The sequence below is a fragment of the Pseudorasbora parva genome, chromosome 18 (genome assembly GCF_024679245.1).
Source record: "Pseudorasbora parva isolate DD20220531a chromosome 18, ASM2467924v1, whole genome shotgun sequence".
NCBI lineage: Eukaryota > Metazoa > Chordata > Actinopteri > Cypriniformes > Gobionidae > Pseudorasbora > Pseudorasbora parva.
In genome coordinates, this window is record NC_090189.1 from 39,862,340 (window position 1) to 40,006,518 (window position 144,179).

General features: G+C 39.7%; 5 protein-coding genes and 5 non-coding genes across 12 annotated transcripts in view; 2 read left to right on the forward strand and 8 right to left on the reverse strand.

Annotated features, from left to right (window-relative positions):
- Positions 1-586: 586 nt before the first annotated feature.
- On the reverse strand, positions 587-16,866 carry dkc1 (dyskeratosis congenita 1, dyskerin). The gene is made up of 15 exons (XM_067423616.1): positions 16,776-16,866; positions 16,103-16,164; positions 13,841-13,927; positions 13,429-13,520; positions 10,011-10,195; positions 9,846-9,910; positions 7,875-8,001; positions 6,466-6,596; positions 4,562-4,705; positions 4,366-4,486; positions 4,060-4,178; positions 3,875-3,978; positions 2,504-2,552; positions 1,017-1,184; positions 587-937 (listed from the first exon to the last, which is right to left on the reverse strand). The coding sequence occupies exons 1-15, from the start codon at positions 16,789-16,791 to the stop codon at positions 869-871; spliced, it is 1,539 nt and encodes a 512-aa protein (XP_067279717.1). The 5' UTR covers positions 16,792-16,866; the 3' UTR covers positions 587-868.
- Positions 4,249-4,324, reverse strand: LOC137047207 (small nucleolar RNA SNORD83). The gene has a single exon (XR_010899173.1). It is a non-coding gene; the product is annotated as a small nucleolar RNA SNORD83 (small nucleolar RNA).
- On the reverse strand, positions 6,301-6,436 carry LOC137047215 (small nucleolar RNA SNORA36 family). The gene has a single exon (XR_010899181.1). It is a non-coding gene; the product is annotated as a small nucleolar RNA SNORA36 family (small nucleolar RNA).
- Positions 7,741-7,817, reverse strand: LOC137047204 (small nucleolar RNA SNORD83). The gene has a single exon (XR_010899171.1). It is a non-coding gene; the product is annotated as a small nucleolar RNA SNORD83 (small nucleolar RNA).
- On the reverse strand, positions 10,271-10,350 carry LOC137047206 (small nucleolar RNA SNORD83). Its single transcript, XR_010899172.1, has one exon. It is a non-coding gene; the product is annotated as a small nucleolar RNA SNORD83 (small nucleolar RNA).
- LOC137047218 (small nucleolar RNA SNORD17) lies at positions 13,592-13,800 on the reverse strand. Its single transcript, XR_010899183.1, has one exon. It is a non-coding gene; the product is annotated as a small nucleolar RNA SNORD17 (small nucleolar RNA).
- A 7,745-nt stretch (positions 16,867-24,611) lies between the features above and the next one.
- tmlhe (trimethyllysine hydroxylase, epsilon) lies at positions 24,612-77,367 on the reverse strand. Of its 3 annotated transcripts, none has more exons than XM_067424056.1 (8): positions 62,193-62,328; positions 61,602-61,677; positions 59,935-60,111; positions 36,859-37,138; positions 34,575-34,694; positions 32,565-32,801; positions 31,188-31,326; positions 24,612-26,082 (listed from the first exon to the last, which is right to left on the reverse strand). In XM_067424056.1, exons 3-8 carry the CDS (start codon positions 60,086-60,088, stop codon positions 25,951-25,953), a joined length of 1,062 nt encoding a protein of 353 aa, XP_067280157.1. In that variant the 5' UTR covers positions 60,089-60,111; positions 61,602-61,677; positions 62,193-62,328; the 3' UTR covers positions 24,612-25,950. The 3 variants fall into 3 exon arrangements, with proteins under 3 accessions (XP_067280157.1, XP_067280156.1, XP_067280155.1); XM_067424055.1 differs by lacking the exon at positions 61,602-61,677 and adding an exon at positions 77,249-77,367 and having other exon boundaries at positions 24,613-26,082; XM_067424054.1 differs by lacking the exon at positions 61,602-61,677 and adding an exon at positions 62,423-62,784 and having other exon boundaries at positions 24,614-26,082.
- On the reverse strand, positions 68,025-75,650 carry LOC137046465 (sterile alpha motif domain-containing protein 3-like). The gene is made up of 11 exons (XM_067423693.1): positions 75,111-75,650; positions 74,376-74,427; positions 73,862-73,953; positions 71,054-71,183; positions 70,693-70,914; positions 70,456-70,543; positions 69,805-69,957; positions 69,474-69,668; positions 69,182-69,356; positions 68,698-68,777; positions 68,025-68,410 (listed from the first exon to the last, which is right to left on the reverse strand). Coding segments are annotated over exons 2-11 (1,425 nt in total). The 5' UTR covers positions 74,378-74,427; positions 75,111-75,650; the 3' UTR covers positions 68,025-68,122.
- A 23,108-nt stretch (positions 77,368-100,475) lies between the features above and the next one.
- LOC137047013 (5-hydroxytryptamine receptor 2A) lies at positions 100,476-113,058 on the forward strand. Its single transcript, XM_067424543.1, has 3 exons — positions 100,476-100,857; positions 101,954-102,154; positions 112,418-113,058. Exons 1-3 carry the CDS (start codon positions 100,560-100,562, stop codon positions 113,056-113,058), a joined length of 1,140 nt encoding a protein of 379 aa, XP_067280644.1. The 5' UTR covers positions 100,476-100,559.
- Positions 113,059-116,537: 3,479 nt separating this feature from the next.
- The window catches only part of si:ch73-362m14.4 (actin-binding protein WASF3), a 40,276-nt gene continuing 12,634 nt past the window's right edge, over positions 116,538-144,179 (forward strand). The window contains exons 1-5 of the mRNA XM_067423494.1: positions 116,538-116,754; positions 134,581-134,742; positions 135,987-136,121; positions 137,897-138,050; positions 143,834-143,951. Of these exons, the coding sequence (XP_067279595.1) occupies positions 134,610-134,742; positions 135,987-136,121; positions 137,897-138,050; positions 143,834-143,951 (540 nt within the window). The 5' untranslated portion in view covers positions 116,538-116,754; positions 134,581-134,609. The remainder of the gene's footprint in view (positions 116,755-134,580; positions 134,743-135,986; positions 136,122-137,896; positions 138,051-143,833; positions 143,952-144,179) is intronic.

The following is a 144,179-nucleotide window of genomic DNA, read 5'->3' on the forward strand; positions in this document are numbered from 1 at the left end:
TAAAGGCCTGTTGCTACAAGGTGGTTTCAGTTGCGACCCAGGTAAGTTTGAGATTAGTTTGAGCAAACTGGTTATAATCACTGAATTCATACATTATGTTCATATAAACATATTAATTGACAAGTAGCCAAATAGTAATATAATAAATGCTATACATTTTTTTTAAACAGCATGTACTAATTTGAGCTCTTTGTGAACCTATAATTATTAGGCATATTTCTTTGATTCACATTATGCATTGATATACTTTCATCTGCCTTCTCAAAATAAAGTGTTTATTCCTGCCTTGTAAACATTTAATTTCATGATAATTTTCAAAACGATCTCTTGATCTTCAGAAGAGAAGTGGATCAAACGGACGCTGTGATTGGCTGTTTGGCACGTGTCACACTTTCAGGTGCACACGCTTCAGAGTTAATCGCTCACTCTGGATTAAACCCGAGTTGACAGAGAAAGTTTATACAGAGCTTTGAGAAACGGCTGAACTTGATCTAAACCCGGTTGGATTAATCTAAATTTGTCAGCTAGCTTCATGCAAACGGCCTCAGGACTGTAGAACGGTGCAGAAGGAAATAAAGGGGACATCTTTTGTTAAAAAAAGTCCGTCATGTTTCATTTGATTACAGGATCACAACTTCTGTATTTACAATAAAAAACAAAACCTTTCAAATAACATGAATATACCCAGGCAATAAGGGTTTCATTTGGACAAAAATCAAAAAAGTCAACAAGCAGTCACAACCACAGCCATTTACAAGAGTCATCTTCAATCCCACAGATCCTGACCGGCCCGTGGTCCACACACACACACACACACACACACACAGCCTTCCGCTGTTAAATCTCTCAACATTACACCAGTCTCTGCTCATTCCGAGCCAGCCTCAGCATCTTTCGCCTTTTTCTTCTTTTTCTTCTTCTTTGTGCTCTCCGTAACCTGTGTGTAAAAAGAGTGTGTTTAGAAGATCATGTGAAAACACTGATGCGCGCGTGTGTGTGTTCTGAACCCTGCTGACCTCCGTTTCGTCCTCCGCCGGAGCCTCAGCTGCCGCCTCTTCTGCTAGCTTTAATTTCTTTTCTTTCTTCTTTTTCTTCTTCTCCTTTTTCATTTCTTCCTCTGTCTTGGACGTATCCTGAGCAGCAGCTGCAGCGTCGCTTTCACTTCCACTCTCATCACGTTTCCTCTAGAAAAACAAAGTGTGTTAATCAACAATAGAGGAGCACAGACGTGTGTGTTCACAGGCACGCTCTTAAGCTGACGATGAGTACAGATTTTCCGCCTTTATCTGGACACGTAAACACATTAACCGGTGTTCTGTCTAACTGGAGTGTGTGTGTGACAGGAAAGCATCTTTACCGTGGGTTTTAACTAATCCAGAGCGAGTGTTTGGTGATGAGAGGGGACAATCAGTGCCCCCTAACAGTGGACTAAACGTTGCTCACCAATGTGTGACACAAATTGATAAACTATGCCTCGTCATGAAGTCATGCCATCTGTAATGGACAGATCATTAACACAGCTGGTCCATGTGGCGATTAGACAAACGCTCGGCTACAAATGTGCGTCTCTGGGCGAGATATCGTCCTATATCGTGCATTAACCAGTAGATTTTAACTAGTCTCCGTTGCAGTTGTCGTTGAATGTGTTTTGAAGACTTGCGGTTCAAAATCAAGTGATTTTAAACTATTCGAGCACAATCAGGAACATTGTCCGAGACCGTTTGAGTGCACACACAAAGCCGCTAATCACAATTTAATTATTTATTTTAATAAACGAACAGAACAGTGAATGAAATTCTAGGTCTAACTCTAGTTGAAAAATAATCATTTGGGACTTGGCTAATAATATTTGCGTCAAATATATCGTTAAGTTTTGGATTCTTCCCATTAGTGAATAAATGCATAGCTCCACTGTTGACATCTGAAGTCTCTAGTGGTCTGCTGGTGAGTTTTTGTAAACCGTGTCGAAGGTTACAGGTTCTAGTCTGCCCTCATACAGGTTCTCTTCATTAAAATCAAAGACGTTCAATAATTCTATATTAAGAGCATGGACATGTTTGTGTGCATTTTGTTTTGTGATTTCACCGGCAAGAATGGCCTCTCTTCAATGGCATTAAGTGATAGACGGACGCGCTCATCTGTGAAGACGAAGCCAAAAGGGAAGGCAAACTCCACCTACTTTGATTTGATTGGCCATCTCAATCATTTTGACATTGATGAGAAACGTTAGATCTGAGGCAGACCAGACTAAAAATGAACTTTTGAACCTTTTGTCATCCTAACAGAGCGCTGCATAAATTGCAGGAGAGCAGTGCAAGAATTGAGATTTGCAATCTTATTATTGAGGTGGACTTGTCCCCTCAGTATCTGTGGCGGTTACAGCCCTGATGTAGACAGGACAAGGTTACATACTATGCTCTTTTTCAGCCCTAAATCTCAAGCCATTTTATAATGAAAACTGGAATACTGGGTTAAATCAAGCTACTTTTGAGAGTTTGTGTACCTTTGGTCCGGTCGGAGCAGCCGCTTCACCCTTTTTCACCTTTGGTGTGCTAGGAGAGAATAAAATAATGAAAACACATTTCACTCCAAACCCGTAGGATTTACAGCTTAATCTGGAGATGTTTGTCCCGAGAGCTCAGGTGACCGTCAGGCCCGCTGCAGACGGCACTATCCTGAGCTCAGGGTTTACTTTAGCAGACAGACTCCCTCCAGGGTCACCGCAGACCAAAAAGGGATAACAGTCTGCAGGACAGCTCTACTACAGACTAAAGATCAAGACTCATCTTTATTGGCTATTAGATTAGGAATTTCAGATCCACTGATAAATAGCGCCATCCTGTGGACACTGTGGGAATTAACGTCATGCATTTAGGGCCATTCAGAGCGGTGTTAAGATGCATTTTGCTCAATCAGATCATATGTGGACGGCTCTAAATACAGCTGTAAACGGGTCTGAAACGCTTTGAGCTTGTCCACTTTGGTCCTCTTCCAGAGTGAGCTGAAACTCATTGGTCCGGATTGCTTTGGTAGTGTAAACGCTCATGTGGTCAAACGCACTGGAACAGCCTCTAAAAGACGCCCTACTCTCCTTTACTGACCTAATGCTAAACATTATGGGACGAGCGCTAGCCAGACGGGATTTAAACTCTCGGCTGGAGACCCCAGTTTGGTTTGAAGATGAGAAACGTCCCGAGCTCAATGTTCTCTCTCCATTCCTGATTTCTAACACACACTCACAGCGTTCGGCTGGTCTTGAGTCTGTCAGAGCAGAAACTAAAGCTGATGCTCTCCGTGTGTTTCTCCGTCGTCTCCGCTCGTGTTCGTGTGTAAATTACATGAGCTTATTTCATCCTTTAGAGCTAAAGATCTGAAAAACACCGCCCATAGACCCTCCCCTCGAAGAAATCAGGACAGAAGAGGCTGAAAGTGGACAAAAGAGACGGATTAAAACACCAGCCGGAAACGGGAATGTGTCTGATCCGATCGACCAAAACGCATCTTAACACCAGATGTGAATAAGTTGTAATGCCCTAAATTGACCATTTTTAAAAGTCCAATCAATTTATCGCTGCTGTTTGTAGACTTCATATCACAATAATAAAAGTAATCGTAACAAACAGAGAAAACAGTCCATCCTACCAAGAGGAGCACTTCTCCTGCTATACACCCTTAAAAATAAAGGTGCAAGGAAGAACCAAAAATGGGTTCACAGTGATGCCATAGAAGAACCATTTTTGGAAAGATTCTTTAAAAGACCGTTTTTAAACCATTGTTTAGTCAAAATAACCTTTTCTACAATGGAAAGGTTCTTCATGGAACCACACACCCTGCCAAAGAACCACTTAAAAACCTATATTTTTAGAGTATGTACCTGTAGTCTACGTATCCCTCTTTCCAGTCTGCAGGAGTGCTGCCGTTCGGTTTGCCGTGTTTGTCTAGAAGTCCTTTTTGAATCATCATTTTCTTCTGACTAGCCTGAAACACAAGAGTTGCCATATTACCAAACAAGTACCAAAAAAAACATGTGCGTTCTCTCACTCTCTCTGCGTTCCTCACCTTCGGCCCAAGACCCCATTTGCGTGGATACGTGTCTCGCTCCATAATGACCCTCTTGATTTTGGCGACGACCCCGTGGTCACATGTGGAAATGACGGCTGTTGTCATCAGGGCAACGGCTGAAGAAAAACCAATCACATGTCAGTCTCCTCATTTTCATCAGTTATAACAGATGCAAGTACTGCACACAGCCATCAGTCTCGGGTGATAGATAAACAGTCATCTTCGCACTAGTGCTAATGCAATCTACATCACATCATGTGGCTGAGAATGATGCATGCTGGGGCTGCAAGAGCCGCCGTTTACCTGTACAAATGGCTTCTCCTTTAGTCGTTATAATGACGATGTCTTGATTTAACTCGATGCCATCTTCATACCGCAGGACGCCTGGGAGCATGATCTTAGCACCGTAACATATAGCATTCACCTGTGGCGAAAACATGTCGTCAGACACACCGACTTCATATTAGAGCGACTGTGAAGTGTGTAAGAGTTTCCATACAGCGCTGTCCTTCATGACGATCCGTTTGTGTGAGATGAGGAGCTTCTCCAGAGGGTAGATGACTCTCCTCAGGTACGTCTCGTCTTTGTTGTGGTCAAACTGCCACTGCGCGTCCAACACGTCATGCATGGTCACCAAGTTATCCTTTGAGAAACAAACATCAGGTATCAGCCAATGAGAAGCTTTTTGTGGCCTCAATCGTTTAAAACCTTTAATTCACCCATCAGTCAGATTGACCAGAGGTTCAAACTACACAGTCTCTCTTTAAACACACTTCAGGGCTCAACATTAAGCATGTTCTTCAGACAAGTAATTCGGTTATTCACTTGTATGCACGCGCGCGTGTTGTAAATAACTTATCCTGAAGCAATATTCTCACCTGTGTTCAAGCTGCTTTGACATTTTAAATCTGCATATTTGTGAAATTTGTACATTTTATTTTTACCCTAATCTTATTAAATATAAGCTATGAATCAGGCTTCATATTATATAATTTTGATCTATTGATTAAATTAAGACACTATAGGGCTGTTACCAATCAAATTACATAAATTACAACTGCATATGAGATGTATTTTTTAATAAACAAATAAGAAATGTTGGAAAGTATGTTTAAACATGAAACTAAACCACCAGTAGGTGGCAGCAGGTGAGTCTTAATGAGTGAGTCATTGAGTCGATCATTCAAACGATTCATTTAAACGCTGAATCGTTCAGTTACACACTGTTGCTGTAAGTCGCGTTATGTCTCTGTGACACACACTGTTGCTGTAAGTCGCGTTATGTCTCTGTGACACACACTGTTGCTGTAAGTCGCGTTATGTCTCTGTGACACACACTGTTGCTGTAAGTCGCGTTATGTCTCTGTGACACACACTGTTGCTGTAAGTCGCGTTATGTCTCTGTGACACACACTGTTGCTGTAAGTCGCGTTATGTCTCTGTGACACACACTGTTGCTGTAAGTCGCGTTATGTCTCTGTGACACACACTGTTGCTGTAAGTCGCGTTATGTCTCTGTGACACACACTGTTGCTGTAAGTCGCGTTATGTCTCTGTGACACACACTGTTGCTGTAAGTCGCGTTATGTCTCTGTGACACACACTGTTGCTGTGAGTGGTTCTGTTGTTTAGAACTATCTTTGCTGCTGAAATAGAACAAAAACAGTCAATATTGCATCTCAAATGTAAGTGATTAATGTTAATTAATTGTTTATGGAGCTGTTATATGAAATCCGGGTCATTTTCAGTCGTGATGGTATTCAGGAAAACACTCTTGGTTGTGTGATGTTGTTTAACTGTATCATGTTATAAATATAAAAACTGCACATTGTGAATGTTTGCCGCAGTCTATCTGTGTGAGCGGCGCTCGTGTTGTAATTTCTCCTTGAGATGCTCAAGTGTCAACAGCGTGAACTTGTTACCGTCAGTTCATTATATATTATACTATTATCCACTATCGAGCGGCACTTACACTAAATTAATGCAGAATCATTCTTGCATTTGTGATTCGCGAGTTATTTTTTTGTTATTGCAGTTTAAATTAACTTGTCCCTTCAAATAATCCACTTGCCCCAGACAAGAGTTAATGTTGAGCCCTGCACCTTATCATCAGCTCATTATTAAAGACCTGAAAACGGTGTCAGAGAAAGAAGACATGCAAAAACTGCAGTGTTGGGACGCCTCCAGGACCAGGATTGGGAACCTCTGATCCTTACTACGACTAATGAAGAACAGAGTTAATGTAGGCTGAAGTTTGATGAAGGAGGTCAGAGCAAAACCACTTCATGTTTGTTTTACCACAGCCATTTTCTGTCCCAAAGAATAATTAGCAGAAGTGGGGAGAAAGCCCAGTCCTGAACTCAACACTTTGGGTTCTGGAGACAGACTGAGATCTCAACGCACCATCTCCCCCAGGACACCCGAGCGGACTCTCCGCAGCTCCTGCATCTGACCGCCGACTCCCAAAAGCAGACCCAGATGGACACACAGAGTCCGGATGTATGTGCCCGCCTCACAGCTCACCCAGAAAATACCTGAGGACGCAAAACAGGCAATCACCGACAATACCACACTTCAGGAACAAAGACATCACAGTGCATAACAACCCTCTACACACACCTGGGGAAAAAGAAATCGCAAATGGCAAGTGTGCATGCTTGTTTGTGTGAAATATCAGGACACAAATGTGTATAATGACATGGGTATGACATTGGCCATGTCCCCACTTTTCAAAAGCCTTATAAATCGTACAGGATGAGTTTTATTTAGAAAGTAAAAATGCAGAATGTTTCCTGTGATGGGCAGGTTGTGTGTGTTGGTAGGGGCAGTGTAGGGGGATAGAAAACACCGTTTGTACGGTATAAAACATTACGCCCATGTCCCCACATTTCACAAAAACAAACATGTACGTTTGTGTAAAATTAGTATGACCCTATGTTGTGCAGGAAATGCAGAATTATTGACTAGCGTCTGTGATTTAAACCACAAAAGGACCATTTAAATATGAATCCTGCATGTTCTGGGTCTCTGTGATAATGAAAGTTCAGGTTAACTTAAATCGAGAGAAATGTCCCCGTTGTACAGTAGAATTTGGGTATGTCAAATAACACTAATAAATTAACTTAAAATGAATATTTATTTTTCCTCTATGTTTTAATTTTAACAGTAAAGCTGTTGTTCAGCACTTTATATTATATGATTTATAAACATACATTTATGACTCTAATATAAATTATATAATTTATATTAATGTTTTATGGCTTCATTTGATTGACAGAAATGTAAAAAAACAATTCCTATAATGAAAATAAAACATGTAACTTTTTTTAATTAAAATTATGAATTCAATTAGACATGTTTTTATTACTACAATAAAATAAAAGAATTAACACTGAATCCAGAAAACTTTTTTTTAAACCCGCCGAATTTGATATTAAAAAGGATGAGAATTAATGTACATTTTCATAGGGCCTTAAACATGTAATTTTAGTTAAACTTTGAACAAGTTGTTTAATTGTACAAGTTTCATGATTTAAACCGTTTTTTCTAAAATCAAGCATAGACAGTAATAGGAGATCGTTAGCCAATGGGATTGCAGTTTGCGCGTTAGTACCGCCCACTACTAAGGAAATGTGTAGTGGTACGAGCTGATGTAGTCACTGTAGAGGGTTTTATTAAAGCCATCAGTCTTGGGTGATAGATAGACAGTCATCTTTGCACAGAGTGCTAATGCAATCTACATCACATCATGTGGCTTACAAATGGTCAACAAGAAATGCAATTTGCACAACAATAAAACCTCAGGGTCCTACCTAATCTTCTCTCAGGATCGTATTCGATAAGCTTGCTCTCGTAGATGGTCCGCACTCGGAGCTGGCGCTTCACCGCGGCGATGAGCGGAGGCCTCTGGAACAGGGCTCCTGTTAAACACTCCATAGCCTGCAGAGAAACACACACACACTGTAAATCTCTCCAAAGACATCCCGCAGGTCAGACGGCCGCCGTGTGTGTGTGTTCAGAAGTGTCAGCTCTTCTTCTGTGTGTCCATGCCCTGCTCCCTCATGAGTCTCAGAGACCGGCCGCTACAGCAGAACACTGCAGCGGAGACCAGCAGAGAGAGAGAGGGAAAGGGCTCGGAGACGCTCAGAGAATGGATAAACAAGCTCATCACCACACACACATTCAGCGGCCAAAACACCCCACCGACTCCGTCAACATTTCCAGAGTAAACCAAGAGCGGTGCATTTCTGACTTTATTCACTTTAATGCATTAAACCAGGGGTTTCAGAGTTTAAAAAAACTTGCTTTTACAGCACTGATCTCTATAGAGAACTGGATCGCTCATGATGTTATAAAGTGAAGCTATTGTGCCACCATATTTCTAAATTACTTTGTCCTGAATATAATTCTGTGTCTGCACCAAGCGGCCACCTCCCGTGAGCTCTCTTGAAGCCAATACGGAAGTGACAAACTGCAATTCCTCAACTGGCCACTAGAGCGGCTCCAGAAGCAGAATCTCATTGAGCCCCATGTTAAAATTCCCAACTTGACAGCAGAAAAAAAACATGTTTACAGCCTGGTACAAATTGTGGTTTTGGCTTATAAGGCTAATTTTGACCTTCATGACAACTAAAAAAATTGTATAACTCATTTGTTTACATTATATAAAGCCTTAAAGTTATGGGTCCTGCACACGGTGCGATTTTTCAAAATCCTTTGCGAACGTCCCTTGTCAGACTGTACGAACATGATCCCCGATGTAAGTCATGTCACACTGTAAGATCTCAGTTGGCATTAATGTCAGACTGCACGATAGTGAAGGCGCGCTAAAAACGGACGCGCGCAAGAAAACTCGTCCGGAGTTTTCTATCATCAATGAATGACGCGTTGGGTGACAGTGAGCTGCATTACACGCGGGACTGAAATGCTGGCTAAAGAAATCTCTAGCTCTCGTTTTGGTCGTACTTTGTCTTAAAAAACGGAGATATTTGACGGTCGTCGTAGGAGAAGTCACACAGCAGGATTGTGTGCCTAATCTTCTGACACTGCCAGAACTTCGTCTGAGGTCAAATTTGATCGCAGCGCTCATTAATCGGCTGCCGGTGAACATGTCAAACTAACGATCAAAGACGTCAGATTTTAGTCTAGGATCAGAGGAATCTTTTAGGATTTGCTGAATTTGTGCTTTTTTGGCCACGATTTGGCCATCTGAGACAGTGTGCACCCGGCTTTAGTTAAGTTGTGCATAATTAAGGGCGTGGTTACTTTGATTGACAGGTGGATAGCCATTTATCCACTGTCTATTAGTCATCACATCACCTAAGCTCCGCCCACATCCCACCTCTTTGCCCATTTCACTCTCTGCCGTCTCAGACGACATTTGTCCTGTGACAGCCACCGTAGCTTCTCTTTGTGCTTCAAATGGGAGGATGAGCGGTGGGTGATTCACAACCTCACCATTAGATGCTGCTAAAATACACACACTGCACCTTTAGATAGAAACACTTTTTGGCAAAGACCATTAACATTACAGAAAACACTTGAGGTAACTTAATTTGCATACATACATAAAACTGATGCTGTGAGAAACGCTGTGAATCGGATGATTTTAGCTGAATGCTTTAGCTTTAAGTCAATGATACCCTCTGTCAGTGAATACTAAGATGGCCGCTTGACCACTTCCTGTGGCAGTTTATAACACGATGAGCCATCCAATCATTATACAGATCAGTGGTTTACAGTCATAATCGGCATCTGTTTAATCAGAGCATATTCCTACTTACCCTGGCTAGCTGGTGTTCGTTCTCTAGTGCATTGTGCAGCCGTACTATTCCCACATACTCTTTGCCTAAAAGCAATGGCACAAGAGTAGTAAGGAGAGGCCACTGATTTTAATGTGAGGTTGAACACGTCATACTGTTGACCTGGAAGTGCGTCGGCTGACCCACCTGCGCTCTGCTGGGATTTGACCAATCGCGTGGCTCGCTCCACACACACGATCAAGCAGCCCGTGACTTTAGGGTCAAGCGTACCACTGTGACCCGTTTTTTCGACTCGAAGAATCCTCTTGATCCAAGCCACGACTTCATGGGACGAGGGGTTGGCAGGTTTGTCCAGATTAATGAATCCAGCCCTGGAGTGAAGCATTCAAAACGACACGCGTGAGAACTCGCCGTACGAACGCACAACACAAACACACGTGTGGAGAAACCATCAGTCATGGGTGATAGATAGCTGGTCATCTTTGCACAGAGTGCTAATGCAATCTACATCACATCATCATGTGGCTTACTAGGGGTGTGCGATATTGACCCCCCCAAAAAATTTGCAGTTCTCAATAACCATAGTTAGACGATATTTTGCTACACATGTTATTGTGTTGGTACTTTGGCAGGTTTAGGACTGCCATGGACAGAGACTTTTTAATATTCTTCATATGCTGTGGTGGTCAGTTCACAGCAGTGACAGAAATCATCTTTTACACTAAGTTTACCTTGATTTTTACATTTTATGGCCATTTCTGCCGTTAAAAAGCCATTTTTTTTAATCAAACGTATGCATATTGTGTAAAATTCTTACATCAATAAGTTATGTTAGAATAATAAGACAATAGGCTAAATTAAATCCGTATCAACTAAATTGATGTTTGCGGTGTGAGGAAAAACAGAAGCTCATCTGAAGTGGATTTAGATCATTTACAGACTCAGAGGACATGAATGAGTTTAACCTGCAGTTACACACGCAGACATAATGTTGTAAAACATTGAATATTGATATTTAATGTTTTAAATTAAAACACTTTAAATGTGAAATTAAAACCAATGTTAAAAATCACTGTTAATGAGCGAGTCATTGAGATTCATTCAAATGGACAATTCATTCAGGAACGAGTCATTTGACAGTCTGAGTGAGTCATTGAATCATTCGTTCCTTCAGTAAGGAAATGTCGCAGTGTGTTGCTCAGAGACCCAAAACGGGTCTTTGTTTGGAACCATTCTCGATGGCCAAATGTTTATTGAACTGTTGCATAATCAGGATCACATTTGTATTTGTGCTGATATTTGGAATATTGATCAACTATATTAAATTATATAAATATAAAGAAGAAGGTATTTTTGCCCCTTATCTTTATATTTTGGTGCATTATAAATGCATTTTAATAGCACAAATTCATGTAGAGATAGCAATACACAGTCTCCTTTTTTTTTGCCAAATAAATGAAAAGCATGTCAATGTCTTCTCTCTTGCCGTTTCAAAATCTCACCTAGCTGTCTTCAGAGATGGTCAAGTTCAGTTTGTGCATGATGACATAACTATTTTAATACTGTCTCCTAAATTGTGGATAATTAAAGGGGGGGGGGGGGGGTGAAACACTCAGTTTCAGTCAGTGTCATGTCAATCTTGAGTACCTATAGAGTAGCATTGCATCCTGCATATCTCCGAAAAGTCTTTATTTTTTTAATAATTATATAAGAAAGATGCGCTGTTCAGAGTCTTTCCGAAAAAAGCCGAGCGGGTGGGGGCGTGTCGTGTGAGCGGAGCTAAATAATGACGTGTGCGCGCTGCTGCTATTGTGTTGAGTCGAGTGCGTCGTAAAGCTGTGTCATCCCTAACAGCGGGAAAAAACTTTATTAAAAATAAAAATATGGCTTTTAATCAGATACAGCCATACATCTATGATCCGGAATCAGACCCAGAGGCTGCAGTTGAACAGGAGCAGCAGCAAAAACGACTAGAGCAGGACGTCTCTATGTGGTACAAGTTATACACTAACTATATAAGATGCTTAGCGGCTTGTGTTATTTACATATTTATACTTGAATTATATCTTCGTATTTTTGTCTTTGAAGGTGTACATGTGGGAAGTGCAGTTGTGCACGTGTGTGTGTGTGTTTACGCGTGGTTTGTGTAGACGTTAGTAAGCGGACTGGTTTTGCACGGCAGGCTAAGTTAGTGTTTACATAGAAAGACACGGAATAGTAGCGCATTTGAATGAAGAAGCGCGCTTATTTAGTTCAACATATTTCCCCACTCTTTGTGTATTGTTGTTTGGAGTGCTTTTACAATACACAAACATAAAGTTACACATATAGTGGCCAGCTAAACAAATGTACACGCACTACACATCGCATGCTCCATTGATCAATTAACTATACGTGATCATGTTTGGGCTACTTGATGAGCATAGGCAAAAACACAGACATTTGAAGCAGTCTCACTCACCGCCCGCGGTTCTAACGTTGGGACCTTTATCGTTGGGACTGCTCCCTCCTTCAGCATTAGGCGATCGGAAAATCCGGCGTCGAGCTGGGCCTTGTTTATGAAACAGTCGGCACCGAAATGCAGCGAACAGATATAAACATTCGCGCAACTCAGTTGCTGATCCGGAAAAGCAAATTCCATTCACTGTTGCCTTAACGCGGGGTTTTGGGGGAATCTGTGCAGGACTGTCTTGGTCTGGCAACCAAAAACGCACTTTTTTGATGTCATTGTTAATTGTGCACATCACCTGTGCAGCAGCCTACGAGCCAGCGCTTTGATGGGCGTAGCCTGTTACTTTCGCTCTCTCCCTCTCTCTCTCTCTCTCTCTCACGCGCTTCCGGTAGAATTGTCCGTAAGGCCCATACAAGGAAATTCCGCCCCCATTAACGTCAAAGTGGACGCATGATCGCAAAAAACTTGCCGAAACTTATGACTAACCGGAAGTAGTATTTTTGACAAAGAAATACTCCCATCAAACGTCCACCTTAACTTTTGAAACTTTGTCCATGTTTAGTATGGGATTCCAAGTCTTTAACAGTGTAAAAAGATCAGTATGCATGAAACAGCATTTCACCCCCCCTTTAAGCTCAATTAAATTTTAGGTGTGTTATTGATTAAAAGAAAAAAACAATGAATTGTACAGAACCGAAAACCGTGACCTGAACCGAACCGTGGGTTTTGTGAACCGTGCCGCCCCCAATATGCTCCTAAAACAATCATCTGTTGCAGTTTTCATCTTATTTATTGTTTTTGGTATTTATTCAAGTGCATTTTTTGTTAACAGTGAGAGTTCACTGCTTTAATTGTTTTGTTCATTTATTGTGGATATTTAAAATGTTTTTCATTATCAGTCTTTAGAAATAAAAGTTTATTAATCTTTGAAAAGGTGTACCAGCATTATTATGCCATATCATAATTTTAGATGAAAATGGTCAAATATCGTTTATCGCAATAATTTCTTGGCCAATTTATCCTCCAGAAAAGCTTGTCATCGTAACATGCCTAGATAGCATCTCATTAAAATAAATCACAATGTCATCGTAGACGATATAAATCGCACACCCCAATGTCTTACATTAGCTTTATGAGTCCAGGACTTCCTACCTGACGTAGTCACTGATGTTCCTCTTGAGCGGATTGGAGCCGTGCGGCAGAGGAGTGTAATGAGCCGTCCGGATGTTCAGCTTATCGAAATTCTGCGGATGGACGGGTTCACAGGTCAAAGCAGAAGTGACCACATCAAAATCAGACCCAAGTGTGCATGTGTGTGATCAGAGATGTCTAATCGTCTTTGACAGAGCCGGCCTGAGCCCTCGCTCCAGCCATCAGACCCTCCATCGGCTGACCCGGCAGAACACCGGCCCAGCCGAGCAGAACCAGACGGCCGTAACCCTGCGGCCCAGAACGGACCGCGAGGCCGGCGAGGGGCAGGACCAGCAGCGCTCAGCGAATGGATAAACACGTTCATCATGCCACACGCACCGCTGAAAGGGATTGTGTGTAAACAGACACTGACCTTTAGCAGCAGCGGCCACTGGGACGTGTCCAAGCTCGCGACCTTAGACTCGGGTTTGATGAGGAAGTCTCCACTTTCCTGGATGTCCTGACGGGAACAATTTAATAACTTTATTAGCAGACAGATTTTAAAAATGACCAATATCTAGTTGTCAAAAAAATGCTCAAAAATCAAATATTTGTTTATGTAAATTAGGTATTTTGAGAAAATTAGACTTTTTATTTTATTTTTGATCAATGTGTCGTCGCCATTTCTGAACAAGCTTACGATTAGGCAGTGTACACAACACGCTTACGTTATATCTAATGCTTTAAAAATATTAACCAGTATGTGTAAAAAAAAAAATATGCCTAAAGAACAGAAGCATAAGCACAAGCAGCGCGAGCGGAAAAAACACTAATAAAGCCGAGCGCGCCAGTTATCATACAGAACGAACACACACACGTCGTATAGGGCTTCATGTTGACAGAAACTAATATTATTGATGATATTCTCATGTGAGAACTGCCACTGACAGGCGTTACAGAGGCAAAGATAACGGTTAAGTGACGTTTGAGTGAAGCACTGTGTTTTCTGTTCTTAAAACCTCGACGAATCTTAAAGGCAGCATTCGTCTCGAGATCAGTTTGCTATCATAAGTCATCTCGCACTCAGGAACGCATCATCAATCTGTCTTTCCTCATTCGGCTGGTGTTTGGATCGCATGCGATTCTTGTTTGTGTCGTAATGTTATGATAAATTGATTTTAACAAAAGTAATTCCAATTTGTAAGATCATTTTCAATTGTCATCGGAATAATTCCAAACATCACGAGGCAGAGGACATTGTGATAAAATAGACTAACGTTATTAACCCGCTCCACAGCGCCACCCAGTGGAATGAGTTATAACTGCGAGATTTAGAGGGATTCATCATGGATTCACTGCATTTACAACCAGCAAATCAACGCAGTAAAATTCAAATAGTATTTTGAGTTTTCGAATATTAATAACAGATCAATTATTCATGCACACCCCTAATACAGTAAAAAGTCCCGCCTGAAAAATCCTCTCCCCCATTGACGGAAATGAGGGTGAGGCGGAGATTTGTAGAGCTACGTTTTATTTTGTGTCACCATACTTGATCGTTGAACTATTGGTGTAACTGTATTTAAATAGAGGAAACGTGGAGGTGTTTGTTCGCTTCTAACTTGATCTCTGTTTGGTACCATAGTGAATGAACTGGGCTTAGTGGGCTAAGCTAAATGCTATCAGATCATCACCGCGCGTCAGAGAGATTAAGATCACGCACTGAGACGAGAGAGGTGTGTGTCAACTCGTTTTAGTTAAGGGAACAGTTTAATATGAAAAAGCGGTGGAGTGTTCCTTTAAAGTGACAGTAGCCTAATAGTCCTACTGCAAAAGACTCTGCGCTTGACAGAACAACTTTTGTAATTAATTGCAAGCATTAATCTGCAGTTAACTGACCATAAATACCATCAAGTATTATTTCACATTTGATTAGGGCTGTAAAATTCTGGGAATATTCAAGGCTGGAAACTTTTCTTGGGAATTAACAAAATAACAGGTTGGCCTAGAACAGGGACCTTAATTGTAGTTTTAAAAAAAATCTTGCAGCATAACCTTTTTTAAAAACAACCAGATTTAATGCACTTTCAGTCGAATTGGTGTTTAAAATGGCGTGATGACGATCGCTCTGCTGCTGTGAAGCCTGTTTTTACTTTGCACTGTGTAAAAACAGGCTTCACAGCAGCAGAGCGAACGTCATCACGCCACAGTAATGTTACTTATTACATGTGATTACTTCCCTAAATGTCTAACGAATTTGCAAATTTTTTTAATTCACACATTTAAACCAGGCAGGGTTAACCTCGATCATTACATTGAAGTAAAACAGGCATACTATTTTTACCACTACTGTATGTGTATAATAGGAAAATATTATTCAACATATCCTAGCTTTTACAGAAACTATTCAGATGTAAACCCTTGTAATCAATAAGATTTTCATAGGTAACAGTAATTTACACATTTTCTCAGTAACTGATTAGTTACATTTCTTTATAATTAAATTATGTAACGCCGTTACATGTACAAGTTACACCCCAACACTGGTTATGAATGGGAACACTAAGACTAAAAACAAGTGGGATAAGAATTTCCGTGATCAACACTGATTATGCATTAACACGTACAAAGTTAAATGCGACATAGCATAATAATGTTAACCTGCAGAACAGCATGCATATAAAAGTGCAATTACCCCAACTTCTCCAGATGAAAACTTCTGTGATTTCCTTTTCTTCTCTTTCTTAGCTGAACCCACTGAGGACAGAACAAATCAGCGTTACAAATCATGAACATTCATTTGGGAAAAGTGTGTGTGGAGCAGAACTACACACACAACATGTATTAAAATAAGTCTGAGCGCTTGAAGTTGGTGCAACCACGTGGCCTGAGCGACCAGCACGTGGCGTCTTACCTGCCACAAAAAGGCTTAAAGTTACATTATTAACCTTAAACTTTACAGTAAACCACTATCTGTCATTACAGGTCGCATTGTGCAACAATACATAGCAATAGTGAAGAGAAACTAATATTTTACCTTAAAATTTACTAAAAAGTTATTAAGCTTTTTAACATTTACTTCATATTATTAGCTAGCTAGCGCCAGGTTATTAGAGCTAAGAAAATAGATGAGCAACATTAATAGCAGAATTAATTATCAAGACACTAAAAGTAGATGTGTGAAAGTCTTGCATTTCTACACGCGTCCGGGATTCACGCATACTGCAGTGATCAGTTTAACTCTACACGTCTTAATCACATTAATATATGTGAAAAACAATGCACAACAAAGAATCGCTTCAATCCAGGCAATAATAAAGCAATCGTAGCAAAAATACATTACGTAAAATTGTTAACCATGAGCTTACTTTCCGTGTCCGCCATCTTCGCTGCTGCGCGCTTCAGTGAACGGCAGCACGTGTGACAGAGCGCGCATGCGCATTTCTCTGCAAAGGCGGAGGAGAGCGGGCTCACATCTCGCGATATGTAGCATCGCGATATTACAACGTTTAAAACGAGGAACGTGGTCTTCCAACGGGATCATAAACACAGAGCCATAGAAAATTAAGTTTTTCAACGGCTCTGCATAAACATAGTGGCCGACTGAGTTATCATAATCGTTCACGTCACTTTTTTTCTCTTTTTCCATCCCCAAACCTCTTCTGTTCACAGCCTTAATGCAATTTGAAGAGTTTTGTAAAATCACGTATGTTTTTTTTTCTTTTCAATGAGAGGTTTCAATTTAATATGTTGCAGGCTCATTTATTGATAACCTATTAATCATAAATTATATTGATGATAATAAATAATATACTAATATTGGGCTTGTTTTTGAAGCTGTGGTTGCTTATTTGTCTCGCGAGAGTTGGCAACACTGAATCGGCGGCTTGTTTTCCAGGATGACTTGGGGGAAATGAGAGGCAAGTTTCCCCTTAAAAACAATCTGAATTTACTTTTAAATTGCAACAAACAGATATAAGATCAGTGTGTGCAGGATTATGATGATGATGGTGGTGGTGGTGGTGGTGATGATGCATCAATTACTGTGTTGTTATAAATAAATAGAAACATTTGCTAATCATTGCACCAAAATGTAAAATAATTCCACAGTTGGAAAAGATGCCCATATACCTGCTAAACATTTACAGCATGTACAGGTGCTAGTCATTAAAGAATATCATCAAAAAGTTGATTTATTTCACTAATCCATTCAAAAAGCGAAACTTAAGTATTATATTCATCATTGCACACAGACTGATATATTTAAAATGTTTATTTCTTTTAATTTTGATTATTTTAACTGACAACTAAGGAAATTCCCAAATTCAGTATCTCAGAAAATGTGAATATTTCTTAAGACAATACAAAGAAAGGATTTTTAGAAACCTTGGCCAACTGAAGAGTATGAACATGAAAAGTATGAGCATGTAAAGCACTCAATACTTAGCTGGGGCTCATTTTGCCTTAATTACTGCAGCAGTGCGGCGTGGCATGGACTCGATCAGTCTGTGGCTCGGCTCAGGTGTTATGAGAGCCCAGGTTGCTCTGATAGTGGCCTTCAGCTCTTCTGCATTGTTGGCTCTGGCATATCTCATCCTTCTCTTTACAATACCCCATAGATTTTCTATAGGGTTGAGGTCAGGCGAGTTTGCTGGCCAATTAAGAACAGGGATACCATGGTCCTTCAGGTACTGGTTGCTTTGGCCCTGTGTGCAGGTGCCAAGCCCTGTTGGAAAATGAAATCTGCATCTCCATAAAGTTGGTCAGCAGCAGGAAGCATGAAGTGCTCTAAAACTGCCTGTTATACGGCTGCGTTGACCTTGGACCTCAGAAAACACAGTGGCCCAGCACCAGCAGATGCCATGGCACCCCAAAGCATTTTACACTGGACCTCAAGCAACGTGGATTGTGTGCCTCTTCTCTCTTCCTCCAGACTCTGGGACCCTGATATCCAAAGGAAATGCAAAATTGACTTTCATCAGAGAACATAACTTTGACAACTCAGCAGCAGTCTATTCCTTTTTGTCTTAAGTCCAGGCGAGATGCTTCTGACGCTGTCTGTTGTTCAAGAGTGGCTTGACACAAGGAATACGACCCATGTCTAGCATACGTCTGCGCGTAGTGGTTCTAAAGCACTGACTCCAGCTGCAGTCCACTCTTTGTGAATCTCCCCCACATTTTTTAAAGGGTTTTGTTTCACATTCAGCAATCTTCCCCATGATTGTGTAGCCTACAGAACTTAGAGACGTGTTTTGAGTTAATTAGCTGATTAGAGTGTGGCAACATTGAACCTTTTCACAATATTCACATTTTCTAATACTGAGATACTGAATTTGGGATTTTCCTTAGTTGTCAGTTATAGTCATCAAAATTAAAAGAAATAAACATTTGAAATCAGTCTGTGTGTAATGAATGAATAAAATATACAAGTTTCACTTTATGAATGAAATTAATGGCTTTTTATATTACTTTCATTAATATTTAAAGTGTCATTCACTGTGGTAGTGAAGTACCGGTAATCTGGATTACATAATCAGATTCCAAAAATTATATTAGATTATATTACTATACAGTAACATTTTTATTGATGACATGATAAAGTCATCAGATTATATAAATGTGAAATGCACCTAGGCTTATTTGTATTCAGTAATGGACTAATTTGGAAGTAATCTAGCACTGGTCATTCATGTAAAACTAAGGTCTGAAAATGTATTTATTATTTACAAGTGAGAGACAGAAGTAACAGAAGTAGACAGAAGTAACGCTCCAAGCGAACATGCAAACACTAATACAAATGCCCTTTAGCAATAAAAAGTTAAACAACAATGTTGGACGATTTTGACGTTGAAAATTGTGCTCTTTTTAATTTATTTATTTTATAAAGGGTGTTTGTATTAGTCGTCGCACGTTCGCTTGGGGCGTTACTTCTGCCTACGTCTAGCGTGACCTTTCCCACAGGATTACGCAATCTGTGGCCGTGGCAGAGTTGCGCAAGATGAGCAATTTAGGTTAAAGGTATATAAATGTTTATTTTTTTCCGAAAATGTCAGATGGTTTGTGTGGCAAGGGGGGTGTGGTTCAGCGAGGTCTGCAGCGGGAGAGAGAGCCGTGGGACGAGCGGTAAGTGAGTGGGTTGGATGCAGATTAATAACACCTGTATCTTGTTCCAGTAATGGGCGTGGAGAGGGGATAAAACGCCAGTGGAACCGGAGACCAGGGAGAGAGAGAGCCGGACTGTTGATGCCAGAGACCCAGAGACTGAGAAACCGGAAGCCGGAAGTGCCGACCCGGAAGTAATCGTTGTGTTATGAGTTTGAGAGAAACCACACTATTGAGTGTGTTTTGAGTATTGAGTTACTAAATAAAGCAAGCATCAACCGTCCAGCTGACCCCCGTGTCCTCTTCCTTCCTCACATTCACAAACTTATTACAGTTTGTCTGGATCAGACCTTATTCCTCTGGGATCATTAGTCATTAGTCTTTTATAACCTGTTCACTTGTAAATAATATTTTTTTTCTTCCCGATTATATCGATTCTCATAAGGCGTATTGTAAGTGAACACGCTTAGTGTGTCTAATGTGTTTGGGTAGTGGTTTGATAACCACGCCCACCACCGCTTTAAAAAGGTGCGCACTTATATAAGGCAGATATTACGACCAGCGAGGTTCACCAATCAGAGAGGTTCCTAAAAATTTAAATTGATGTTTTGATTGGTTTATTAATGGAGAATATCTTGTGGATACTATAGACGCACAGGATCAGCACCATATGTGAGTATCAATATTGGATCCGTGCAACTCTTAAAGTGACAGTAGCCTAATATTCCTGCTGTTGTCTCTATAATAACGCTAATCAAACAACAAAATTCTACAACAAAATTAATTCGCTGTTCTTGAATGAATAACTATATTTGGAAGGCATATTTTATTTATAAAGTTATTTTACATTTGATTAGTTTCTGAACCTGAATACCTGACAATCTTAAAACACTTTATCCATTTGTTTTTATTTGTCTTTAATAACTACAGCAATATTTTACAGCAGACAGCTGTTTTTTTAAATAATACAGCATAATGCTGTAAACTGCAGTGCATTATGGGGTCGCATGGCGGTTTGACTCAAATTTACAGAATATTGTTGTAAATTTCAAATCTATAAGGTCAAGATTTGGGTAGCCGGAAGAGTGTTAAAAGACTTTTATCCATTTATTTTAAATGTTTGGTAACTGGCATAGATTAGTATATGAAGGTAACTACATTTGCAGTTAATATGGCATCTGCGGTGTGCAAAGGAGAAGGTTTCAGCAGTACAGTCGCAGTAGGATTTCATAGCATATGGGTAAAAAAAATCCCTGAATTCCTAAATTATGAATCACACGCTTCAATGACACCGGGATTATTTTATCGTGTAACAGTGTATGTAAAATACTATTTTTTTTAAAGTGTTTTTATTCTACAGTTTAGGTGAATAACTAATGCCAGATGAGGCTAAACTTCTGCAAGGGAAATAGCCTATTTGACATTTGAATATACAAACATTTAATTGCCCATATTTTTAATTGAAAATATGTTGTTATAATATATGGCAAATTAAAAATAAAATGATTTCACTCATGTAGCCAATATAGTTTAATGAATAGCAAAGTTGTCTAATATATATGGCATCTAAACTCAGCAAAAGAGATAGAAATGTCCCTTTTTCAGGATACTAATAAAGATACATTTGTAAAATCCCCCCCAAAAAAACCTTTACAAATCTTTAAAATCCAAAAATGCTTGTTCAATGAACCATTGTTGGGTCCATATTAAATGAAAATGTACCATATTAAAATACTATGAGTTAAGTTGCAATACACTTTATAATTAATGTGTGCATTTATTTTTATGATGTACTTTGTGTAGTGTGTACAGCCTTGTCTAAATTAAAACGACTATCAAAAACCAGTCAACCAGACAAACATGCAAGGAATTCAATTTATTTTCTAGAGGTAACATTGGTATTTTGTGCGTACATTAATTTGAGATCATTTTAGGATGCTACAAATTGTATGAGATTATTGCAGGATATATATTTAAACTTTGTGAGATCTTTGTCATTAATCTCAACCATGCATTCTCATGTTAAGGCACAAACACATAGCCTGCGTTTACATCCGTTTAGACGTCCATAATTCACACATTATTCTGTTATGCAGTAATGACAGCTAGAGGTTGAAATGGGTACTACAAATTCAAAATATTGGAGAATTGGTTTTCCCGCCCTTTCTCCTCAGACTCCAGGCTCGCTTGGGTTGCCAGATTGAGGACACCAGAGCCGTCACTCGCGTCTAGGCCCATTTGACAATACAATTATATTTATATAGCACATTTAAAAACAACTGGTGTTGACCAAAAGTGCTTTACAAAAGCCAATTAAACAAACCACAGAATAGAAACACAACATTAAAGCAAATAAAAGATAATAATATGGAAAACTTATAAGATAAACTAGAGAAGCCTCTATGAAAATCAAGCAATATTGGACGCAATAAAAAAAAAAAAACGTTTTCAAAGTGAAAATTGACTAAGTTTAGGCTCTGATAAAGGCTGGTAGTATGGCAAGCCATTCTGATCTTTATCTATTAACAGGATTTGAATTCTTGATATCAACTATTTAATTTGATAGGCAGCCTGGTGACATTTCACTTGGCCTAGTGAAAATACAATTACTGATATCAAGAATAAGAGTTGTCACTAGTTGAAATTCAGTTGTTGATATCAATAATTAGTAGGGGTGTAATGGTACACTGTAAAAAAATTGTGGTGGTTTTTGTTGGTTTAACTTAAAAAAGTAAGTAACCTGGTTGCCTTAAAATTTTGAGTTTATTGAAATTAAAAATTTGAGTTGATACAATGAAGGAAATTAGTTTAATAAATAGAAACTCAAAATATTGTTGTATCTGAACCACATAAAAAATTTGATAAATCATGAAAATTGCACAATTTGGCATGTTTCATTACGTCATCAGAAATAACACACACATAATTACCCAATATGCTTACAAAATCTTTTAATAATATTTTAATAAGGCTGTCGAATCTCAAAAAATGTTCATTGTATTAACTCAACATTTTAATTTCAATGAACTCAAAATTTTAAGGCAACCAGGTAACTTTTTTCCTAAATAATTTTTTACAGTGTACTCATATTCATACTGAAGCATTTCGGAAAAGGGCTTCCGAATCTTTAACAGTTAATGTCGGCTCGTTTTACGTGCAGAACACACTTCAATCCGAGTTTCCACGCCAACATATTAAGCATTCTGTCCATTTTGGAATTTCAAACACACACAAAAGCAGTTGGGTTAAATGTTTGCTTAAAACAACCTGATTGTTGGGTTTGTTCATTTTCAACCCAACTTATGTTGTTTTTAACCCAGCATTTTTAGAGTGAATGATAAATGCAGTTTTGATGCTCTTTAATGAGGCGTGACTTATCACTGTACCTGTGAATGCGTCATAGTCCAAGAATAAACATGAATGAACATCTGAAGGTGTTTTAAGGATATATTACAACTGAAACAGCTTGAGAACAACACTCTAAATAATGCTGGGTTAAGACTGTTGGGTCATTTTTGTTGGTTTATTTGATCACATTTTAAACACCATTGGGTAGTTTCAAATTTCCAGTCGTTGGGTTAAACCTGCTGGGTCGCAATGCTTGGTTGATTCTACCCAGCGCTTGGTTGTTTCACGAGCTTCCCGCCTTGATTCGTTTAAATTCGCTCCCAAACTGTCATTTTGAAAGGACAATGCAAAAGACACAACCACTGGTTGCAGATGTTTTAAGATAAGTTCATATATTTTCATTAATAATCATTTTAATTAGCATAATTATTGTTTTTTTTTCTTCTTCGCGGCAACAATTCTTAAGATTACATGACGTTAAGACGACAAAAGTTTTACCTCAGAATCCGATGCAATGTAACTGACTTGTGTTAGTTTAGGTAGGCATGTGGTGAGTTCACTGGATCACTGAATATATGACCTATATTAGCCAATATATTCATTATATACTATATATATATATATATATATATATATATATATATATATATATATATATATATATATATATATATATACTATATATATATATATATATATATATATATATATATATATATATATATATATATATATATAATATTAAAAAAAAAAGCCTGGGGGCTGTTGGAAATGTGCTGTACAAATAAAATTGATCTTGAACTATATATTCTTTATATTAGCCTATATAGTCATTATATTCCACTGTTACTGATGTCATGAAAATGACACACACTGTGTAAATGATTATATTTCTATAACGAGTTGGAGTAAAAACCTAATTATATAATTAGATTTAGAAGGTAATGCCAAAAACGGCCTCATTTGAAGTCTTTCAAGTCTTTGCGCAGAATGTGTTATTTGAGTGTTGATAAATGAGTACCCTATTCCATAACTTAGGGCCCATGACCACAAAAGCAAAATCACCCGTTTTAATGTCTAGTTCTGGGAACAAAGAGTAGATGAGTCTCCTGATCTGCGTGCTCTGGACTGTGAGGGCGGGTGTAATAGTCCAGAGAGGTACTGTGGAGCCTGGTTCTGCAAAGACTTAAAACAAATAAATAATTCTGTATTTAACTGGTAACCAATGAAGCGAGATCAAACCCGGTGTATAATATATAAAGAGTTGCAGTAAGTTGCTTCAAGTTAAATTCAAGTCTTTTTAAGAACTTTTTAAGACCATTTATATAAAAAATGAATACCTATTTCACGTCCCTACCAGGTGTGTGTTGTGTTGTGTTGCAGTCTATGGTTGTGATCTTCATTTACTGAAGGCATCACGTGTTCGCAGTATTTGAATATTACCCGGGGCTGCGTTTCGTTCTCAATTATTGATTCCGTCACTCTTTATTTATAATTCTTTATTTAATCAAAATAATCGTGGTTGACAAATTAAACTTTTGAGGAAAAATACAATACGGATAAGTTACATACAGCATTATTTTTAAGACTATTTTTAAGTCAATGCTTTTCCGCGGGAACCCTGATCTAATCGGGATGTCAAAAGCATGCATAACCGTTTAAAAATTCTTAGCAGACAAAAAGGGCTTAATCTTGGCTAAAAGACGACTAAAAAATTTTTAGGAGGGGTTAAGGAGCGGTTAACCCCCCCCCCCCCCCAGACCCCCCCAAATGTGCGATTAACACTGTAATACGTACAGTAATTCAGGATCCCCTCAGTCCCATTGAAAACTCATGAAACCAGACACAGGCTTCGGCTTATCCCCGTATTCATCTACGGAACTCAATCCACAGCGTCAGACAAACTGTAAACATTTAGTGATAGATTGTAATAATAATAATAACAATAATAATAATAATAATAATATATTTTATTTGTAAAGCCCTTTTCATAGTTAAAAACAATCCCTACGTAATCCCAAAGTGCTACGTAATGATATCTGCATCTGTAAAGTTCTTTGTCATTAATGCAGTTTACATAATATAATGCAGGAGCAATTTAAGACGTTTTAATGACGCACCTTTAAAGGTGCACTATGCAACTTTCTGTCCACTAGAGGGCGCCTATTCAAAACCAATGCGTAGTTTGATGACGCAAAGTTTGAGCGCAGCATCTCAGGACATCATGTGGTCTTCACCTCACAGTTGGTGTAAAATAGGACTCAGGCAGAAATCACGTTCATGGATGCGGTTATTAACGTTACTGTAGTCTAAAGCAGAGCAGGACCGAGTGTTGAGGAGCTGAGCACGGCCGCTGGTCGCCGGGCGCCTGCACTGATCCGCTCTTCCGGTAATGATTATGAGGTAACGCAGCTCTGATTATCATATTAGATACATTTAAGTGTGTTTAAAACGATGTTATGACGTTACTCCGTGCGTTCACTTGTTCACACTGCTAAGAGTAAAGCGCTCCTGCCAAATAAAACCCGAAACCGAGGGTAGAGCAGATATGATGCGATTGACAGGCGACTTCCTCAAACGCTATGCTGACACGTCCCGGTTCTTAGTTAAAATAGCAATTTTCTCACAATTAACAAATAGTTGGAAACATCTGGGATATTGTAGGTACTCAACTGAACAAAATATATAACATCATAATTTAATTTGTAATAAATTCATGAAATTAACACAAAGATGATGCATGCATATAATTAAGTAAATTATTATTATTATTATTATTATTAATTATATATATAAAAACACTCAGCAAAATATTGTCTAATTATCGTTATCGAGAAAATCCCAGAAAATATCGATATAATTTTTTGTCAATATCGCACACCCCTATATCCACTACCAAAATAGTAAAATCATTCAAACAATAAGCTGAGTTTATTGTTAAATGTGTAAAGATAAAAAGACAGATAATTTTCTGTCAAGTCTTCATATTCAAGTCTTTATATCCTTCCTGTTAATCCTGTGCGGTGTGTCTGTGATCCTGCTGTAAATCAGCTGTCCTCTGCTTGAGTTGGTGTTAGTTAATGATGGCGTGGTTCAGGCGCGGAGCCCTAGAGAGCGAGCTGTGTTCAGCACATCATCACGGGTCAGATAGCAGCCACACAGCTGCCGCAGGCCTGTGAACGACTCTCTGCCATGCAGGACGCGCCAGTTATCAATGAACAGCACCTTGGAGAAAACAACAATAATATAGATATTAATCCAATATGATTAAGAACGGTGTTTACAGTGGGGCAGTCAGCCACTAATTGTGCAAGTTCTCCCACTTAAAAGGATGAGAAAGGGCTGTAATTTTCATCATAACTATGAGAGAGAGAATGATATCTTTTTTTTAAATAATTTATTTGCAAATTATGGTGGAAAATAAGTATTTGGTCACCTACAAAAAAGAAAGATTTCCGGCTCTGACAGACCTGTAACTTCTTCTTTAAGAGGCTCCTCTGTCCTCCACTAGTTACCTGTATTAATGGCACCTGTTTGAACTTGTTATCAGTATAAAAGACACCTGTCTACAACCTCAAACAGTCAGACTCCAAACTCCACTATGGCCAAGACCAAAGAGCTGTCAAAGGACGCCAGAAACAAAAGTGTAGACCTGCACCAGGCTGGGAAGACTGAATCTGCAATAGGTAAGCAGCTTGGTGTGAAGAAATCAACTGTGGGAACATTTTTTAGAAAATGGATGGCATACAAGACCACTGATAATCTCCCTCGATCTGGGGGTTCACGCAAGATCTTACCCCTTGGAGTCAAAATGATCACAAGAATGGTGAGCACACGGGGGAACCTAGTGAATTACCTGCAGAGAGCTGGGACAAAAGTAACAAAGGGCTACCATCAGTAACACATTACTCCGCCAGGGACTCAAATCCTGCAGTGCCAGATATGTCCCCCTGCTTAAGCCAGTACATGTCCAGGTCCGTCTGAAGTTTGCTAGAGAGCATCTGGATGATCCAGAAGCGGATTGGGAGAATGTCAAATGGTCAGGTATTTTGGAAACCAAAATAGAAGTTTTGGGTAAAAACTCAACTTGTCGTGTTTGGAGGAGAAAGAATGCTGAGTTGCACCATACCCACTGTGAAGCATGGGGGTGGAAACATCATGCTTTGGGGCTGTTTTTCTACAAAGGGACCAGGACGACTGATCCATGTAAAGGAAAGAATGAATGAGGCCATGTATCGTGAGATTTTGAGTATAAACCTCCTACAATCAGCAAGGGCATTGAAGATGGAAGGTGGCTGGGTCTTTCAGCATAACAATGATCCCAAACACACTGCCCGGGCAACGAAGGAGTGTCTTCGTAAGAAGCATTTCAAGGTCATGGTGTGGCCTAGCCAATCTCCAGATCTCAACCCCATAGACAATCTTTGGAGGGAGTTGAGATCCGTGTTGCCCAGTGACAGCCCCAAAACATCACTGCTCTAGAGGAGATCTGCATGGAGGAATGGGCCAAACTACCAGCAACAGTGTGTAAAAACCTTGTGGCGACTTACAGAAAATGTTTGACCTCCTCCATTGCCAACAAAGGGTATATAACAAAGTATTGAGATGAACTTTTGTTATTGACCAAATACTTATTTTCCAACATAATTTGCAAATAATAAATGTGATAAAGTGTACTTGTTTTGTAGCAACTAATGTGGATCGGGTTAAATTAATCACTGTGGTACGTCTGGTCAGGACGCAATGAAGATGCTTATACGGTTTGTTGAGGATTTATTGGGTGCATGTGTGGTTCTATAAGACAAATAGAAACCAATATATCAGTGCTTAACATTAATACAAATAATAGCATAACAAAATAATCAATAACAAAGATACAAAATGTTTTCAATACTTAGAAAGACATTAAAGCATATCCAGAAGTCATATTACTCACTTTTGTCATTTTATCTCAAAATTATTTAACTTTGGTTAGACCGGGGCTCGAACACGCGGCCGTAGCGTCAATGACGTCATATAGAAAGTCCGTGCATAACAGAATGACTATGCATTTGCCTCGTGAACGCAGCAATTTCAACAAAGTATATAAATATACACGACGAAAAGCAATTACACTTACGCTTGATATGAACAGCAAGGAAGAAATGTTGAAATTACGTTATATGCATGCAATCTGATAATATAGTCTGGTTGATCGGCCGTATAGGCGGCAATAACTCGACCTACTGTATGTAACAAACTGTAATTATGGTGGTAATCCATAAAGAACAATTTACAGAAGATCAATAAACAGAGAAACTTACTTTTAGATGCACGCACACGATTAATAGCACCTCTTTCTGAACTGAGGCAAACTCTCATACGTTCCACAGTCCACACTCTATGGATGGTCATAACAACAACTGAATGACGCACTTTCCAGCACAGTCATATTACTTGGTTATTCCACAAGGGGGCATTAATGATCCATAGTCATTGAATAACTCCCCGTTTGAAACACTACAAATATAAATCTATTACCTGAAGTGCTAAATAAGTGTCCTTTGTAACAGTACTTGTGATGAAAATTACAGGCCTCTCTCATCTTTTTTAGGTGGGAAAACTTTGGAGGGTCTGCATCTCCTTTTGACTGACAGCGATTCTGTACTATAAGGAATCACTGAAGCTATTCGCGCTCAGTCCCATCGCGAATTTCTCAAGTTCAGTCGAAATAAAAACTGCTGCAACCTATTTCTTTGATATTTGCTTGGCGAAATTGCTTTATTTTCATCATATATTTCACACAATTATACACCACATTCCTTGTTTCAGTTTTACAGAGTTTAATATTTTTTTAGATCGTTCATTCATTCACAGGGTAAAAGACCATTTTCTTGAAAAGGAACGTAGGGCAGAATTTACTTTTAAATAAATAAGACAATTGGCAGAAAATGAGCTTCCCCTCTCTGACAGACCAGTAGCCGCCACTGGAGAGAGGGTGATAGAGCCAATTCAGTGGATGGGGATTATTAGGAGGCCATGTTTGGTATGGGCCAATCAAGGGAATTTGGCCAGCACACTGGGGTTACACCCCTACTCTTTTACGAGAAGTGCCATGGGATTTTTAATGACCACAGAGTCAGGACCTTGGTTTACCCTCTCATCCGAAGGACAGGGCTCTTTGACAGTACAGTGTCCCCATCACTATACTGGGGCGTTAGGACCCACACAGACCACAGGGTGAGCGCCCCCTGCTGGCCTCAATAACACCTCCACCAGCAGCTCCTGGTTTTCCCAGATGGTCTCCCATCCAGGTACTGGCCAGGCTCAGCCCTGCTTAGCTTCAGTGAGAAACCAGTCTTGGGCTACAGGGTGACAATTAGGGTTGGGCATCGTTTTGATTTGAACGATTCTGATTCCGATTCCGATTCTTACTTTCGATTTCGGTTCTTTTCGATTCTCGATTCCGATTCTTTGAGGGGTGGAGTCAAAACATGTCACATCGATATTCAATGCTATTTTCAATACAATGGGGGGAAAACGCTGCATATACTGTCAATTAGATATTTTTTATATAATTTTTTTTTTGTCTGTCTTTTGAAAGTCTAGGCAATCAAACATTTCTTCTGAAGAGATCACTTTATATGATAAAGCTTTTAAGCTTTTTCTCATATATAAACATTATATATAAACATTGATCAATTACTATTAAAATTATCTCACAAATATTTGTTAACTCAATGTATTTTTTACAACGGGGTAATTGTGTTGCAATAGTTTACACACAGCACAAGTAAGCTTGATTAATTGTGATTGGTAAATTGAATAAACAAAGATACATATTAAAAAAAATTGCACAAATAAATACAATAGAATAAAAGATATAAATGAAATAGACTGCTTTATTTTTTCAGGTAGGTCTAACATTCAGGTAAGAAACTGAATAAAAAACGCAAAGTGGCTAAATAAATTTAAAATAACATTGGATAATGTTTTTGCAAAAAATTAAATAGTTTCATATAAAACCATTAAAGTTACACAAGTTGATCAGTCAAGAGCAGTGTGATCGTTTGTCTTTTTGTAGTTTGACTTTGAATAACAAATGACTGCTGTGACTGTCCCTTTAAGAACTGCCGCACTCATGGATCCTGAACACTGTTCCTGTTACTCATTCTTCATTTCTTCCTGAATTGTTTAAGACTGTGTTTACATACTGTTCAAAATGTGCACTGAGAATTTGTTTGAGTGTATTTGACCAATAATAAGCTGTAAAAAGAACCGAATATTTGCACTTGTATGTCAGGTGCGGCTTTATTATGGTAGGCTATGTGTGTGTGCGCGCTTCAGATGTGAGCTTGAAATCTGCGGGGATTCGTAGAATTATGTGCAATCCCGCGCGAAATTCAGACCGATCACACACACACTAACACTAACACGCTGTCGTAAGGAAAAGTCCAGCAGAACGCGCGTCCGTCGTGTTCAGAGGTTAACCGGCTGAATGAGAATATGCGGCTGCGTGTCAACTCGCTGTCGGTCAGAGAGGAGAGGAGAGGAGAGCAGCTGGGATCGATTGTGTAGGCTGAGCAGGCTATCGTATCTTTTCAGATATTTCAGTATCGATATTTTTGACAACACTAGTTGCACTGTGCCGACCCAGGCTTTTAAAAGTGGAATAAATCCACACTTCAGAGCCGCTTACCGGGCTTCCATGACTAAAAGAACAAGCGGGCGCGCAAGCACCGGAAATCAGGTGGCCATGGAAACCAAAACTTGCGCGTTTGGAACCGAAGATCGGAACCGAAAATAAATTTTCTAAACGATTCCAATGGAATCGTTATTTTTTAAACGGTTCCAAGTTAGAACCGGTTCTCGATGCCCAACCCTAGTGACAATTCAATTTCCCTATTCATTTACATCTGCAAAAACTCTTCTCGTGGCTTCATAAAATGATTGTAGAGCCGCTGTAGTGAGATGGGCTTTGTAACGACGTTTTTAGTGCCTTTATGGGTCTTGAGAGAGGAAATGACATTGGTGTCAATGAAGGCCTTTCTGAGCCATCGGATTTCAACACTAATATCTTCATCTGTGTCTGAAGATGAACGTCTTACAGGTGTCCAACCACATTAGGGTAAGTAATTAATGACACTTTTCATTTTTGGGTGAACTAACCCTTCAACTGTCCACTCCCATCTGCGTTTTTACGGGATTATAGAGCTCTTATACTGATTTGCCCTGTTTAAAAAATAAAGTCTATTTTGAGGACCATAATTTTTTTATGCCTTCATCTAGTCTTTTTTATGATAAAATATGCCCCAGGCACGTTTCTGTGTGTTTCACATGAGGAGATGTACCTTGCCAGGTTTGAGTTTGACCCACAGCTCGTTCTCTGGTCTCCTCAGTTCTGTGGTCAGATGTCTGTGAGCGGTGTACCAGCGCCGCACCACATCATGAGGAACGGTGTTGATGACTGAACGGTCATAGTTATTATACCTGCAAAACAAGAAAATATCCGTAGGAAACAAATTTCCTTGATCACTTGAGCCAGGGTTCCTCAAACCTGGTCTTGGAGGGCCACTGTCCTGCAGAGTTTAGCTCCAACCCTGATCAAACACACCTGAGCAAGCTAATTAAGGGATTCAGGATCACTAGAAAATCACAGGAAGGTGTATTTGATTAGGGTTGGAGCTAAACTCTGCAGGACAGTGGCCCTTCAGGACCGAGTTTGAGGAACTGCTTTACTATGGGTGCAGAGGCTAGCCGTCACAATTTGGCCCTTGTCAAACTCGCTCAAATCCTTATACTTGCTCATTTTTCCTGCTTTTAACATCAACTTTGAGGACAACATGTTCACTTGCTGCCTAATATATCCCACCCACTAACAGGAGCCGTGATGAAGAGATCATCAGTGTTATTCACTTTACCTGTTAGTGGTCATAATGTTCTACCTTTATCCGCATACATACACTATTCTCACATTAGGTGATAAAAACTATACAGCTCAACTTTATCATCGCACAGCTCTAATCTGCCGATATTGTTTTGATTAAATCAGGATTTTATGTCAAGCTTTGAAACAATGTGTATTATGAAAAGTGCTATAAAAAGACCATTTATTCCACTGTTTTTATTCCACACAATTTTCCAAAGACTCCTCAATATTATTTTATTTTCAAAATATTGCAAATTGCGTTCTAATTGCAAAACAAATGCCTTACAGTGGGGGCGAATGCTGTCAGAGCATGATGATTTCGACCGTCAATCCGAGATGTTTCAGTCGGTCTGAGATGCTATTAGGGTTTTCCAAATTTGGCAGAAATGTTGATGAGTGATCAGCTATTATATTTCTTTTACAACAACGGCAAAAGTCGTCAGAAGCCATTGCAACATCTTCCTCTAAGTCACAAACAGAATTGCTGTCTCAGATGTTTCTCCGTCATTATGCAAACGTCATCGTCCGTTGGTGACACACACACACACACACACACACACACACACACACACACACACACACACACACACACACACACGTCATCGTCCGTTGGTGACACCCCTTTGGAAATGATCTGTCTATGAAGCTTTGCCAGACCATAACTCAGATACTACTCAGAATGCTCTGGTTTTAACCAGGCTAGGATTTTATGTCAAGCTTTGAAACAATGTGTATTATGAAAAGTGCTATAATTTATTCCACTGAAGTTGCACATGTCAGGAAAGCACATAGGTCTTACCGAATCATGTACAGCTCCTTGTTCCACGGATGAACGTTGAGCACGGGGCCGATGCCGATCATGTGGTTGCGATGGTCACTTAGATTCTCCACGTACTCGTGCTTGATTGGCACGTGGGAAAGCAGCTCAAAGTTTTCAGGCTTTCGCTGGAGGACCGCGTCAGCCGCGTGGAAGCCGTCCACCAGAAGAGTCCTGCCTCCGGTGCCCTCGTGTCTCAGACAGTGAAACACCTGGATGCTTATAGAGCACAAGAAGACATAAACGGATTAAAAGGGTGGTATCACAGCGTTCGTGGCTCGAATCGTTGCCTAGAAAAGGCTATAAATCTCCACCTCCAACATCCTCACACACAATACTCCGGGACTCCTTCTTTATGTGTTCAGATGTGACGCAACGAAGCAAAGATATGCTCGAATTTCCCACGGAAGTCCACCAGTACCACTGGAATTAAAAACATTATTACATGCTTACCGTTGTAAATCAAGCTAAGGTAAGCAGATAGTTTTGAACCCTGGCTGGTTATGTACTTGCTCAATTTTATTTAGGATCATTTTTAACCCAAAAAAGGTACGGACCGCAGCTTTAAGCCTAGTTCAGACTGCATGATTTTCAAACTCATCGGGTCACTGCTCTTTTCACACTGCATGACTATCTGGGGTATCATTCAGTCTCTGCTGTGTTCACACTGCACGATGGTTTGACGACAGAGGAGTTCACACTGCATGACTGAAGAGGAAGAATCGCAGACAACTCTCTCTCTCCGGTGCACAAACTACGTTTCCCAAACACACGTGCGATGTGACGAGTAAACGTGAGACGTGCGTCAGACCAGAGTTCCCGTACGAGACTTGCTATTAAAAATGATAAACTGCAAAACGTTTGCTTAAAATTGTGTGTGTGCTGATTTGTGGAGAAAAAGAAAAAAGATTATGGCGGAAGAAATTATTGGAGAGACAGAGGGAGCCAGGATTGTGTTCTGCAAAGAGAGTTTGAGGTAAATAAATAATTTTGGAATGTGCTGCTGTGGCTGGACGTGCAAATGTTTGGGCTATGTTTCTGTTGATATAATTGTGAATATATCTATTAAAATACTGATATTCTGCTCTATAACTCCTCCCTGAACCTCCCACTGCCCTGTATCATACTCTTTCATTGGCTGTTGTCATCGCCGATGTAATTTTCAGTCAAAACTCATTTCACACAGCAGGAGTTTCAATCGCCGACAGGTCCATATTTAGCATGCCAAATATCTCACAGGCGTCGGCGACTTGTCGGTGATTCTCTCTGATCGCGTCTTTGATTATTCACACTGCGTGATTGTCACTCACGTGCACAAGCACCGATTTGCCTATGATCTCGGGCATTTGTCAGCGATTTCGCAAAACCAGTTGGCGACTCAAAATCGGTGCAAAAATCTGGCAGTGTGTGAACTAGGCTTTAAGCAGGGCTATGGACTTTTGCAACCTTTTTTCCTACCGGTGCGACTGAATTTTGTTACAGGTTGCACTGTCAGTATGTTAAACTGATAACCACTGCCATTTGTGATATTAAAGTGAGTAGAAAAGTGTGTACACCACTAGTCAAATCTCTTCCCTGTACACTAGGGCTGGGCGATATATCGAATATTAGCGATAATATCACAGTCATTTTGACGAAGATGTAAAATTTGAAAATATTGTGAATATCGAATATGTTAAATTCAAGTATACTTTCCCAAAGAACGTTACCAGATAACGCAGACAGTGCAGAGCTCTGCTTTCACTGTTCACTAAACATTGGAAGCAGAAGAGTTGAATATATACGTGCAGCATATGGCAAAGAAAGCAACAGAAACAGCTCCCAGCCCTACTGTACTCTAAAGTTACTTCACCATTTACACTAAGCTCTTCTAACAGCACAGAGAGAATGTGAATTTGACTCCCTGCTGATCTAAACATGCACATTTAGGAAACGTGATCTGACACACAGACTGTGTTAAGCCGTTCGTGGCTAACTGATGTTCGCCTTTACCCGCAGGGTTCTTGAAAGTATGAGGTATCGGTGTGGCGGTCCAGTGCCAGCTTAGTGTAGGCTGTGTCTCCGCGAGAGAAATCTGAAGTGAAGTTCCACATCCGCCCGTACATGGTCTCTCTGGAAACGAGGAAATGCAAGGAAATAAAGTCATTTTAATTAGAAACTATTATTGGGAATTTCATTTTCTGCAGATGTAATTCAAAAAATGTCAGGGTTCTAGAATTGTCTGCTGTCTTTCCTCATCCTGTTTGTCTAAATGTAATGAAAGGGGGATTCTGAAATCCACTGCTGCTTCAATACACCTCCATATATACACACACTCACCAAAAGGATTATTAGGAACACCATACTAATACTGTGTTTGACCCCCTTTCGCCCTCAGGACTGCCTTAATTCTACGTGGCATTGATTCAACAAGGTGCTGAAAGCATTCTTTAGAAATGTTGTGCCATATTGATAGGAGAGCATCTTGCAGTTGATGGAGATTTGTGGGATGCACATCCAGGGCACGAAGCTCCCGTTCCACCACATCCCAAAGATGCTCTATTGGGTTGAGATCTGGGGACTGTGGCGGCCATTTTAGTACAGTGAACTCATTCTCATGTTCAAGAAACCAATTTGAAATGATTCAAGCTTTGTGACATGGTGCATTATCCTGCTGGAATAGGCATCAGAGGATGGGCACATGGTGGTCATAAAGGGATGGACATGGTCAGAAACAATGCTCAGGTAGGCTGTGGCATTTAAACGCCATTTAATAGTGCCAATTGGACATTTAAATTGCCCAATTGGCACTAAGGAGCCTTAAGTGTGCCAAGAAAACATCCACCACACCATTACACCACCACCACCAGCCTGCACAGTGGGAACAAGGCATGATGGATCCATGTTTTCATTCTGTTTACGGCAAACTCTGACTCTACCATCTGAATGTCTCAGCAGAAATCGAGACTCTTTAGATCAGGCAACATTTTTCCAGTCTTCAACTGTCCAATTTTGGTGAGCTTGTGCAAATTGTCGCCTTTTTTTCCCTATTTGTAGTGGAGATGAGTGGTACCCGGTGGGGTCTTCTGCTGTTGTAGCCCATCCGCCTCAAGGTTGTGTGTGTTATGGCTTCACAAATGCTTTGCTGCATATCTCGTTTGTAACGAGTGGTTATTTCAGTCAAATTTGCTCTTCTATCAGCTTACATTTACATTTACATTTATGCATTTAGCAGACGCTTTTATCCAAAGCGACTTACAACTCAGGAGAACAGGAAGCGATCCTTTAAGAAGAGGCAACGAAACACAAAAAGTGCCCTAAATACCAAGATTTGTATACCGCTCAGAGTAGCAAAAACAAGAAAATGGAAGAAGGAGAGATAGAGGAAGAAAGAGATTTTATTTTAGTTTTATTTTTTAATGTAAGATTAAGTGCTCGTGGAAGAGATGAGTTTTTACCTGTCTTTTGAATGAAGCGAGTGATTATGCCGTGCGTATGGAGGATGGAAGATCGTTCCACCAACCAGGAACAATGAAAGAAAACGTTTTAGAGAGGGATTTCATGCCTCTCTGTGATGGTACCACAAGCCTTCGCTCATTAGCTGAGCGAAGGCTTCTGGTGGGGGTGTAGACTCGTAGGAGTGAGTCGAAGTATGCGGGTGCTGAGCTTGTGGAAGATCCATAAGCAAGATTCAGAGCTTTGAATTTGATCTGGGCAGCTTGAATCAGTCGGCCCATTCTCCTCTGACCTCGAGCATCAACAAGGCATTTTCGCCCACAGGACTGCTGCATACTGGATGTTTTTCCCTTTTCACACCATTCTTTGTAAACCCTAGGAATGGTTGTGTGTGAAAATCCCAGTAACTGAGCAGATTGTGAAATACTCAGACCGGCCCGGTCTGGGACCAACAACCACGCCACGCTCAGAATTGCTTGCAACTGTCATGTGATTGGTTAATTAGATTAATGCATTAATGAGTAATTTAACAGGTGTTCCTAATAATCCTATAGGTGCGTGTATATTTTGTAAATGACAACATAATATATGCAGTTACACAGGAATTAAAATCAAGGAAAACAATGCTTTGAACATTAGCCTACTATTTTAAAACTACAGTTGTAACAAAGCATTATAAATTAATAAAAAAAACTATCAAATAATAAACAATGATATACAACTCTATATTTTATGATTTAAAAATATACCATTTATTTACATGAGGGTAAATAAATGATGAATGGTGATCTATCGCATTTAAAACCAAGTCATTTTGGAGCAGCAAAACACTCGTCCTGACCTGATGAGGCTCACTCTTTGGGAGGCTGTTTCGGTAGCCTCTAGGGTTGGTGGGACGCCTTCGACAAAGGCAATCCCATAAAGCAGGAAGCTGTTGAGGAAGTTCTTCAGCTCCTCGTCGCAGCTCATGAACTTGTCCCAGCTGGCAGCGGGCACCTTAGCACTGGAGTAGATATCTGCATCCCACAGGATGCGCGGCTGCATGGCGCTCTCCTTCTGGCCCTCATAGCTGCTCTGAGCCAGCCACGAGAGGTTGTACCGCGTGATGTGTCCATCCGGCCCTGGGGGAGAAATTACTTCATTAGGAGATAACGCACGAGTCAAAATTTAATCTGTGTGAAAACATTACTAGTGCAGTGTCATGTCTGGCAAGGGTATATGCAGGAATCCTGAAATTAATTTTAAGACTTTTTGAAGACCGTTTTAAAATATTTTAAGACCTCATCGTACTTCAAGTTCTAATCAGCAACAAACCTTTAACTTAATAAACAGTTGTAGTATAATGTAGAATTAAAATCTCTATCAAAGGCCAACAGTGGCGGCTACTGGTCTGTCAGAGAGGGGAAGCTAATTTTCGGCCTACATCCCCATCTCTAATCTACATCTATCTCTAATAATCCCCCTCTCCTCATTGGCTTCATCACTCGGTCTCCTCTCCACCAATCAGCTGGTGTGCGGTGGGCGTTCTGGCGCAATATGGCTGCCGTCGCATCATCCAGGTGGTGCTGCACATTGGTGGTGGTTGAGGAGATTCCCCCCTTCTATGTAAAGCGCTTTGAGTGCCTTGAAAAGCGCTATATAAATCAAACGCATTATTTTATTTTTATTATTACATCATAAGATTGTCTATTTATTTAAAAGTAAATTTTGCCCTACGTTCCTTTTCAAGAAAATGGTCTGTGACCCTGTCGTAGCTACCAACTAGGAGTCTTTTCAAGTGACTTGACCAGTGTCCTCTCAATGGCCAGCAGAGCTATAAAAAAATATTAAACTCTGTAAAACTGAAACAATTATATAATTGTGGTGTATAATTGTAATTATCCAATGACTGTCTAGTTTCGAAGCGCTGAAACAAACCGTTCAAAGCAGCCCCATTGAAGTCAATGGACGCTGGCCTTCAATAGGGAAATGCACTGTGATGCTGCGGGAATGTATGAGAAGGAAATCGAGTCAGCCGACCTGCTGTATGGTACTGATTCTGAACGAACTCGTCTTTGAGATGATTTCTAGAATGATTACTTTTGTTTTATAACGCATTTTTAGTCAATAAAATGTTAATACAATAGTACATATTTGACTATTAATTTTGTGACATTATTAGGGAAGCCGAGCTTCCCTTGGAGTCTTAAAGAAATCGCCACTGTAGGCCAATTTTGTATCGTTTATATTGCATATCTGTTTTGCGACGTATGGAGGGCAAAACATCACCTAACCGCGCATTTCGCAAAATACGTGACGTCACCCGTAGACCGTAGACGTAGCTTTTTAATAGTTATGGGGATGAAAATAAATATATTCATGAATACTTTTTGGAGTCAAACTCTTTTGACAAAGCTTGAACAAAATGTAATACCTCATAAAATACCTTTTAAGGGTCTAATTTTTTTCCAAAATGGATTGATCAACTTTGAATACTTTTTAAGACCCCGCTGACTATTAGGGTACAACCCGAACGCTCAAAATAATGAATTGGTTTGAGAAGAGCCAAACAAATCAAGTTCAATCAAATTTACATTTATGAGTATCTATAACTTTATATCTGAATTGTTTCATTGTTTTGAGTTTCATGAACTTGTTTCATTTAATTTAGACTAACTTAAATTTACCCCAAACTGTGCTGGGATCTCGATTTCCCAGCATGCTTTGCTATGACACTCAAAAGGGAGAGTAAATGCTATAATATTATGATATTATGTTTTTGAGCAAGATTAATGTTAAGTAGGCTATTTATTAGTGTTTAATGTTTTGTTATGCTTGTTTAGAGGAGTTTCGGTTAACATCATGTGGCGAAGAGCAAGATTTTAGTTTGAGAACAGATATGTTAAATGTATTATATTGCTGTCCTCATTCAGCAAGTGCTATGCTAATGCTATCAGAGCATTGTGTCACCAATTAGCAAGATAGCATTTATTGAATTAGCTAGATAAAGCTACACTCACTATAAACCAAAATAAGGTGGCAAAACTCCAAAAAGGTAATCAGTTGCCTCAATTATTTTTAAGTTAAGAAATGTAAAGTTTAAGTAAGCAGAACTTGCAGGTTTTTAGTTTGTACACATATATATTTCAATTGATCTGAACTTGAAATATATAAGTAAGCACATTCATACATTTAAATTAAGAATATAATTTAATCTCACATTTTTGTGAAAGCCTGACTAGCTAATTCAACAATATCTAGATTGCTAATTGGTGACACAATGCTCTGATAGCATTAGCATAGCACTTGCTTAATGAGGACAACAATATAACACATGCATCATAAATCTGTTCTCAAACTAAACTCATGCTCTTCGCCACATGATGGAAACCCTACATAAACTCTTCTAACCCTTACGAAACAAAAATATATTGCAATATACTAGAATTTATATTGCAATACATTAGAAAATATATTTCAATGTATCAGAAACTTCCTCATATATTTGAAAATATATAGCAATATATGGATGGACAACCTATTGCTATATATTGACTCATATATTAAAATACATTGATATACAAACAAAACTGAATGAATTAATGTATGTTTATTGAAACAAAGTATTTTTTATGAGTTAAGCAAGCTCCTGCATATGTTTACAGAGGTTGATTAACAATAGCCCAAAGCCCAGATGGTGCATGACATTCAATATATTTTCTATATTTAGAAAATATTTCTATTAGGGCCGGGACTTTAACGCGTTAATTAAGATTAATTAATTACGTGACTTTAACGCGTTAATTAAGATTAATTAATTACGTGACTTTAACGCTTGAATTAAGATTAATTAATTACGTGACTTTAACGCGTTAATTAAGATTAATTAATTACGTGACTTTAACGCGTTAATTAAGATTAATTAATTACGTGACTAATGCGTTAATTAAGATTAATTAATTATGTGACTTTAACGCTTGAATTAAGATTAATTAATTACGTGACTTTTACGCGTTAATTAAGATTAATTAATTACGTGACTTTAACGCTTGAATTAAGATTAATTAATTACGTGACTTTTACGCGTTAATTAAGATGAATTAATTACGTGACTTTAACGCTTGAATTAAGATTAATTAATTACGTGACTTTAACGCGTTAATTAAGATTAATTAATTACGTGACTAATGCGTTAATTAAGATTAATTAAGTATGTGACTTTAACGCTTGAATTAAGATTAATTAATTACGTGACTTTTACGCGTTAATTAAGATTAATTAATTATGTGACTTTAACGCTTGAATTAAGATTAATTAATTACGTGACTTTTACGCGTTAATTAAGATTAATTAATTACGTGACTTTAACGCTTGAATTAAGATTAATTAATTACGTGACTTTAACGCGTTAATTAAGATTAATTAATTACGTGACTTTAACGCTTGAATTAAGATTAATTAATTACGTGACTAACGCGTTAATTAAGATTAATTAATTATGTGACTTTAACGCTTGAATTAAGATTAATTAATTACGTGACTTTTACGCGTTAATTAAGATTAATTAATTACATGACTTTAACGCTTGAATTAAGATTAATTAATTACGTGACTTTAACGCTTGAATTAAGATTAATTAATTACGTGACTTTAACGCGTTAATTAAGATTAATTAATTACGTGACTTTAACGCTTGAATTAAGATTAATTAATTACGTGACTTTAACGCTTGAATTAAGATTAATTAATTACGTGACTTTAACGCGTTAATTAAGATTAATTAATTACGTGACTTTAACGCTTGAATTAAGATTAATTAATTACGTGACTTTAACGCTTGAATTAAGATTAATTAATTACGTGACTTTAACGCGTTAATTAAGATTAATTAATTACGTGACTTTAACGCGTTAATTAAGATTAATTAATTACGTGACTTTAACGCTTGAATTAAGATTAATTAATTACGTGACTTTAACGCTTGAATTAAGATTAATTAATTACGTGACTTTAACGCTTGAATTAAGATTAATTAATTACGTGACTTTAACGCATTAATTAATTACGCAAAAAAAAAAAATTTTTTACCACACTTATTTTTGCACCGCGGTACGTTTTTCAATGAATGAGTTTCGACTGACCAATTATACTGGAACACCAACTAGCGCTTCGGCGTCACGACAACAAAGCATGTGAACATGAACGAAAAGCTATGGAACGAAGAAGCTGATGAGACCGCTTTGCTTGGCCCCGTGGATGGGAAATTTTGTTTTAAAAAACGAAAGAATGGAAGCGTCGTCTAGAGCACGGTTGTGAGCAAGCTATACAACAAGGAATTCGCGTATCACCGCAGCACATCGAGCCTCAAATATCACAAATATGCTTTTGCTAAACTGGCAAACATGCACTGGTCTGCTGGACTGAAATAAATAAACAATATTTTGTTGATTAAGCTTATGTATTCAGTCATTATTCAATGGTATACTAAACATCCATGTGAAAAATTACTTCTCATTGTTCTCAGGTCAAATATTTATATGCAATTAAAATGCGATTAATTTCGATTAATTAATTACAAAGCCTGTAATTAATTAGATTAATTTTTTTAATCGAGTCCTGGCCCTAATTTCTATATTATATTTTAATCTGTTATATTTTAAAATATATGACAGACAGTGTACATTAGATTATTTCATATTTACCATGTATACAATATATATGATAATTATATACTATGTAATATAAATCAATATATTTAAGACATATGTTCCCATATAAATCTGATTATATTATCCAGTACATTGAGGTATATTATCTCATATAATTTTACATATATATTTACATATATATACAATGACTCTTCCAATATATAATTTCATATATTGTAGAATATATTTCAATATACATAGCAATATATTGAATAGTATAATAATATGTATATATTCAATATATGAAAACGGCAATAATTGCAGTATTGTCCCATATATTGCAATATATGACTTGCATATATAATATATTATTATATAATATATCATATGATATATTACCATGTAAATTTCACAATATATGGAGACACATGAAATATATTGTCAACTAATATATTGAGAAATATATTCTTGTTGCGTAAGGGAAACTAGCATAACAAAACATGAAACACTATTAAATATCCACCTTATTGTTAATCTTGCACTAAAAACCTAATATAACAATTAATTTAGCTATTTTATCTTCCCTTCGAGTGCCATGGCAAAGCATGCTGGGAAATGGAAATCCCAGTCCAGTTTTGGTTAAATTTAAGGCGAGACACTACAGGTAAATAGGGAATTTTTTTAAATTACAAGATATCACTATGAAACTTTTCCAGTTTGTTACTGGCATAAACTTAAGAAAAAAATGTATTACAAGTTTTGTATAAAATCATGCTTTAATATGCAAATGAGGCCTTGTATACTTAAATATACGCTCATTTGCATATATTTCCAAAAGCAAAATCTGGAAATTGGAAAGGAACAGGTTCAAAATTCTTGATTCTATTTGTTAACATATTAGATGAGAGGGCTTTTACAGAGGGGATTCTGGATATCTTATTTTGTGCTTTAGTAAATTATAGAATACTAACAATAGCCTTGAAAAATCAATTTTCGCCATATTTTTTTGGAGTAAAAAGACCTATAATTCAAGATAGGAATTATATATCAACATATCCCTCTGTAAAAGCCTTCACAATATAGTTGAGTATAAGGCTGGAAAAGCTTGTGCTTGTAGATGCTACTGAAGTGGAAATATCTAACTCTGAGTGAGAGAAAAAACTCATTTTGAGAAAAAGCCTTTAAAGTTTTGCATTGTATAATTGCATACATTTCCCCCAAGCTACAAACAAAATATATATTCACTTCGTTTATATCAACAGTGTTTAACATTTAAAACACATGTAAATTAATCAATTATTGATAGCAAAAGCCTTAAGCTGAAGAGAAATACCTTAACAAACACACATCATAAGTCACAAAAACAGCAAAAAAAACTGTCCCTGTTTGCTGTATGTCCATCTATAACTATTTGAATCTAATTCTGACAGGGTTTCATCATCTAATCTGTTGTTGTTTACGTTCTTTTTATCATCTCTTGCTACTTTATCCTTTCTGTGAACGTTTATGAGCTTATTTCGGCGTTGTCTGCATTTTCTCTCAGGCGGAGAATACACAAGGAAGCGGCGGCACGTATGACGTAGTGTGAAATTCACATCGGCCAATCAGATGTGATTTTAAGCTGCAAACTTTCGCAGTTGGTTAGTTCTACAAAGGAAATGCCCATATTTGGATTAGACCGTCTCATACACAGCACTGAGAGCTTTAACATGATACTAGGCATGACATGTTTCTGTGAATGGAGACGGCACGGGAGCTCGCGTTAGAATAACTTTTGATGATTTCGGGTAGAAATCTAAAGGCGCGAGTTGACAAAATATAGTTAATTAACCACATTAATGTGTAATGTCGACATAGTTTTTATTGTGATATGAAAGCTTACATGTTAAGGGAGCAAACTGGCCCAAAATCTCAAAATTAACCACTGCATGAAAAAACAATGTTTTCACCTGCCGTGTCTCGCCTTAAGTTAATCTAAATTAAAGGAAACAAGTTCATAAAACTCAAAACAATGAAACAATTTAGATTACTCAAAATGTGTCAGTTTTGAGAACTTAAAAGAAAAATAAAGTTCTAAATACACATAAATGTTAATTTAATTGAACTCATTTGTTTAATTTGAGTTGGCTCTATTCAAACCAACTCATTAATTTGAGCGTAAGGGTTTACAGCCAAGTTTGCACTACTAAAAACATTTAAATTGAGATCACATGATCATTTTAAAGGGGTACTTCAGCGCTGGGAATATAAATGTGTATTTAAACTGGGTCATTATTGTAGTAGAAATCAGTGACTTTAGGGAGGTTAAGCCCAAAAAATAGGCCTTTGACTTCAAGTCATGATGCAAAGGTCCCCTTTGTAATGGAAGTACCTTAGAGCCATACAAATACATTTATCTTAAGACACAAGTGAGATCACATTTTGTATCTTATAAATACACAACATTTTTTTAAATAGCTGCCGACCATACTTGAGAGGCCCATATCTTTGCTTCTGTTATAGCTATCATAACAAATTTGGTATCAACGTGTACATTTTTGGGTTCAACCAAATAGGTTCCAAGACTAAAAAACAATAATGATGTCCTTACCATGACAATTGGAGGTGAAGTATACAATATTGTATTTAAAAAACGCATGCCAAACACACAGTCTATTCACAACTAAATAACAACTTTTATGAGTATGAAATTGTTGAATATGTGCATTATGGGTGCAAAGGAACTGATTAGTGAGACAACAAGTTCATAACTATGTTCACAGTTAATAAGTAGGCAATGCCATACCTACAATTTTCAAGTGAGGAAGACTAATAGTTTAGTGTAAATACATCACTAAGATGATTTTCTATTTAGATGTCTGCACCACTGTGGGAAAATGAGCCACGACATCTATATAAACGTAACAAATTATTAATAATTATTAATTAAACATGAGCATTAACAAGCATTTGCAAAAGTACAAATCTATCAATTCATGAAGCTAACTAACTAGCTAGCAACATATATAGTCCAAACATTTTAAGCTAAAATAGGGGACAACCGTGAACAAATTGCAACAGAATCAAACTCAACTCATTTAGTCCTGAGTAAGGGGGAAAAAAGCCCCGAAGAATCCCATTAAGGATCAGAAACAGACCCAAATATATCCTATTCATTATTTCTACATGAATAGGATAAACAAATGTAACCTTCAGATATCACCATGAAAATGAAAGAGTTGATTACTTATATCAAGTGAAAGGGTGTTTCTGAAATCCACTGCCGCTTCAATATCCCTGCATATATATATATATATATATATATATATATATATATATATATATATATATATATATATATATATATATATATATATATATATATATATATCCTAATTAAATTCATAATCAAAACCTTAATCAATATTTATCTTTCTATATTATTATAATGATCTATTCCAGTTATAATTTTGCTTTATGTTTCTTGTTTTCTAAAGTGTGTGTTTGGTCTCTAGGGAGTGACTGAGGGTCTGGCCTAGAGGTGTGTGATGTGTCACTAAACACTTGCAACAAGGTCGTGTGTGTGGATTTTTGAGGTATCACACACCCCTAACATGTCAGGAGTGCAGTAACAGGGTTTGCTCACTTAGCCTGGCTTACAGAGATGAAATATGGATTTGTCTTTCATTTCATTTATTATATTTTATTCCTTTTATATTTCCTTTTACTGAAACACTAAAGAGTCAAGATGAATATTGCCTGTACTGTTGTCTGTATCTCTCACTGAGAGAAAGCACATGTTATCAGTATGTTTTGGTTAGAACTGGAGCTTAATCAGCTCCAACCTTGGAGAAACTGTGTATCTGTGTATGTGCGCAGTATTCTGTGTTACAGATCAGAGTTGAGAATGGTGTACAATGGGCACCCTAAGAGATGGGTGGACTTGTTCTGGGTAAGCTGGCGCCTGCTCCAGATCTGGAAGGTCACTACGGGCCTAATTGAAAACCGTATAACTGTTGGGACAATTGTATGTACGATAGGGCGAGGCAACGAGACGGTGAGAGAGGGAGCGCGGCCTACAGACTCCTTGTGAGATTTGAAGCTGGCTTCTGCTTTTGAAATTGCAAACTAGTACATTTTTCTTTTAATTAATTACACTCCTGACTCTTGATCTTAATTTTCCCTACTGGTCCTGGGTCATAAGCTGTTAACCCCTAACAAAACATGTTTTACAAGTCTTTTTTAAATAGTTTGTTAACATGGACAAACGGTGCGTAATCTAATTACAGATGTGCTAATTTGCATAAATAACAGATCTGAACATTGAGTCAGCGTTTTTAAAACATTCAGAGATTCAGTCAGTCATGGTGGGGTCTTAAATCAGCCTGAAGGGGTTAATATTCGCTATAACAACCGCCTCGCTACACATTATCCCTTACTTAAGATTAATGATTTGAACTACATAGTCTACATGGCAGTGTAATGCCTACAACAATCCATGTATCCATATCTTAAGACAGCTAACAAGTGATTTGCTGCTGCTAGTTGTGTTCGCTATCTAATGAAACTATTCGCTAATCCTAAACTTGACATTGTTTCACCAAAAATACAACAGCACACATCCAGATGTTCACAATAAATTGTAGTTGATCACCAGGTATGTTTTATTAATGTATATTAACAAATAATCCATGTAGGATAAACAAAAGGGCATTTTTCTTACCTTTGGGACAGCTTATTGACAGTTGAGTGGACCTTGAATTAATGACTGACTGAATCTCTGAATGTTTTAAAAACGCTGTACCCAATGTTTATGAATAGGATTTGGGTCTTTTTCTGAACTTTCTCCTAATGAGATTCTTTGGGTCTTACTCAGGACATATTGAGGATACAAAATCAGTTGAGTTTCAGTTCAGTTCAGTTTCAGTTTATTATTATTCATCCGTTCAGGAAATTTAATTTGCACACGTGTCCCAAACACAATTTATACAATCACACACATCATTACAATTACAATTGGTTTAACATAGAAACGGCAGTCGGTATGAATGAGTGTTTAAATCTCTTTGTTCTCCCTCCTATTGCTCTGTATCTACGACCTGATGGAAGTACCACAAACTCTCTGTGTAATGGATGGGAAGAGGAATTAATTATCACATTGGCTTTTTTAACAATGCGCTCTTTAAAAATGTCTTGCACTGATATCTGTGTAACTCCAATAATCCGAGATGCAGTCTTAATTAACCTCATCAATCTATTCCTGCTAGACAACGTAATACAGTCAAACCATACAATGACGCAATAAGAAATAACAGATTCAATAAAACTCTGATAAAACAGTATCATTAGCACTCTACAGACCTTAAAAGAATTCATTTTCCTTAGGAAAAACAAGCGTTGTTGGACCTTTTTACAAATGGCATCAGTATTAGCATTATAGTTTAATTTATTATCAATCACTGTACCCAAGTATCTATACTCATCCACCAGTTCAAGAGCTCTACCATTAATAACAGTAGGAGAGACAGGAATAACAGACTTTCCAAAGTCTATAATCATATCCTTGGTCTTAGCTAAATTTAAGTTTAGGCCACAATTTGTACACCAAGAAACGAAGTCCTCCACCACAGAACCATGCAATGTCTCCTCATTTGCTAAAAGGCTCACAATGACAGTGTCATCCGCAAACTTCAGTATATATCTCTTATCTAATGTAGTACTACAATCATTGGTATATAAAATAAAAAGCAGTGGCGAAAGTACGCACCCTTGAGGAGAACCTGTGGAGGAACTTAACATGGAGGATATGTGACCATTGACACGCACACACTGTGTCCTATTTTCAGAAAATTGACTATCCATCCTACCAGATTAAGATCCAGATTAAATAATTCCACAAGCTTCTCGGCTAGCATATATGGCCTTATTGTATTAAATGCACTTGAAAAATCGATAAAAGCTAGCCGTACCCTTGCTTTTTGAGTCTCCAGATGTACTAGATGCACTAAAGTCGCAACAGCATCTTCAACACCCCTCCCTGCCCTGTACGCAAATTGAAAGGGATCTAATTTGTCTTCTACATACTTCAATATTTCCCCTCTCACAATCTTCTCAAATGTTTTCATCACCAGAGAGGTGAGGGCTACTGGCCTAAAATCATTTAAAACCTTAGGATTTCTACACTTTGCCACAGGAACAACTGTGGAGTGTTTCCAGATTTGTGGGACAATTTGCATCCTAAGAGAAAGGTTAAAAATCTGTGTAAATATACCACTTAACTGTGAACTACATGCTTTCAGTACCTTGCCACTAATATTGTCCGGTCCAGGGCTTTTATTTACTTTTATACTTTTAAATAACCTAGCCACTGTAGAAGCATCAATATTAAACATATTACTTTGTGAATAGTCATTCTTTAACTTAACATCATCATCATCCTCATTAAATCGTAAATAAAAATTGTTTAATTCATTAGCTAAAAACACATTAGATGAATATCCATTTAAAAAGACCATAGTCCTATTAGTTTCCTGCAAACCTGTCATTAATTTAATTCCGTCCCAAACCGCTCTTAAGTCTGAGTTTAAAAATTTACATTCTATTTTGTCTTTATAGTTATGTTTTGCCTTTGCAATAGCCGCTCTAACTTCCTTCCTAATAACAGAATAAGCAATTGTATCACCGCTTTTGAAAGCAACCCTTTTTTCCCTTAAAAGATTTTTCAATTCTGCATTAAACCAGGGCTTATTGTTTGAATGGCAGGTAATCACATTAGTCTCAATCACATTCTCAACACAAAAAGAAATGTAACTGCATACCACATCAGTCCACTCATTAATATTATCCGACAGTTCGTAAAAAACAGACCAGTCCGTACACTCGAAGCATCCTTGCAGTGCTGAAATACCCTCCTCACTCCACACCTGAACCTTCCGTGTTTCTGTACCTCTCCTCCGTAGCACAGTCTTATATATTGGGAACCAATATATACTTACACACCAGTCCAGAGTTTGATTCTGTTGCAATTTGTTCAATCTTTTTTCCTGAAACGCCTGGACTTAGTATGAGCTTACTTCAATAAAAATTAATCCAGTTATGATGAAACTAACTAGTTACTAGTTATAATGAAGCTAGCTAGTTATTAGTGATCTAACATTAAAAACATGTTTTTATTTAATGAGAAAGTCATGCGAACCTCAAAGTGTTAACCTGTCACCTCTGACCTTCAACAGCTGTCACAGCTCCTGGTGCAGATGGGATGTGTTGTTGCAGGAACTCATTTGCTATAGGCTACTCCTGACGGGTCGAAATCTCATGCTACTTAAACTCACTCTGATGACACAATTTTTATGTGAAATGTGCATTTTTACCCCCAATTGTCATGGTATGGGGAAAATCAGTTTTTTTTAAAACTTGAAACCAATTTTATTGGATTCCCTGACCCCCCAAATATACACTTTGACACCAAATTTGTCAATATAGCAATAACAGAAGCGATAAAATTTGGGCTCTAGAGTATTTTCGGCACATTGACGGCCATTTTTGAAAACAACTTTTTATTTCTGATACAAAGTATGATCTCACTTTTGTCTAAGGATAAATTTATTTGTATGACCCTAAGGTAGCTACTTCCATACCAAAGGTGACCTTTGCGTCATGACTTGAAGTCAAAGGCCTATTTTTTGGGCTTAAACACCGTTCTGAACGCGCCGCAGCGACACTGTTTATAGAGGGACCCGTTTCACTGTTATATGTTAGTCCACTAATACAGTTCACTTGAAGGAGAGCATGAAAATGAGTGAAAAGATGTGTGAAGTCGGACAGCCGTTGTGTGTACATCAGCTGCACATTGCGGAGCAGTGTGAGACTGGACTTCAAATGGCTGTTTCGGACAGCACTACAAATGGCTGTTCCTTCAAATAATGTTTATAAGGGGCGGTTTCAGATTCAGCCCTTCATTACAGCGGAGAACTCAAACTTCACATGGCGCGCACATGAGAGCGGTTTCTGCACGGAGTGCCGTGATGAGATTAACAAAGCTCACCAGATTCAGAGCGGAGCGAGTGTGTTTTTTTTATGGACATATTTCATATACTTGAAATATGAGTCCACTTATGAGTCCACTACTTTCTTAAGTCCGCTTCTTTACACTGTCTGCTACACAAGCAGAAAAAGCGAAGCACACTGCTCTCCTTTTCCAATCTCTTCCAGTCAGCCAGCCCTCAGGACTGGTGTGTAAGTTATTCAACTAAATATCCAAATAAAATTAATATAAACCATAATACTGATCTGCCAACATTGTCAACATCACCGTTTTCTCCAGAACGACTGAACAGCCGAATCAAATATTGTCCTGTTTAACACTGAAGCTGCTTTGAAACAATCGTCATTGTAAAAGCGCTGTATAAATAAAGGTGACTTGACTGGACTATTCTAGTGCTCTAAACACGAACTAGCAGCGTGTATGTGCACATATTTATTATTCTGCTACACAAAATATAATGATGTAAGTTTAATAAACAGACTGATAATTCAAAGAATACTGGGCAAAAAAGCAACGGTTTTATTCTTTCTCTGTTAAACGTACGTGTGTCATTTGTTCAGTGCTCTTTAATGTATTGAAAATATCCTAGACCTTTTAAAGGTCATTAATGACATAATTTACATTTTTAGGTGAACTAACCCTTTAATGCTAAATTACTGAAGTAACCCTTTAAGTTAAAAGTATGAATTGGTTTATTCAAATATTTCAAGTTAACAGCAATTCAAATGTATGATTACAAAATAAAAATCTGATAATTGATTACCTAAATTTTTTGAGTTTTGCCAACTTATTAAGTACATCTGAACCTTTAAAGGAACATTCAGAATCAGTAGGCTACACATTGAGCTTGATAACATGTGGCATAATGTTGATTACTACAAAAATACATTTCCACTTGCCCCTATTTAAAAAAGCAAAAGGCAGGGTTACAGAGATGCACTTACAATAGAAGTGAAAGCAATTTGTAAAATAGCTTACTAACCTTTTCTATGTAATGTTATATCCAATTTTACAACTCATTGCATGACAACACAACACTATAAACCCTGAACTGTAGCTGTAAAAAACATTATTTAAACAGCTTTACAACACACGTCTCAGATGAATTCATGTTAAGGGCTTTTATGAAATGACTAGCTTATCATTTCTGCTCTCTCCACAAATTAGGCTTAACTTTTATTGTATCTAACTGCAATTTAAAAAACGATGCCTCCATCATTCCAGTCTTTAAAAGATTATTGTCCTTGACATATTTTGTCATTGTTTACTTACCTTTGTTCCAAACTTGTATGGGTTTCTTTCTTCTCCTGAACACAAAATGTTGGTAACCAAACAGTTGACGACATCCATTGACTTCCATAGTAGAAAAAATATAAAATGGGTGTCGTTTGGTTACCAACATTCTTTAAAAAAAAATCTATTTGATGAAAAAACGACTTGATGGCGAGTAACTAATGCAGATTTTTCATTTTTGGGTGAACGATCCCTTTAAAATTGATTTCAAACGACTTTATATCAACATATGACTGGCAATATTAGCCAGAAACTGACCACTACCTGTGTCCCTCTTAGAGTTTACACCTTGTCTTACTAACATACTGATAAACAGAATCATTTTATTTATAAAGTTGGCTTGACATTCGAGATTCGTAAATCTAGGGACCGTCTCTGAAGTTACATACAACATTCGTATGCGCGTTTGTATAACTGGCGGTAAACTGTTCATCTAGGTGTCGGGTATAATGCACACCTTTTGGATTTTTGATATTTAATTAAATAAACTGTCAAATCACATTAAAATATGGATGATTTATTTCACTGGGATACTGTTTGGGCTCATACAAAATATGCTAGATTTAAATGTGTCATAGCTGATATAGGACACTGGTGAGAATATTGCTTTAACATATTTATAGAGATAATATTAGAGATTATATTTACACTAAATTATTATTTATGCATGTGGTGCTTTTGACGACGGCCAATATAAGGAAGGAAATCCCACAGAATACAGTCTTGCTTTTAAAAAGTGCATAGAGCTGCTAGCCTGACAAGCCAGACCCACATCAAGATGTTTGGTCTGGAAACTCACCATTGACGGCTCAATCCGAGGGGCGGATAAACGGTTGTCTTTCAAACTCCCTCTGCACGCGATAGGATAGCGCTACACCAACCAGAGCAACGACGGTGAAGGGGAGCTCGCTGACTGATTAAACATTCGCCGTATCCGGTCGGCTGAACTCCGAACACATCTTCCCTTTTTAAGAATGACTTCAGTGCCGTTCTTTGTTCTTTTCTCAGAGGAAAGCTTAACTCCAAGTCTTCCAGAGTCGCGGTCAAAGCTGATTCGAAAGACCGCCGCCGCTCTGACCCAGTCGTTTGCCCATTTTTCCTGCTTCTAACACATCAACTTTGAGAACAAAATGTTCACTTGCTGCCTAATATATCCCACCCACTAACAGGAGCCGTGATGAAGAGATCATCAGTGTTATTCACTTCAGCTGTCACACAGATAATTTATTTTGTGACTGTAAACCGGTTTACTGGCTGATGTCACGATCACATGACCCCTAAACAGCACTTTAAGAGCCAAGTTCTGCAATGTTTGATATAAACCACTAACGTCTCCTTGATGTGAACTAGTTTAAAGAGATTGCTGATGCTAACATTCTACTAACTATAAGTAACTTAATACATCAACTTTGAGGACAAAATGTCCACTTGCTGCCTGATCAAAATTGTATTGCATATCTGTTGTCGCCATAATAATGGCCCATTTCAAAAGTTGACATGCTTTTCTTCTCTTTCTTCTGTTTGCTTTTATCAGCTCCCACTCGCTGCAGTGCCGCGGTGATGAAATACTGTTCTTGTAGATGCTGTCCAGCATTTCAGTAATGAAGGTCTTTAAAATGTGTGTAATTGCAGATTGTTGGCAGTGGTCAAAAAGGATTTAAACAGTGAGTTTTGAAGTGATCTCACTTGACTGGGATGGAAATTAAATGACCACACGACCTTGGTGTGGTTAATTCGGCTGGGCATTTTTACACGGATGAAAGGAGAAAAACACTGACATTGTGGGTTCGGATGGAAATAAAATAACCAACTAATTGCTAAAAAATACCTTACGACCCCATGATAAACAATTAATTGCTGTCCAAATAGGGATTATGACTGAGTCTGGAAGAGTGTTTTGTACATGACAGGTGGTTCAAAGGGACGGGCTGAAAAATATTTTTAAAAAAATCCTTTGCTGTTATGTGAACTGAATGAAGATATTGTGATTATTTTAGTGCATTGAGGAAGTTAAATGGGCCGTTTTGATTTTACTTCGACTTCAGAATACTGATAAAAAGCTAATGTCAGGGAGCTCAGCAGTCCACATCGTATTGTTTAAGTTAAAGCATCTTCACATTAAATATTCACCAGTTGATTGACAATCCTGGCCCAAAGTATCACAGTCAGTAAAGTCATGAGAAAGTGTGGAAAGCTGTAATGACTGTAATAACCTCACAGATGGTCCGTCTGCTGCGTTTCGCAAGAGTCAAAGTTCCTTCGTCTCTCACAGAGCCTTATCTTTACTCAGGAAGCAGATATCCATCTTTGCTCTAGAAGAGTGTTAAACTTATCTGAGCACAATAAAACCACAATCCCTGAGGAGAGTAGAGGATTGAGACATGAAGACACAGGTCAAGTGGGTTCATCTTCCTATCCCAATATTGAGAAATCTCACGTAAAACAGTGCATGTTATGTAAAGGTGGCATTTTTAATCCAGTTTTTGTTTGGTTTGGTTTTTAAAAACCAGGATGTTTAGCAGGAAATGAGGGACAGGGAATAAATCAACAACCAATGAGACATACAACACATTAAAAAGCATCTGCGATTTAATCTCAATCCTAAAGAGTTGGTTAACCAAAAACAGAAAACTCCATCATTAGGGGTTCAAGAGCGTAGAAACGCTTGAAAAGGCGTTAAAACCCTTTACCAATTGTTACATTTCCCAAGATACAGCATTTTCAACTAAAATTGATCAGGCAGACCAAACCGTAAGTCGTAGAGACTTGAACGTTTTGAGGGCTAGTAGTACTCAAACTGCCTACAAAGTCACCAAAGCTCGTCCGATCGGCCTGACGGGGGCGCTACAGCGGACAAAAGGACGAAACGTTCTGCAAATTTTTGGGGTATTCTGGATTTTTGGAAAATCCTACTTTTGCGAACTAGTTAGGGATGTCCCGATACCCCTTTTCACTTCCGATACCGATGCCGTAGATTTGGCTATTTGCCGATTCCGATATCAATCCGATATTTTTATTTTATTCTTGAACTAATACTAATAATGAAATAAATAGAACGTAAGAAGCCAAAATAAGGCACACCCATTCATAACATTTTTGGGTGGCGTGTCCCTTAAGCAGTCATTTCGAACCAGTAATCACTTTTCTGACTATTCTGAAATTTAAATTATTATGACGATATTATTAAGTAATTATGTGTCACATTTTTATTTGTTTTATAAAAATGTATTTGTTTTTTGTTTTTTTAAATGTCATAAACTTTATATGACAGAATTATTTATTATGCATGATTAATATAGCCTAGCACAATTAGAAATTAAAATGAATTGGGCTATAATCTATCAATTAACCTGTCTAAAAAAAAGTATTCTGTCTGCCAGGATCTGATAATGTATGGAATATTATATTAATATATTATCCATGAAAAACAACAACAACAAAAAAACAACAGGCCTGCCTTTAGAAGCGTGGATGTGTCTGTCAGCGCTGCTGCTTGAAGTCAGAGGGTCTGAGGGTTCACTTGTAGTTCGGTTAGTTCGGTTCGTTTGGTCCGGACCAAAAAACAAAAAAACATAGTCCTGGTCCGCTTAGCGTTCACACTGGCATTTTTAACAGCGAACCTAAAGTTACCGAACCAAAGGCTCAGGGAGACGGCCACAACCTGATTGGTCGGCTTATATGATGTAGGAGCTCGCTTACCGAACATTCAAAACAATGCTGTGTGTGGATTACATGCCATCCTTTTATGCGTGTACATTAGGAAATATATAATTGCGATTATTATGGGTAAAATTGCGATTGCAATTTAAAATGCGATTATTGTTATTTAAAATAAAAATACAAATTAAATGTGTGTGTATATAACATTTTTTCTTTATATATTAATACTAATAATTATTATTATGATTATTATTACTGCTAAAAATATTTTTACAAATAAGAAATATTACCATTACAATAACATTTTCATAATTACAAATAAAAAATTGAGAAAATAAATATAACAATATAATACACATACTAATTATTATTATTATTTTAGTAATATTTTACAGAAAATGGACAAAAAAAAATTGTTTACAACAAAAAAAAACTGCTGGGTTACCTATTAATATACAGACTAAAACAAACTGGAAAGGTCTAAGCTAAAGAGTTTTTTGAAAAATAAAAAATATATATATTATTATAAAAATCTGTGTTGTTTATCTGTGATATGAAAGTCTATGTCTTTAATATGAAATAAGAACCTCTTGTGCATCCACTGTGGGGGAAAAAAACTCCTGTACATTGAAGAAAAACATGGATTGCCCTATAAATGCATAATTGTTTAAGTTTATGAAGTTTTAGAATGTATTAAGTATTATTATCGTATTATTTATTACTCAAAAGTTTTTAATTCATACTGAAAGCCAGAGGGCGCCCTCGAGCGGAAACTGCCACATTTGCCTCAGAGAAGTAATGAGGTTAGTTTTCAGGAAATCACCATTGCTGCGTCCCAATTCGCCTACTTATACTACGTCCTAAAAGTATGTACTCTTTTTGTGAAGAAAAAGTATATACTTTTGAGTGTGTAGCAGAAAAGTATGCAAGCTTCGGGACTACTTCGCCATCTTTAACGGACTCTGTCGCTTAGTTACGTGCATCCCGTCACCGTTTATCTGCTGTCAATCATCGTCAGATTCGTCACAGTTCAAATCCTCTACATTCAGTTTAATCTCCTACCGTATCGGAGAGAAATGTAGCCGCTCGTTGATCTGCCATTTGTGGGTCTTTAATGCAGAGACTCTCCTCATGTATTTACAGTTTAAATATAATGATGCTTTTAAAAGTTAATGGCCAAACGTGTCATTTCAAAAGTTCTCAATGCTGCTGTAGGTGAAATATAATGTGGACAACACTGAATAAATATATTTTTGTAAGGTTAAATATTGATAGGGTCACTCAAACCCCTTTATCTAAACTTCTCTACTTAACCGTCGAACTCGCACATCCGCCATGTTTGTAGTTTTTTAACGCTTTTTATCCGCGTTTGTAGTTCTAATCGAATCCTCGTCCAACTCGCAATGGGTTGTGGGCAATATCAGCCGTTAGAGAGCCCATCGATCCATACTGTGAATTCGGACCGGAAATAGTAAACCATCCGGGAATCTTTGGAATACTCTTTTCAACATACTACGATTTGGGACATACTAATTCTATTTTCGAATACTATTTAGGATGGATAGTATGCGAATTGGGACGCAGGGCATGATGTGAAGCTAACGCTGTAAACAGAAGATAGAGACGCTTTGATTAAACATGACGACAATAAACACGACTGCAGCAATATATGGTGTATTTGAGTTCTTCAAGCCGTCAAGGGTATTTTCATAATAATAAAGTATATTATAATGCAGTGCTGATTGGCATAGACTTCATCACTGTATAGAATACTATAAAATAACTCCTCGTCTGCCTCACTCTGATGAGAAGCCACATCAGCTCACAAACACTCGACTGACGATATGAAGTGAAGTAAAACATGTTATTAAACGTTGTCTCTTGTTGAACAGGTTTATGAACGCTTCACTAGTTTGTGAAGATGTTTGACTCGTGTTGCTTTTTCAAACGCTCGTTATAAGCGACTCTCGGTCTTTCAGACGGAGCAGCGTTTATCACAGAGCCGCTCTTTGCTAACACACTGGGCATTAATTTATTCCATTAAAATTGCAGCCTTTGAGCTTTCATAATCGCACACAAGCCAAATCGCGATTGCGGTTCGATTTCGATTAATCGTGCAGCCCTAATGTACATATGGCATTATTTTTACCCGCTGAGAACTCATGAAGAGCTCATGAAATGTTCAAAACATTCAAAACAGCAGCAATATTTCCTCCGTTGTGCAGAAAAGAGACGGCCGTTCTGTCGTCTGTACCGACTAATGGGCAACAGGTCCTTTGATGAGAAGAACCAGGGGTGCTTTTTGTACGTTTTCTCTAGCATTTTCGAAACATGTTCGTCGGAAAACTTTTAGTTTCACGAAAACGCATCCCAGAGAACGATCTACTTGTTGTAATTAACCATCTGTTAATTACCCCTAGGGAGTTACCCCTCCCACCGGAGTTGTCCTTTAACTTTAAAACCAGCATACCCAGTTTGTAATAACACAATAACCATAAAGCGTTGTTCATTATAAACATAGGATTATTAATTATATTGAGAACGTCATACATAGAAAGCATGCCGTAGTTTAACTTGCCCTGTAAACATTAGCTGCATTCATCGTGAAGCGTTTTAAACTACACTCACTTCTTCTGGAGGTGCAGCAGGAACACGATAGATCCTTTATTCAGGAGCAGCTTCTTAGCCAAACCTGCGTCATACTGACCCTCGGATTTAAAGCAGTCTGGTGAGAAATGCTTTGCGGTTCACGCAAACATAAAGCATTGATGAAAACAAAACTCAGCCACTGCGTCTTCAGCGGTTCAGATTTAGGGATATCAGAATGACTGCTGTGTTCATTATTACTAGGGATGCACGATATTATCGCACGACATCGGAATCGGCCGATAAACGCTTAAAATATAAAAATCGGCATCGGTCGATATGAAAACATTATGCCGATATGCCTTGCCGATATGATAACGTGTTGATATGTGCCTGCAATAACTCACGTGTGCAAGGAGTGCTACAGCGATGAGACCATGTCAGCACTGCGGTCATTCTTCAAGTGAAAACAAGAAAATACATTGCATGTACAGTGATTTATATTGACTGTTTTTAAATGCTGCCTTGAATTTCTGAATGCACGTACAGAAAGACGTGACCGTCAGCAGCAGATTTGCCACGTTTTCACAACAAAACGAGCCCAAAACGAGCCCAATCGCGTCTCCCCACTCTCTAGCGTGTGCGGCAGCCTCCACAGCAGCAGAAGCTCCTCCAGGTCCTAGTGCCCTCCAGCTAGACCGCTATATATTTATACATGTAGTGGGGGCGCTGTTGTTACAGTAATACAATGAAAAGTAGAATACACAAATAAATTGAAGTTACTTCTTGTTCAGAATAAACAAATCAGTAATGATGTCACAAATCACAAGCATGACACTTGTAAATTAAACACTTTTATTTACAGTGTATTAATCTGTAATAAAATTTTATGAAATGGATGATGAAAAATAATAATCCAAGGAGCTCTACAATAATTGTAGAATTAAAAGACAGCATCAATGGATGTCATGCCACCCCCAATTCATGACATGTGCACATCCAAAAATACAATATTTAGGTTACAGCTGCATCTGGGGTGAAAAATGACTGGCTTTATTATTGTTATTTTCAGAGCTTTTAATATACTCTTATCATAAAAAGAACTTTATTAACATTTATTTATCTTCAACAAGAATCCTTTTATTAAGGAGACCTCAGAAATCTGAAACCAGAATGAAAAAAAATAGTTTTTGCTCAAAATGGTGTTGTTTCCAAACAAAGGGAAAAAATTAACATATATCGGCATCGGTATCGGCATCGGGCAAAATGAGCTGAAAAATATCGGCATATCGGATATCGGCAAAAATCCAATATCGTGCATCCCTAATTATTACTATATTAATAACATTAATTAACATTATCAATAACGGTGGACTGACGACGACAGCTTGAGCTCGCTCACGGCGGGTCTGAGATGAGATGAGGCTGTCAATCATCAGTCGTGGGAGGGGTGTGTGTGACGTCACACAGTAGAACGAATTGATCCATAGTTTTCACGTGTGTCGTCACACGCTTAAGGAACGCCCACCTGCAGGTCAAAACAAGGCTCTCCTCCACTGACCGCCAGTCATTTTTACCAGGTTTGTAGTCAGTATTAATGCAGTAAGACAGTGATATTAAATACCAAATTCAATATACACTTCATTGATGTTGTACAATTTGTACAGGAAAGCAGATGAACACAGAATATTAGTGCAACACGACGTTTCTCGTCAGGTGTTTTTCCCAACGAAACCCATTATTTAAAAAACAACGTTCATATTCCGGGTTTCACCTACACGCCTGTATATAGTAAGCATCATCAAAAAGGTGCAAACTGCACATTACAGCACTTTAATGGTTTAAAAGAAGTCATCAGTTCACCCTCCGTCTGCTTGATCAGCTCTATATATCGGTTCTACTGCATAATTAATCTGTTTAAAATCAAGCGATGTAACAATCAATTTAAAATAAAACCCATATCAACAAATCCTAGATTAGCGTTTAGTGTTTTTCACGTTAAGCGTTTTAAAAACATCCCATTGTTTTTAAGTACTGCAGCAGATGCTGTATAGTGGCCAAAACGTGTATCTTGTTCACATATTTTAGTTTTAAGATGGATATTTGACAGGCTTGTGCTGCAGTTAATGGAGTTATCTGGCGGTTTTGCCATCCAGGGCTCTGCGACAGTCACGTGACTGAAAACTATGGATTGAGACAGGAGAAAACATATAAGGAGATCCAAACAAACACTGGATGGATTTTTATCATTATAGGATGGTTGTGTACAGTCACGGCTAACACACATTTCCATACAATCAGCTTGTAAAAGTGCATGTACCATTATATGACCCCTTTAAAATGCTTGATCTCAGATAATTGTTGCTCGCAGCTATATTTATTTTGAATTATCTTTATACTCTTTTCAACAACAGCTCATAGTGATTACGTCTGTCAAACATATTTGTTAGTAAAGACATCAGACCTGCTGAGAATGGATCGGAGATCGGCTAATGATAAGATCGGTGAATAACAACTTCCATGTGAGCCACATGGGCTACCGTTACAGTGGTTGTTATCTCCTTTTGGAGCTTGACAACATTAGGGAGAGTTAATAACACCAGAATGTTAATTTAATTGGCAGAACTACCCCTGTAAGGCAGTTTCCCAGGCACAGACTTCAATTGCAGTGATTCTGACTCCTGCTGAATCCTTTCCAGTCTGATTAAAGCATGTAATCTGCACTCACATGTCAGATAGAGTGTGTGTTCGTCCGCTCGGCTCTTCGAAGGCCTGATGTTCAGGTCGATGCTGGCCGTGTCCAGGTTACGCTGGTTGGTTTTTGAGTTGTAGCATGAAGCTGAGCGGCAGTGATCTCTCAGCCAAACATAGTCAAAGTGCATCACAAGACCACCATAGTTGAGCTCTGCAGAAATATATCAGTTAATTACACTTGTTTACAACTGTTTACTACCTTTTATGACAGCACGCAATTTAATGTATGCCGTTGATCAACTAATTCTTTAACAAAGGTTTGGAAACATTAAGGTTTTTGCATGTTTTTGAAAGAAGTATCTGCATTTATTTGAACAAAAATACAATAAAAACAGTTATAATGTGAAATATTATTACAATTTCTCTTTGAACGTATATGTTAAAGTGTAATTTATTCATGTGATGCGAAGCTGAATTTTCCACTGTCCAGAAACGGACAGTAGTGGAGTATTTTTACTTTCTACTCAAGTAAATTTTTTAAGTATATACTTTATCAGTGTTTTTCTTTGAAAAACTTTTACTTCATTACATTACAAAAGCACAATATATAATGTCATACTTTTTACTGCACTACATTTCATAAATAAAAGTTGTTCTTTTCTTACCTTTAATGCTTAATTACATTAAAGATGTAGAACTTTTTTACTTGTAAAACTTACTCAAGTAAAACTTTGAATTACTTTTACTTGAGTAAAAGTATACAGTACTACATTTGTTATGTAAATAAGTATTAAATGATATTTAATATGAAATGTATTGCAGTAAAAAGTACAATATTATGTTTTGGGGTGTTGTGAAGTAAAAGTTTCCCAAAGAAGAACACTGATAAAGTACATACACTTGAAAAACAAAATTACTTGGAAAGTAAAAGTACTTCAATACTGTCCGCCTCTGCCAGTGTCACATGATCATTCAGAAATCATTCTAGGATAATTTCTGATTATTATTGTTGAAAACAGTTTTAGCTGGTTAATTTATTTATTTATTTATTTTAAACCATGATACACTGCCAATCAATAGTTTGGGGTGAGTAAGATTTAAAAAAGAAAAGAAAAAAATACTTTTATTTAGCTAACACATGTTAAATTGACTTTAAAAAAAAGTAAAGTAAAAAATTGATAAATATTGCAAAAAAAATCTGTTTATAATAAATGCTGTTCTTTTGATCTTTCTATACATGAAACAAAAATGTGAAGCAGCACAACTGTTTCCAAAATTAATAATAAATCCTCATATGAGAATGATTAGTGAAGGATTGTGTGACACTGAAGACTGGAGTAATGATGATAAAGTCAGCTTTGATCACAGAAATACATTACACTTTACTATATATTCACATAGAAAACAGATATTTTAAATTGTAATAATATTTCACATTTTTACTGTATTTTTGATAAATTAGGCTAAATGCAGCCTAGCAGATGAGCAGAAGAGACTTCTTGCAAAATCATTAATAAACCTTAATATTTCCATACCTTTGACCGGTACTGTATATCAGTGTAAATAATATGGATATAGTATTGACAGACTGATTAATCAATATTTTTAGTGTTTTTTTTTATATTGTGTAAAGTAAAATAAATATTACATTCAAACATTTTTGTTTGATATCTTTAAATTATATTACACAAATTCCATTACAGTGTCCTGTTCTCAAGATTTCTGTCCATCAATGATCCAAACAGTTGCTCACAGTCTTTTGGTGTTTCCATGGCTTCTACAAAATAAAACCGTAAATTGAGGGTAACGCGGGTATAATGTCACTGGTAGACACAACATCGCTTATTTGTCTGGATTTAAACATTCTTGGAAACATTTGGGATACTGCAAGTACACAAGTCAACAAAATATATAACACTCTTGGTTTTGTATATTTGAATCCAAAAATCTTACATAGTGTGCCTTTAATGTCTGTTCATGAAATATCACTAACTAACAATGAGCAAAACGTGTTACAGTCTGAATTTAATAAAAATGCAAATGATCATTGCTAGTTCGTGTTAGCTTTCATTAAACAATATTACCAGATACACCTTTTAATTAATTAATGCATTAGTGAATGTTGAAATTAACATTAGCTACGTTAAACCAAGTATTTTCGCTGTTAGTTCGATGCATGGTCAAGTGTTGCCCATTTCAAACTGACATCAGTAACACACTGTATAAAGAAATGCATCTTTTTTGAATGCAGCTCTGTGGGAAGTCAATGCACTTCTCATGTCTCTCACTCACCTAAGCAGTCGGGCAGCAGCTGATAGTCACATGCGGATGAATGAGCAGAAGTGTGCTGTAATCTGCCTCTCAAACCCTGTCTCCAATACACAGATGCACTCAGTCTCTTCAACATGCGTATTAAGGGCATGGTGGCCTGCAAAACACACATGCACATAATGTTTTAGTCAGCAACAAATGCCTTCAGATAACTATAGTTGCGCTGTAATATAGTGCACGAGTCAACTCACACGCGCACTTCAAGCTCCTGCGAGGGTTGTGAACTTCAACTATATTTCTCAGAGCGGTCTAACATCAATCATTAAACTTGAGCTTCACTCCCGCCATTGTGTCCGTGTGTGTGTGTGTGTGTGTGCGTGTGTTAGTGTGCGCAAAGAGGCGTTCACGCACGCGCTCAAATCCGCCAATTCTACTATGCTGAAGGCTTTCTTCATATTCATAAGTCAGAGCTGTATCATTGGAGGAGTAACCGAGCAACTCTACCATCCCGTGATAAATATTATTATTCCGGTAATAAGCCTTCAGCAGAGGGATCCCACCGGAACGAGCAGCATAATCATACGTGGCGCATAGGCTACATATGATCATGTAATAGCGACATATTGTGCACGTGACTTGTACAAAATATGCTTCATCATCCATAAGGAAGCGTGGAGCACAACCTAACGCGGGGTTACACACATGCTTTAAAACTTTCCACACACGCCAGGATGACGAAACTAAGTGTATTTAGTTGCCATATCAGCATTATTTAGAGAAACAATTGTGCAAAAAAAAAAATAAATAAATAAATTATACGGCACTGTTCATGTATTTAACCATTGCAAGAGTAGATTTCTTACTTAGGTTTATTTTATTCTCGGTTTTCTGTGTTTATGTCACATTTTCACTTATTCTTTCAGAGTTAATCAAGAAAAAAGTATACACTAATGAAACAAAACCACATAATTGCACTTGACGTGCGGAATTAATTTGGGGGAAATGAACCCCAGGTGGATTTACACAAACTGAGACAGTCAAAAAGCATTGGGTTGTGCCCGCTCTCCCATTATAGAGCATTTAAATAGTCTATCAGTGCCTAAATCACACTCCTAACGTTTGAAAAGCAGAAGCAAATAGCATAAAATTGTTGTGATTTATTGATGTAGCCAGTTTAACTTCTTTGGCCAAAGGGCCTCTTATGAAGTAAAAAAAGATCCCTTATAATAAGCCAGTCCAAAGACAGTGGCATTTTCGAAGGGCCGATTCTGGGTATCAGTGCTAGTTTATGGATTTAGCAGAGGTGGGAGTGAGTCACACATGTGCAAGTCACAAGCAAGTCATATGTTGACAATCAAGTCAAGTCAAGTGTGATGATTGAACTGATTTAGTAAAGTAGTTATGGACTATGGACATTTTATTTGCAACAACAACAAAAATGCAATATGCATTTCTACTCAAAAAAGGTGTCCACATACAGTTGTGTTATTAATACAAAAAAAAAAAAAAAAAATCTAACTACATAGCCTAAAATGGAAATGTATTTTGGATGCGAGACATTCTCTTTGTATTATTTGATAATCCTAGTCCTGTACAGCATGACCAGGTGATGACTAATATTATGATTAATAAACTTAATGAACTCAGATTGTATTTGTGGCTCACACCCTGACGAAGGCTCATTACCCACAACACATACTGTAGGTGTCCAGTCCAGGTTTTAAATTATTACAGCCATAATGAAACAAAGGCTTTTTATATTTCTTCAATAATACTTGAAAAGTGCTTGGGACCATATCCAGACATGGGGGCATAGCCATAATTTCAGAAGTAATGGGGACAGAATTTAAAGTGTTATACCAGTTTTTTTCCTGAACTGTGTCTAATTTATGGTTTTATCTTTATTTTATGTTTTAAAAAAATGCTTAATTGGCTTAAAATGTTATTTATGTAAGCTATCTGGGTCTTTTTGACCCTAAATTAAGTTTGCTGAGAAAAAAAAAGAGATAAAATGTAGCTAATATTATTGACATATTATTATTATTGATTATAACCATGATATTGTTCCCTTAAATCATGTTTTAATGAAATGTTTTACATGTGTTTTACATTTCAGCATTTTATTAATATAATTTCAATAAACGGGAGAGTATAAAAATTACTTTTTGTTGCATTAGCTATTTGTCAAAAATCATCTTCAATGCAGAACACACACAGAAATGGTGGAGTGACTTTAACCCAGATGTCTGATCACAAACACAACACTGACCAACCGTCACATTCTGCTTTTACTATTTCAACACTTCACAACAAAAACAGAGCCAGAGCAAATACTTTACATTGTGTCCACATTTTTATATTTAAACAATATAGAAACAAACAATCTGTGAACTGTGATACTAACACTTCCGTGGATATTCCGTATCACACACACTCACAAACACACACAACACGCACAAAACGCTACTCTGTCGAAAGTCCAAACGCTCACAGTAAGCGTCTTCAGCAAAACTGGTTAAGTTATGTTTAGGCCTACGCCCTATAACAAGAGTTATCCGTCGTTGTGCAACACAAGTCAGATACCCCATTTCAACTTACAGTGCTTGACGGTTTCGAGTTTTTGTTGTTGTTGCAATTTTTAACTAATTGCTAAAAATGATGGATACAGCGCAACCCGGAACTGCCCAATCTGGCAACCCTGATCCTGTGGTGACTGATTACCATGGAAACGTGACGTAGCGGCTTCCATGTTCATTCACGACTGTTAGCTCCTATGGTTAGCTCTCTCTGCTTGACTTCTGCGTCACTTGGTTAAGTTGCAGCATTCAAAAAAGGTGGCCTATTTATTAAACAAAAACAAGTTATTTTGAGTCATTTAACTCAAGTCCGAGTCAAGTCTCAAGTCATAAATATCAACTCAAAGTCAAGACAAGTCTTAATATTTGTCTCAAGTCCTAAAATGTGTGACCTTTACCAGGGTTGCCAACTCTCACGCATCTGGCGTGAGACTCACGCTTTCAGGCACTGTCTCACGCTCTCACTCCGCCCAACTCAATCTCACGCCAAATTGCCAAACCTGCTTTTGATATTAAACAAAACTATAAGCTTTAATTTTTTAAAATGTGTTTTAATGAAATTCAAACAATAAATAGCGTTTTGGCGCTAATGTGGCATAATGTTAAAGCCAGAGTCGTTGAAAAGCGGAGTTGCATGCTCTCGTCTCCCTGCGGCTCGCGCTGGTCACGTGGCCCATGAGCGCTCAATACTTCTAGCGCCGTGCCAATGCATTTAAATTATTTTAAGCGGATACACAACAGTTTCACCATATAAATGTTGCAGCAAGTTTTGGTAAACAGTACAGCATAGTGTTAGTGTGTATTGATTATTAGGTCAGCCATATTTACAGGATCGTTTTATAATGGAGAGTGATAGAGATGCAACATTGTTAACATTAATGTTATTCTTGTATTTAGCCCTCAGGTATTCCTTACTAATAGGTCACACTCATACTCATTAAATTATATTTATTGAATATTTTGAGGAGATCTTTTGGTACTAAATACTATTTGTGCAACATTTATTGTCAATAAATGACCACTTAAAATATTTTTCTTCTAATATTTGTATTTCTTCTAAAATTAATATTACAATTAGTGTAGTAATTAATATTAAAATAGAGAATTCCAATTCAAAGAGGCAAATTAGAGTCATTTTGTGGCTAAAAATATTAATGTTTATTTGTAATGCCATTAGGTGCCTTATGGCTCTTTAATAAATATACATGTATCTAATCTAGTTGCTCAAAAATATATTGCAGTCTTTGCATTCTAATAAATATTTAGATATGATGATCAAACACTAGATTTCTTTAAATGTGAAATTTCAAAACTTAAATAACTTGCATCCTAATCTTTTTAATGAATAATGATACTTATATAAGCAGTCACAAGTGAATATTAAGGAATGGCACATATAATTTGACCCAAGAAATGTTTAAACTAGTGCCAAAACAAACATATTATTATGTACAGTATATATACTAGATATAAACTGATACTGAATCAAGATCAAAAGCATTACCCCCCCTCTCCCCCCCCCCCCCCCCCCCAGGGTTGCCAACTTTTAAACTTAAAAGTTGGCAACCCTGCCTTTACGTGCTATCGGAATTATTGTAAACGAGTTTCCGAGCTAAAAATTGCACATGAATGATCGTGTTTAACACTGGGAAGTTCAGAAATAATTTTGATACCCAAGTCCCCGGGCGTGGCATTACCGTTAAAAATGGCGGACGGGAGACAAATTTCTGCTGTGGCAGGTGTCTTATTAGTTATTTTTTCCCCACAACAGTTTCATTGTCTTGTCTTGTCGTTAATGTAGTACATATTTATATAAATTAATAATCATTTGAAGCATATATATTTTAAACACATCGAAAATCGAGTAATTAACCATCATTCCAGAATAGTTGACTACACTGCAAAAAATGCTCTTACTTAATATTTTTGTCTTTTTTCTAGTCAAATTATCAGAAAAAATCTTACATTAAGAAACATTTACTAGACAAGTTAATATTGTTGTCTTGTTTTTGGACAAAATTACTCAAAATGAAGAGAGTTTTTGCTTAAAGGTCCACTGAAATCAAAATTTAAGTTTTTTAGCTTTTAGTGTGACTGTGTTAGCCTTAAAGTTATGAATAAGCTGGTATGTTCCAAAACTATGACAAAATTTGCATTTAGGAGACATAAGGATTCAAAATGTACAGTCTCTCACTTCCGTTAAAACGAATCTCAGATTTTGTTAAAATAACATTTTCAAATTACAAAATGTTGTGCCTTTAATGTTATCTATGCATTAACTATCACTAACTAACAATGAGCAAAACATGCGTTGCATTCTTTATTTAATAAAAAATGCACATGCTCGCTAGTTCATGCTACCTTTAAACAATATTAAAATATAGTTTGATTAACATTTTGTAAGCTTTATATTTTAATTGACTCACGCTGGGCAGAAATGTAATGTCATTGCGTTATTCTGCCTGAGGGTGGCGCGCTAATGATGACTGACTGACTGGCACTCACAAATAGCGCAGAGAAAACAAGCCTCATTAGAATTGCCTTAATGCCTTATGTATGTAGCATTTATTGCCTCAGATGTTGTTGTTGTCGAATATTGTAAGTTGTGTATGAATTCAAGTTAGGAAAGTCGTCTATTCTCAGAACAAACATAAAACAAACACAAAAGAACTACTGTACAGTATTAATACTTTTAACGTTTAAAATAAAGCATTACTTTCATTAATTTGATATGCTACACTATAGTGTAAATAAAAGGTAAAAATAAAAAGTAAAAATAAAAGGTGCCTCGAGGAACCTTTTGGGGTTCTTCACTTTGCCACACCGGCGGAACCGTCTGTAGATCCTCTAGGCACCCTTTCAAAAGAGGCGGTTCTCTGAGGAACCACCCAGGATTCCTGAGGAACCCTTCCTTATGAACCACCCAGGGTGCTTCAAGGCACCATTTTCCAATGTAACTACCCCCCCCCCCCCCCCCCCATATAATAATAATAATAATAATTGTATTTATAACGCACTTTTATCTACTATAAAATAACATTTATCTATTTACATTTTATTTGATTGAAAAATGAAAAACTAAAACCAAATGCAAAGCAAACATTTTTTTATTAATAAACAACAATATTGATTGAATAAAAAGTTAAATAAATATTTACATTGAACAGTCAATAGCTACATCAACATCTATTTCAGTGAAGTGAATAATGTTAGTACATTATACATAAAGTTTACACATGAAAAACTATGCATATACATATGCATATTTATAAAAGATAAATATGATTGTTAAAATATATATACAATTCAATAGTACAAATAGTACAATTCAAATTTACTATAGTAGATTGTAAAATGCAGTCAACTGTAACATGTTCACACTTGGCATTTTAAGTAATTTATGAGCCTTAACACAATTATAGGTAGCTTGATGCTCTCCTTCTGAATCCCTAACAGATGCTGCAGAAAAGTAAGTGTATTTTTAATTGGTTTGTTGTATTGTATGTTGAATAGGAAGTAGGCACTAATAGTGAGGCCTACTCCCATGGTTATGTCATCCGGTTCATCAGCAAACAGTTCTTCACCATCAAGAAATACTGCAATGCTGCTTTCACCAAATGGGTTGCCAGTGATCACCATTGTTGGTGTGAGGTTCTGTTGAGGCTGTTGGTTGAAAAAAGAGGGGTTAAGATACAATTTCATTACAAAACTTTAACATGTATTCATTTTCCACATTTATCCAAAGTGACTTAAAAATAAGGAACAGCAAATTTAGCTGGTCACTAAGCTAACAATATACATAATATTCAAGGCCATTTATTCTTTGTAGCAATGGCTTTAAGGTTGTGGAGCGGCTAATTGCACAAAATCTCTATCAATAACTGGCATAACTTTAAGCTGATTATTTGAATCATCAATGACCCAAAACATTTGCATAATTAAAAACTGACCTTGTTTATTACATACAGTCCAGCAGGATCATCATGTAACAGGTACGGCAAGACAAGGATTCCTGCAATGACCATGAGGCCTAGAAATGTAAAGAAAATAATGATTTTATATATATATATATATATATATATATATATATATATATATATATATATATATATATATATATATATGTATGTATATATGTATGTATATGTATATGTATGTATATATGTGTATATATGTATATATATATATATATATATATATATATATATATATATATATATATATATATATATATATATATATATATATATATATATATATATATATATATATAGAAAAAACACATACAGTAGCTGTGGACAAAAATATTGACTGTACAAATTATATGTTGAATGCATGTTTATGCTGAGTGTGAGGGTTCACAATTACAGAAACAAATAATTTTACTTATAAACTTTCATTGCTTATCTAATGTAAGCAATACAAAATATTCACCTTTGTGTGCCTCTTCAGCATGTGATTGAAGTGCAGTGTTGTACATAGCCAGTAGATCCTTAGCCACACCTCTTCTTTGTGCCTCAGTCACAATTTTTTCTGCAGTGGTCCCAAATCCAGTCAAAATTCTTCTGTCCACATCAGTATTGTATTTTGTTTTCATTTCTGAAAAAATCTGATTTGAAAAAAGATCTTTTCAGAATTTACATTACCAAAGATATTTAGATGGCACTTGATTTACACTTTGAAGCACATTATTGTTTTTGATTTAGATAAGATATGTCAATCTTACAATTGCCGGTAAGCGTAAGGCAGGGTACTTAATTAGTACTTCCTGAGTGGATTTCTCTTTTATGTAGACATCTCTATCCCTCTCGGTTCTCTTCATTTTATCCTGGAGCATGGAGATGTTAGGTTTCTTTTTCTCACATTCTGTGTTCATCTTGCTAATGTGCTGTCTAATACTAAATTCATCCTCTGTAGTCATCTGAGTAAAAAAAACAATAGTTGTAATAGTTTATAGTCAACAGTGAACGAAAGAGCAGCACTCTCAGACAAATACAAAAACTGGAAGGATGTGCTATGCAGTCAGAACATTTTAAATGCAAGTGTATTAAACTTACATCAGCAATTGAAGCAGTATCATTTTCATTTTCATCCAGACTTCTTTTTCTTCCTTTTCTCATGTATTGTCCTGGCACATTAATTAAATTCAGATCTACAAGAGGTTTCCGTTCCTTCTTGAATTTGTTTCTCAACATTCCATGCCAAGATTCCTGATAACAACAAACAATTTAAAGAGATAGTTCACCCAAAAATTATAATTCAGTCATCATGAGGACCCAGAAATAGCACTTAAATGTAGCAAATTATTATTATTATTGTTATTATTATTATTATTATTATTATTAATCATTTACTCTCCCCCAAGTTGTTCCAAATTTGTATACATTTCTTTGTTCCTTTGAACTATATTGACTTTCTTCAATATATTATTTTCTGTTCAGCAGAACAAATAAATTAATGCATCAACTTGAGGATGAGTAAACAATAACAGAATTATTATTTTTTGTTTAACTGTTTCTTTAATAGTAGTCTTGGTATTAAAGGGAAATTTAAGACACAAATGAAACTTCTGACATCATTTGATCATTCTCCTGTTATCATTCACTTTCAAAGTAGCTTTTATTCTTAAGCGAATGGTGAATTTCTAAAGGAGTTATGCGCAAACTTAGGGCAGTGGTGAAATTGTAAAATAAATAAAAACATCTCACATATCCAATGCCGGTTTGGTCTCTCAAGTTTGGATACATCTCAGTGAGTGCAGTACACACTTCTTTATACTGCTGCTGTGTAGGATACCTTAGAAATGATACATTTGCTGGTATAAAGTACGTGTATAGTATCATTGTGGACACTCAACAGAAGATGTAACTAATATTTACTCAGATGTCTATTCAAAATGTTATGTTTTCTATCAGTGATATATATATTGTGTGTGTGTGTCTTACCAAGTTATGGTGCATATGTAGTCGAACAGCACCTGCACAATCTGTGACCTCCATTTAGAACGGAATGTTGGCTGGTGCAATTCAGCCATGTTGTTTTCCATTTTTTGTTTTAGCAGAGCTGGGAAATCTGGTAATTTGAAAATTGTTGGCCATGTTTGTCCTGCATTTGTCTCATGATCTATATTAGATAATGACCCATTTCCACCTGAAGTGAGTACTAAGCTACAGGACAAAATAACCATTATTGTCACGGTTAACATTTTTTCTCTTTTTTCTAAAAAAAATTATAAATTGTACTGCTGCTGAACTAATTTTAAAAACTAAAACAGAAACATTTCAGATTTTAATTAAATTGACATACTCATTATTCTTGCCCATATTCAGCTTATCCATCATTCGATTAAATTGAATTCTTTGTTTTATTATTGGCACCAATTGCTCCACCATCCTGTCGTTCAGTGCCAATAATGTATCTCCATCTATTTGGTGTTCTAAAAGAGAGAACATTTTATTCTTATATCAAATGAAATAATTAACTTGAAAAATAATTTATTAAATACAACATTTATCTGAAATAAAAATGGTTATTTAGAAAAAAAGGAGAAAGGAAAAACTATTATCAAGCGGGACTGACTGTAATCCAGTGTCGAAGTGGTATTGATATCTGCCCATCTGACTTCCTGTAACCATCAAGGCAGTGGTGGCCAATCTCCTCACCAGGTTTTACAACAGTCCATTGACACGTCTCCTCAACAACATATGAGTTGAAATGATTGTCGAAGTATGAAGGAATTAACATTTTCCCACACAGAAGCCAAGTCTGATTGACACAGTATATTCCCCGGATCTCCATGAACACTGGTATCTCCTCTGCATGTGCTGTGTTGACAACGATGCAGTCTCCCATATGGTATGCCACACTGTTTACATATATGTATGTTGTTTTACTGACAGTCCCAGGCAGAGAGGTTGTTTGAGACATTAAGGCTTCACGTGCGTCAACTGGCAGAGCCTGTAAAGGAATATTTCGTGTGTCTGCAGTTTCAGCGGTGATACCAATGCAATCAGTATCTGATTGTTCCCAGCATTGTCTAAACTGATGTCGCCTGGCAAGAGTCTTCGTAATGTTTTTAAAGTTCCCAAGAACTCTGGCCACTCTTTTAAAATACTGGTGTTTTGCTTCAAAGCGGAGACAGGACAGATGCACCAGAGGACCATAAGATAGGATTAATCTTGGATAATGCATTATCCAAAAATAATAATGCATGATCCATGGATCATGTAATGCATCTTCGGGGTGATTTTCCCAGGAAAATGCTGATGGAATGTGGACAAAAATTCAACTATCTTCTCTGATAGATATGGAATCCAGGATCTCCTTATAACAGGAGCAATGACAATGTCCACTATCTCTCGAAGAAGGAGGTAGAGCCTCCATAAACAGTCGGTTTCTGGAATTTGTTCTGCAATCATAAATGGCAGTAGTCGAAAAAGGGTAAGATTCTCTGTGGCACTGCCTCCCAAACGACAACTTTTGAGAGCTCTATCTGAGAGTGGTACAGGTTTTGATAGCACATCATTTTTGCCATAAGGAAAGTGCTCAATCTCATAATTTAAGTCACTTAGTGCAAAGTATTTCTCTTTTAGCCACTGGGAAATACTTAGACTAAGGACCATTGGTATTATCCCCTCATAGAAGTCATGCATAATGTCCGGTGGAAAGAGATGTATTATTGGAGAGGGTACATGCTCCAGCTTTGAAAAGCAACAGGCATTGGTGATTCCATAGACTGATGAATTGGCTGAATCTTCTTCAACAGCATCAAGATGATACCTGTAATTGCCAGCATTCCTCATGGTGAACTCCTCCTCTGTGAATTTAGTTTTGATGTCTTTTGCATTTGCCAGACAAAAACGGCAAACTCTACCAGATGAAAAACTTCTGGTGAGTCCTGCTACGGCATGCGCAGACAGGTTATCTGCTGATACAGATGCCACTGTACCATTAAATAACCTACTTTCTCCTTCACATGACAACATAAGCCCAGTAGTTTCCAACACTGCAAGATCAGTAATAAGAGGCTGAAGTACTTCGTCATAAGATGTGAGGTCATTTTTGAGGAAACGATGGTGGACCAGTGTGGACAAATAAATGTTTTGTATCTTGGATGTATCCTTGTGGTCCAGATTTCCCAGCTTAAAATAGACCGCGGTTAGTTTGTGTCTTCCTCTTTTTGAGCCAAGTGGATTGACCACTTCAAATTCATCAACATAAAAATGGAGACGTAAGCTATGAAAGGTCATGTGTCTGTTTGATTTAAACATTTCACCATCTGTAAAATCTGTGAGGATTTCATCATTTGCAGATTGGGCTTTATTGAGAGTGGCCCAGACATCTTTGTTCTTTGCAAGCTTTTGCAGCAAAGCAAGTAGGGGGATGTACTGGAATGAAATTATTTTTTCATTCTCTTGTTTGTTAAGGCATATCTCGATAGGTTTGATCATAGCCAGCTCCCTGATGCAGTATTGTTCCAGCATCCATTCAGAACTAATGTTCTTTATGCACTGCTCAAAAAACAAGCCGTTATCAAGCAACACCTGAAGCTCATGGTCATCTTCAATGTGTATTTGCTTTTTTGCCAGATGAAAACGGATGGCTTCTGTGTAATGTGTGATAAATGTGTCACATACTGTTCTGAGATCTTCTACAACACTTTTCTGTACAACTGCTGGCACTGTATGCTTTTCACGGATTTTTAAAATGAACAAGCAAAGGCTTTTTTTTAAACCTTCAATTAGTTGTTCGTGAGTAAGGTTGCAAGACTTTTGATCATTCTGTATTAGGTCACAGAATACATGCTCATCAGCTTCTGGGATATTTGATCCTAAATCATGCTCATCATCTTCTATGCCTGATCCTAAATCATGTTGATGGCTGTCTGCTGAAAGATTGCGTTTTAGCAGTTCCTTGTGTTTTCGATAAACATGAGAACGGTAGGAAGTAAAACAACTACTGTAATGGCTGCATCCATTAAGTCCACAAGTTATATGAAAATGAGGCTCATGTTGATGGTATAGTCCAATGTGTTTGAGTAAATGGGTAAGATAAAATGCCTTCTTGTTGCACAGTGGGCAATTATAAACAGTCATTGTTCAACTATTTACACACCTTCAAAAGATGGGGCAAGTGCAGAGAGGTCATTTCTTGTCAGCCAGCAACAGACATCAGAAACTGTCCACAGCCTCACATTAGAGATGTCCCTTTAAAAGTCAATTCATGAGTCAGTACTTATGCTCATCAAGGCTGCATTTATTTGATTAAAAATACAGTAAAAACAGTAAAGTTGTAAATAATATACAAATACAAGTTAAAATAACTTTTCTATTTGTATATATATATATATATAATCTCAGTCTTCACCACTATCAGTCTTCAGTGGAACATGATCCTTCAGAATGATTAGATTATTAGAATAAATGAATAAAAGAGTATAGCCACAAATGGCAAGCATCCAGTGCCCCATGTAAATGATTAGTGTTTCAATTGAAATGTTTCTTATTATGTGGTATTTAAGTCCACAAATTGATTAAATTATAAATAATTTTCTGAATTTGTTTCGAATAAGGCCTGACTGACAAACACCATATAAAATTCCACTACTATATACCAGAAATATACTTACATTAGCTTCTGCTTAGTGAACCTTATTTTTCAGATAAATAATAATGAATGTTCTGAGGAAAAAAATAAATAAAAGGAAAGGGTTAGGGTGGATGTTTGTACAGTAAAAAAATATTATGTCTCATGATTAATAAATAGTTAAGATATAACAAAACCCGCTACAGCAACAACAACAACAACAAAAACTTCACTCTAAAAAAAAATATTACTCCCTCTTACTGTTTTTTTTTATTGATAAACAAATAAAATAAAATTAATAAAATTAATTCTTAATGGACAGCAATATATTTAATAGTGGCAACTTTGTTTTATAATGTGTAAATAAACATTGTATGATATATAAGCATTTCACAGGTTTTTACACCAAACTATAAACAGTTATTCTGTCAGTACACCAAAGTTACAAAAATAAACTAAATCTATGCATTTCTTTCCATTCAAAAGGATGGAAACTGACAGAAATGGATTAGGCTCAAACTTTTCCTTAGCCTGTGGCTCCCCCTAGTGGACAACAAAGACAACAAGCCTTTGTTTGTATGTATCTGCTAAACATAAAATAATGAAAAATAATAATAATAAACTAATAATAATGAACCCCCTAATTCATAAACTGATTTAAAAATAATTTTCTTTCATGATTGACTGGTTAAATAATTTTCAGATTGTGTTTTATGAGGCCTAACTGACAAACACCATTTCATTTATTTATTTTATATAAGTCCAGAAATATACTTACATTTGCTCAATGAACACTTTTTTTCCAGATCAATGCTAAATATACTAGATATACTAGAGGAGAAAAAAATATAAAAGGAAAGGGTTAGAGTTAGGGCAAAAATATAGCAGTTTAACATAACACAGTATCGTTATACAAATCATTACCTTTATGAACCCTTACTAAGGTTAATAATCGTTTTCCTAAAAAAAAAAACGTACTAAAAAACGATTAAAAATCATGGTAACGTCAAATGAACCCTGGTTTTGATACACTAACAATTTTACTATGGTATTTGTAGTCAAACTGTTGTTATACGAATGCTTATTAGTCTTCACTTTTACTAAAACATAAAAAAAAGTATAAAACAGACATTTTTACACAGCCATGCAATTAAGCGTATATGTGTGGCCTTGTGTGTACACATTGTATCTAATTTGTATAATTATTTTGGCGACTTTACTCACCTTAAATTGAAAAGTCATATGAAGCGGTTATTTTGAAGAAATGTCCGTTTTTTTTGAATCGCCGCTTCTTGCGTTGAGCGCGCGCAGGACGCCAGAGAGCCCTCGTCGTCGTCGTCGTCTTCTTCTCCTTCTTTCCTCTTCGGATTATTGTTGTTGTTGTTGTTATTATTATTATTATTACTTATCATAACAATAATAATAATACTATTATTATTATTATTATTATTATTATTATTATTATAGTTATGTTACAATAGGCCCAATATAATAATAATAATAATAATAATAATAATAATAATAATAATAATAATAATAATAATAATAATAATTACACCTTTTGAAATATTATATTTGTATTAAGTTTCATTTTGGCCATTCATAGTTTTCTCGTGTCGTCACAGGCTTATAGGAACGCCCACCTTGAGGGAAACTCCTCCATTGCCTGCCAGTCATTTTTACCAGGTTAGGTTATTAATGCAGTAAGACAGTGATATTAAAATACCAAATACAATATACACCTTATTGATATGGCACTTGTACAGGAAAGCAGAACACAGAATATTAGTGCAACATATTTTAATATAACTGTTTTAATGGTGGGATGCACTGATAAGGATTCTTTCGGTTCACCTCTGTCTGCTGCTTGATCAGCTCTGCCTCTATAACGGTTTTATTGCGTAATTCATGTATGTTTAAAATTAAGTGGTGCAACCATAGACTGTAAAAAAATAGGGTGCAACAAGACTTAAAATAAAACCCATATCAACAAATCTTAATTAGCGTTAATTGAATCCTTATTGGTGCAACTCACACTAGTATTTTTCACGTTAAGCGTTTTAAAAACGTCCCGCTGTTTTTAGTTATTAAAATACTGCGCTATATGAATCATAAGTACCCAAAACGTGCATCTTGTTCACATATTTTTTGTTTTAAGATGGAAATTTGACAGGCTTGTCCTGCAGTTTTATTGCGGTTTTGCCCTCCAAGGCTCCGCGATTGTCACTTGACTGAAAACAATAACAACATAACAATACTTCCTATTAGTTGAACAGTTTAGCCTATTGTCCTGAAAGTTATTTAATTCAGAATTTAAAAATGCAAAATATCAAATGCTGTTCATTTAGCGGTCACATTTGTACTGTTTGTCGTCGGTAAAAACAGACCAAGACATAGGCCTATTATTATTATTAATAATAATAATAATAGGCCTATATATATATATATATATATATATATATATATATATATATATATATATATATATATATATATATATATATATATATATATATATATATATATATAGACAACATGTATATCTTAATATGGCCTCACAGAACTTCCAGGTTCCACCAGATGCTGGCTTTTACAAAAGAGATCTTCTAGGAACCACTGAAATGTTTACAGATCTTACAAGAACCGTTTTATAGAATTTGAGTTCCTCTAAGTTCCCTTAAAGCACTTCAAGGTCTCATGGTAGTTAAAAGGTTACTCAAGGACCTCATGACTGAATACAGAGTGCTTAAAGGTTCCCAAAAGTTCCTGCAAGAACCGTAACGACTGTAAGTGGTTCCACAAGTAACCCTACTATAGGAGAAAGAGCTTTGAGGCACTTAAAATACATTTTGAAGTTCCTTGAGCACCCGATAGGATTTTTGAGGCACCTTTAGTTTTTACAGTGTAGTTACTGACCTGATGCACTTATCACACTGATATCATCTTGGTCTGCTTTAGGTGAGGTCTCTGAAAACATCTTAAACACATGCCTGTTGAATCCATGTGCTTCATTTGAATATATCCTGCTCACTTCACGACTTAAAAAAGTCTAGAAAATCCCCCAAAATATCTGTTGCAGAATTCTGAATACATTTACAACTTATTGTTAATTCAAAGTCAGAGCTCTCAAGTCTCAAGCTTTGGGCGTGAGACACACGCATTTCAACCGGTTCACACGCTCTCATGCCACACACCTTATATTTCTCACGCAGAGAAATCGCCAGGGCGCGCTATTAGAGGAATCAAGCGAGTTCCCCATAGAGGTCTGACGGCCATGCCACGCACCAGTTAATCTAATAAAAATAGAGACCGAACAGCCAATCATTAAATAGATTTGCTGTATCTGGGTAAGATATAGATATTCCCTCCACCCGAGAACGTTTACGTTCTGATTCCAACGTCACATTCTGTGATTCACGCCACGGCCTCGCTCATTGAATCAAATGCTCGCTGAAGTACCGTTAGTTGGCAACTACAAGCCCCGATGACAGACGCAGAGACACAAAGATAACGGGGTTAAGTTAAAATACTAACAGCACTTTGTGTTTTCTGTTCTTAAACCTCAACAAAACTTAAAGGAAGCATTTGTCTTTAACTTTCATGATTACGTAATCATGATTTGCATGAAATCCATTTTGCTATCATGTATTGCGCTCTCACTCAGCGAACATCTGTGCTCATCTGCACTCGTGAATGCGGTGATGGACAGCTGTCCTCACTCGTGTTTGGATGTGATTTTTTTTTATTAAAATATTAAAATATACATTTTGTCCAAAAATATCAAAAACTACAACTTTATTCATCATTGGCTTCTCTTCCGGGTTTGTTTTCAATCCTCAAATGAAGATTCAACGCAGCGTATTGATTCATGATTCGGATCGCCTGTCACGTGATTTCAGCAGTTTGACACGCGATCCGAATCATGAATCAATCCGCTGATTCATAACCGTTTGAATCTTTATTTGAGTATTGAAAACAAACCCGGAAGAGAAGACAATGCTGAATAAAGTCGTAGTTTTTGTTATTTTTGGACCCAAATGTATTTTGGATGCTTCAAGAGACTCTAATGAACCCACTGATGTCTCATATGGACTACTGTGATGATGTTTTTATTCCCTTTCTGGACATGGACAGTATAGTGTGCAGACACTTAGATACGCTCTCAGACTAAATATAAAATATCTTAAACTGTGTGTGAAGATGAACGGAGGTCTTACGGGTGAGGAACGACATTAGGGAGAGGAGTTAATGACAGACATTTGCATTTTTGGTGAACTAACATGTTAACACCATGTGTAAACAAGGCCTTGCTTTAAAAAAACAAAACATCTAAACTCTTACAGTTTGGAGTGTATGCAAAACATTTTGCGCTGAACCACAAGACGCTTGGCATTGAAGATCAGATCATATCAGTCTGTGGTTGAAGTAATGAGGAAGTCCTTCCAGCTCATTGGCTCCACCATGCTCATCGCTGCCAAGTGTGAGGCACAAAACATTTAGCTTTTTTTTTGCAGTTCTAGTAAAGCCGGTGATGATGATGTGTTTTTCCTGTGTAGGCTCCTGTCACAATGTTAATGATTTAAATCATGCATCATTGCAACCAGTGTAATGCATCGGCAATCACCTGTCAGGTTCATTTACTGTGTTCATCTTTAAAGAGCTCTCCTAAAAATGAAAGTTATATCATTATTTATTCTAAACCTACATTATTTCCCTTCTGAACCCCCCAAATGTTGTCTTTTATTAAATCTAAAACAGTAAATCTCAAACTGTGATACAGAGCCATCACAAAAAAAGTAAAAGTAATAACATTCAAGTATATTCAAGTAAAATTCAAATGGTTATTTCTTAAAGGGGGGGTGAAATGCTGTTTCATGCATACTGAGCTTTTTACACTGTTAAAGACTTGGCGTTACCCTGCGCGAGGGCGGGCAAGTTAACAGGGACGCTAACGACAGCCTTCTCTAATCTCGGTTGAGAGCGCGCTTCTTGAGGTCACGGGCAAGTGTATTTACATAGAAACCAATGTGAATACATCAAGATTTAAATTCAGAGACAAAAAATAATCTATGCATGACCTGTAATTTTTTTCGAATCTTAATATGAGGAGGGCGCTCTCACAGAAAGTCCAAAAGTAGATTCGTAATAGTCACGCTGGAGCTGAAGGAAAACAATCGTTATGAGTGATGAAACGTGACGACGACAATCAGACGATTACGACAATTTATGCTTTATGTGGGTTTTTCAAGTCATCTCAATGTAGGCTATTTATTGACAATAAAGTAGGCTATATGAATAATGCAGCTTTTAATGTTATCAATTTAATGCATGTCTGATCAATAAAAGTATTAATTTCGCTCTTTTTTTAATTTTACCACAAATGTTTAGATGGTTTCCACAAAAATTAAGCATCACCATGAGCAGCACAACTGATAATAATCATAAATGTGTGTTGATCATCAGATCCTCATATGGGAATGATTAGTGAAGGATCACTGAAGACTGGAGTAATGATGATCAATTCAGCTTTGATCACAGGAATAAATGACACTTTACTATATCTTCACATAGAAAACAGCATGGTTTACATCAGAATATATATTTTTTTACATTGCATAAAATCTGTGGGGTCTTAATGCAGAAATGTTTTTGTAGTATATAAACCAATCATAAAATTGGCATAAAAAATAGGAGAATAATATTATAGATATTAATTATTGGTTATTGTTCAGCTCAGCAGTGTATTTGATATCTTGCCCAATTAAAAGCAAGAGATGCGATGAATTATATTGGTCCAAAAAAAAATGGTATTAAGACATTTCTGTCCCCCTCACTTCTGAAAAGATGGCTACGCCCCTGGCTGCAGATCCAGTCGTCCGTGACCACTTATGTTGTTATAGTCCGCGCCGCGCTCCACTTTATTCCTATGGGTGACGTTGAGCGACTTCAACGCTTCAGCACAGCATTCTGGGAAGGCAGCGCTGCATTTGAACCGATTTGAACGCAGAAATGACGGGAAGCTTCACAACATCGCTTCAGTCGCATCACAAAGTGGATCTCCACAGTCACTGCAGCCGGTGAGTAAAACTGCTTCAAATGTCTGTGCTGTTGGCTATCGTCGCGTGAGTAAACATCAGTAAACGACACGATCGCGTGCTTCGTCATTCAAATGCACTAACGCGCTCCATTGTTGTTCTCTGTACAGGGCCGGTGCTAGCCATTTGGGTGCCCTAAGCACAAATGCTTGGCGGTGCCCCCCCCCCCCCCCCCCCCAACACCCCACCACCCAACCCACCCTACCCTATCCTCCCCTCCCCAAACAAACACCCACCCACCAAAGAAATAACTACCATTCAGAATTTCTTATTTAGGTTCTCTTTACTTCCAAAATAACTGCTGCAAATGAATAATTGAAACTGAACAATGTAAACACAGAAAGTTAAAAGTGCAAAAAAAAAGTTTTGTGTAAATAGAATAAGTCTATGAATTTTATAAAGTATGAATTTTAAAGTGCACGTTTTAAACTGCTAATAACCATGCATAACTGCACAGTACAAATTACTCAACAGAGGGACTACATCTCTATAAAGAGACCATTCTGCTATTCTATAGAACTATATTAAACATTTTCACTACCATCAGTTGTCAGAGGCCCTACAGAGGCACACGTCTACATTTCCTAGCTGCAAAATCAGCTATCAGGTCATCATATGACAGTTTCTGAGCCACGTCCCCATTGATAACCACAAGACAAAATATTCAGGGATTCTACTGAAAACCAGAGGGAGTCTGGCACAGAGATTCACCTTTTTCTCGACTAATTTGGTCTAGGCCTATGTTTTGAAGTACTTAAATTGTCTGGTTGTAATTGGTTGCAATCACTATGGCACATCCAGTTAGAATGCAATAAGGACTCTGATGTTTCTTCTGTAACATTTATTCTCCACCATAAGTCGGGGCAAGTTTGTGGTTCTGAAAATATACATACAAATTGGTAAATAACAATATACAAAAGGATGCCAATAGCAGTACACATAAATTATGTGTAATTATGATAACAATGGACAAATAACAGTACAAAGTACTAAACTGTTACACAAGAAATGAAATCCGCACTTACTAGCCTATAAATTGTCATGTAGGCTTATTTTATCATCATGTAAGAATCCTGTTCTGAGCGGGGCTCGAACTCCCGGCCGTAACGTCATTAGCGCCATTCCGGCTGCCTTTATGTAAACAACACAACGGTGCATTTACGGCATACACATTTAGCTCGCGAATGTACAACAAAGAATATAGCACTCATGGTAAATATATGTAAACATGTCTTATAATAATTATAGTACAGAGGAATACTCGTTCTCCATTAGAATTGTCTATGCACGATTGCGATAGATAAGGATCTATGCTACTAATACTTTCAGTTCGCGGTAAACTATGATTTTAAACAATCATAGTACATTATTATGTACACATGACAGTCCTTTATAACAGCCTATATTACTTTTGTATTGCATTTGTATATTAACATGCTTTTAGAAATATTTTATGTGTTATTTATACTAGTAGGCTAGCCTATTGTGATGATTTTTTCACGACCCAGATTTTTTGGTGCCCCCCCAAGCACTTGGTGCCCTACGCGCAGTGCGTGATGTGCGTGTGCGGAGCGCCGGCCCTGTCTCTGTATAACGTTACACTAGTCTGACTCTGACGTGCAAAACCGTTTTGCTTGCTACTGCTAAGGTTTAGTCGCATACAATAGTCCATAAACCGAATCATGTCCTCATAAACTGCGAGTAAACACACACAAATGTTGACAGGCCACTAAATACAGTCCATACCACAGAGACGGACGTCCTGCAGTTGCTGTTTCTCCTGTTTAATTTATTTCTGCCTCTGAATGATTATGGATTATATATATATATATATATATATGATATATCAATTAGCTGAGATCGATAGCCATGGGTTTCTCCACGCTTGAGGACGTCACCGCTTTGTGCGCTCGTCATTCTTTAGCTCCGCCCACACGATACGCCTCCAGGCGCTCGGTTTTTTCCGGAAAGACTCGGTACAGCCTATATTTCTTTTACAAATATAATAAAACTAAAGACTTTTCGGAGATATGAAGGATGCAATACTACTCTATAAAATCTGGAACACGCAGATGAGGCCCTGAAGTAGGTGCAGAAGGTCCTTAATCTGGAACACGCAGATGAAGGAACCTTGAAGTGAAGGTTTGCTCTCCTGAGCTTAACCTTGTTGCAAATGTCTCTGTGTGTCTTCTGCCTCTTTGGACCAGACACTCAGAAGTTGGTCAATCTGCTCTGGTCTCTTAGCATGGAGACTCGGGACGTGCTGTAGTCGTCTCGCTGGACTAAAACTCTGAACGTAGTGTTGGTTAATGTCTCTTTCCTCACAGGCTGGAGGCTCAGAACGTTGTCGTATCTGTTGCTGCCTCACAAGCTGTAGATTCAGATCCTCGGATCTTGTGTTGTCTCTCTGGTTAAACCAGAGGCTCAGAACTTGGTTGCTCTGTCACAGTCTCATCCTCGGCGGACAGACTCAGAACTTGGTGAACTGTTTGTCTCTCGGATGTGGAGACTCAGAACCTGGTTGCTCTGTCACAGTCTAATCCTCAGGGGACAGACTCAGAACAGGGAGTGTCTATTGAAAGGGTACCTTTATCCTTTTCCGAATAGGAGGAGATTGCAATTTGGCGCTTCTTCATTCCAGTGTTGCTATTGGCTGCTGGCATCAGAGAGGGCACACAGTGTGGCCCACCCTTCTTTCCCCTGTGGAACTCATTTGCATACTGTACACAGTTAGAAGTCTTTAAAGGGTCTTTAAAGTTCATCAATGCATTTCTTACTTTCCAAACCACCATCAGAATACCCTTGGCAATATACTAAACACATAGACACCAAACATGATGGAAAAAGATTGAACTGTCATGTGTTCATTCATTTGTTCATTAACAGCTGAATTTGTGGAAGATGTTGCATTACAAATAGCTGTCACTGAGAGTACTTATTTCTCTGAATAAGTATGAGATGGATATGTGTAGTTTACATCAGACTTAAGGTTTCCAACATAGTTGTGAATGGATTTGGATGGATCAGTTTTGGTCTTTCTTTGTTTCACCCACTACTGCTGAAGTCCTGAGGAATGTTTATGGCCGTCACAAATCAGGACATTAGGGATCCGTCTCTAGATGGGTGAAGGGCAGAAACTGCATGTGGACCAATGAGAAGTGCTGTCCTTCCTGGGCTTGGTACTAGAGGTCTTCTTCTTGCCCTCAAAGAGGTGTCTGGATGTTGTCCAAGCATCTTTATCTGATGGGTTGGACATCTTGTTTGTGCTAGTCCAACAAGATCCAATCAAAATGGAGCAAACCTTTGTCCACTGTTATGGGCAAAGAGGGGCCCGGCCATAAACTGGGCCCTGGAATTCTGCTGTCCACTACACAAGCAACGGGGCGAGGGACCGCGAGAGCAGGCCGGTGAGGAGTGCTAATGTGTGCCAGCTGCGCGACACACCGGTCTCGTCTCGCAGTCGAGTGACGGAAGCATAAAAGGAGGAGCCAAGGCATTATGTTATGTTTTGTTGTGTGTGTGCGGGCAGTCGTCCGTGAGGGGCTTCCCTCGTTTTATTATGTGTGTGTGTGTGTGTGTGCGGTTTACTTTCGTTTTGTTTATTTATTTTGAATTAAAGTTTGTTGAATGTTCGCCGGTTCCCGCCTCCTTCTTTCCCATCTACGAACTTCGTTACACAACCCAATCGCTGGATTAAAACAACCCAATCGATGGATTAAAACAACCTAATCGAGGGATTAAAACCGCCCAATCGCTGGATTAAAACAACCAAACCGATGGATTCAAACAACCCAACCGTTGGATTAAAACAACCCAATCGCTGTATTAAAACAACCCAATCACTGCATTAAAACAACCCAATCACTGGGTGAAAATAACCCAATCGCTGGATTAAAATAACCCAATCGCTGGATTCAAACAGCCAAGTCGCTGGATTAAAATGACCCAATCGCTGGATTAAAACAACCCAATCGCTGGATTACAACAACCCAATCGCTGGGTTAAAACAACCCAATCGCTGGATTCATACAACCCAATCTCTGGGTGAAAATAACCAAATCGCTGGATTAAAATGACACAATCGCTGGATTAAAACAACACAACCCCCGGATAACCCAATCGCTGGATTAAAACAACACAACCCCTGGATAATAATAATAATAATAATAGATTTTATTTATAATGCACTTTTCATTCCGAAGAATCTCAAAGTGCAACAAGGGGGGGGGGGGGGGGGGATAACAACAAAAAATGAATAACAAGTAAAAATATAGAATACTACAAACAATCAACCAACACAGAAATCAGAACAGAAAACAGAGCTGATGGTGAACAGAAACAGAGCTGATGGTGAACAAAAAACAGCTGATGGTGGAAGTCTCTGTTAGCTCCGCAGCACACTGTGGTCCACTCCATGTTTCAGATTTCCCCCAGCGGCAGTGTACCGATGACATCGCCGAGGCAGGACAGCTGAAGACCAGATGATGGGTCTTCATGACGATTCAAACGATGGGGATCGCCGCAGCACCATGCAGGAGGCAGAACATTTTTTCGGGCACTTCTGTGGACACACCGGGGTCGGCGCAGAAGTCCAAGCCGCTCCACGGCCACAATGCAGAACGGAACAGCGGCGCAGCCGAGAAGCGGAACATCCCAACATCATGCCGGACGCCGATTACGATGGCCCAGATGACGCTAGCCCGGTGCAAACTTCAGCCACCATGCAGCTTAAGCCCAAGGGAGACCACCAGTGAGCAGTCGCGGCGAGAAACATCAAATGTCCTCCAAACCAGAAACCAACCGCAGCAATTCAAACGTAAACATTAGAAGCGGTGGAAAACGGCGAAACGAGGAACAACGTCCTCTCAGTGGCTGCCAGCAATCAGCAACAGGCCCAATTGTAGCTCTGACTGTTAGACTAGTCACAAACATAAGGAAATAAAATAAAATCTAAATCTAATAGTACATTAACATGATCATTTGTGGGTGGAGAAGCGGCGAACAGACGACGCCAGCGTCCTCTCCCCCACGTTGCCATAACGTGGATAACCCAATCGCTGGGCTAAAACAACCCAATCACTGTATTAAAACAACCCAATTTCTGGATTCAAACAACAAAATCGCTGGGTTAAAACAACCCAATCTCTGGATTCAAACAACAAAATTGCTGGATTAAAACTACCCAGTCGCTGGGTTAAAACAACCCAATCTCTGGGTTAAAACGACCCAATCACTGGATTCAAACAACCCATTCGCTGGATTAAAACAACCCAACCTCTGGGTTAAAACAACACAAACACTGGTTAAAAACAACCCAATCACTGGACTAAAGCAACACAATCACTGGATAACCCAATCGCTGGGTTAAAACAACCCAATCGCTGGATTCAAACAGCCAAATCGCTGGATTAAAACAACCCAATCGCTGGATTAAAACAACCCAATCGCTGGATTAAAATAACCCAATCGCTGGGTTAAAACAACCCAATTGCTGGATTAAAACAACCCAATCGCTGGATTAAAACAACCCAATCGATGGATTAAAACAACCCAATCGCTGGATTAAAACAACCCAATCGCTGGATTAAAACAACCCGATCGCTGGATTAAAATAACCCAACCGTTGGATTAAAACAACCCAATCACTGCATTAAAACAACCCAATCGCTGGATTAAAACAACCCAATCGCTGGATTAAAACAACCCAATCGCTGGATTAAAATAACCTAATTGCTGGGTTAAAACAACCCAATCGCTGGATTCAAACAACCCAATCGCTGGATTAAAACAACAACACCACCACTGGGTTTGTCAATTTTTAACCCAATTTGGGTCATTTTTAACCCAGCATTTTTTGAGTGTTTGCACTTAATTTTCTTGTGTATATTTCCATCAAATGTAGACTGAATGCATACTCGTGGGAAGCAGTACGACTTACATCTTTCATTTCAAATATCTGATCCTAATTTGAAAGGCTCTCTTTAATATCCCTTTAGGAGCGTTGATGTGCTGATTTGGACTCTCACCCTGGTTGAGGCCGCTGTACCTGACGGTGTAATCCTATAGGGCTACTTCAAACTACACCAGACGAAACTAAAAGCGTAATCAGAGAGGCCATGTGAAAATCTTAAGAAAGACGTTCAAATATTTTTTTCAGATAAATTCTAAGAATGTTTCTTGCACTTCTTGAAAAGTGTCCTACTTGAGAAGGCCTGTTTCTTAAGAACCTCTTGTTTTTGTTTTTCCGCAGAAGAAAATGCTGTTGGTGTTATATTGCTTGTTGTGCGGTCGTTGCAGAAGACCGGCAGATCAACTCAATAAAACCCTTCAAAGGCTTTCTTTTCACACTGCACACGTTCGGCACCCGAGTGTGAAGCGCTTCTTTACCCGGGGTTTACCAGCGCGTTTGCCTGTATAATCTTAAGATATTAGGTCAGAGTTATCTGGCTTGAGGTCTGCCGATGAAGAGCTTCAGCTCGAGCTCTGATGCAGCCCCACAGTGACCCTGGGCCCTTATGTGGAGTTTAATTATGCTTTAAGAAAAACCACACCTCAACGCTATTGCTGAGTGTTTTTACACTTAAAACTAGAGTGAAAAAAAAAGATAATATAGGACCCACAGTGAAATTAGTCCCAATGAGACAGTTTGCACACACACACACACACACACACACACACACACACACACACACACACACACACACACACACACACACACACACGCTTCATATAGTAGGGCCTATCATTTTCATTTCTGCTACGAATTAAAGCTTTTTCCAAATCCAGTTTCAAATCCTAAAATGACTTGTTCTTACTTTTATTTATTTATTTATTTATTTATTTATTTATTTATTTATTTATTTATTATTACAAGTCTCCCCAATAACTAGAAATGTCCAAAAGCTAGAATGTTGTTCACTTTTGTTTCTTTATGCTTTATAAAAAAAAACAATGCCTCCACCTTCCCACGCAAACAATGTTTATTGTTTGAATGTGTGTGTGTGTGTGTGTGTGTGTGTGTGTGTGTGTGTGTGTGTGTGTGTGTGTGTGTGTGTGTGTGTGTGTGTGTGTGTGTGTGATTACCCATGTCCCCACTTTTCAAAAGGCTTATAAATCATACAGGATGAGTTTTATTTAGAAAGTAAAAATGCAGAATGTTTCCTGTGATGGGTAGGTTTAGAGGCAGGGGCAGTGTGTGTGTGTGCGTGCGTGCGTGCGTGCGTGCGGTGCGTGTGTGTGTGTGTGTGTCATGTCATGTCCTGCCCTCCTTCGGCAACTCCTGTTGTTTCCCAGCTCATAAATGAGACGCGCGCACCGGAGCGCGCACCTCAGCGGGACCGCGCGAGGAGCACGGACACACACGAGCACAGGCCAGCAGTTTGAGGGTAAGATAATGAGTGATGAAGATGAATTAGTAGTACAGTAAAGGTAAAGATTTTCCTCACAAGGTTAAGAGTGCTAGAGTAAGTGATGTAAAGGAATAATGTGCTTTATAACACAAGATTAAACACATAATACTGTAAAGGGGCAACAAAATAAATTGAAAATATCTGAATCTATTATAAAATGTGGTTTGATCTTCATCTAAATCGCAATTACAGAAAACGCGACTAAATGTGATCAAGGTAATAACTGGACGTATTGTGTTGATGAACACTTGCTGGAAATGGTCAGTGTGATTATAGATGTAATTTGCATCTGTTTTTGAAATATAAGTACAATGTAAAAACATGAATGTACACAAAAGGTGCAGTATATCAAATGATTAATTTAAGTATTAGCACATAAAAGGCACTTAATAGACAGTTACACTAAATAGTGCTGTCAAGATTAAAAAAATAATGAATCATCTGTTTTTTTCTGTAATTAATCGCGATTAAAAACATTAGTTTTTAAAAATGTTATAGGCTACTAATCATTTCACAGTTACTCTCCAAACTAATTTAAAAACAACATAAAGTTCGCTGTTACTGCATATTTAAACATTAATCATTCAATATTACAGTATAATTGAAAGCTATCAGTTTTAACATTTAGGCTTTAAAAATAACTTATTTTAAGTGAACTTAAAACAATCTTCATATATAAATGCATTATAGTGAATGTCATATTTACCTGTGGCCTTCATATCAACATACAGACATTCAATAAAGTCTTAACTGCATACGTTATAAATGAAATACAGATTAATCCTCATTAAAGCTACAGTTTCCTCTGTTTCCTTTGTTCTGTGATGAAAATTAAAGGGTTAGTTCACCCAAAAATGAAAAGTCTGTCATTAACTCCTCTCCCTAATGTCGTTCCTCACCCGTAAGACCTCCGTTCATCTTCACACACAGTTTAAGATATTTTATATTTAGTCTGAGAGCGTATGCAAGTGTATGCACACTATACTGTCCATGTCCAGAAAGGGAATAAAAACATCATCACAGTAGTCCATATGAGACATCAGTGGGTTAATTAGAGTCTCTTGAAGCATCCAAAATACATTTGGGTCCAAAAATAACAAAAACTACGACTTTATTCAGCATTGTCTTCTCTTCCGGGTTTGTTTTCAATCCTCAAATAAAGATTCAAACGGTTATGAATCAGCGTATTGATTCATGATTCGGATCGCCAATGTCACGTGATTTCAGCAGTTTGACACGCGATCCGAATCATGAATCAATCCGCTGATTCATAACCGTTTGAATCTTTATTTGAGGATTGAAAACTAACCCGGAAGAGAAGACAATGCTGAATAAAGTCGTAGTTTTTGTTATAAAACTTGTTATCTTCTGTTTCATCACGTTTGAATGGTTTAAAAGCGTTTGCATGATGTTACTCTAGCCAAAGGATGACAGATATTTGTAAAAAGTTAAACTGATGAGAAAAATTATTCACATAATGCGCTAGTTTTGACAGCATTACTATCAGCACACAGGCCTATAAACAGCTGTCATATCTTTATTGAATCATTGATCATTTAAAGCGCAGGAAAGTAAGTAAACCCTAAACCTCCATCAAATGTTTCTTCATAAGACTTTTGACTAATTTCAGGCCATCCCATCCACACACACAAAAAATGTTAGCCTCCAGTTTTTTAGCCTTTGGGCCGTTTTGATAGCACGGCCCTCTTTAGGTTATGCCACATCATCTCAAAGGGATAGTTCACCCAAAAATGTAAATTCTGTCATTAATTCCCCTCACTCATGTCGTTTCAAGCCCATAAGACCATAACACAAATGAAGATATTTCTGATTAGTTCTCTTACTTTTACAGCCTACCCTGCTCATCTTTTGCATGTTATTAGTTAAGTCAGATTGTGCTTGTCTATCATTGTGACTTAGATTAAAATACGACCACATTTTATGAGTAATGAACGGATGCATTATCAAAGAATTCACTTATACTTTGTCCTGCCCAAAAGTGACATGGCACTGGTAATCCATTAAAAAGGATTGTTCTTTTAATTTTCCTGTAAACAAAAGTTTAAATAAAAGTCCCCTATTCCAGCTCATAATTCATACAACATGTTTAGCTTCCTTATCATGAGTTTAACTTAAAATATTTGCGTTCAAATATTAGTTTAATGAGTTTTCCTTGCGAGTGCTGTCACAGGTGCTGCTTTGCATCAGTGTTTACTCTGAACTGTTTCTTGCTCTAGTGGCAGAATGCTAATACAACAGTTTAATATAATTAGCATGAACATGCATTGGTACACTGTAAAATCCAACGCTGTTCTTACTAAGACTTTTTTAGTGAACTTTACTTAATGTCCAATAATTTGTTGACCTTACTTAAAATAATTTAGTAATCTGAACTGTTTGCATGCTATGCCTTTGTTACTTAGAAAACCCAAGTAAACATTACTTGACTGGCTTGAGTACCATTTTGCCAAAGGAAAAAAAAAACACACACACAAAAAAAAGCATCACATAAGCTGACTTCATAAATTTATGTTGATTTCCTAAAATTTCTCACCATTACGGTGATAAGTGCTCCCTTTGGTTGGGCACTTGGAACTTAATTTATATTACTATAAATCTCTTCCTATTGATGCAGCAATGCAACACGAAATCAGTTATCTGATTTCAAAGGAAGGGAAGTAATAAGTATATATGTGTATATATATATATATATATATATATATATATATATATATATATATATATATATATATATATATATATATATATATATATATACATACACATCTGCACATAAAGATAAAAATGTAAAACCAATTAATAAACTTTTAACATTTTATTGCTAATGCTTCTGACAAATTTTTTATTGTGTTGATATAATGCCTCTATATTTGTGACAATATCCAACAATAGACCATGCTTGAGTCACACACAGACCTCAACATTCAGCATGCAAAACACAACAATGGTAACATTTTTTTTTTTACACTTAATAAGACTATTACAAGTTCATTTGCTGTCATTATTGGGGCTATACTGACAAAAGACAGCAAATAAAATTGTAAAATAACGCCAAAAGTAATAAAACGGAGTTACGATTGCCCTGTGATTAATTTATTCATGCTGCAATGCATTCTGGGAGTACACTTCCTCAGCTCACAGATAGAATTATGTTGACTTGAATGATTTAAGTAAGCACAACTTGATGCAATTAAGATTACTTAACTGAGTGTTAAGTTCAGCTTACCTGAGAATTTTAAGGCAATCAGTTTCCACACATTCTTCTATAGACTTAAAATAAACAAGCTTTTCTAACTCACTAATCTTAAGATTACTTTGCTTAATTTTTTGAGGCAACAAGTTTGCATATATACTTTTTTTAAGTAAGGACAACTAATCACATTTTACAGTGTATAATGCCTTTATCAAGACAATATATATTGAAATAACGTCTTGCTGTCACTCATTTTTGCATACCTTTGAAAATGTTTTTTTCCCCCTTTTAAATCTGTTCAATGATTAATTGCTATTTCACATCCTTATTTCTTATAAGCCTAATCTTGCAATCGTTGGTAGTCATCTTTTGCCACAGGCAAAATAATAATCCCTGACGCGCGTTCCCGAAAGCTGCTCAACACAGGCCGTGTTGCATCAATGATTAATATTTTGTAACTTTTGTAAGTGGTAAATGATGTATTTTGTGCAAACAAAGCACTACCATTTAAAATGAATCATTTTTCCTTTTAAATCTGTTCTATGATTAATTGATATGTCACATTCTTGTTTCTAAGCATGACATTAAGCAATCGTTCTGAAGAGATATCTTTGCCACAAGGAAAAAATGTGAAATATCAAGAAAGTCACTGTGTGAGCAATGCAAATCAAGTCAAATCATGTTTGTTCACATTCCTCATCATCCAAGTGTGAAAACAAAAATGCATCACATGCATAGTCAAAGTTCTGTCAATATTCAGGCCAATTTCTTTCACAGAAAATAAATAATGTTGATAAGGAGTAAAGAGGATTGGTTGTTCGTGCCGCTCTCTCATACGGTGATGCTCATAGTGTCATCAAAAACTGAAATTAAAGTAATCCGTGAAAGACTTCAAGACTAATGAAGTAAAGATAGCTCTGTGCACTGTAAAACATTCAGGTGCAATTTGCATCATAGCATCATGCAATTTAATTCACAGAAATTCAACCAACTGAAAATTTTTGATGTGATCAGTCACTAGAACATTTTCCATTGGAGACCTGATTTCTTTTTACAGTGTATGAACAGACCAAAACTGAAACGATCCAACAATATTCACACATCTCATTGGCTGTCTTCATGATGATATTACAGTGCTCATTCTGAGGCCGTTGAAATGGAGAAGGTTCAGGTCACACTATAAAACTGAACAGTGAAAATAAATGAAATCATTCAAAATATTACTGGTGTCATAGATTGGTTCCACAATGAACACTTGTCGGATGGGGAGCGGGGCTGAGGAACAGAATGGCATTGACAGAGGAGAAGGTTCACACAGAAAAATAGGATGTCAAAATTGTACCTTTAGGGTTTACAACAGCTTGTCGCTGGGGCAGTCCCCTTAAAAGGACAACTTTGTATCATTTTTACACAAAAAGGTTCATATCTTAAGGTACGCATTTGTCCTCAAAGGTACAAATATGCATCTTTTAGGAATAAAAAAGGTACAAAGATGTCATTTTAAGGGTACTGTCCCAGCGACAAGCTGTTGTACCCCTAAAGGTACAATTTTAAAATTGGGACCAGTGGTGATGAAGACATTAGGATGGGTGGATCAAGCAACGGCGAGGCAGATGCGAAGATTGGCTGCGCAGGACTGTTTTTTTTTTCATCTCGTTTGTTCCCACTATAGGTTCTATTACGCATCCACCCGCTCCCGCTTAAAGGACAACTTTCGGTGAGAAATGACCCTAGGGGTAATTAATAGATGGTTACCGAGTAGATCTAGCCTATAAATCTAGACGCACCCTAGCGGCAGCAAATTTAATCTGCCCGCGAGTGTCGTCTAGTAACTCTCAATACCCTTCTGAGCTGTAATCCCCAAACTCTTGCCGGGCCAATCACATTGCGTATAGAGTCGGTGGGCGGGGCCATAATGACGACGGCCGAGTTGCGCTTGCGTGCTTCTAGTAAACACAGAAACTGGCGAACGGCGGTCTTTCCAATCAGCTTTGACCGCGACTCTGGAAGACTTGGCTTTTCTCTGAGAAAAGAACAAAGAACGGCACTGAAGTCATTCTTAAAAAGGGAAGATGTGTTCAGAGTTTAGCCGACCGGATACGGCGAATGTTTGATCTGTCAACGATCTCTGCTTCACCTTCGTTGCTCTGGTTGGTGTAGCGCTATCCTATCGCGTGCAGAGGGAGTTTGAAAGACAACCGTTTATCCGCCCCTCGGATTGAGCTGTCAATGGGGAGTTTCCAGACCAAACATCTTGATGTGGGTCTGGCTTGTCAGGCTGGAGTAGATCGTTCTCTGGGATGCGTTTTCATGAAATCGAATGTAAAGAGTTTTATCTCTAAAAACCGATTAGCTTACAACTCGAGTGTATGGGGCACAGAGTAAGTGAAGTTAAATCGCTAGTTAATGCCACTAACAAGGCTCAGAATAGCCTCACACTAACACGGCCGCATAATGAGGGTCCCTACATGCAAACCGAAGCATTGAGAGCTTTGTAAGTGTACAAACAGTTTAATAGGAGGATACTTTATAAAGACAGTACATTACGCGTTTACAGACAGACGCCATCTTGGAAAACAGTCTCGACGAATCGAGCCACGAGCGCTGTACTAAGTGATGAACGGTGACTTGGAATCTCATTTGGTCTGTTGTTTCCGGAAGAAAACACTGAACGCAACAGAGAAAATGAATAAATAAAAATAAAAATGTCCATGTAATTAGATTTCACAAACTTAATTCCTATCGATCAGCTCACTAAGAACATTGTTCGTGACTCGAACTAGTCAAGACTGTTTTCCAAGATGGCTGCTGCCGTAAACGTGTAATGGACTGTATTTATAAAGTATCTTCTAATTAAACTGTTGAGACACACTAGCAAGCACTGAAGCGCGGGAACATAGGAGCCAATGCAACAAACACAGAAATAGGGTAAAACCAACTAAAAGTCCATATAAACAAAACATAAACCTGACAACTGAAGTATCCATCCAATCACATGTGAATGCGTATAAATAGTAAGAGTGTGCAATGTCGTGGAATGTATATGCCAAATCTCATTTTGGCGCGCATATGCTTTGCTGTTCCCTATATCGAGCAAACTCAACACTGCGTCGTCGAGTGACGACACTCTGGGAACGCCCCCAGCGTGACGGCTCTGAAGTATGAATGAAATCAGCCACCAATCCGATTGGTGCAACGTCATGACGTAGTAGGCGACGCCGTACGCGGAAGCTATAAGAAGGCGCCGCCCCAAACAACAGACAGTCTTTGCTCTTCAGCGAGGCGCTCTGTGTGAATATTGTTTGTCTATTTACTGTTGTCTGTCACCAGTCTTTCGAATAAGCATGGCAAGCGAGCAGTTTAGAAGGTGTGTTCATCCGTGCCCGCGCTACATTACGGGCTCGGACACACACCAGCTGTGTGTGCAGTGTCTCGGGGCGCAGCACGCTCAGGCGGCGCTTGAGGGTGCCGCCTGCAGCGAGTGTGAGAGGCTGCCGCTCCGGGTGCTGCGCTCACAGCTGGCCGTGTTCTCCGAGAGCGGCCAGGCTCGCGAGCCCCGTGGATCCGGCGTAGATCCTGGGGCTCACAACTGGATCTCGCGACGGGAGGCGGGCATGCTGAGGCATCTTCCCAATCCTCGTCCGATGATTCAGACGCTCTTCCGCCTCATGAAGAAGCCCGCGCTGCGGCTTCTTCCCACGAGGTCGATAACCCAGTGCGGATGCTGTCTGATTCCGAGGGATCAGATCAGTTCAGCCTGGAGGCGGGCGGAGTGCAGGTGAATTCACCTCTTCACTCCCCCGCTCAAGAAGAGCTGGTGGACGTGCTGACACGTGCTGTGGCCAAACTTAAGATCGACTGGCCACAGGAAGAGGTGGAAGTCCAGCCTGTGAGCAGGTTGGATGGACGCTTCTTCAGAAAGCGTGTTCAGCCGCCACGCAGGGGCTTGCCGTTTTTCCCGGATTTGCACAATGAGTTGTGCAAATCCTGGGGAAAACCATACTCGTCGCGCCTATCGACGCCCCCAGTCCTCGACTTTGGGTGTGTTGTGGGCGCGGCCGAGGCTGGCTATGGGACGCTGCCTCGCGTCGAGGAGGCGTTAGCGAGCTATCTGTCTTCCGAGGCAGCAGCGTCCCTGAAAGCCCCTGTCCTGCCCACCAAGCCATGCAGGGACACGTCGTCCCTGGTGGGCAGGGCATATCGAGCGGCCGGGAGAGCTGGTAGTTGCCTGCACACCATGGCAGTACTGCAGGCCTTCCAAGCTGAGCTCCTCAAAGAGCTCGATGAGAGAGAGGGTCCGTCACTGGACGATATTACCGAGCTGCGGAAAGCTACCGACTTGTCTCTCCGCGTCACCAAAGAGACGGCCCGTGCCATCGGCCGCTCTATGGCTGGCATGGTGTGCGTGGAGAGACACCTCTGGTTGAACCTATCGGGGATGAAGGAGAAGGAGAAATCCTTCCTGCTGGATTCCCCGATAGCTCCTGTGGGTCTCTTCGGCGACGCAGTCAACAGCGTCGTCGAGAGATTCCAGGAGGTGAGGAAGCAGTCGGCAGCTTTCATGCAGTACCTCCCTCGCCGCCAGGGGCCTCCTATAGCCAGCAGGGAGGTCTCTGGTGGCCAGTCCCGGCCCTCCACCAGCGCCTACAGACAGGTGCAGAAAGAGAGCGTCGCTTCCTGCGCCCCTCCTGAGGGAGCTTGGCAGAGGAGGCGGCGTTCTCGCCAGAAGTCCTCTAAGCCGAAGGGCGACTTGAGAGAAGTCCTTCAGGCGAAGAAGGCTTCTGGCAAGCGGTCCTAGCTGTGGCAGGACCGCTCAGAGCTGGCCCTCCCGGGGGCGGACGACCAAGATCGTTCCGAACCCGCAGCTCTGGGGAAATCGATGCTGTGTTCCCGCCGTTAACAACGCTTCGGGCCTCATCGGTTTCCCGCGTACGTGCGCCGTCTCAGCCGCCTCGAATTCGGCCTGCGGCGGGGCAGCGAATGCGTGCGCACACCGAAAATCTTCCCCGACTAAGCTGTGCCGGATGGCCGCTTCAGGGGGTCGGGCAGGAGGTTCGGTGGGTCCCCTAATAGAATATATCAGTGCATGGTCATGCCTCCCGAATATCTCTGCTTGGGTCCTGAGTACAGTAGGAAAGGGGGAACAGATTACAGTTCAGAGCTCCACCACCGAAGTTCAGCGATGTGGTCTGGACCGTGGTCCCCCCGGCCCAGAGGCAGGTTATGGAACAAGAAGTGCAGTCTCTGCTGGTCAAGGAGGCGATAGAAAGGGTCCCTCCGCCAGACAGGGAGTCGGGCTTTTACAGCCGCTATTTCATTGTTCCCAAAAAGGGTGGGGGCTTACGTCCAATATTAGATCTGAGGTACTTGAATCGGTCTCTGAGGAGATTCAGGTTCAAGATGCTCACAATTCAAGTGATCGTGAGCCTGATCCAGTTCGAGGACTGGTTCATCACGATAGATCTAACGGACGCTTACTTTCATGTCTCCATCCTTCCTGCCCACAGGAAGTTCCTGAGGTTCGCTTTCGGGGGCGAAGCGTACCAATATCGGGTGCTTCCTTTCGGTCTAGCTCTTTCCCCTCGCACCTTTACAAAGTGCATGGATGCGGCTCTGGCCCCGATGAGGCTTCAGGGCATCCGTGTACTGAATTATAACGACGACTGGCTCATTGTGGCGATTCGGCATCGAGATGTCGTTTTAGCCCATCTCAGGTGCTTGGGGCTGAGACTGAACACGGCCAAGAGCATGTTAACACCCGCCCAGAGGACTACGTTCCTTGGTGTAGTATGGGATTCAACCACGATGCGAGCGAGCATGTCTCCCGCAAGGGTGGGTTCCATACTGGCGGAGGTCTCAGGAATGAAGCTAGGCCACAGCCGCACTGTGAAGCAGTTTCAGAGACTGCTGGGTCTCATGGCAGCAGCGTCCAACGTGATTCCGTTCGGCCTGCTATACATGAGGCCCCTCCAGTGGTGGCTAGGAACCAAGGGGTTCTTTTCGAGGGGAAAACCTTTCCGTATGATCAGGGTAACGAGCAGATGCCTTCGTTCCCTCGTCATATGGAAGAATCCGAGGTTCCTGTCCCAAGGGCCGGTGTTAGGAGCGTTATGTTGCAGGAAGATCCTTTCAACAGACGCCTCCCTCACAGGCTGGGGCGTGGTCATGGAAGGCCGGTTCACGAGAGGTCTGTGGGGACCCCAACATTCTTCCTGGCACATAAATTGCTTGGAAATGTTGGCGGTTTACAAAGCTTTGAGGAGCTTTCTCCCAGACCTCCACGGCCACCATGTCCTGATACGATCCGACAACACGTCAGTAGTATCGTATCTGAATCACCAGGGGGGTTTGAGGTCGCGCCCACTATGCAGGTTGGCGCATCAGATCCTCCTGTGGTCCCAGGGGAAACTGTCTTCCCTCAGAGCGATGTGTGTCCCAGGGGACCAGAACCAGGGAGCGGACGTCCTGTCGAGGCAGGGGCTGAGGCCCGGGGAGTGGCGGCTCCACCCCGAGGTGGTAGAGGCCATGTGCGAGAGGTTCGGCCCGGTGGAAGTGGATCTGTTTGCATCACCAGAAACGACCCACTGTCCGCTGTGGTTCGGCCTCAGGCCTCCGGCCCCGTTGGGGCTGGATGCTATGACACAGACGTGGCCGAGGCGGCGTCTGTACGCATTTCCCCCGATCATTCTGCTCCCGGGAGTTCTAGAGCGAGTCCGCCGGGAGGGCATCAGCCTCCTATTAGTGGCACCCCGGTGGCCGTCCCGAGCTTGGTTCTCCGACATTGTGGCACTACTAAATGGAACCCCGTGGCAGGTCCCTCTGAGGAGGGATCTGCTGTCTCAGGCAGGGGGAATGATATTCCACCCCAGGCCAGAGTTGTGGGACCTCTGGGTCTGGCCCTTGAGGGGGCACAGTAGCTAGAGGATGGTCTGCCACAAGAGGTCGTAGAGACCATTCTCAGATCTAGGGCTCCCTCTACGAGGAAACTTTATAGCCTTAAGTGGAATGTCTTCACTAGCTGGTGTAGAGAACGGGGGGTGAACCCAGTTAACTGTGCAGTCGCCTCAGTGCTGGAGTTCCTCCAGGACCGTTTCTCCGCCGGTTTGACCCCATCCACTCTAAAGGTGTATGTGGCTGCCATAGGGGCTTTCCATTCGCCTTTAGAAGGGGGCCCACTGGGCAGGCACCACTTGGTAGTACGGTTCCTCCATGGGGCTAGGAGATTGAGGCCTGCGGCTCATCCCAGAGTCCCAGCCTGGGACCTGGCAGTGGTTCTCGAAGGGCTGGCTGAGGCCCCCTTTGAACCATTGGAGTCGGCTGAGGCGAGGAATCTGACCCTCAAGGTAGCTTTTCTCCTCGCTATCACTTCTCTGAGGAGAGTGGGGGACCTCCAGGCCTTGGCGGTAACGCCAACCTGCTTGGAGTTTGCCCCTGGCGGGGTGAAAGCTATCTTGCACCCCAGACCAGGCTACGTGCCCAAGGTCCCATCTTCGGGGATGGGGTCAGTATTTCTTCAGGCTTTTCATCCTCCGCCTCACGCGATGGCAGAGGAAGCTAGGCTGCACCTGCTCTGCCCTGTTAGGGCATTGAGGATCTATTTGGAGAGGTCAGCTTATTGGAGGAAGTCGGACCAGCTTTTGGTGTGCTTTGGCCCCCCTAAGAAAGGGTTGCCTGCGGCGAGACAGACTATTAGTAACTGGATCGTGCAGGCTATAGCCACGGCTTATCGGGTGCGCAATTTGCCTTCACCCATGGCCATGAGGGCTCACTCTACAAGGGGCTTGGCCTCCTCGGTGGCCCTCCTTTCGGGAGCCTCACTTATTGAGATTTGTGAGGCGGCAGGTTGGGCTAATCCACACACCTTTATAAGGTTCTATAAGCTGGACCTCCCGGCTACGCCGGGTGCTAGAGTGCTTGCATCCTGAGTGTGCCTGGTTCCCAGCTTCACACCAGGATGTGCGTGTTTCAGTGTGGCATAGTGGGTATTGCGTTCCCAGAGTGTCGTCACTCGACGACGCAGTGTTGAGTTCCCTCGATATAGGGAACGTCTCGGGTTACTATTGTAACCCTTGTTCCCTGAGAGGGAACGAGACACTGTGTCTCGTCGCCACACCTGCACGTAGAGTGCTCGCTTCATCGCAAAGGCTGTCTGTTGTTTGGGGCGGCGCCTTCTTATAGCTTCCGCGTACGCCGTCGCCTACTACGTCATGACGTTGCACCAATCGGATTGGTGGCTGATTTCATTCATACTTCAGAGCCGTCACGCTGGGGGCGTTCCCAGAGTGTCGTCACTCGACGACGCAGTGTCTCGTTCCCTCTCAGGGAACAAGAGTTACAATAGTAACCCGAGACGTTTTTCGCGTGCGTATGATACACACTTTATGGTGTGTATATGACACACTCTTGGGTAGGATTAGAGTAGTGCAGTGGGTGGTAAAGTGTGTATCATATGCACGCGAAAAACAGCGTAGCATGTGCACGCCAAAATTAGATTTGGCGTATACATTCCACGACATTGCACACTCTTACTATTTATACGCATTTTTGTGAAATCCACCTGAAAATATTCCCTCAAGTATTACTGAAAGTTCAATGTACTTAATAGAAAAAGTCATGTGAAATCATATCTGACTGTATTAAGCTGAACTTAAAATGGATTAGTTGCAGCAGATTTCTAATCTGTGCCGGACTTTACAAAGAGAGTAAATGCTGAAATTTTATGTTTATGTAGCTATATTAAGGGTTATTATATTATTATACATGAATCGGTGACCCAACTCAACCTTTCCGTGTTGGCATTGGTGTAGTTTGTGGAGCTCATCAAAGGGACAGAGGTCTGATATCTGAGTATATCTTCACCCCTCCGTTCTTCTGACTGAAGTCACTGCTTCAAAGTTATCAGGTAAACATACAGTAGAAGGTAGCGCTTAACTATTAAACTCATTACACTTTTGATGTCTCAACGTTTTCCTACAAGAATTGCAAGTCATTTCAGTTTAAACAAACATTTACATGTGTCAATATTTGATCATAATGGTTTCAAAAGAATAGGATGTGCTTAACCAGCCTTTTCAAAGGAAGGAAATAAACCTCTAATCTATCTATCTATCTATCTATCTATCTATCTATCTATCTATCTATCTATCTATCTATCTATCTATCTATCTATCTATCTATCTATCTATCTATCTATCTGTCTGTCCATCCGTCTGTCCGTCTATCTATCTATCTATCTATCTATCTATCTATCTATCTATCTATCTATCTATCTATCTATCTATCTATCTATCTATCTATCTATCTATCTATCTATCTATCTATCTAATCGTGCTGTTAATGTTGATCTGTCTCTTCATCTGAACAGTATTGTCTGTAAAGGTGTAGAGTACGCCGCTGTCACGAAGACGCCCTGGAGTCATTTGACACCTGAGACGATCTTACATCTCAAACTGAATCAACACCGACAGACACTGCGAGCAATATCACACTTCCATCTGACTTTTCCCACGATGGCCTTACTGAACGCTACTCTTCCCTGGAGCGTCTCTTCGGACATCAACCACAGCGATTTCAGATCCAACTTCTCAGAGATAGAGGACACACAACCTGCGGGGAAGAACTGGGCGGCTCTGTTCATCCTGGCGATTATATTTTTTACCGTTGCTGGGAATATTCTGGTGATAATGGCGGTGTCCATCGAAAGCAAGCTGCACAATGCCACCAACTACTTCCTGTGCTCTCTGGCCGTGGCTGACATGCTGGTGGGATTCCTGGTTATGCCAGCCTCACTCATCAGTATTCTTTACAGTAAGTACTATACAGCAATGGTCTGAAGAGGTTTTTAAAGCATGAACACAAAAAGCAAAGCACACCTGAAACTGAAAGGCTAAATGAATGAGTTACTCTAAAAATAATAGGTTTTGTCATGCAAATAAAAAGTACTTTTCCTAGAATGTGCTTTATTGTCTTTATGTAAAATACTATATTGGCAACACCTTACATTAACGTTAGTAAATGCATTAACTAATTAACAATGAGAAATAAATTTGAGGGATTTATTAAAAATACAGCTGTTCATCGGTAGTTCCTTTTAGCTCAGGTCCATTAAATTACAAAATGTTGGAATTATTAGCTAAGAATGATTAATGCTTTAGAAGTATTTTTAATTATTTCATAACTAATAAAATGTTATATGCACTGTTTTAAACTGCATTTTAAAGTGTTACCAATAATTTATTTTCTTTTTTATTTATTTGTGGTGAAAAATTGTGCAGACATGTCTTTGTGTGATTCCCCTGAATTTTACAATTTAAAGTAATTGTAATATCAGTTTATTATACAATTTATCGTTTGTGGAACAGCTAAGTAGTGGCATATCATTTCAGGCTGACACTTCAGGCGAAACCATTGTTTGCTCAGGCAATGATGAATTTTGATATTTTTGGCATCGTCTTCTAGTGAAAAAGAAATGTGTTTTTATGTTCAAAATACACATTTTTTTAAGTCATCTTCATCTAATTTTATTCTAATGTAGTCTATATTCTGGAGGTTTTCACAGAGGGGTTTGTTCATTTTGTTCATAACATTTTATTCCCCAAAACAGGGTAATTTTTGAAAAAAAGAAAGTATTTTCAGATTTTTGGAGTGATTGTAATCGCAATGTATCAACCATTTTCAACCTGTATTTCAGATTTATGTTCCACAAATGTTTGTAAATGAGTGCATATTTAATTAAATAATGTATTATTTGTATATTTAAGCATTTCAGAAAACTTAATTTAATACAAAACTTAATTAATCAAGTATGTGATTCCTATTAGGTTAAAACATTGATAAACGGTGTGTGAAGATCCTAGGATGTTCCTCTCAGCTGTACTCACTGCTTCTGAATGTGTGTGTGCAGATCACACCTGGCCTCTCCCTGAGCTGCTGTGTCCCATGTGGATCTTCCTCGACGTGCTCTTCTCCACAGCCTCAATCATGCACCTGTGTGCCATTTCTCTGGACCGCTACATCGGCATCCGTAATCCAATCAAATACAGCCGCAGCAACTCACTTTGCAAGGCCATGCTCAAAATAATCATTGTTTGGACCATTTCTGTAGGTGAGAATGAAGCATCCAGTGTTCGGATGATGATTTATACTGTACAACACTCAGGCTTTCATCACGGTTAAAATAAAACAAGAAAATGGCCTTATTGTCATAATTTGGGATGTTTGGTTGTAAGGCAAGAAGAGTTGAGTGAGGATCATATATATATATATATATATATATATATATATATATATATATATATATATATATATATATATATATATATATATAGTCTTGTTCAAAATAATAGCAGTACAATGTGACTAACCAGAATAATCAAGGTTTTTAGTATATTTTTTATTGCTATGTGGCAAACAAGTTACCAGTAGGTTCAGTAGATTGTCAGAAAACAAACGAGACCCAGCATTCATGATATGCACGCTCTTAAGGCTGTGCAATTGGGCAATTAGTTGAAAGGGGTGTGTTCAAAAAAATAGCAGTGTCTACCTTTGACTGTACAAACTCAAAACTATTTTGTACAAACATTTTTTTTTCTGGGATTTAGCAATCCTGTGAATCACTAAACTAATATTTAGTTGTATGACCACAGTTTTTTAAAACTGCTTGACATCTGTGTGGCATGGAGTCAACCAACTTGTGGCACCTCTCAGCTGTTATTCCACTCCATGATTCTTTAACAACATTCCACAATTCATTCACATTTCTTGGTTTTGCTTCAGAAACAGCATTTTTGATATCACCCCACAAGTTCTCAATTGGATTAAGGTCTGGAGATTGGGCTGGCCACTCCATAACATTAATTTTGTTGGTTTGGAACCAAGACTTTGCCCGTTTACTAGTGTGTTTTGGGTTATTGTCTTGTTGAAACAACCGTTTCAAGGGCATGTCCTCTTCAGCATAGGGCAACATGACCCGTCCCCCGCACTTTTACTGGGTCTCATCGATCCTAGTCGACCCGCTCCGAGCGGGATTCGAACCTGCGCGAGGGCGGGCAAGTTAACAGGGACGCTAAAAAACAGCCTTCTCTAATCTCGGTTGAGAGCGCGCTTCTTGAGGTCACGGGCAAATGTATTTACATAGAAACCAAAGTGAATACATCAAGATTTAAATTCAGAGACAAAAAATAATCTATGCAGGACCTGTAATTTTATTCGAATCTGAATATGAGGAGGGCGCTCTCTCACAGAAAGTCCAAAAGCGGATTCGTAGAGGTAATACCTCTGGAGCTGTAGCTGAGCTGAAGGAAAACAATCGTTATGAGTGATGAAACGTGACGAAGACAATCAGACGATTGCGACAATATATGCTTTATGTGTGTTTTTCAAGTCATCTCAATGTAGGCTATTTATTGACAATAAAGTAGGCTATATGAATAATGCAGTTCCCTTTCGGGGAACTCGAGCTGCGTCGAAACGCTGTGAGAACGCCTCTGCGTAAATGCGTCGTGAAGCGCGTGTAGAACCAATCCATCGGGAGATCGATCGTCGCCGACGTGATGACGTCGCCGACGTGATGACGTCATCGACCGGAGACTATAAAAGGTCCGCGAACACAAACAGGAACTAGCTTCTGTGCCTTCAGTAAGCGATCTGTGTGAACCTGTCTGTCTATTTGGTGTTTTTGTCTGTCCATTAGAGAGAATTTTCCACCTTTGTTAAATATATCTGATATATATTTTATAACATAAAGAGAAAAAGGAGATTATGGCGAGTGAACAGCATTTCACAGTGTGTTCATCCCTGCCCTCAAAATATATAAATTGCGTGTGGGAAACACACTCATTGTGTATGGCTGTTTGGGAGCGCAGCACGCTCAGGCAGCCCTTGAGGGGGCCGCTTGCGAGCATTTTTTAAGCGGCTTCCGTTAAGAATGCTGCGCTCCCGCCGGGCACTCTTCGAGGAGGGTGCTTCGGCTCGTGTTCCCCGCGGCTCGGTCCCGCTGCTGCCGAGGCAGAGCGGTGGCTTCAGTCGTGGGGTTCACACATGGACTTTACAGAGGGGTTTGAGACGGGCCCAGCCTTATCTCAGCCCTCACCTGTATCGTCCAGTGTCTCGTCTCGGGGTTTGGAAGCCCGCTCTGCGGTCTCTTCCTCCCCGGACGGGGCACCGGTGCTCCAACTATCCAGCTCTGAGGAGGTGGACGTTGAGAGCATCGCGACTGAAGACTCGCCACTTCAGTCACCCGCTAGTGAGTTGAGGTTCTCACGAGAGCTGTGGCCAGGTTAAATATAAAAATAAGAAACGACTGGCTGGCTGAAATATCTGAATCCCATCGAAATCAGAGAAAATGAAATTAGATGAGCGATTCCTGCCCTCTCGTGCAAAGCATCAACGTCCTGCCGTTCTTCCCTGACCTGCACACCAAGGTGTCTAGGTCATGGAGGAAACCGGTATCATATAGAGTGTTCAGCCCACATACATCTGCATATAGTAATATATTTGGGCTGAGACACTATGGTTATGGGGCGATGCCGAAGATCGAAGAGACGCTTGCGAGCTATCTCTCGCCTTCAGCTCCATCGTCCCTGGAATTTCCCCTCCGAAGGAAATCGGTGCTTACCTCAGCACACGGTACCCGTCTTCCTTCGGTGCCCACAGGGGGCCGCGCTGCTAACCCCGCCGCAATGTCAGGGCGCAGAGGGTCTCCGCGGGCCACCTGAGGGTGGTCCGCCCCCTCCTCGGAGGGCATGCGAGCAGTCAGGTCAGGTGTTCCCTGCCGGTTCGCCGTTTCAGGGCACTGCACTCGCTGCTCAAATTACACCAGAGGCCAGCCTCGAGAGGCTGGTTCCCTTAGTTTCCCCTCCGTGGGAAGACGGTGCTTACCTCAGCATACGGTACCCGTCTTCCTTCGGTACCCTCAAGGGGCCGCGCTGCCAACCCCGCCGCAATGTCGGGGCGCAGAGGGTCTCCGCGGGCCACCTGAGGGTGGTCCGCCCCCTCCTCGGAGGGCAGGGGAAACAAAAGGACGCTGAGGGTAGTCCCCTCCGTAGGGAAACGGTGTTTACCTCTGCCTACGGTACCCGTTGTCCTGCAGCGCCCTCTGGGGGCCGCGCTGCCAACCCCGCCGCAATGCCGGGGCGCAGACGGTCCCCGCGGGCCACTCGAGGGTGGCCCGCTCCCCCTTCGGGGGGCTCCCGAGCAGTCAAGTCAGTCGTTCCCTGCCGGTCCGCCGCTTCAGGGCACTGTGCTTGCTGTTCAAAGTACACCAGAGGCCAGCCTCGAGAGGCTGGTTCCCTTAGTAGATTTTCTAGACTAATGGAAACGTCTATTAAATATATCTCGTTGGGTCCTGCAGATAATCGAAAGGGGGTATGCCATTCAATTTAAAGGGCGGCCACCTCCTTTCAGCGGTGTCCTACCTACAGAGGTGGGCCCGGAGCAGGCTCTGGTGAGGGCACAGGAAGTAGAGACACTCCTGCGAAAGGGGGCTATAGAAAGGGTTCCTCCTCCCGGCAGGGAGTCTGGGTTTTATAGCCGTTACTTCATCGTGCCAAAGAAGGATGGGGGCTTACGCCCGATATTAGATCTGCATCTCTTAAATCGCTCAGTGGCCAAGCTCAAGTTCAAGATGCTCACACTCAGAAAGATTGTGTCGCAGATCAAATCGGAGGATTGGTTTGTCACCATAGACCTCAAAGATGCGTATTTTGTCTCCATCCTTCCACATCACAGGAAGTTCCGGAGGTTTGCCTTCGGGGGAGAGGCATACCAATATCGTGTACTTCCTTTCGGTCTAGCTCTGTCACCCCGCACATTTACCAAGTGTGTGGATGCAGCTGGCGCCGTTGCGTCTGCAGGGCATCCACATACTGAATTATATCGACGACTGGCTGATTCTAGCGAATACAGAACAGATGGTGGTTCAGCATCGAGATGCTGTTCTCGCACACATGTCGAAATTGGGGTTGAGGCTGAACGCCAAGAAGAGTGTGCTTTCTCCGGCTCAGAGAACCACTTTTTTAGGCGTGGACTGGGATTCGGTAATTATGCGGGCGCAATTATCGCCAACACGCATAGCATCGATCCTGGCAGCAGTCAAAGAGCAGAAGCTAGACCGGGCCGTCACTGTGAAGCAGTTCCAGAAACTGTTAGGTCTCATGGCAGCAGCGTCCAACGTAATACCTCTTGGCCTACTGTACATGAGGCCACTGTAGTGGTGGCTCAAAACAAAAGGGTTCTCCCCGAGGGGAAATCCGCTCTGCATGATCAAAGTCACGCGGCGATGCCTACGTGCTCTGGTCATGTGGAAAAACCCGGGGTTTTTATCTCAGGGTCCCGTGTTAGGGGCTCATGTTCGTCGCGTAACGCTAACGACAGATGCCTCTCTCACGGGCTGGGGGGCGACCATGAGTGGTCGCTCATCCCAGGGTCTATGGCAGGAACATCAGCGGCACTGGCACATAAATCGGCTAGAGATGCTCGCAGTGTTTCTTGCATTGAAACAGTTCCTGCCCGACCTCAGGGGCCACCATGTGCTAGTCAGGTCAGACAACACGTCGGTGGTCGCCTATATAAATCACCAGGGGGGTCTGAGGTCCCGTCCGTTGGACAAATTGGCACATCGGATCCTCCTGTGGGCCCAAGGGAAATTGCTGTCAATCAGAGCAGTATATATCCCGGGGGTCCTGAAGCAGACAGCCTGTCGAGGCAGGGGCCGAGGCCCGGGGAATGGAGACTCCACCCAGAGGTGGTGGAGCTCCTATGGAAGGTATATGGGAGAGAAGAAATAGACCTATTTGCTTCGGCGGAGAATTCTCACTGCCCGCAGTGGTTTTCTCTGACCCATCCAGCCCCGCTGGGGTTGAATGCCATGGTACAGGAGTGGCCGAGGCTACCTATGTACGCCTTCCCCCCGATTGTCTTGCTTCCAGGAGTTCTGGAGAGGGTACGCCAGGACGGGGCCCAGGTACTTCTAGTGGCTCCGTACTGGCCGACCCGAGTATGGTTTTCGGACCTGATATCTCTCCTGGGAGGCTCTCCGATGGAGATTCCGACCAGGAGGGATCTACTCTCTCAGGCGGGCGGGAGATTCCTGCACCCACGCCCGGAGATGTGGAAACTGTGGGCCTGGCCTCTGAGGGGGCTAGGCTCATAGAGGAAGGTCTCTCGGCCGAGGTCGTAGAGACCATCCTTCACTCCAGAGCTCCATCCACAAGGAAGCTGTATGCTCTGAAATGGAAACTTTTCTCAGCATGGTGCAGAGAACGCCAGTGGGACCCAGTTAACTGCCCGGTTGGTACAGTGCTGGAGTTCCTGCAGGCAAGGTTCTCGGCAGGGTTGACCCCCTCCACAATAAAGGTGTACGTGGCGGCCTTGGGTGCCTTCCACGTCCCTTTCGGTGGAGTGTCTTTGGGAAGACACCCTCTAATTACACGCTTCCTCCGTGGCACTTTGAGGTTGAGGCCGGCTATGCACTCGAGGGTCCCAGCATGGGACTTGGCCATTGTCTTGAGGGGCTTGTCTGGGCCACCGTTCGAACCTTTAGAGGAGGTTTCGGACAAGTTCCTCACCCTAAAAACCATCTTTCTGTTGGCCATTTCATCTCTCAAAAGAATAGGAGATATTCAGTCCCTGTCTGTAGCACCCTCATGTTTAGAGTTTGCGCCTGGGATGGTGAAAGCCTTTCTGCATCCCTGGCCGGGTTATGTCCCCAAGGTTCCTACGAGCCCACGGGGCCCCATCACTCTCCAAGCCTTCTGTCCTCCTCCGTTCTCGACGTCAGACCAGGAAAGATTAAATCTGCTGTGCCCTGTTAGGGCGTTGGATACATATGTCCACAGAGCTGCCCTGTGGAGAAAGACTGATCAGTTATTTGTCTGTTTCGGGCCCCCTAAGAAGGGGGCCCCCGTATCTAAGCAGAGGATGAGCAAGTGGGTGGTCGAGGCCATTTCACTTGCTTACGAGGCGGCCGGGCAGCCGTCTCCACTGGCTGTCCGGGCGCATTCTACCAGGGGTATGGCTGCTTCGAAAGCACTTTTGTCGGGGGCTTCCCTCCATGATATTTGCAACGCGGCCGGATGGTAGTCTTCATTAACCTTCGTCAGGTTCTACGAACTAGACCTGGCATCTACTGTTGGGGCGCAGGTACTCTCGTAACCGTGTGCGCTTCGGCTTCACACATACGAGACACTTGGTCCTATGGCGATGTGGGTATAAGCGTTCTCACAGCGTTTCGACGCAGCTCGAGTTCCCCGAAAGGGAACGTCTCAGGTTACGTATGTAACCCTAGTTCCCTGAGGGAACGAGACGCTGCGTCGCCCTGCCATACTCCCGGCGTGCCCGTGATCACTTACTTCAGGCTTTATCAGAAGCTAGTTCCTGTTTGTGTTCGCGGACCTTTTATAGTCTCCGGTCGATGACGTCATCACGTCGGCGACGTCATCATGTCGGCGACGATCGATCTCCCGATGGATTGGTTCTACACGCGCTTCACGACGCATTTACGCAGAGGCGTTCTCACAGCGTTTCGACGCAGCGTCTCGTTCCCTCAGGGAACTAGGGTTACATACGTAACCTGAGACGCTTTTAATGTTTAGTATCTTCTGCTCACCAAGGCTGCATTTATGTAATCAAAAATAGTTAAAACAGTACTATTTTGAAATATTATTACAAATTAAAACAGCTTTTTTTTCTATGTGAATATATATATAGTAATTTATTCCTGTGATCAAAGCTGAATTTATAATCATTACTCCAGTCTTCAGTGTCACATGATCCTTCACTAATCGTTATAGTCAGGATATAATAATCAAGATATAATCAAGATATAAGATATAAAAAATAATTTTATAATCAAGAAACATTTATAATTATTATCTGTGTTGAAAACAGTTGTGCTTAAAAATGTTGTGGAAACCACGATAGCCTACATGTTATTTTTCAGGATTCTTTAATGAATAGAAAGTTCAATGGACAGCATTTATTTGCATTTATTAAATACATTATCTTTTTTAATATTAAAAATATCACTTGTGATCAATTAAATGCATGCCTGATCAATAAAAGTATTAATTTCTCTCTTTTTTAATTTTACCACAAATGTTTAGATGGTTTCCACAAAAATTAAGCAGCACCTTGAGCAGCAAAACTGATAATAATCATAAATGTGTGTTGATCATCAGATCCTCATCTGAGAATGATTAGTGAAGGATCATGTGACACTGAAGACTGGAGTAATGATGATAAATTCAGCTTTGATCACAGGAATAAATGACACTTTACTATATCTTCACATGGAGAACAGCATGGTTTACATCAGAATATATCTATATTTTTTTACATTGCATAAAATCTATGGAATCTTAATGCACAATTGTTTGTAGCAGTAAAATTGGCATAAGAAATAGGAGAATAATATTATAGATATTAATTAGTGGTTATTGGTCAGTAGTGTATTTGATATCTTGCCCAATTAAAAGCAAGAGATGTGATAAATTATATTGGTCCAAAAAAGAAGGGGGGGGGGGGGGGGGGTATTACGACATTTCTGTCCACCTCACTTCTGAAAAGATGGCTACGCCCCTGACATGACCTCTTCAAGTATTTTAACATATGCAAACTGATCCATGATCCCTGGTATGCGATAAATAGGCCCAACACCATAGTAGGAGAAACATGCCCATATCATGATGCTTGCACCTTCATGCTTCACTGTCTTCACTGTGTACTGTGGCTTGAATTCAGAGTTTGGGGGTCGTCTCACAAACTGCCTGTGGCCCTTGGACCCAAAAAGAACAATTTTACTCTCATCAGTCCACAAAATGTTCCTCCATTTCTCTTTAGGCCAGTTGATGTGTTCTTTGGCAAATTGTAACCTCTTCTGCACATGCCTTTTTTTTAACAGAGGGACTTTGCGGGGGATTCTTGAAAATAGATTAGCTTCACACAGACGTCTTCTAACTGTCACAGTACTTACAGGTAACTCCAGACTGTCTTTGATCATCCTGGAGGTGATCATTGGCTGAGCCTTTGCCATTCTGGTTATTCTTCTATCCATTTTGATGGTTGTCTTCCGTTTTCTTCCACGTCTCTCTGGTTTTGCTCTCCATTTTAAGGCATTGGAGATCATTATAGCTGAACAGCCTATCATTTTTTGCTCCTCTTTATAGGTTTTCCCCTCTCTAATCAACTTTTTAATCAAAGTACGCTGTTCTTCTGAACAATGTCTTGAACGACCCATTTTCCTCAGCTTTCAAATGCATGTTCAACAAGTGTTGGCTTCATCCTTAAATAGGGGCCACCTGATTCACACCTGTTTCTTCACAAAATTGATGACCTCAGTGATTGAATGCCACACTGCTATTTTTTTGAACACACCCCTTTCAACTAATTCAACTAATTGCCCAATTGCACAGCCTTAAGAGCGTGCATATCATGAATGCTGGGTCTCATTTGTTTTCTGAGAATCTACTGAACCTACTGGTAACTTGTTTGCCACGTAGCAATAAAAAAAATATACGAAAAACCTTGATTATTCTGGTTAGTCACATTGTACTGCTATTATTTTGAACAAGACTGTATATATACACAGTATATAGTCTGTTTATACTGTATATATACACTCACCTAAAGGATTTTTAGGAACACCTGTTCAATTTCTCATTAATGCAATTATCTAATCAACCAATCACATGGCAGGTGCTTCAATGCATTTAGGGGTGTGGTCCTGGTCAAGACAATCTCCTGAACTCCAAACTGAATGTGAGAATGGGAAAGAAAGGAGATTTAAGCAGTTTTAAGCGTGGCATGGTTGTTGGTGCCAGACGGGCCGGTCTGAGTATTTCACAATCTGCTTAGTTACTGGGATTTTCACACACAATCATAGGGTTTACAAAGAATGGTGTGAAAAGGGAAAAACATCCAGTATACAGCAGTCCTGTGGGTGAAAATGCCTTGTTGATGCTCGAGATCAGAGGAGAATGGGCCGACTGATTCAAGCTGATAGAAGAGCAACTTTGACTGAAATAACCACTCGTTACAACCGAGGTATGCAGCAAAGCATTTGTGAAGCCACAACACACACAACCTTGAGGCGGATGGGCTACCACAGCAGAAGACCCCACCGGGTACCACTCTTCTCCTCTACAAATAGGAAAAAGAGGCGACAATTTGCACAAGCTCACCAAAATTGGACAGTTGAAGACTGGAAAAAATTGTTGGAAAAATGTTGCCTGGTCTGAAGAGTCTCGATTTCTGTTGAGACATTCAGATGGTAGAGTCAGAATTTGGCGTAAACAGAATGAGAGCATGGATCCATCATGCCTGGGTGAACTAACCCTTTAAAGCCAATATATAAAACATTGGTTTGCAGGATATTGGAGCTATTCCTCTACTAAATGCAATAATGTGAGCAGTCAGGCAAGCAGTCTGACCCTGTTTCTCTGTGCTCCTGGGGCTGTTGTAGACTCTGCTTGACGTCTATACCTAGAGAAACGGCGCTAACAGGATCTGACAGGAGGAGCGATTACTGCTGCATCAGGCCCGCAGGTCTTTTTGATCACTCACAGTCAGCATAATACAACCGTATTATGTATTCAGCATTTCTGACTCATAACGCTTAGTATTTCTGCACAGCTCCTCTTATGGTTTTATCATAATGATCCCATCTCAATCTCAAGCCGTTATAAAATTTGCTGTTGTCAATCAGTGTTCACTGTATATGCCTGTTTAAATCTGTTCTTAATCACATTAACTACAGTAAAAATCAGACAGCTAAAAATGAAACACTTAGGGCCCTATTTTACCGACCTGAAGCTCTCGGCGCAGGGGCTCTGGTAACACTTTAGTTTGGGGAACACATATTCACTATTATTTATGACTTTTGCCTCTATAAACTCCTAATTTACTGCTTATTAATAGTTAGTAAGGTAGTTTTGTAGCATTTAAATTTAGGTATTGGGTAGGATTAAGGGATGTAGAATAGGATCATGCAGAATAAGGCATTCATATGTGCTTTATAAGTACTAATAAACAGACAATATACTAGTAATATGCATGCTAACAAGCAACTAGTTAATTAATAACTGAACCCTAAAATTAAGTGTTACCCTAGTCCGAATCCACTTTTGCTAGTTTTAATACGGACAAAGCGGTCAGCGCATCCAGCACATGGTCTAAAAGGGTCATCCCTCGTCTCTTAATGAGGTGTGCCCCGCTCTCCCCTAACCGGTGGGATTCCAGACTACAGTATAGTGCCAGATGTGGGCCGAATCTGGGCTGACACTATGTTGCTGTCTGGGATGAGATGGGTTAAAACAAGCTTTCTGACGTGATCATTCACTCTTGTTGTTGTTGTTTTGTTCTTTTCTTTCAGTGTTGTCCCTGCCCATTCCAGTAATGGGTTTCCAGGATAAGCAGAAGGTGTTCGTAAATGGCACCTGCGCCCTGAATGAGCCTCTCTTCGTCCTGGTTGGATCATTCGTGGCCTTCTGCGTTCCTCTGGTCATCATGGTAGTCTGCTATTGCCTCACTCTCCGTGATCTTCAGAAGCACAGCTCTTCCTTTCCGAAGGAGAGCAAGAATGGCTCCAAACATCCGTCCTCTAAGACAAGCGACTCAAGTCTGCTCGACAGTGAGTCCTCCTCCAAGAAGTCCACATTTCCGATCAACAAGCGTCTGTTCGGAGCGCCACAAGGCCAAGGTCGACGAGGCATGATGCAAGCCATAAAAAATGAGCAACGGGCCTCCAAAGTCTTGGGGATTGTCTTCTTTCTCTTCCTGGTCATGTGGTGTCCGTTCTTCATCACCAATGTGCTGGTGGCTATCTGTCAGGACGACTGCAGTGAGGTTCTCTATAAACTCATTCACTTCTTCGTGTGGGTGGGATACGTCTCCTCTGGGGTCAATCCGCTCATCTACACACTTTTCAACGAAACGTATCGCCAAGCCTTCGCTCGCTACATACGATGTAAATATCGTGAAGAGAAGAAGGCCCATGCCAACAGAAAATGCTGACACAGTTACAGAACAATGAGCATGACTAACTCTATCTATGTGCATCTACAAATTAGTCATAAATAATAAATTATAATTATTGCAATATATCCACAAAGGGAACACTAACTGCATCTCCTAATGTTTAAAGTCCCACTGAAGTGCCAATGTGTTAATCTAATTTACACTGAAACAGGAAGACAGGGCAAGACATAATGAACAGATCATCCCCTTTTTTTTTTAAATAGCCAATAGTGTTTAGTTTATATCACAGCTCAGCCAGAGCCATTGAGTGCAATAACGCTGTGTCTCTAACCGCTTCTCCTCCTAATCTCCGCTAACCTGGATGGCAGCCGAACTCAGCCCCGCCCACAACATCTGAGCTTGGGCGGTTCGGTCTGGACTCGATCCATAGAGGAGTAATTATGCAGAAAAAAAACTGACCAATGAGATCATTAGGGCGGGCTTTAGACGATGATGGACAGATGATCAACAGTAACGTAATCATCACGTCATCAAAGGGGCTTGGGTTGAATTTGTTCGAATCCTAAACGGAGAGCTTGTTTGTATCTGCATCACCTTCACTATTTCTCTCAGAAATTACGATCATTTTGGTAAGTGCTCTGTGTATCCTTAAAATATTTTTTTACAACACCGGCGGCATAGATCATTTACACTTTTTCTTCTACCGTTACTTATTCCAAACACTAGCCCAAAACAATAGCTTTTCCAGAGGGTTTCTCAGGAAAAAAATGGCATTTGGGGGGTAAAATGTGTGTTATTTTGGCAAGGTTGCCTGCTAAAATTCACATCCCTGGGTCTATATATCACATAATTGAGGTCGCTTCAACCTGCAGACTTGGCAACACAGTGCAGTTGAGCTCCGCTGCTCTGATTGGTTGTCGTTCTATCCAATTGAGGTCTTTCCTGGATCGGTTGATACACGCCCCATAATCACAGCCCAGTGGAGCAACAAATCAACCTCATTATCAGAGAGGAGATGCAAGAGGGACGATTATGAGATTATGATCAAGATAACGAGGCATATGAATTAAAGAAAAGATGTGCATGGATAAATCACAATAAATACTGCTATATTCAATGATAAAAATACCGGTATATACAAAAAATGCTGGATTAAAAACAACCCAAGTTGAGTTGAAAATAGACAAACCCAGAAATTGGGCTGTTTCAACCCAGTGAATGGACCCATTCAAACAACCACATTTCTGGGTTTGTCTATTATTTTTTTTAACCCAACTTGGGTTGTTTATAAGCCAGATGGAAAACATGTCGGTGTGTCAGTTTCTTTGATGTGCTGAGGTAGATTTAATAACAGCATCAATAGTGTAATACTTTTGTTTTTGTTTGTTTTCAGAATATAGTCACGTAAATATTCAGGCCTAGCATTAATTTACTCATTCAAACACAAGACGACAAAAAAGACACGTCCCTCAGTGTTCCTCCTCAGCAAAATTCAATTTTTGTGAAAATAAGCATCAATACTGTAAAGTATTTTAGTACTTTAGTTAGATTTTTTTACAAGTGTGGCAAAATCAGTGAGAAGTTATTGTTATTCATGAGACTTTGTGACATTTTCTACTTCACAATACGATAAAGAGCTAAACCTTGACAATTTATCTTTAAACCTTGTGATTTTATGTTTAATATTTATTTAAAAACAAAAAATCATATTACAGGAAATGACTAAAAGGAGCCAATAAATGTTTACTGTTTATAGTGGACATAATGTCTTTTTCATTTTTAAATAAAAGTATTTTCCATCAAATGTTGGATGTCCTACAATTTCAGATGTTTGCTTTAAAAATGGGGACGATCTCAGAAGGGTGAACAAATTATGTTTTTGGTCATCACATTAAAAACAACATTAGACGTGCTGGAAAAAATGTTGTGAGTATGTCTATTTAAAGACGTCATGATTCTTATTGCAATCAATAAAACTGGTTTATTGGCAGATTAGGGAAGTGTGATAACTGCATTCAAATATATAAAACATTAAAAAAGTTAACCATTGAAGGTTTTTTGCACAGAAAGTACAGAATGTGTCCATTCCACTGGAAATGCCTGAGCTGGAGCTGAGCTTATCAAAAACCAGGAAGTAACCGTGCATATGGTTTTGATTTCATGGTGACTTTAAAGCAGATCACTCCTTTCCAGTGTTTTCTTTCCTATAGCATTATACCTGTTTTAGCTGCACAGACTGATAATCCTGTGGACTCTCTTCAGTCCGTTGATGTCAAGCATGTTTGTGTCAGGCTCAAGACTTTACAGTGGGAGAGCGCCACCTAGTGGTAACATTCATTTGACTTCTGAATCAATGGTTTCTATAATAATGACACTAATAAAAAAGATTTTTAAACATTACTTTTTAAGTGACACCTAAACAGTTTTTGCATTCTTGATTGGAGCTGTTTGATTTAAAATAAATTGTGACCCTGGAGGTGTTTACCAGTAGTATGTCTTATGGGTGTATCTGTGGCGATAGTCAACAATAGGTAGGTGTATGGGTCAAAATTATCCTTTTCTTTCATGCCAAAAATCATTAGGATATTAAGATCATGTTCCATGAAGATATTTTGTAAATGTCCTAACGTAAATTATATATATATATATATTAATATGACTTCATTTGGACAGCTTTAAAGGAGATGTTCTCAATATTTAGATTTTTTTGTACACTCAGAATCTAGATGTGCAAATAATTGCATCTCTGCCAAATATTGTCCTAACAAACCATACATCAATAGAAATATTATTTATTTAGATGTATAAATGTATGAATCTCAAAAAAAATGTACCTTTGGGACTGGTTTTGTGATCCAGGGTCACAAATATTAAAAGAAAGAGTCTGCAAGTTAATGTATTTGTGCTTGCTTATATTTTTGTAGGTATTTGTTTTAGTTTAATAACCTAACCCTAACCCAGTGTGTCAAATGAATTAAATGAAATCAATTAAGTATACATTTTTATATAAATCACTCTCTCTCTCTCTCTCTCTCTCTCTCTCTCTCTCTCTCTCTCTCTCTCTCTCTCTCTCTCTCTCTCTCTCTCTCTCTCTCTCTCTCAACATTCCTTGTTGTTTTGAAGTGTGTCGTTGTAATTTATTCAGGAAACATGGGTTGAAAACCTACTCAATGCTACAATAGCTCTCAAAGTTTTTTTTCCCACGGTGGCCACAAGTGGATTTTCCCAAATGAATGGGGTATGGCATTAAATAAATAAAGAATAATTCCTAAACGTTGAGAGTTAAACACTAGGTTTAATTAACCTCGCGTAATACTGTATTTGTGTTCTTACTCTTGATGCTCGTCTTTTCACCTCAAGACGTGTCAGTGTTTCCCTCTCTCACACACACACACACACACACACACACACAGAGAGAGAGAGAGAGAGAGAGAGAGAGAGAGAGAGAGAGAGAGAGAGAGAGAGAGAGAGTGTGAGTCGGCGGTCTGCGATCACGCGCGCGCATGCGCAGTGGAATCCCCGCTGCAGCGTCGAGCGACTAGCGACGCTTCCCAGGCAACGCGCGCGTGCATCAGCCTCCTCCGTCCGTCTCACCACAACACATCCACAGCGTGATGATGATGATGATGATGATGATGATGATGATGGAGCCGCGCATTAACGCCATGTAACCCCAAATAACATCGGAGAACACGACCGCGTAAAAGAAGACCTACCAAACTAGAGTTATTCGTAAGTACATGCCAATTACGCACAACACATGATTGCGTTTTCACATTCTTATGCCATAATGACTTAACAGCATAGGCTCGCCTCTAATATGGGCTGTAGGATACGCGGGCAGATCGCTGATATACATTGGCTGCTGTCAGTTCATTCATTTCCCCTTGGGCGAAATACACCTGTTATCTCAGCACATGCCTACGTGCTCTGGAGGGATGACGTCATGCGTTATGGAGGATGATGATGATGATGGTGATGAGTGACGTCATGATAATCATCATCTTGTGGAATTCTAAAATGTCTCTGCTAAGGGTATGGGCTTATAAAAGTAATAAAGCTCTTGTAAGAATTTGGTGACCAGTGCACAGAAACCAATCACTCACTGTAGGGTCGCTAAACTCTCACTGTGACTGTCTTAATTCTGCTTGTTTTATTGATAAACAAAACTTTTGTTGTAATTTGGAAATGAGATCTAGGCTAATGTGGTTTTGTTTCTGGAGTATCCCTTTACACAGAGCCTGAACCCTGGGTGCCCTGTTCCCACAGATCTGAAACGGGAATGCTGGGTTTGAGTCTGGGAACAGATTACGTAAACGTGTCTTTCCACCAGCATAGCTGAGGCATTGTCATGGTTTCCTCTATAGAGGCTGGCTGCCCATTTACACTCAGAAAGTGAGAGATTATTCAGCTGTGCTGAGAAATAACTTTTTTATGGCTCGGTCAGTAGCAAATCTTGCTTTATTTCACATACTGGAAGGCAGATAAAATATAGAATATAGATGTAACATTTTATGTGTGTGTGTGTGTGTGTGTGTGTGTGTGTGTGTGTGTGTGTGTGTGTGTGTGTGTGTGTGTGTGTGTGTGTGTGTGTGTGTGAGACCCTGGACAACAAAATCAGTCATAAGTGTAAATTTTTTGAAATTGAAGTTCATAAATCATCTGAAAGCTGAATAAATAATCTTCCCATTGATGTTTGGTTTGTTAGGATAGGACAATATTTAGATATTTAGACAACATTGAGAAAATCTCCTTTAAAGTTTTCCAAATGAAGTCCTAAACAATGCATATTACTACTAATATTGATTTTTTTAAATATATTTACAGTAGGACATTTACAAAATATATTAATTGAACATGATATTAATATCCACTGATAATTATGACTGTTGTTGTTGTTTTTTTGCTCAAGGGTTATTTAAATAATAAGGGTTATTTTATTATTTTCTCTAATTTATTTACACATTTCCTTGTAGTTTTTTATATTCATTACAATCTATATTCTTCTGTGCATCTATAATTCTTTTTTTGGTGCACTGTGGGATGAGGAACATTTTACATGAGCCTCGAAACACGTAGCAGTTCATTTACCCAATAGGTTTGATGTGCTGATAAGACCTCCGTTCATCTTCACACACAGTTTAAGATATTTTATATTTAGTCTGAGAGCGTATGCAAGTGTATGCACACTATACTGTCCATGTCCAGAAAGGGAATAAAAACATCATCACAGTAGTCCATATGAGACATCAGTGGGTTAATTAGAGTCTCTTGAAGCATCCAAAATACATTTGGGTCCAAAAATAACAAAAACTACGACTTTATTCAGCTTTGTCTTCTCTTCTGCGTTCCTCCAAAAAGATTCAAACTGTTCAAGAATCAGTGAATCGATCGATGCTTCGGGTCGCCAATGTCACGTGATCACGTCAAACCGCCAAACTGCTGAAATCACGTGACATTGGCGACCCGAAGCATCGATCGATTCACTGATTCATGAACAGTTTGAATCTTTTTAGAGAAACACGGAAGAGAGGACTTAATAATAATAATATATTTTATTTATAATTCACTTTTCATTCCCAAGAATCTCTAAGTGCAATTTTGAAACTTGTGAGTTTGGTGTCTGAAAGGTGAATAGTGGGTGATGCAAACACTTTTGATGATATAATTATTGACCCAAGATCACTGTTCCAGTACCAAAAGCAGCTCTTCTTTGAGGAGCGTTCTGGTTGCTAGACTCCTCACAGTGTTCATTTGGTTCGAATGGGCTTTATTGAAAGAGATCACAGTGTCATGAGCACCACAGATCGAGGTTCCCCCTTTAGGATGTTTATGTGCACATCTTGATGGATGTTTATCACCACTATAACAGCTGCAAAAAGGGTTCACAGCCTCAGGGAGCATTGTGACCTATTTAAAAAACAACAACAACAACAAAAACTTATTTTTTCTTTTTTTGGAAATGGCAAAACTGAAAACTGAAAATAGAGTATATGTTTAGAGTAGCATTACAACGACTAACAGACTAGTACTCAACGGAGCATGAGAGAGGCCTTGGTTGGTTGTCATGGAAATGGCCATAGGCTTCGAGGCAATTTGCCTGTCTGAGTGAACCCATAAGACATAAAGGGGCAAAATGTTCTGCTAATACATATTTAAACATGGATTTCATATGGAATTATATTATAAAAAATTTGCATTTATATTGAGAATGTATTTTGATATATATATATATATATATATATATATATATATATATATATATATATATATATATATATATATATATATATATATATATATATATATATATATATATATATATATATATATATAAATTTGAACCATACATTTCAAATGTACACTCTTGAGCAAAAAATAAATAAATAAAAAATAAATACATAAATAAAATAAAAAGGCCACGTCCTAAAATGGCTGAACAATAAGCTTTAATTGTTTTAACCACAAATGATTGGCCAGAAAATTACGCTTTAACTGCCCAGAAAGTACTGTGTTAAATAAAGCAAATTTACAGCTTTCAGTAATTATAGTGTAACTATAAAGTAAGTACGTGTAGGTATAAGGGAACAATATGCAATATTTGGGGAATAAAAGGGTAACTATCAGGAAAATTTACGAATTATTTATACTCTAAGTAATTTTAATTAAGGGGTAATTATCTGTGTAGTTATAGGGTAAGTGTGAATCTACGGGCTGTAAATTAAAGTGGTGTTTGTTCCCCTCTTGTTTCATGTAGTTACAGGGTAAGTGTGAATCTACGGGCTGTAAATTAAAGGGGGGGGGGGGGGGGTGAAACACTCAGTTTCAGTCAATCTCATGTCAATCTTGAGTACCTATAGAGTAGTATTGCATCCTTCAAATCTCCGAAAAGTCTTAAGTTTTATCATATTTATAAAAGAAATATGGGCTGTTCCGAGTCTTTCCGGAAAAAACCGAGCGCCTGGAGGCGTATCGTGTGGGCGGAGCTAAAGAATGATGAATGCGAACAAAGCGGTGACGTCCTCAAGCGTGGAGAAACCCATCTATCTCAGCTAATACAGATAATGACCCAGAATCAAATCTGAGGGAGAAATAAATTGAACAGGAGAAACGGCAACATCAGGATGTCCGTCTCTGTGGTATGGACTGTATTTAGGGGCCTCTGTGTGTCTTTACTCGCAGTTTATGAGGACATGATTCAGTTTATGGACTATTGTATGTGACTAGACCTTAGAAGTAGCAAGCAAAACGGTTTTGCACGTCAGAGTCAGACCAGTGTAAAGTTATACAGAACAACAATGGAGTAACCGTTAGCGCATTTGAATGACGAAGCACGCGATCGTGTCGTTTACTGATGTTTACTCATGCGACGGTAGCCAACGCGCGCACCCTACCGGGAGAAGAGCCCGTACGGCCCATACAAGGACCTTCCGTTCTATTAACGTCAAGTAGAGCCATACTCGAAAAAAACTCTCCGAAACTTGTGAGAAACCGGATTTTTGACACAAAAATACTCTATCAAACGTCCAACATTAGTTTTTGAAATGTTGTCTATGTTTAGGATGGGAATCCAAGTCTTTAACAGTGTAAAAAGCTCAGTATGCATGAAACAGCATTTCACCCCCCCTTTAAAGTGGTGTTTGTTCCCCTCTTGTTTTATGTAGTTACAGGGTAAATGTGAATATACTGGCTGTACATTAAAGTGGTGTTTGTTCCCCTCTTTTTTTAATTACAGGGTAAATACAATTGTAATGAGGACTCAGGCAGATTTGGATCTATGTGCAGTTTATTAAAGTAAAACAGTCTCACTGTACAAACAGGCGTGTGTCGAGAAACCAGGACGAATAGCAGTATCAGAGACAAGTCAGAAAACATGGTCATAACAGGCAAGGATCAGGGCAGGGAGCAAACAGTCAGAATACAGAGACCAGTCAAACAGCAAACAACAAAGGGGCAGGCAGCAAAGAATCAACAACAAAAGTCCAAGGCAGAGTTCAAACACAGGCAGGGTAATCACAGAGGTAAATAACGCTCAGAAATGCAGCCGGGGCAGACAAGACTTCGCAATGAGTGACTGAGCAACCAGGCTATGAATAGTCTGTGGGATGGAGATCAGGTGTGCAGTAATCAGTCTCAGAATGTGGGTGCTTGGGATTTTTTTTAACCTCAAATACAAATGCTATGCAACAGCCTGGAATGCTCTTCACTTTCAGTAATGTCGTATATACAGCGTGTGTATTATTGACCTTACCGGAAGCAAAGAGCGTTCCTGGCTGTTGGATATAGCGTTTGTATTTGAGGTAAAAAATGATCTAAATATGGCTAGATTTCTCACACAAACTGATCGTTTTGTGTCTTAAGATATCAGTGTGTTGTCATGAGCCACAGGGCTCTTTGTGCACGTTGTCTAAGCACGTTTTTTCACTCTCAGAGAGTTGTTACCCATTAGCATGATTATATGACTGGCACACACCAACGGTTGGAGTTAAAAATCTTCATTTGTGTTCTCCTGAAGAAACAAACACACCGACATGTTGGATGCCCTGGAGGTAAGCAGATAAACATCATATTCTCATTTTTGGGTGAACTATCCCTATAATATTGTGGTGTTACCTTGGTGAAAAACTGATAGGTCGGTAACAAAGTCGATGGCTATGTGGGACCATGGTCGTTGTGGAATGGGTAGAGGTTGGAGTAGCCCTGCTGGTAGTTGTCTTGGGGTTTTAGCTGTGGGACGTGTGAAATGCATTCACAAAGTTATTGGTGTCTGTCTGTAACGTGTCCCACCAGAATCGGTTTCTTTTCTTGGATGGCCAGAGCTTGTGGATGCATGCACCCAGCGAATCACCTTTTCTCTGAGCCCTGGGGGAACAAATGTTCGATCTGCTGGACAGTCTGCAAGGGGTAGATCTTGGGCATGCGCCTGGGTAATCTCAGACATGAATCAAGGAGGGTGAGATGATGGGGTCTTGCTGGGAGGTCTGCGGAGTAGGGTCGTATTGACATGATAGCACATCAGCTTTGATGTTCTTGGAGCCTGGAAGATAAGCGATAGAAAAGTTAAAACGGGTGAAGAATAACGCCCACCTGGCTTGCCTGGGGTTTAGTCTCTGAGCGTAGATGTTCTAGGTTGCGATTATCAGTTAAAATCAGTAAAGGATGTCTCGCCCCCTCCAATCAGTGCTGCCATTCTTCAAATACCGCCTTCATAGCTAGTAGCTCGCGATTGCCCACATCATAATTCTGTTCGGGTGAGGAGAGTTTTCTGGATTGATAGGCGCATGGGAAAAGCTTAGGCGGATTACCTTGCCATTGAGAGAGGATTGCTCCAATACCTGTGTTGGAGGCATTGACTTCTACCACAAAGGGCAAACTAGGGTAAGGATGATGCAGGATGGGCATGGGCATGAAACAATTCTTCAAATCGTTGAATTCTTGTATGGCATTGGTGGACCAGCAAAGTTTGTTGACTCCTCCCCTTGTCATGGCAGTGAGTGGTGCAGCTACTGAACTGTTCCTAATAAATCGTCTATAAAAGTAAGCAAATCCCAGAAATCTTTGTAGCTCTTTTATAGTTGTGGGTTGAGGCCAATTTAACACTGGTCGTACCTAGCTTTTGTCCATTGATACTTCTTCTGGACTGATGATGCAACCGAGGAATGAAACTGATGACTGGTGAAACTCACACTTCTCAGCTTTGGTGTGCAATTGGTGATTGAGGGATTGCAAGACTGTCCGGACCTGCTGGATATGTTCCTCCATGGAATCTGAGTAAATCAAGATGTCATCGATGTACACAACTAGGCACTGATTTAGCATGTCTCTGAAGATGTCGTTGATAAACGATTGGAACACAGAAGGACTATTGGACAGCCCGAAGGGCTTCACAAGATACTCATAGTGCCCGTTACTCATGGAAAAGGCAGTCTTCCATTCATCCCCTTCCCGGATGCAAATGAGGTTGTAAGCAGAGCGCAGGTCGAGTTTGGTGAAAGCTTTGGCGGTTCTTAGTTGTTCTAAGGCGGCAGGAACCAAGGGTAGTGGATATTTTAACTGGAGCGTGATGTCGTTCAGGCTATGGTAATCAATGCAGGGGTGAATTCCTCCATCCATCTTTCCCATGAAGAAGAATTCTGCTGCTGCAGGTGAGGTGGAGGATAGAATAAACCCCGTAGCCAGTTCCTTCACAACATATGATTTCATTGCTTGGTTTTCAGGTTCGGACAGCGGAAATATGCGGCCTCTGTGTGGTGTGGTAGCAGGTAGGTAGTCTATGGCACAGTCATTGACGCTGTATGGTGGTAGTTGTGATGCTTCGGTCTTAAGGATTCTTGGAGGTCAGAATACTCAGGTGGTACCCCCAGAGCGGTATTGAGAGTGTTGGTTGTGTCGGTGGTCCTTATTGGCATTAGGTTGCTGCTTGTAGACACTTGGAGTAACAGGTGGAGCCCCACTGTATGATCTATTTTTTTCACAAGGACATTTTTTAGATTGTGGTTCTGCAGCCAGAGAAATCCAAGGATGATGGGATTTTTGTGGAGAATAAATCATGTAGAAACAGATGAGTTCAGTGTGTAGAATGCCCACTTGCAGATTTAGATCGGTGTAGGTGTATTGTACATGACACGTCCCCAGAGGGCTTCCTTCTAGCACGGCTAAGGGAGAGTTGCAAGGGCTTAGTGGTATATTATGTTGTGCTAGTGCTTCTTCAATAAATTTGTCTGCTGCCCCAGAGTCTATTAGTCGTTTAGAATGGATTGTTTTAGATTGTTGTTGTTGTTGGAAATGGCTGAAATCAGCAAACTCACCCTACGGGACTGTGTATGCGGAGGTCGTGCCTGGCACTCCATTCTCTGATGTCCGGCTTGACCACAGTAGAGACAGAGATGATTCCTGACACAGCGTTCCCGTTCCTCGGGAGAGAGGTGAGTTTATCCAACTTGCATGGGTTCATCACTCTCGTTGGCTGGATTAGTGACTGAAGGTTGTTTGTGACTCGATGAGGTCTCCGGGATCGAATCAGATTGTCAATGCGGATAGCCAGATCAATTCATTGGTCCAGGGTTTTGTCTTTACCTCGACAGGCTAGTTCAGACTGTAACACGACCTTTAATCTTTGACAGAATAGTACTTTCATGGCGTCCTCTTACCATACTGTTTGTGCAGCGAGAGTGCGAAATGTCAGGCGAATTCAGTGGCTGTATCCTTTCCCTGTTGAAGCACTAGTAGCTGTTCCCCAGCGTTTCTTCCTCCTTCGGCATGTTCAAATATCGTGCATACTGCATAGTCGCTGTGAACACACCAAAGAAATCTTGCTAAACGGGGGTTACTTGTCAGTGTACTAGAAGGTGTTGGCATAGAAACCTGACTTGGTTGAGGCGTTGGGGCATTGGACGCAGGTGTGGGTTGATGGAGGCTTCGTACTGCTTTAACTAGCTCCTCAGTCATGGTGGTCAGTCAACTGAGTTGTTGTTGATGCGCTAGTAGTTATGATGAGTATCTCTCTTCTGTTTCCTTTTTTAGATTCCAGATACTTAGTTTGAATTTTGTTGTATATTGTTATAAAATATTTTCTTGCAAACACTTAATATTTTCAAATCTGGTTTCCAAGTGATATCAGGTTGTGCACATGTTTTTTTTTATTGTACTTACCCTGTAACTACATGAAACGAGGGGAACGAACACCGTTTTAATATACAGCCCGTGGATTCACACTTACCCTATAACTACATGAAACAAGAGGGGAACAAACACCACTTTAATTTACATATTGCTGCTGCTGTTATTGCTGCTGCTGTTATTGCTGCTGATATTTCTGCTGTTATTACTGCTGCTGATATTATTTCTACTGCTGCTGTTTTTGCTTATACGGATGCTGATACTGATGGTGACATTGCTGCTGCTGTTGTTGCTGCTGATATTTCTGCTGTTTAATGTTGCTGTTATTGCTGCTGCTATTATTTATCCTGCTGTTATTATTGCTACTGCTGCTGTTATTGCTGCTGATATTGCTGGTGCAGATATTTTTGCTGTTATTGGTTCTGCTATTATTTCTGCTTCTGCTATTATTGCTACTGCTGCTGTTATTGCTGCTGATATTTCTGCTGTTATTGCTGCTGCTGTTATTGCTGCTGCTATTATTTATGCTGCTGCTATTATTGCTGGTGCTATTATTGCTGCTGCTATTATTTATGCTGCTGCTATTATTGCTGGTGCTATTATTGCTGCTGCTATTATTTATGCTGCTGCTATTATTGCTGCTGCTATTATTTATGCTGCTGCTGCTGCTATTATTGCTGCTGCTATTATTGCTGGTGCTATTATTGCTGGTGCTGTTATTGCTGCTGCTGTTTTTGCTGCTGCTGTTGTTTTTTGCTGCTATTATTGCTGCTGTTGGTTATTGGTACTGCTGCTGTTATTGATGATATTATTTTTTGCTGCTGCTGTTATTGCTGCTATTATTGCTGCTGCTGTTATTGCTACTGCTGCTGTTATTGATGATATTAGTTTTTGCTGCTGCTGTTATTGGTGTTGTTTTTGCTGCTGCTGTTATTGCTGCTGCTGCTGTTATTGCTGCTGCTATTGCTGATATAATTGCTGCTGCTACTGCTATTGCTGCTGCTGCTGTTATTGCTTATGTTATTGCTACTGCTGTTATTGCTACTGCTGCTGTTATTGCTGCTGCTATTGCTATTGCTGCTGCTGTTACTGCTGCTGTTATTGCTGTTCTGCTGCTGTTATTGCTGCTGCTGCTGTTATTGTTGCTGCTGTTGTTATTGCTGTTGCTGCTGTTGCTATTGCTGCTGTTATTACTGTTGCTGCTGTTATTGCTGTTGCTGCTGCTGCTGTTATTGCTGCTGCTGTTATTGCTGCTGTTATTGCTGTTGCTGCTGCTGCTATTATTGCTGTTGTTGCTATTATTGCTGTTGCTGCTGTTATTGCTGTTGGTGCTGTTATTGCTGTTGCTGCTGTTATTGCTGTTGCTGCTGCTGCTGTTATTGCTTCTGCTATTATTGCAGTTGCTGCTGTTATTGCTGTTGCTGCTGCTGTTATGGCTGCTGCTATTATTGCTGTTGCTGCTGCTATTGCTGTTGCTTCTGCTATTATTGCTGTTGCTGCTGCTGCTGTTATGGCTGCTGCTATTATTGATGTTGCTGCTGTTATTGCTGTTGTTGCTGCTATTATTGCTGTTGCTGCTGTTATTGCTGTTGCTGTTGTTATTGCTGCTGCTGTTATTGCGGTTGCTGCTGCTGTTATTGCTGCTGCCTTTATTACTGCTGCTGATGATTATTTCTTGATACTGCAAATACACAACACGCTGCTGTGAGCAATTAAGACATGCTGCTGCTGCACAATATAGCATGCGTCAAGTACTTGTAGCAGATCTATACAGGTGGAGCTAGGGATAGAGGTGGGTTTGTAAGAGCTGTGCATGTAAACCTCATTCCCCTACTCTCAAGAGGTGCTCTAGCAACTTCAGAACCAATCAGCTGTCCTTTATAGGGAATGACGTGATTGCAAGCAGATTGAGTTAAGGTCCTATTAGCCTTGGCCATTTAGAGGCTCATGACAAAACTTTGCATCTCTACCACAGGGATGCATGGAGGAAGAGTGTGATTGTGTGGAGAGCCTAGTGCAGAATGGCTTTCTTCTCACTAATGAAGAGTTGTTATCTAAAAAGGAATGATCAGATGCTCTACCCAAATTAGAAAGACAACCAAGAAAAGGCTTAAGAACAAGTCCATCAGCCTCATCAGGGTATTAGCCTTGCGAGAGTCCAGATTTGAACCCTATAGTGAATATTGGTGTCACATTAAACACGAAACTCGAAATAATGAAACTGGGAGACATTTTTCAACTCCTCATGTTCTCCTCCTCAAGTTACTTTATATACAGTATGTGCAATTCTTGCTAATTTCCAGTAATTAAACTGGTCATTTTTACCAGTGATTAAAATGATAAAAGACTACTAAATATTTTGGAATTTTTGGCATGACCCATTGTTTTGTACTGCATCGTGGCCCAAAATAAATCTTGTATTGGGTCGTGGTTGAAATACACTATATTGCCAAAAGTATTGGGACACCCCTCCAAATCACTGAATGCAGATGTTCCAATCAATTTCATGACCGCAGGTGTATAAATTCAAGCACTAGGTATGCAGACACTTCTACAATCATTAGTGAAAGAATGGGTCGCTCTCAGGAGCTCAGTGAACTCAAGCGTGGCACCGGGATATGTTGCCCACTGTGCAATAAGTCCATTCCTGAAATTTCCTTACTACTAAATATTCCATGCAGAACTGTTAGTGGGATTATAACAAAGTGAAAGCAATTGGGAACAAAAGCAACTCAGCCACGAAGTGGTAAGCCATGTAAAATCACAGAGCGGGGTCAGCGCATGCTGAGGTGCACAGTGTGCAGAAGTCGCCAACTTTCTGCAGAGTCAATAGCTCCTGACCTCCAAATTTCTGGCCTTCAGAAGAGCTCAAGAACAGTTTGTAGAGAGCTTCATGGAATGGGTTTCCATGGCCGAGCAGCTCATCCAAGCCTTACATCACCAAGAGCAATGCAAAGCGTGGGTTTCAGTGGCGTAAAGCAGCCGCCACTGGACTCTAGAGCAGTGAGACGTGTGTTCTCTGGATTGACCAATCACGCTTCTCTGTCTGATTATCTGATGGACAAGTCTAGGATTGGCAGTTGCCGGGAGACCGGGACTTGCCTGACTGCATTGTGCCAAGTGTAAAGTTTGGTGGAGGGGGGATTATGGTCTGGGGTTGGTTTTTCAGGGGTTGGGCTTGGCCCTTTAGTTCCAGTGATAGGAACTCTTAATGCTTCAGCATACCAAGACATTTTGGAGACATGGATGAGCGAGTTTGATGAGGAAGATCTTGACTGGCCTGCTCAGAGCCCTGAGCTCAACCCGATAGATCAGCTTTGGGATGAATTAGAGTGGAGACTGAGAGCCAGGCCTTCTTGTCCAATATCAGTGCCTGACCTCACAAATGCGCTTCTAGAAGAATGGGCAAAAATCCCCATAAACACACTCCTAAACCTTGAGGAAAGCCTTCACAGAAGAGCTGAAGCTGTTATAGCTACAAAGGGTCGGCCTACTCCGTATTAACCCTACGGATTAAGGATGGGATGGCATTAAAATTCATGTGCATATAAAGGCAGGCATCACAAAACTTTTGGCAATATAGTGTATGTTTTCTTTTAAATGTCAGCCCTATGAGAAAATGTATTTTGCCCGGTTGATCGTGTGCTTCAGTACAGTAGTGCACTCAGTGTTTATCTGAAAGACTACATAACAGGATCTGATGCAAAAATGAGTTTCCAAATGCAAAGAGAAGGTGCCGTCTTTAAAACCTTTCTCTGTAACTACAAAATACATGAAACACTGAATCCATTTTGCCAACAGAGGTGTTAACAGGCTAAACTCTCAAACTTGCTTTTGATACATTGATTAGGACATTTTTGTTATCAGTTATGATAGCTAATAATACTCAGTGCTTTAGATTACATATGATCTCATTTCACAACAGGTGTGGCGTGTGTTTACAGAGATTGACTTTCTGTGTCATTACTTATAATTTCCATGTCAGCACAATAATCTACGTTTTTAATTTCTTCCTTATATTTGACAAACATTATCTATAGCTATTTTCATTATAATGTTAAATCTGTGATTCTGCTTGATTTAAATATGGGACTTATCTGCCTGTATACATGACAGTTATTGGGTCGGTAAATGATAATATGCCAATTTTTTAATCACAGCCCACTTACCGTCTGTTTGTTTGTTTGCATCAAGTCAGACAATATCTTGTGATTCTTTATTTCAAATTGGCTCAATAATTAATATAGTGCTGTTTTTCTATTTATCTTTACATGAATTCTCCGTACACGACAATGATATACTTAAAACAGAAAGGTTGTCGATAATGTTGTCAAAAACGATTACCGTTCACACGGATCTGTGAAAACGACAAAAAAAAGCTGTAGCTACTTGTCACATGCCTGTCCTGTCTTGTGTGCACATGTGGGTTTTGTCATGTCTCCGGTCTACTGTCAACCCCGCCCTTCTTGTTATCTGATTATTGGTTAAATTGCCCCACCTGTTCTCCCTCATTATCTGCCTTGTTGGTTCCCTTTATAAGCTCCTTGTGTTTGCCAGTCTGTGTTGGATCCTTGTGTAATGTCTGCGTCTCCCGTCCTCCCCGTGATTCTGTTGGTTTGTTTAAGTTTATATTTTATTATTCTATTGTGTGTTTTTCCCCCTCGTGGGTTTTGTTTTGAGTTTATGTTTTATTTGTTATAAATAAATATATCATTTTCTGCACTTGAGTCCTCGCACCCTTTTCCCTTGTCTGTGACGTGACACTACTCTGCTGCCAGGCCAGTAGATGGCGATATGACTTTGTAAAGAAACATGATGCCACTGTTTGCACAAATTAGCTTTTTGTAGTTTACATTACAACAAGACAACAGAATTGGGTAACACTTTATTTTGATGGTCCCCCTATAGATAGTCTACAGACAGTCTACTGACTATAAGTTACTTTACAAGTACATATCTACTTACTCTCATCAGGGTATAATCTGTAGATTGTCTATTAAATGTTTTATAACAATCATTACACTGTATGCAAAGTGTAAACAGCTATTAAACATTCTGTCAGTAAAGTGTTACCAATGTGTTATCCATTTAGGTTGTAGATGTTCAACAACGCATTAGTAGACATGCAACAAATCCTCAATAAGGTCTCAGTACTTTAAGTACCACAGATAAGAGCTTTTAAGTAGTCAGTATGTAGCTATTAACCAATTTATCAACATACTTTCAGATAAATTGGTTAATAGCTACATACTGACTACTTAAAAGCTCTGAATGTTTACTGAAAGTATGTTGATAAATTGGTTAATAGCTACATACTGACTACTTAAAAGCTCTTATTTTGCGGTACTTAAAGTACTGAGACCTTATTGAGGATTTGTTGCATGTCTGCTAATGCGTTGTTGAACATTTAATAGACAATCTACAGATTATACCCTGATGAGAGTAAGTAGATATGTACTTGTAAAGTAACTTTTAGTCAGTAGAATGTCTATAGACTATCTATAGGGGGACCATCAAAATAAAGTGTTACCCAGAATGGTTTTGGGTTTTAAATAGAATTTTTTTTTTTTTTGTATGTAAAGCTCCCCCAGATCGCTAATAATATACGGATCCAGTATTTATTCCCTTACTTGTAACTTAATGGTGCTTTTCATCTCCATCCTATGTTGTTCTATTGTGTATCCTGTAAAATAATCATGTTATATCATCAGCATTTCATCATTGTCCTGTCTGCTGTGTACATCTGTCAAATCACTGTTTTACTTTCATTTAATAAACACCTACATTGGGTTCAGCTTCTGTTTGAGTCTGCTTCGATCCTGCATGCTGTGTCCAGCCCTTCCATTCGCATGCTTTTGTAGAAGACTAGCGTTCAAGCAGACATTCACTGTAGTACATTTAAACAAATCAAATAAAAGATGGTGTATAATGTGAGATTGGATATTTACTGTTTGCTTATGAATAATTCAATAGGAACAAAGTTGAATACAAACCTTAATGTAATTCAGGAAGATTTCCCTCAGGACAGAATGCGAAGTGATTGCTGTCAAACGGGTCCGGTTATACTCAGCGCTGGGCTGGCGTGTCATTTGTATTGTCAGTAAGATTGATTGAGCACTTAATAGCGTACTTCATCGCTGGCAAAATGGGCTTTCAATAACACTCGGCTGCCTATAGATTAGAAAGGCTGTTGAATTTTTTTTAATCGGTGCTACCTTATTAGAGAAAACAGGAAAAATGTTTTTGTTTTGCCTTTTGACAAATAGCTTCAACTCCCATAATGCACTGGGCTTGTTGCCGTCCAAGGCCACGTCCACCAGTCTGCTCTGGATACACTTACCAGAGTCAAATAACACTTAAGTAGAAAGTGCTTCTTAGCTATACATATGGTGTCGACTTGTATTGTTTGAGTAAACTTTTAGCTGGAGTGAGTTACTTTTGGTTTCCAGAGTCGTTTCAAGAATCACAAATATGGAGAGAACTCCAGAAAAATCTCCAGGTTTGTAGTTAACATTTCAAACTGGATGATACCGAACACAGTGTTTCAGGCCAAACGGAGGGGGAAAAATCTGAAATAAACTTCAAACCTGTTGATGAATCATGATTTCTGTGTTTAAAACGTTTGTACATTGATTTCATACAAAAAAAAGGGAGTTAGTGAATGAGAGTGTTATGTGTTCCCACGACTGATTACTGATATATTTAATCGGACACTGAACTTAAGTAAAATGATTTTTTATAGATTTGACAAATATGAAGTCTGAAAAAACTCCTTATGGAGAGAAAATATAGTAATCAGTTATTTAGGATGCACAATATATATCGCTCACCATATCGGTATCGGCCGATATCTGTTCATTTTTAATGTTATCATTATCGGCCCGATAAGAACATTTGGCCAATATCTTTAAGCCGATAAATAATATATTATTTCCTTCAGCTGAGACACTTTAGATACGTATTGTGAGCCATGATGGTTTTTAATTTCTTGAAATATGATTGAAATCGCTTCAAAAAAAGGAAGTCTGTCATATCAGCTACATAAAATTATAATAAGTACATCATAACTGTGTGCTTAGGACATGGATTTAATGGTCAGACCTTAGTTTTGGTAATCAGGCTCTCAGAAATTATATAAAATGTTGGAATTTTGATTTAGATATATCGGCCTATATATCAGTTACAAATATAAAGAATTATCATTTATCGTATCGGCAACAATTTTCATATCAATGCATCAGATCACAAGAATTATACAACGATTTTCATTTAGATTTATCTGCCAGTATACCAGTTATTGGCTTTAAAATATAAAGAATTTACGGTTATTGTAAATGCCTAAAATATATCGATGCATCGGCTCTCAAAAATTATATTACTTTTTTTTTTTTGATTTATCGGCCAATATATCGGATATCGTCCTTCAAATATAATGAATTATCAGTTATTGTATTGGCCAAAAATGTCATATTGGGGCATTAGATCTTAAAAAGGATATACAAATTTGGATTTAGATTTATCAGCCGATGTATCGGCTATTTACCTTCAAGTATAAAGAATTATCGGTTATAGGATCGGCCAAAAATTTCAGCCCTTAAAAAGTATAATAAAATTTGGATTTAGATTTATCAGCCAATAAAGCAGTTATACACCATGGTACATACATGTGAAGAATTATCGGTTATCGTTTCGGGCAAACATTTTAGGTCGATGCTGTAACGTACCGCTCTGAGACTTTGGGTTGGAGATCCAAATGCAGTATTTATTGAAAGGGTAATCCACAATCATAATCAGAGAAAAGGCAAAAGGTCATACACAGTTAGGCAGTCCAATTAGGCAAACAAAACAAGGGACAGAGGCAAAAGGGTAATCCAGGACACATGCAAGAAATCCAACTCAGAAATGCAGTGTGAACCAAACAAGACTTCACAGCGATTTACAGAGTGAACATGGTATATATAGAGGGAATGCACGTGACGTCATCGTCAGCTGGAGTGCCTGTGATTACGCCCCGCTGAGTGGCAGAAAGACTGAGAGGCAGCATTGGTTTACAGCGCGAATGCAGCGAAAACACACAAAACCAGGCCTGGCGCCAGAGGACGGGTAGGGGGAGACTTATCCACGGACCGCATAGATATCGCTGCTCCGGACTAGAGACGGACTTGATAATAGCGTGCAATTTTCTCACTCAAACCACCAACCTGCTGCTGCTTCTGCTTTAAGAGGGAAACGCTGCACATAACTGATTGTCAATGATATGTAATCCTCCGTAAGAATTCGTAATAAAAACATAATATTAGCTGAAAGGAGCTAGCAAATGATCCAGTGTGTAACGTATGTGTATTTGCACTCATCAAATGATTACATTTCCAACGTGTTTTCGCCTCGGTGAGTACTGTAGCCAATCATAGACAGGTTTGTAGATATCTACAACGGAATTGGCCAATCACATTGATTATAAACGGAGCACTCATTGCGCGCTGTCTGGGCAATATAATTATTTTTTATTAATAGGTCTATAATATATTCAGAATTTGATTAAAACGTTTGTTTTCCATTCGTGACAAGCAGCCACATACACACTTCAATACACTGACCCATCCACACATCTAAGCGGGATTCACTCGAAAAATGTGATGACTGATCAGTTATAAATAATCATGTCGAAATCAGGCTCCTAAAAATGTCAGGAAAACACGATTCCTGGCTGCATGTCATTATCCATGGATCACTGAATCTGTGGTAAGTTGTAAGGACCACTATATCGAGCCTAACCTTTAGTTTAAACCATAGACAGTAAAAGAAATGGACCGAGCGATCCCATTACGTCAACGGCGAAATAATGAAGTCAACCTAGGGGCGCTCACTTCCTGATGGCTGAGCGAACTGCGCAGGCTCAGACTGAGCTTGACGACGTAGATGTGACGTGAGCCTCCTGTCTGACAGCTGTGAGTCTTCTAGTAGATGTGGAAAGCGAAATCTGAATCACGTTGTTTAAATATTTTCTCCCGTTGCTTTTGGCTCACTATGGGCTTCTCCCCATTCTTCTCCCTTGACTTTATCAGACTAGTCTCCAGGACATGTCTCCACGCCCCCCCGACTGTCTCATAGACAGTAAAAGATTGCCTGCGAGCGTCTCCTCATGTCTATACGGTAATTTCTCAACTGTGCGACAGGGTCGCGTTGGTTATGACGCAATCGTTAGCCTATTTTTACAAAAACAGCTTCTACGGGGTGATAGTGTAAGATACAAGGTAATGGAGCCTTTTATTCATTGTCGTGTTTCTTTAGAAATAAACAATGGACAAATGGAGTCTTTAAACGTCTCAGATGTAAAGTTATTCACTGTCAAAGTGACTCCAAAATGAATGGGAGTCAATGGGATGCTAACAGCAGGTGATGGCTTGGTTAGCAATGGCAGCCCCTATGGGTGGAACGCTTTCCGAGCGCTAGATTACCCCCTTGGTTTAAACTGATGATCGTTTGCTCAATACTCGCGTTTTCCTCTAATAGCTGCGGTTACGCAGCAGCTCTTCTGCCACTCAGCCCCGGCTGAGGGGGCGTGTTCCGGCGGGAAAGTGACGTCGATGCATTCCCTCTATAGACAGTGGTAATGAGGTACTGAGGAAATGAGACACAGGTGTAAACAGTGAGTGCTAATGAATCCGGGCAAAGGATTATGGGTAATGTAGTCTATGATAGGAAGACAGTCCGGCTTGGCGTGTCCTCTGGTGGTGATCACGGGCACTCACACTGGGGAATTGTGACAGAATTTTTTTTTTTTTTTTTCAAATATAATGTTTGTTTTATTAGTTTGCAAGGCTGTAAGTGTTAGGATTGGAGGTGAAAGTCTAAACATTGTTTATAATAATAATAATGTCTACAGTGCACTGTGTCACATTAGCTCTGAAAACGTTGTGCTCTTCTGTCTCCTCACAGGTCGGTGTTGGTAGTGGAGGACAGCAGCCATGCCTCTTGTAAAGCGGACCATCGAGCCCAAGCATCTGTGTCGAGGAGCTCTGCCGGACGGGGTGACCAATGAGCTGGAGTGTGTCACAAACAGCACACTGGCGGCCATCATCAAACAGCTGGGAGGACTTAGTAGGTTCAGTCTTTCACACTTGAACTGTTGACCCACAGTCATTTTTAACTCTGGTTTAATGCAGTCCTGGCTTATCTTGTCTTATATTTCACACTTCATTACCCTGGATTAGATATTAACTAGAGATGCACCGATATGTCTCCTCCGATACGATATGAAATTTTTCAGGATTAACTAATGCTATGAACTATACACACATACATATTTGAGGTACTATAATATCAGAGGTTAAAATTACCAATAGAAGTTTTATTATATTCAACTGCTGTTAATTTTCACAGATAATCATTAAACTACTTTTTTTTTCTACACAGCTCAATTACACATAAGGTAGTTTTCATTAACACTTGTCTTCATGGCAAATTAATTCACACTTACATATATAATTAACTTTGAATAAGCTCATCTCTAGTGTTCGTTTATAGTTAACTAACAAATCATGAAGAATGGAAACTGATTGATGGATTTATTTCAGAAAGTTGTACTGTATCTTTTAACATACCTTCTGATGTTCATGCAGGTTTGGTCACTGCAAAAAATGCTCTTCTTATTTAGTATTTTTTTCTTGTTTCCAGTCCAAACATCAAACAATCCTTAAGTCAATATGCATTTACTAGATGAGTAAAATGACATCTTTCTTGTTTTCTGGGGGTAGGGGGTCTAAATGAAGTGAGTTTTTGCTTTAAACAAGACAAATTATCTGCCAATGTGGTGAGAAAAATAATCTTATTCCTGTTTGGGACAGAAACAAGAAAAACGTAGTTATTATAGTAATCTTATTTAGTTTGTATTTAATTTTTTTTATAGTTTTGTTTAATAATACAATTAATACTGATATAGTATTATTAATAATTATTAAAATAATATGTAATTATAATATATTATTATTATTATTATTATTATTATTAATTTTATTATATAGCATGTTGATGTATAATCACAACATTTCGGCCAAATAGTGCAGTTCGACATACAAACAAAGCACATCTTTAATTTCTTTTAAAATCACATTTTAAATTGCAAATCTTATTAGAAAAATTGCAAATAGTTTTCAGTGTGATAATTTTGATAATAATATTAAAGTCTTTTTAAAAGGAACTTCATTAGAACAAGAAAGAGAGAAAATTATCAGCCGATTTCTCTGCATTGGGTCTCTAAATAATAAATGATATTGTACATACATTCCTATTTGTAAAATATTCTAATGTTTGCCTTATTCTATAATCTGTGTTTATGGATTCAGGTCGACATGCAGAGGACATCTTCGGGGAGCTTTTTAATGAGGCCAACAGCTTCTACACACGCATGAACCGTTTACAGGAGCGCGTGGACCTGCTGGCGGTGAAGGTCACACAACTGGACTCCACAGTGGAGGAGGGTGTGTATGAAGGAATATGCATGAGCTAAAACTGACCCAATGCTGACCTGATGTGTTGTGGCACAGCCTGGATATACAGCGCAGTGCAACAACAGGGGCGATGTCAGGACAATAGAGATGTGTAATAGAGAAGTCTGGATAAATTCAGTCAAATAGTCCGGTTGAATAAAAGGGAGCCAACAAAGCAAACTTAATTAAAGGGTTAGTTCAGCCACAAAAGAAAAACTCTGTCATTAATTCCTTACCCTAATGTGGTTGGACACCCGTCAGACCTCCGTTCATCTTCAGACACAGATGAAGATATTAGTGTTGAAATCCGATGGCTCAGAAAGGCCTTCATTGACACATTCCACACCGCTGTCTCCTCTGTCATTTGAACGGCTCGTCTGCTTCCTGCTTCTTTGAAGCCCATCCCTCTGAAAAACGCAATGGTCTTAGATTGGTTAGATGGCCAAATGTAGTTTCCTGTATTTTTATTGGCTGAAGTGCAAGCACAGGTTAAGGCCACGCCCCTTCCCATTACGGGCAGAAGTCACATCTGCGGAGACTAGCGAGGGTTTATGATGGCACCAACCCAGGAAGAAGCTTGTTGTTGTCCAAACCGGACGTTCTTGTAGGCAATAAACTGCCATAACTTTAAAAGACAATAGGCGTTTCTCAATGTCAAGGAAGGATCCTCGGAAGCCAGAATTCCGAGGATGCCACGTCATCAACACTCGTCGAAGGACTGTTCCAATGTCGAGGATCCTCGAATTTCAACCAAGGACTGAGTCCTTCGTTCGAAAAATATGTCATATACAGGAAAGGATGCATATGAGTAGCCTTCGCGCACTTCGCATTCTCAAATCACCCACAATCCTATGCGCGCAGCTTTGCTATCTTCAGACGTTCCCGGAGTTGGAGCGTGAACGGGGCAAATATGCTTGTATCGGGGTTTGTCGATGGGAAGGAAGGAGGCGGGAACCTGCGAACGTTCAACAACTTTATAATAAATAATAAACAAAACGAAAGTAACGCGGGCGACTGCCCGCACACACATAATAAAACATAAACAAACCATAACATAAAGTCCAGGTCTAGTCCTTCCACGCTCCTCCAATTATACTCCCGTCACTGCCGTGAGCCGAGACCGGTGTGGCGATCAGCTGCCGCTCATTATCACTCCACCGGCCCGCTCTCACGGTCCCTCACCTCCCTGCTTTCCACAATGCTTTTATTTACGTTTCTTATAACTGTAGTAAATATAAGAAAAGTTTACAAATGACTACTGTATTGATATAAAAAAATATACAAATAACGTTACACACAACGTTATTGATGGCCAACGGACCTTTTCACTGACGTAATGACGCAAAGACGTGCACTTGCTAGCCTGTTCCATTTACGTGTTCTTCGAATGCTAAAGAGGAGCCTCGCCTAGCCTCTGAAGGAAGTGTCTTGGAAGGATCAGTCCTTCCAAGGAAGCATCCTTGACATTGAGAAACACCTAGAATCTCCGTTTGCATTGAACTTTCAGCGCTGAAACTTTGCAGATACTGTTTATGCTCAAGCAGCAACATTACACACTAACTAAAGTTAAAAAAGTCAAATCACATGCAACCAACCCTTTAATAAAAATCATGAAATATTTTGGGTGGGTTTTTGGTCCGTACCAAACGAACCAACCCTTAGACAGGAAAAACCCCTTAACAGAGTTGATTGTGTTTTCATGTCACTTTTAGCCCTGTAATAGATCAGTGATGGTGTTTTTACGGGTCTGTCTGCTTGCACTTCAGTTTCCTTACAGGATATCAACATGCGGAAAGCCTTCAAGAGCTCCACTATTCAGGACCAGCAGGTGGTGTCCAGAAACTCCATCCCAAACCCTGTGATGGAGGTGTACCATCGCTGCGACAAACCCCCTCCGCTCAACATCCTCACACCATACAGGTCAGCATACGCTTCAGCAAGTCTTTATCACAAGATTTGTGTATATATTTGTAAGACCATTAGTATATTTTATAGCCAAAAGTATTTAAACATTTTATATCGCAAATCTTTTATTGTACAATATTACATTTAAGCTTATTTAAAATCAATTCTAATTCATGGGTGAATACCTGCACTCTAAAAAAATGGTGCTAAATAGTACGTAAAGTGGTTCTTTGGCTTGTAATGATAGGGGAACCATTTTAAGTGCTGTCTATTACCAAATCTTGATTCTTCACCAGTTCTTTGGTACCCCTTTTCCAATAAGGCTGGTTTGGAGCCAGAGCCTAGTTTCAAATAGGTTAATTGTATTTCCACAGCCAAAGCACCAGCTCTGAGCCAGGAAAAGTGGTTCTTAAGTAGAACCAAAACACTGCTGGGCTAGAAGTAAGAACCGCTTGCGTCAGCGGCTGGGGGTGGCATTTCCGTGATCAACAAGACCAACACAAACTTGTGACCGCCTTTTTTTAAATAGCAGTTAATCAAGCTAACAGCTGCTCGATTGTAATCTCTGTCTAAACAAATCACGGTGAGCTGCAAGAATGTGTTGGATTTGCGGCGTTTTGATGCTGATGTAGGGTCATAAAGCCATGAGCCGTTGAGGGAAGACTCGTTCGAGATGCATCAGCGCTACTCGATCTACTGTGCTCACGCGGTATTTTAATATCATATGCAGATCGGTCCACGCAGCGCCGATGCATCTCGAACAAGCCTGGTGTGTGTGTGTTTCCCGCTGCCTCGCTAGCATTGCTAAAATGCTAGCAAGAAAGATGAGACGTATTCAGTGACTTAAGACCTATAGCTCTGTGCTGCTCTCTAGCCTGTGGAAAGCCAAATTGGTTCTTAAAGGCTCCTCAGTAGAACCAACTACGAGCTGGCACTAGCACTTGCTCTGAGTTAGCATGTGTAACCCGGTTCATTCATTCATATGGGGCGGCAGTGGCTCAGTGGTTCATGTAGGTTGTCTACAAACCGGAAGGTTGGTGGTTCGATCTGACCAAGTGTCGAAGTGTCCATAAGCAATACACCTGACCCCAGCTGCTCCCGACGAGCTGGATGGTGCCTTACATGGCTGACATCGCCGTCGGTGTATGAATGAGTGAATGTGAGGCAAAATGTAAAGCGCTTTGGATGGCCATAGGGTCTGTTAAAAGTGCTATATAAATGCAGTCCATTTACCATTTCATTCTGCTGGAAAAGGGGTATTTAAGTACTATATAGCACCAAATCTTGGTTCTTCAGGGGTTCTTCACCAGTTCTTTGGGATGACTGAGGTGCTATATAGCACTGTTACCATATACAGAACCTATTAAGCTGCTGTATGGTTCCTCAGTATTCTTCTGTACCCCGTACAGGTCAGCATCTCTGCACTGTTTTCTAGTGTGAACAATGCCTAGCTCTCATAACCGACTTGATATCTTTAGGTATACCTTTTCATTGCGTGTCGTGTCTCCTCCGTAAATAGACTGAATAAAGCCTGAACCTCGTCGTTGGTCCAGCGGTCGTATTTTTTATTAAACTCCATTGTTGCAAACTAAATATTTACTATTTACATCTCGCAAAAGACTTTTAAAAAAGGTTGACAGAAATAAAATGCTGTGTGAGCTTAACCAATCAGCACATTCAGCGCCCAAGTCCCACCCTCAAAAGTTCCTGAACTTTGAAAAAGTAGTGAAAAAGGGAAATCTTTACCCGGAACTTCATTTAGACCCTGCGATCGAAACACAAAGATTACCAGCCCAAAGTCCCTAGTTCCTGAGGAAAGTTCCTGCGGTGGAAGCGTAGAACATATTCACTTCAAATCACAATATTATTTCATTTGGATATATTTGTGTATATATTTGTAAGACCATTAATATTTTTTTGGGCCAAGAGTATTTTTAAATCTCATATCGTAAATCTTATATTGTACAACATTTTATTTAAGCTTATATAAAATAAATTCTAATTCATGGTTGAATACCTGCATTCTAGTATAGCATCAAATCTTGGTGTTGCTAGTTCAGAGCCAGAGCCTAGTGCAGACCGATCGCTGTATGACATTATGTTTTGATGCCGATGTAGGATCATAAAGCCATGAGCCATTGATGGAAGGCTTGTTCGAGATGCATCGGCGCTGTGCAGACCGATCGCTGTATGACATCAAAGTACAGCGAGCGCAAACGACTCCTTATGCTTTTGAATTGCTCACGCGGTATTTTGATATCATACGCAGATCGGTCTGCGCAGCACCGATGCATCTCAACAAGCCTGGTGTTTTTGTATTTCCCGCTGCCTCACTAGCATTCCTGAAAAAGATGAGACATATACAGTGACGTAAGACCTGGCTCTGTGGTGGCTCTCTAGCCTGTGAAGCCTCCTCAGTCGAACCAACTTAGAACTGACACTAGCACTGGCTCTGAACTAGCACCCGGTTCATTCTGCTGGAAAAGGGGTAAAAGTGGTTCTTCAGCGGTTCTTCAGCGGTTCCTCAGCGGTTCTATAGTGGTTCTTCAGCGTTTTTTCAGTGGTTCTTCAGCGGTTCTTCAGCGTTTTTTCAGCGGTTCTTCAGCAGTTCTTCAGTGGTGTGAGCAGGTGTGTGCACCCGTGTCCCCGCTTTATTTCGGGAGCAGACACTCTGTTTGTAAACAGTGCCTGGGCGTTCAGCATGCTCAGGCAGCTCTCGAGGGAGCCGCCTGCAGTCAATGTGAGCTGCTGACGCTCAGGGTGCTGCGCTCTCGGTTGGCGGTCTTTGATGAGGCCATGGTTCTGGGCCCGTGGCCGCCAGATCATGGGGCTCACAACTGGATTTGTCAGCGGAGATTGAGACTGCTGAGGCACTTTCTCAATCTTCCTTTGACAGTTCAGAGGTTCTCCCTACCCGTGCGGAAGCCCGCACTGCGGCCTCAGCCGTCAGCCAGCTCCTCGCACCGACAGGTGCAGAAAGAGAGCGTCGCTTCTAGAGCCCTTCCTCCGGGAGCCTGGCAACAGAGGCGGCGCTCTCACCAGCAGGCTTTGGCACTGAAGGGCGATCTAAGAAACGTCCTTCTTGCAAAGAAGGCTGCTGGGAAGAAATTCTAGCTGCAGCGGGGTTTCTCAGAATGGCCCCTCCCGCGCGAGGGCAATTGAGGTTGCCTCTCACACTGCGCTCTTGATGGGAAAACGATGTGGTAATCCCGCCATCACAGACGTTTCGGGCCACATTGGGCTCCCAGGGGTCTTGGAGAGAGTCCGGCAACAGGGAGTCATTCTTCTTCTGGTGGCTCCTCATTGGCCGACTCGAGTATGGTTCTTGGATATCATAGCTCTGCTGGCGGGTCCCCCGTGGCAGGTCCCTCTGAGGAGGGAACTCCTATCGCAGGCAGGGGGGGGCACAATATTTCATCCCCGGCCAGAAATTTAGAACCTATGGGTCTGGCCCCTGAGGGTACCAGGAGGCTGGACTGCCAGCAGATATTATAGACACCTTACTCAGTTTCAGGGCTCCGTCTACAAGGAGATTGTACAGCCTCAAGTGGAATGTTTTTGCTACTTGGTGTAGAGAGCGTGAGGTAGACCCAGTGAACCGCCCTGTGGCTTCAGTGCTGGAGTTCCTGCAAAACTGTTTCTCTGCAGGGCTTACCCCATCCACACTCAAGGTGTACGTGGCGGCTATTGGAGCTTTCCCCGCTCCTTTGAGTGAGGGACCCTTGTGTAGGCACCATTTGGTTGTACGTTTCCTCTGTGGGGATCTGAGGATGAGGCCTGTAGCTCGTACCTGGGATCTGGCGGTGGTGCTCGAAGGGTTGGTTGAGGCCCCCTTTGAGCCACTGGATTTGGTAGAACCTAAGAACCTGACCCTAAAAGTGGCATTTCTCATAGCAATCACCTCTCTTAGGAGAGTGGGGGATCTTCGGGCCTTGGCAGTCACGCCAACTTGCCTGGAGTTTGCCGCCGGAGGAGTTAAAGCCACCCTAGGCCAGGCTATGAGCCTAAGGTGCCTTCTAGTGTGGCCAGCTCCCTGGTTCTTCAGGCATTTCATCCCCCGCCCCATGTGACGCCGGAAGAAGGGAGACTGTTCCTTTTGTACCCAGTTAGGGCACTGAGGGTATGTTTGGAGAGGTCAGCACAGTGGAGGAAATCAGACCAGCTGTTAGTGTGTTTTGGCTCACCCAAGAAAGGGTTGCCTGCATCTACCCCTACTATTAGTAATTGGATTGTGCAGGCTATAGCCTTGGCATATCAGGTGCGCAATATGCCTTTAACGATAGCCGTGAGGGCCCATTCCACCAGGACCATGGCCTCCTCGTGGCCCTTCTGTGAAGCAGCCGGATGGGCCACTCAGCACACATTTATAAGATTCTACAGCTTACACCTCCCTGCGACTCCCGGCGCCAGGGTGCTTCAGTCCTAATTCTGCCTTATTTCCAGCTTCACAATAGGGCAAGCGTACCCTTGGTGTGGCCTAGTGGGTGCTCGTCCCCCAAATTCGTCGTTCTGACGCAGTGCGAAGTTCCCTTGATATAGGGAACGTCTCGGGTTATGTATATACGAGCATAACCCGAGGGAATGAGCACTGCGTCTCGTCGCCACACCGCGTACCGCCTGAGAGCGCTGTCTTCATCGCGATAATTGACACTACTATGTGCCGGGCTCCCCTTTATAGCTTCCAGGAATGCCGTCACTTCTATGTCATGACGCAAAACCAATCAGGATTGGACTAGATTCATTCATACTTCAAATGCGCTGATGCTAAGGGAGCATCCCCAAATACGTCGTTCCGACGCAGTGCTCGTTCCCTCTCAGGGAACATGGGTTATATACATAGCCCGAGACGTTCTTACTACTAGCCCAGAAATGTTTTGGTGCTACTTTAGAACCACTTTTTCTGGTTCGGAGCTGGTGCTTTGGGTGTGGAAAGACAAAGAACAGATTCGAAACTAGGCTCTGACTCCAAACTAGCACCAGCACTGCCTTGTTGGAAAAGGGGTATCAGCAGTTCTTCAGTGGTTCTTCAGTGATTTTTCAGTGTTTTTTGGGGGTGGTAAAGGTGCTATATAGCATCACTGCCATACAAAGAACCTTGAAATTCTCTTTAAAGTCTTTACACGCCAAAGAACTATTGTTGGTGCCGTTTATCACCATTATTGAGGAAGAAATAAAATGCGATATGGCAAATTTTACATACAATTTTTGTGTGTATTTAGATTGATAATGTTAAAACAGTCACAAAATCTCATGCCACTGAGATGAAGGGAACAATGTTTATTAATGAGGGAAACACGAAAGGACCATATGAGGGTTAATGTAGTTCACTTGAGATATCTCATTACACCGCGCTAACAACAACATCTGGTCACGAACCAAAGATAAAATCCCTTGTTACATCTGAAATTGGATGTTTGTCATGTTTTAATGTATTATACTTTCTAATGGTGTGTTCAATGAATAGATAAGATTACAATTAAGAGATCATATAATGCATTAAAATGTGCATTACAAGGCATAATTAATGCATTAAAACACTTTTATAATGCGTGAAGCTTATTAATGAAGGCTTGAAGTGAAGTGTTACCATGACTTTTTCTTTTAAGTTTTGATTTATTTCTTGGTTTATTAAAACATATTTGAATGCATGAAAGTGGCCTCCCATCTCAGCTCATTAAATCTTAATTGGCTGTAGAGAGAACAAAACTAAATGGCTGTTAAAATAGACTTCATTTTCTTCATGCAATATACAAAGCAAAAGGATTTCATTTCTAAGGTTGTGTTGCTCTGTCTTACAGGGATGACAAAAAAGACGGGCTCAAATTTTATACAGATCCATCCTACTTTTTTAATCTTTGGAAGGAAAAGATGCTGCAAGCCACAGAAAACAAGAGGAAGGAGAAACGCCGACAGAAGGTCTGCGTGTGTGTGTGTGTGTGTGTGTGTGTGTGTGTGTGTGTGTGTGTGTGTGTGTGTGTGTGTGTGTGTGTGTGTGTGTGTGTGTGTGTGTGTGTGTGTGTGTGTGTGGGCATATGGCCAGAAACAAAGGGTAATATTATTTTGTATTACAAAATACAACCGTAGATACGTTGCTTACAGATTCACATTCACTCGATACTTCTGGCAAACGTCACCTTTTCTACC

What these genes read in the sequence shown, in the direction of transcription:
- dkc1 (XM_067423616.1), bottom strand. An exon ending in ACGAACACCAGCTAGCCAGG is followed by an intron (nt 8,002 to 9,845) that starts GTAAGTAGGAAT and finishes GTTTCTCTGCAG; the next exon opens with GCTATGGAGTGTTTAACAGG. An exon ending in CGATCCTGAGAGAAGATTAG is followed by an intron (nt 6,597 to 7,874) that starts GTAGGACCCTGA and finishes TTGCGTCCTCAG; the next exon opens with GTATTTTCTGGGTGAGCTGT.
- tmlhe (XM_067424055.1), bottom strand. Translation starts at nt 62,322, where the DNA reads ATGCCCTTAATACGCATGTTGAAGAGACTGAGTGCATCTGTGTATTGG. An exon ending in CAAAGAGTGAGCCTCATCAG is followed by an intron (nt 34,695 to 36,858) that starts GTCAGGACGAGT and finishes CCTCGTTTCCAG; the next exon opens with AGAGACCATGTACGGGCGGA. An exon ending in TACTTTCAAGAACCCTGCGG is followed by an intron (nt 32,802 to 34,574) that starts GTAAAGGCGAAC and finishes GTGCTCTATAAG; the next exon opens with CATCCAGGTGTTTCACTGTC.
- LOC137046465 (XM_067423693.1), bottom strand. An exon ending in ACTTGCCCCATCTTTTGAAG is followed by an intron (nt 71,184 to 73,861) that starts GTGTGTAAATAG and finishes TCTCTCTTTTAG; the next exon opens with AACACCAAATAGATGGAGAT. An exon ending in AATATGGGCAAGAATAATGA is followed by an intron (nt 70,915 to 71,053) that starts GTATGTCAATTT and finishes TTTGTCCTGTAG; the next exon opens with CTTAGTACTCACTTCAGGTG.
- LOC137047013 (XM_067424543.1), top strand. Translation starts at nt 100,560, where the DNA reads ATGGCCTTACTGAACGCTACTCTTCCCTGGAGCGTCTCTTCGGACATC. An exon ending in ACTCATCAGTATTCTTTACA is followed by an intron (nt 100,858 to 101,953) that starts GTAAGTACTATA and finishes GTGTGTGTGCAG; the next exon opens with ATCACACCTGGCCTCTCCCT. An exon ending in TGTTTGGACCATTTCTGTAG is followed by an intron (nt 102,155 to 112,417) that starts GTGAGAATGAAG and finishes CTTTTCTTTCAG; the next exon opens with TGTTGTCCCTGCCCATTCCA.